The 144,179-nt window shown below is 41.3% G+C and overlaps 3 protein-coding genes across 6 annotated transcripts; 1 reads left to right on the forward strand and 2 right to left on the reverse strand.

Moving 5' to 3' along the window:
* Window positions 1–30,958: 30,958 nt before the first annotated feature.
* On the reverse strand, window positions 30,959–70,983 carry Sh3yl1 (SH3 and SYLF domain containing 1). 3 transcript variants are annotated; one of them, XM_050126542.1, is made up of 11 exons: window positions 69,733–69,797; window positions 67,814–67,977; window positions 60,736–60,846; window positions 59,701–59,814; window positions 56,656–56,720; window positions 50,549–50,661; window positions 47,912–48,040; window positions 45,738–45,900; window positions 45,007–45,082; window positions 32,467–32,523; window positions 30,959–31,309 (listed from the first exon to the last, which is right to left on the reverse strand). In XM_050126542.1, exons 1-11 carry the CDS (start codon window positions 69,780–69,782, stop codon window positions 31,119–31,121), a joined length of 1,233 nt encoding a protein of 410 aa, XP_049982499.1. In that variant the 5' UTR covers window positions 69,783–69,797; the 3' UTR covers window positions 30,959–31,118. The 3 variants fall into 3 exon arrangements, with proteins under 3 accessions (XP_049982499.1, XP_049982500.1, XP_049982501.1); XM_050126543.1 differs by lacking the exons at window positions 67,814–67,977; window positions 69,733–69,797 and adding an exon at window positions 70,849–70,983; XM_050126544.1 differs by lacking the exons at window positions 67,814–67,977; window positions 69,733–69,797 and adding an exon at window positions 70,513–70,968.
* A 143-nt stretch (window positions 70,984–71,126) lies between these two features.
* Acp1 (acid phosphatase 1) lies at window positions 71,127–84,941 on the forward strand. 2 transcript variants are annotated; one of them, XM_050126532.1, is made up of 6 exons: window positions 71,127–71,264; window positions 76,817–76,890; window positions 76,976–77,089; window positions 82,481–82,542; window positions 83,729–83,834; window positions 83,970–84,941. In XM_050126532.1, exons 1-6 carry the CDS (start codon window positions 71,222–71,224, stop codon window positions 84,045–84,047), a joined length of 477 nt encoding a protein of 158 aa, XP_049982489.1. In that variant the 5' UTR covers window positions 71,127–71,221; the 3' UTR covers window positions 84,048–84,941. The 2 variants fall into 2 exon arrangements, with proteins under 2 accessions (XP_049982489.1, XP_049982488.1); XM_050126531.1 differs by lacking the exon at window positions 76,976–77,089 and adding an exon at window positions 77,128–77,241.
* Window positions 84,942–85,180: 239 nt separating this feature from the next.
* Alkal2 (ALK and LTK ligand 2) lies at window positions 85,181–95,789 on the reverse strand. Its single transcript, XM_050126533.1, has 5 exons — window positions 94,966–95,789; window positions 93,005–93,058; window positions 92,842–92,922; window positions 89,907–89,972; window positions 85,181–86,729 (listed from the first exon to the last, which is right to left on the reverse strand). Exons 1-4 carry the CDS (start codon window positions 95,216–95,218, stop codon window positions 89,908–89,910), a joined length of 453 nt encoding a protein of 150 aa, XP_049982490.1. The 5' UTR covers window positions 95,219–95,789; the 3' UTR covers window positions 85,181–86,729; window position 89,907.
* Between the last annotated feature and the right edge of the window lie 48,390 nt (window positions 95,790–144,179).

Below are 144,179 nucleotides of genomic sequence, written 5' to 3' on the forward strand. Positions count from 1 at the left end.
TCCCTAGGACTTCCCTTTGTGGTGTTTCCTAAATGACCTCAAGTCTGTCTTATTGGAGAGAGAAAGAGAGAGGTTCACTCTAAATGCCTGGTGCTCTATAACAACATGACCTAGCCCTCACATGCATTAGACAAACAGGAGGTTTAGAAATGACCCTCATTCACAATAGTCTCTTCAAACTTGATCTTTATCTCTATGTCTTGGCAGATGTTCTAAAGTTCCTTATATTTTACCCATCACTTAGACATCCTTGATTTCTGTTCAGTGTGTCCTCCCTCCCCTTTGGCTGCATCTGACTCCAACTCTTGATAGTGCTGACCAAGTGGATTCTTACCATTCCATGCTTGATCACCCTTTTCAGCCTCCTCTATATTTCTTCTCCACTTTCCATCTCCTCAGCCACAAGATGCAAGCTCCTTCAATACACATACCCACTCTGGAAGCCCCTTCCAAGCAACCGATTCTGTTAATTAACGGCCTTTCTGATAAATAGCTATAACAGAGATCATTGTCCACATTGAATTCTTTCTCTAAAATGAAACAAAATTGGACTCCTTCTTTACCCAAAGTCTACAAATTACAAACACATTTGAATTACTAGCCTTACCTTGACAACCTGAAGACATTCATGACCTGTCTTTCTCCACAGAATGGTCTTGAGTATGACTTAAAGCAACAGAATATTGACAAAAATTTGCATCAGTATAGTAAAGGATTAATTCTCGCTCTCTGGCAATAAGTATATTACGGCATTGGAGATACTGCTGTCCCTAAGGTAGATCCACAATGGAACTACTAGCCACTTTTCGCGACTGAAATAAAAGATATTATATACTGCCTTCTCTCATAGAAGGAATAAAAAGCTGTTTCTAAAACTATCATACAAGATACATCAGGTGCATTACTTGCAGACTAAATCAAATCCTTGCTCTTAGAGACTTTTCAGAAATGTACAGGACTCCACTAATGGCAAATCCATCTTGGCCATGTTCTTCACCTCCCAGGGTCCTCCTGATATCAGATATAAATGAGAAGAACTACACAAGGCCCTTAGACATCACAAAAGACTTAGAAGACTTTAGTCTTCTAAACAGACTTAGCCTTTAATTGAAAGAAAAATGTTTTGCTGTATGTGACAGCTACCATCAGCAAGATATATCTATTTTCCTTTTATTCTTCTTTCTTCATCTACTACAAAGTTTGTTTTACTGACTTTTAGTTAATGACATTAATTACTTAGCACTAAAAATAAAGAGAAAAAGAAATTTTGTAGCTGGGCACTGGTGGCCCAAACCTTTAATCCCAGCACTCAGAAGGAAGAGGCAAGACGATCTCTGTGAGTTACAGGCCAGCCTGGTCTACAGAGTAAGTTCCAGGACAGCCAGGACTGTTTCACAGAGAAACCCTGTCGAGAGAGAGAGAGAGAGAGAGACAGAGAGAGACAGAGAGAGAGAGAGAGAAAGAGAGAGAGAGGAAGAAGAGGAGGAGGAGGTAGAGAGGAGAGGAGAGAGAAGAGAGGAGAGAGAGAGAGAGAGAGAGAGAGAGAGAGAGAGAGAGAGNAGAGAGAGGAAAAAGAAGAGGAGGAGGAGGAGGGAGAGAGGAGAGGAGAGGGGGAGAGAGAGAGAGAGAGAGAGAGAGAGAGAGAGAGAGAGAGAGAGAGAGAGGAGAAGAGATATTTTTGTTAAACAGTTGCTCAAATGTGTAACAATGCAATGAGAAAACTTCATCTGAGAGTTTCTTAGACCGTCATCTCTGAACAGAGACTGGAATTGGTTGTCACGTGAATGATCTAGAATTGCTTGATTGAAGAGTTTTTGGGGAAAATACTTACTAAAACATGTGAGACAACTCGAAAGAATGTGTGGGTGTAAACAGCACAATGCTGACCTCGCTGACCACCAGCATCTCTGAATGGTACAATGCTGACCTAGCTGACAGCTACCATCTATGAATCATACAGCATTTTTTACGTTTTTGAGAGAAAAAGGAAGGTTTATTCCTGTATGGCCCTCTGATACCACAGATCTCGTCATCTAAATAATAAAGTTTGGTGTTGTGATGTTTTTATTTAGCATTCGTATTCTCCTTATTTCCAAACTATCTAATGTCAAGATTGTTATATCATCTCAGAACAAATCTTTCCTGAAGACAAAGCTATTAAAATTTACCGCTCAGCAAAGCTGACTTTAAAATACATATCTTTTTAAAATTGAAAATTGATTTTTTAAAATATACAGTATATTCACAGTATATTCTGACCATGGTTTCTTCTTCTGCATATCCTTCCAGGTCCTCCCTACCTCTCTACCCATCCAACTTCAAATATTCTTATTATCCTTCTTTAGAAAACAAATAAAAATTAAAAACAAAGAAAAAACATAAGGAACATACACATCTACACTTTAAAAACACAGACTTGGAAACCATACTATAGAAGCAAAAGGCCAGTAAGATTAAAAAAATATGCCCAAGCCAAGCAATAGGATACAAAAACAATTTACAAAAATACTATTGTGTTTGTTTTGTGTTGGCCATCTACGGTTGGGCATGGGGCCTACTCTTAAGTATGGTTTGTATATCTAGTGAGACTCTATTGGAGAAAAAGAAATTTTCCCTCTCAAGCAGTAGTCAATTAGAGATAGCTTCTCCATTAGGAAGAGGAGATTGTGTCCATTCCCCTGTCTCAGCACTGGGACTCCATCTGGCTTTGGCCTGTGCAGGCCCTGTGCATGCTCCCATAGTTTCTGTGAATTCATCGGTATGTCCATCCTGATGCATCTGGAAGATACCTTGCTGTTATTCATCCCCTCTGGATCTTACAGCCTCACTGCCTCCTCTTCTGCATAGAGCCTTGGGTCCCGAGGAGGAGGGTTTGCTGAAGATGCTATATTTAGGACTGAGCATTCCAAAGTCTCTCACTCTCTGTATATTGTCTTGTTGTGGGTCTCTGTATTAGTTCTCCTCTACTGTGGGAGGAAGCTTCTCTGATGGCTCAATGGGACACTGGTCTACGGGTATAACAATGTAATTATGAGTGCTTTTACTGTTGTGTGCCTTTAGCAAAGCAATGGAATTTAGTGTTTCTTTAGGCATGTGGCCTATCTGATCTTAAATTCTTGGCCACCGGGACAGTGTTAGACATGGAACACTGAGGCTAACTTGAGGAAGACTATGGAGACTGAAGTCAGGTGAGACCTTGAGGAAACGTTCATCATATTGCTCAATAATAGTGTGTGACTTCTGCCTGCTCCTGATGGCTGTGGCTAATGCTCTATGACGGCACTATTCTAAATCTTAGTATCCAATTTTTTGGAATTCCAGAATATCTAGAATCCAGTAAATGATGTCACTTTTCTCTCATGGTAATCTAGGGGCTTGGGAAAGCCTAAAAGATATGTGGATCCTGCCATTAGTGGCCCCTTCCCAGGCTCTAAAAAAGGGAAACTGGTCTAAACCATGACATAAGAAATTCGGGATGAGGAGAACTTGAGGGAATGGGATAGTCGAGAAGGAGGAAGGACAGAGATGAGAGCAAGGAAAGAGATATATTGGTTGAGGGAGTCTTTATAGGGTATAGCAAGAACCATGACTAGAGAAATTCCCAGGAATCCACAAGGATGACCCCAGCTATGACCCTAAGCAATAGAGGAGAGGAGGCCTGATCTTGACTTGTCCTGCAATCAGACTGATGACTTAAATCTTAAATATTACCATAGAACCTTCATCCAACAACTGATGGAAACAGAGGCAGAGACCTGCATCAGAGCACTGAACTGAGCTCCCAAAGTTCAGTTGAAGAGTGGGAGGAGTGAAAATATGAGCAAAGACGTCAAGACCATGATGGGTCCACCCACTGAAACAGTTTACCCGAGCTAATGGGAGCTCACCAACTCCAGCTGGACTGGGAAGGAACAAACATAGAACCAAACTAGTCCCTCGGAGTGTGGTTGACAGTTGCATGGAGGGGCAGACTGAGGGGCCAGAGTCACCAGAATTTATCCCTACTGCATGTACTGGCTTTTGAGGAACCTATTTTCTTTAGATGAATACCTTGCTCAGCCTAGATATAGTAGAAAGGGCCTTGGACCTTCCATAAGGCAATGTGCTTTACCCTCTCTGAGGATTGGATGGGGGTGGGGCAGGAGGGTGTGTGGAGGGGATGGGAGGAGGAGAGAGAGTAGGAACTTGGATTGGTACATATAATGAAAAAAAAGATGGTTTGTTTTCTTTAAAAAAAAAACAATTAAAAAAAGGAAAAAGAAAAGAAATTCTTTTAAGAACTTACACCAGGGTAATGGCTCTCAACGACCCAAGTTTTAGCAATTGGTTCTAATAAAAACAGAATTACTACTAAAATAAGATTAATATTCTTGCAGTTTATCTGTTGGAGTTCAGTGCAGAAAGCTCCAAGAATGCAGGGTTTGAGTAAACAGAACTGATAGTAGATCAAATAAATTGTATGATAATCTGGGTGGTTCTGCAGCTTTATTCTGCCATCATGTGGCCCCAAGTGGAATATTCTCTGAAGAACTACATTTTTTAACAAAAGTAGCATTCTAGTACTCCTATGACGATCTGCCTGTGTGCAGTAGGTGCCAGACAGCACCATCAACCCTGAGAAAGGATCACAACTTTTAACGTGTGTATCTGTGAAATGCGCCTGTGACCAAGACTGCCTGATGGCATCAAAACACTTGCCAAAATAGACAGACATCTATGAAAGTGGAAACAGTATCTTTTTAGACGCACCATAAGCAGTCCCCTAGAAGGAAGATGAAAACTGTGAGCACAAAACTGTGCCTCTATTCGGTCTCTGTTTAGAGTTCTTCCATTAGCAGCATTTGGCAAATCATCTCACTTCCTTCCCCACTGCCGTGAAGAGGGCTGGGGCCTACACGCCACTTCCCTGCTTGTATTTAAAATTTCTTTACAACTCTGTGTCTTGCTCGTTACCCTGGACTTGATCTTTAACAAGTATTGATCTTTAACAAGTATCTGAACCTTAGGAGACTAATTAGGTGTCTGCGAAAAAACCCTGCAGTCACTTCCCACTCCTGCTGAAGCCAGGAGTTAGACCCACACCAGAAAGTCAGGATGGGGTCCTGACAACTACACAGGTTTCTGCTATTGCATTGACTATTTATTGCTTGGTGATAACCACTTGAAACCGTAGTTGAAGACATTCTGGTTTCTAGAGAATGCACAGAAGTCATCAGTCAACAATGTGCCGAGTGGCTGCTCAGGGTTGTGGCACCCACAGTCCTCTTCCCTTTGCAAAGCCCCTTTTAGACACCCCATTCCCCCCAAAAAGCGACAGAAACATATGCCTGGGGCTCCTACTGATGGGCAGCTCTGGTGATTATTGATCCAGTCTAAGTCACAGCACCTTCGAACCAAAGCTAAGATCTCTTGAGTCTGTTGACTGGACTCTGTCACACTCAAGAGAACATTTCAGTCTCCTTCATACCACCTTTCTCGGGTTCCCATTGCCCACCCTCTTCCTGGAAAGTCAGTGAGGCACGTGGAGTCTGGTCTACTTTTCTTGAATGTCTCCATTCTTGGTATCCTGGGTTATAGACTTGTGACACTCACTCTTGCTTCTTTTGTTTTATTTGTGGTTTTTTTTGTTGTGTTTTTTTTTTTTTTTTTTTTTTTTTTTTTTTTTTTTTTTTTTTTTTTTTTTTTTTGAGACAGGGTTTCTCTGTGGCTTTGGAGCCTGTCTTGGCACTAGCTCTGTAGACCAGGCTGGTCTCGAACTCCCAGAGATCCGTCTGCCTCTGCCTCCTGAGTGCTGGGATTAAAGGCGTGAGCCGCCTGGCTATTTTTTTTTTTTTATGTTAGTTTGCTTGTTTATTTATTTATTTATTTATTTATTTATTTATTTTATTATTATTTTTTTTTTTTTGGTTTTTCAAGACAGGGTTTCCCTGTGTCATCCTGGCTGTCCTGGAGCTCACTCTGTAGGTCATGCTGGCCTCAAACTCACGGAGATTCATCTGCCTTTGTCTCCCAAGTGCTGGGATTATAAAGGTTCTGTGTCACTGTCACCTGGCTCATTCTTGTTTTTTTGTGAAGTTTCTGGAAGTGGGGGTGGGATTCTACTTGTATCCAAGCACTATATGCATCGTTAGTTCCACTGGTAACCAATCACTATACCCATCGTTAGTTCCACTGGCAACCAATCACTATACCCATCGTTAGTGATTACAAATTATCACACCTTTCTTGTCCTGATGCAGCCCTCAACTTCTGCTGGGGACAGTTTTATTTACATTCCACCATCCCTGTCCCTTTTCCTTTTATTTTTCTCCCCTTCTTGGGCATAGCAGTAGTGATAATAAATCCCTATTCTAAGACAAAAAAAAAAAAAAAGACCTGTAGAAGAAAGAGAAAGCAGAAAGCAATTTATTTGTAATAAAACTCTACCTATATAATTTACTACTAGATAAGAACAGGATATGGTTATTCTGGTAAAATAAAATCCCCACAATCTATAAATCTGCTATTGTAGTCAGTATTTTGGCTTTCCAAAACCTTTAACAAATGGGACTCAAGGATTGCAGGACACTCTTCAGTTGCTGTAATGGGATTTATTAGTCATAGTCTTTGACTAGCAAATGAAGTAAGCTCCATTTTGACTTGTGCAAGGAAGGACATTGAATTGATTTTTCTTATGATACATGCATAGAAAACTTATGGAATTGACTGTGTTTCCTTTGCTGACTTGAAAATCCTCATCTTACGACAACCAAAAGGAATGAAGAAATTTTCATGCATTTTAAATCAAGTGTTTTTTGAACTTTAACTTCCTGTTCCCATAAATACAGCTGATGATGTTGTACATTACAGTGAACAGTTGAAAAGAGTTACATACCATAAAATTAAACTTCTATTCCCATGCTTTAAATCTAGTTTTATTGTATCGTCTCTCTCCCCTCCCCCAACTAATTGAGGTTTAATTACACAGTTGGATATTTGACTTTTCAGAATCATATGTCAACTACACTTCTTCTTGGTTTGGGGACAAGTAACCATTCAAGACATGAACTAGACTCACGAGGACAAGCTATATGAACATATTGTCTGTGATTCCTTTAATCAAGGACCAAATCCATGGGTTCATGTTGGAGGGGATCATCTTCAAGTGCAGGAATAAGAGGAGCTGCTCTAGAGAATTGAGCTGTGCTCAGTGGCCAGTGCAGCAGACAAAAAGCTTAGCTTGGTGATCTCCAACAAGACCTCAGGAAGTTTTGGCTACATGTTATTAAGTATGCTCCATGTTTTGTGGTGTATAAATCACATAACAGTCCTACATTTTCTTCCTGCTGATGTCAAGATCATAAGGTATAGATCTCAAGAAAAGTTTCCTAATGGTCTCAGGAAGAGAAACCCTTCTGGAGACCAACACTTCAAAATCTGAGAATGAAAATTTAGTTTGCAGTTCAGAGACCAAATGATGGAATGATTGTCAGCTTTAACATTTTGTGATATGCTAGCATAAATTCAACAAGCTGAAGTTATGCAAGAAGACAGAAGTTTCTGCCCTCATCAGGTCCCGCAACAGTTCAGTCTCAAAGAAACACACAGAGACTTTATTAATTATAAACTGTTTGGTCTATTAGCTCAGGCTTATGATTAACTAGTTCTTACACCTTAAATTAACCCATAATTCTTTTCTATGTTTAGCCATGCGGCTTGGTACCTTTTCGCAGTAAGGCATTCTCATGGAGCTTCCTCTGTGTCTGACTTGGTGACTGTGTCTCTGCCTCCCCTCTTCCCATAATTCTCTTAGTCTGGTTGCTCTGCCTATACTTTCTGCCTGGCTACTGGCCAATCAGCATTTTATTAAACCAATACCAGTGACAAATCTTTACAGTATACAAAAGCATTATCCCACAGTATAAGATGCAATTGTAGCATGCCTAGTTTTCCTTAAGCAGTTATATGATACTTACAAACCATAAAATATACCATCAAATTTTGAGTGCTTCATGCAGAAGAGACTGAATGACCTTGGTGTGAGATGGTTGTTTAGCTGTAACATCAGGAACATTACTCATGGGTGGGGGGAGGTAAGATTGTAGTTCTTTTAAACTATTAACTGTTTTTCAAAAGGCAGTGTTAATGAAAATAAGATACAGACTGTGAGAAAATATTTTGTAGGTATGTCAGATTAAAGATGCTGTTCTAGGTAGGGTTACAATTGCTATGATAAAGCACCATGACCAAAAAACAATTTGGGGAGGGAAGTATGGTTTTGGCTAATCCTTTCATATCACTGTTCATCAATGGAGGAAGTTAGGACAGGAACACAAAGAGGTCAGGAACCTGGAGGGAGGAGCTGATGGATAGGCTATGAAGGGGTGCTCCTTACTGTCTTGCTCCTTATGGCTTACTCAGCTTGCTTTTGTACAGAACCAGGACCACTACCCACCACAAGCTGTGCCTTCCCTAACAATCACTGATTAAGAAAGTGCTCTACAGGCTTGCCTACAGCACAATAGTATGGAGGCATGACATACATCAAGTTGACATAAAATTGGCCATCTCAAATGCATATAGAATAAAATCAAAGTACAATGAATGAAAGAATTAATAAAATATTTTAAATAGAGAAAGAAAGAGAGACACAGCTACCTACAGTGTTCTGCATTAAATGTGAGAGGAACTTCTGTCACCTTCAGGACTTTTTAAGATCCAAATATGCCTACAGAAAGAAATCACTCTGACATTCTTATCTATTAACATCATGGTGCAGATAATGATTATACACATTATTAAACAAAAGCTCACCCCTACCAAGCCAATGCCTTTTTAGAGATGAGTGAGCTCATTATATTAAGGACCCCAATAATGTATTCAAGAGTGGAAAAAGACCACAGCCACATATATGTAACATCTATACTGAAATTGTCTCAAATAATTTTGTAACCTCCTCTCTCAATAACCTCAGAGGTGTGCAGCATGGTTAATTTATTAATTTTCTGCCTTGAGTCTGTATACAAGCTCACCTAAAAAGCAGCTTGGTATTCTGCCACCAGAGGGTGCCAGTAGAATGTTGGGGAAACATGAGACTAACAAGGTATGTGGGATCTTGTGAGCTTTTCAGATAAAATATAATAAAACATGTCCTATACTTTTCTAGTGTGAAAAAATAACATAAAAACAGCACAAACAGGAAACCCAGGGTTCTGATGCCTTAACGTGCTTAGTGGGACTGCTTTGGCCAAATCATTAGTGTTTCCTTAGCATGTTCAAGGTCCTAGCTCCATTTCAAGAACTGTGAAATTGGAATGATGATTATTATGATAATGACAATAGTATTGTGAACATGAATGATCCCAAAAGTTCGAAGTACTATTTATTTCTAAATTCTTAAGCTTGTGACTCTACTTTTAGTTAAAAAACAAACAAACCACCACTACAACAAAAAGAAACCCAAAACTTTCTAAGTCAAAGAGAAAAGACCAAAGTCTCACTCAGGCTATTTCTTTCTTTTCCCAACAACCTTTCTATTTTATGGTCGTTAGCAGGTAAATGATTGACAAGAGTGGAAGGTGACTTGGTATTCAGACAACATCAAGGGACTTCCCACAGCCTACAAAGATGCAGCACAAGATTGTGCCCGTAGGACTTGACTTGCCGTTCAGAAAGTTTTGGACAGGTATCTGAAACCGAGGAATACATCAAAATCTGCTCGTGGGATTTTGAATTCTCATGCCCTATCTTGCCTACCACATAACCTGCCCCACTCATTAGATGAGCCAATGGGAGATTCATAGTCAGAGTTTGCCTCTGGATAAATGAAATGTTCCAGAACAAGGTATAACTAATTAGTATCCGAGAAACTGACTTTCAATGCAAGACCTCTAGAGGACCCTTACTATGAGCATCACATCTGCTCTCCTTATTAGATCACTCAACTAATGGCAAGAACGACGAGCTTGGAAGAGAGCTGCCACCAAATGAAAGACCAATATAGAGAAGCAGATACAATTAGACATCAAATCTAACACACTATCCACATTAGAAACATGTAAACCTTATATCATCACTCAGAGTACTGCCTAGTGTTTCAAACTTACAAATACATCACCTTGATATGTTCTTAATCATTAGGATTAATTATCAGATAGTCACATATCCAAATATCAGTGATTTGCATGTTTAACCTTTTGTTTTAGTGAATATAGAACAGAGTTGATTCAAAACCTGGCCAACAGCCAAGGAAGAAACAAGGAGTGAAATATTTTACGGGAACATACTAATGGAAGATAAAACATTTTGGTGAAGTTTGACATTTACAAAACACAATCTCCATTGCCTAAGAGAATCTGGAGATGGAGCTTTGGGGGAGACTCAAGCAGAGCAAGAACAGACAAGAGACAAGAGCAGAACAAAGGATGACATATGAACAAACAAAAGAAGGGACAAGTTAAATAGAAAGCCACATGCCATGGGGTTAGCAACTGTGTGAACTAATGGAATCACAGAGCATCACGTCAAGAGACTCTCAAGCTGACCAAGGGAATGTCCATGACATCGATCCCAAGAAGGATAAATTTGAAATCTACACATGAGCAATCAAACCCAGTCTTGGAAGCAGCATCCCAGGAATCTATACAAAGGTCCATGATTAGACACTGAAATTTATTTATACTCAAATATAGGTAGGAACGGGTTTGCCTGAAATTTATTTATAGTCACATGAAGAGGGGTAGGAACGGGATTTTCTTTTCTCATTTATTTCTGAAGACTAAATGTGTAATTTTTCACCCAAATGTATACATAGACACATGTGCATGTACACAGCCACACATTCACATACACACTTTGTTGTACACTCATTTATACACACAAGTGATGGACAAAGAGGCAGTCTGCTAGGCGGAGGAATGTGGAACATGGGTTGTCATGGGCTCTGGTATCTATACTTGTCATCTGAGACTCACCATGTGCTGTGGACTCTACTCGATCTTCTGAGGATGAAAGGACACTTTGGACTCATGTTCAAATGGTTTCTGGTTTGTTTGTTTGTACATGGCTCCCAGGAAATGAGAGAACAGTCGTGTGACAGAAAGGGTGGGCATGATGTGCATAGATAGGGCAGGTGCCTGAGAGAAGCGCTCATGTATTCTGATTTCCACAACAAATAAACATGCATATGGGGAGTAAGGTCACTGAAAACCAGAAAATCCAACTGGCGCATAACTCCTCTTAATAAGCGTTTACTGCATCTGGAAAAGCCTAATACCAGACATCCTCTTTTGAAAACATGAAAGAAACACAAATCACCTTCGCCCTGTTCATGCAGCATCATATAAACATACATGAAGTCCTCACTCCCTCCTCCTTTCCAGTCAGTCTTCTGTTCAAACAGTAGTTCCTCTTGCAAAGAGGCAGCCTGGGGTGGTCTTGCAGTACTGTCTTGTCTAATTCTGGTTGGCTGAAGGACTTTTCTTGATGGTCTCTTCTCTCTCCCAAATATGTTAATTCTTCCTTCTCGTGGCCAATATTGACGCCTCAAGAGGCTAGGCTCTGAGCCAGCGGCTAGGGTAAAGCTCCTATTTTTGTGGGTCCCATGCTTGCCACTATGGTGCCCCATGTCCTAGCTACAAGAACTGTGATCTGACTTTCGGCCAGTTGCCTAATTGCTTCAGCTTGTCACTCAGAATTCCAGGAGCTCTTCTGCCTTTCAAGTTATCTGTTTTGGTATATATATAAGAAGAAGTTCAAACACAATGGCCCCTGATGAGAAAGAACTCTGAAGAATTCTTGAACATTGTGATACTAGGGATCACTAATGTTGGTTTGAATATAAACTCCTTTGTAGCTAATGCTTCCACAAGGCAGCCAACCCTACCTGGAAAGAAAGACTGTGAATATAATATCTTGTGTCCTCAGCTGTCTATGTCTCTCTTTGGAGGGGAAATGACCCAAGCCCTTTCTGTACAGCCTGAAGCTAGGAGGACAAGAAAGTTCCAAGGACAGCTGAGAGACACACCGATCAGCACCTGAAAGGTGTAGAAATCCCAGTACCAGGAATGAGGTTTGCTACTGTGAGACACCATGACCTTGACTTTATCAACACCTCTCACTAAGCCGATCTCACCTGATGCCACAGTTGATACTGCTTAGAAATTTCTGGTTTTGGAGTTCTTTGGGAAAACAGGAACGTGTAACTTGCCTGCAGGTGTGATCATCGGAAGGCCAGTCCTACAAATCTCTGTGTCACCACTACACTCTTAAAACTGTGTATAGATTTTATAGATTTTTGCTAGATTTTGTTTTATGAGAACTATATACCGAAATTTTTTAATTAAAGATTTTTAATGTTGAGTGAAAGTTCACTAGCTTGATCTGTAACATATACATATACAAAATTTTGTTTGTCATGAAATTTATTCTCTTTATAAACAAGCCTCATATAAATTCAAAATTGTTATCTGTTTTGTCTCTTATAACAAGAGTCACATAATCAATTTTGAGAGGACGTCTTGTGCCATGTCTTAGAGTTTCTCTTGCTGTGAAGAGACACCAAGACCACTGCAACTCTTATAAAGGGAAACATTTCATCAGGGTGGCTTGCATACAGTTCGGAGGTTTAGTCCATTATCACCATGGTGGAAAGCAAGGTAGCCACAGGCAGATATGATGCTGGAAAAGTAGCTGAGAGTTCTACATCTTGACTTGCTTGCTACAGAAAGTGGTCTGAGACACTGCACGTGACTTGAACACATATGAGACCTCAAAGCCCGTCCCCACAGTGGCGCACTTCCTCCAATAAGACCACACCTACTCCATCCAGGCCACACCTCCTAATAGCGCCACTCCCTTTTGGGGCCTTTTCCTTTCAAACCACCACAGGCCATAAATGGTTACTTAGTTACTTTCTGATTATTTAGAAGAAATAGGGTGGCATGTGGTGCACCTGTGAGGTGCTGAAGAGCTCCCACTCCTGAAAGATCTTTCTAGAGAGGACGGTGCACTTGGGCTGACTTGTGGTAAATGTAACATAGCAAGAGTGGCAGTCACAAACTGCCTGTGCTTGTTCCTGCCTGCTTATTTAATAGAGGCAACTGTCTTGTTGCCCACAGAGGAGCCCTTTAGGTTTGTCAGTCTACAGATGCTGAGTCCTGCCTCCAGTCATGCTACAGAGCCTTGACAGCGTCTTCAGAAAACAGCCCTGTAAAGAAAGAGTCCAATGGTAGTTTAGTCTTGAGGTCGAAGCAACTAGCTGAGCTCTATGTGACTAAGCCTCAGGGTAACTTTCTGTCCCATTTGAAAAAAAAATGCATACTATTCCCCGGGTTCTTGTTTTTAAAGGCTGTCCACTTAGTGCCAAGGGAAGAAGTGACCTGTACGCTGAAAAGATGTGTTAATGGTTCAGGAGAAATAGTATGTGCACACATAAAGATGTCTAGAGACAAAGAATGAAAGCTTTCAACAACTGGTAGGAAGGGGGAGTTCTCTGAGCATGTATTTTTTTTTTCAAGACAGGGTTTCTCTGTGTAGCTTTGGAGCCTGTCCTGGAACTAGCTCTTGTACACCAGGCTGGCCTTGAACTCACAGAGATCTGCCGGCCTCTGCCTCCCAAGTGCTGGGATTAAAGGCGTGCACCACCACGACCCAGCTCTAAGAGCAAGCTTTTAAATTTACATCTTGGTTATAAGGACAAATGTAAAGGGGAATGATTAAAGTTGGTAAAATTGAGATTGCTAAATATACATAAACCAAGAAAGGTATGAAAACAAAGTCACATTTTTCTTGATTAAATGTGACCATGTGATATGTAGCATTTTGGAATAGGGCTGAAGTGCCCAGTTGGAAAATGCACTGCCATCGTCTCTTGCTGTGTAGTACCCATCAAGGAATGTGCTTGACTTAAACACAAAAGCTAAATCACAGAAGACTAAAGCAATGAGCAAACTTATTTTACTGAATACGTCTAGCAATTTTAGTTTGAAAAGAATCTGAAAGATCCCTCAGCCTTGATGAGGTATTAGGGTGTGGCCAGGGCACTTGCCTCCTCCTGACAAACAGATCCATGCACTCTCAGTCATCTAGAGATGACTGTATCTCCAAAAGGAGTGCTATTCTGTGATTATTTTGGATACATGTCATGTGGCAAATATTTATTCCTACTGGTGTTGGACAAATGTGCACAATTTGTTAAAAGAGCAAGTTGGTAGGTTTTGTGTAAAAAGATTTATGTAACTTTGACTTAATGTCTCAGAAAATTTCCTTGGAAAAGCATGCTTTGAGGAAGACATAAGCGCAGAGATGCAGATGGTAGTGCCCCGCATTCAAAGGAAGGATGGCATTCAGCTACAGCCTGAAGTGAATTAGGACATAAAGAGGAATGCTTTTTAAAACATTCATAAATTACTGCATGATGTGGGAGTGTCATATCAATCTGTTGATTTCATTGGTTAATAAAGAAACTGCTTAGCCAGATAGGTTAGAACATAGGTGGATGGAGTAAACATAACAGAATGCTGGGAAGAAGGGAAGTGAGCTCAGACGCCATGCCTCTCCTCTCAGACGCCATGCCTCTCCTCTCCAGGGCTGATGTGATAGAGCAAGCCGCCAGGTCAGACATGCTGAATCTTTCCGGGTAAGACTGGTGCTACACAGATTACTAAATATGGGTTAGGCAAGATGTGAGAATTAGTCATTAAGAAGCTAGAACTAATGGGTCAAGCAGTGTTTAAAAGAATACAGTTTCCGTGTAATTATTTTGGGGCATAAGCTAGCCAGGCAGCTGGGAGCAGGGCGGCAGGAATGCAGCCCGAAGCTCCTACAAAAACTGCACTTCAAAAAGGAATATATGCAGATGGTAAGGCAGTGTGATATCTCCCTTGGCAGACCCTGGGCCACTATTTCCAGAAAAGAGTATATGAGTTGGAGGGTGGCTGGTCTTGCTGGAGACAGCACACCTGTGGTTAGCAAGGTAACCAGAGAACTGAGCTAAAGGCAACCCACGTTTGACTGTAATTGTAATGTAAGGCAAGTAGAAAGACCACAGCCTTGATCTGTGTAGTAGAAACACTAACCTAGGAAGGGGATACATGTATTGCCTAGTATGTGGATTTTCCCACGCATCATTCTGTTGTGTGTCCTGTGACTCATATTCTGCAATGGAAACTAGGCATTTGCTAAGTCAGAGACCTAGTGTGGTTCCTGGTTGCCATCTTTGGGTTGGCAATTTAACTTTCAACATCCCAGATATGGGCTTTTCCGCTGGTCTACACCAAGGTCTCTAGCTATTCAAACACTCTCAGCTCTTTTCCATTTTTACCAAGCTGCTGAAGACATCATCTGTAGAGTAGGAGGAGACTTGGGAAACATTTTTTTTAATTGTCGGTTGTTATAATGGCTGTTGATCCAGTGAGTTCATCCTGTGCTCTAGTAAAATTTAAGTTTTTTCTTTTCTTGGTTTCTGGGAAGGTAGCTATAAAAATTGCTTTTCTGGGGAGTGGGCATGAACCTTGTTAATTGAAATCTGCTTATGTGTGTCTTTTTGAACCAGTGTGCCCGGTATGGCCCCTGTGTGTATCTTGTTCTCCACTATATTGAGAACTGCGCTGAAGCCCCTGTACCTCCAAGGGCTTTCTGCCTGGTGTCCAGTTTCCACAGAGCTCTGTGGAGACTTGGGATCCATGATGAGTTGTCTGGTGCTCAAGACTCCCAGTCACTTCTTCTGTTCTTCTCACCTTCCCAGGCTCAGGACAACTATAAATAGACCATGTTATTCATGAACTATAAATTCCTCTTGGAGACTCTATTTCTCTTCCCAGAACATCTGACTTCTAATGTTTTCTAGCTTTGGGGGAACGCGGAGAAAGAGAGATGTTTATTTTAGATTTTTTAAACCTTCTAATTTTACATGCTCTTGGCCCTTCTCATGTGTGTACAGAATTTTCCCCGTAACCAATAATACCCATGAGCTGAAGGGGAAAGTGGATTTGGAAAAAAAAAAATCAGGAAATCTAGAAGATACTTTGTTTCTTTCTAGATGATATCCTCTGTTACAGAAAGCAAGATAGAAATTATTTCTATTGACTGTCCCTGTGGATGTTTGCATAGGCTGCATTGGCATGGGGGGAGAAGGAAGGGTTCATGGACAGAACATGCCAGACTCTGTTCCTGTCATGGTACACAATCAGCAAGTTACTCAAGGGTAAGGAGATAGCTAACAACAGGAGGAGCTGGAAGGAGAATCCAGATCCTATGGAGAGGTACATGGTGAAGGTGTGAACAGCATCCATAACCTATGTTTCCACTCCGTGTAATACCTATGCTGGATGTACAGATATTGTATAGAACTTTAAAGATACTCTGATGGAATGATATTAATGTTGAAATGACTCTGAATAATTTTATATATTTAACTAACATTCTGTGCCTTGTGAAAACATATCTGTGTATTTCCCACATATCTCTTTATTGTGCATTTATATATGTATATATAGTTTTCCCTTATTTAATCAATATTTAAGAAAATATGCCAAGACATCTATTGGTGCTCTTACGACTGGTCCCTCCACTTCTCCCATACTCAGAGGGCTGTTTTCAGGATGGATGACTCTCTGCATCATATTCTAGAGATCTCTCCCCTTGCATGATACCAGACACAAGGGTGTTCACCAACTCTTATTTTATTACACTCTGTTTTTCCACAACCCTTCTGTTCAACCCATTGTACAACCCAGGCCAGGACCCGGGTCTTTCGTCTTCTCTTCATTAAGGCTATCAATTATGTGTGTATATATTTTCTAAACCTGCTTTCCTGGGCTATTGACCAGGGTCTTGGGACAAATGTGGCAGAATGAGAACATCTCAGCATAGCACCAGAAGAAGCTCCCATAGTTGAAGCCAAGCATTCGGTAATCACTTCTGTTCAGTCCTTTGTGACAGGGAATTTCCACAGCACTCAGCCTGGTCTTTTCCCAGGGTCAGTCTTCCTCGTCTGTCCTGCCCTCTTCTTAGCTCAGGAGTCCCTTAGAGCTTCACATTCCCAACAGAAATATTGTAAGACTTGAAACCGGCTTTTGGTCAACAAGACAGTACTCAATCCTTACCCATCTCCAAAATCATTCCCAAGGACGGTTTGCATCTGCTTCTGCCTTTGCTCATCTAACATTACTGATTAAGCGTTGGCTAGCCACAGAGATCTTGGGTTTGGGAAGTCTCTAGGAGTGATTTTCTAGTCTGTTTCCCCAGTATTCAGAGAGAGGGATAGTCTGAAGAGGCCTGCATACATCTCTGGTGTTGTCACCATCCTCTTCTGGACAGGGTAGATGTTCTAGCAGCTAAGAATGCTTGTTAGATAAGTAATGGAACCTGAATTCAAGTCCCCATTGTTCATGTAAAAAGCTGTGTATGGCTACACAAGAAGACTTTAACCCCAGGGCTGGTAGGACTCAGGTATCTTGGGTTTACTGGCAGTCACCCTAGCTCCAGCTTCAGTGAGAGAGCTTACCTTGAGAGAATAAATAGTGATGTAACTGTTGGTGTTCTTCCCTGGCCTCCACGTGTGCAGGTGGGTACATACCATGCACTTATGGACATACCACACACATACACTACACATGCATAAATCCTACTGAGGGAATAGATTTACAAAAGGCATTTCATTTCCTGCCAGGAACACCAAGCCACAAGAAAGAGACAGCGCCCTCAGATAGCAAAATGCCTTCCTCATTCACACTAAGAGACCACTATATTCTTTTTAATTATATTATTACAAACTTTAAAATGTTTTTATTTCTACAGTGGATGCCACATTGAGCTATACTGTAGTGTACTCTCATTGAACAAGGCTCTTAGGTACAACCTTCCAGTACTGTCGTTTTTTATGCTATTTTTCAAACTCTTCACCATAATTATAACCTCCTTGGAGGCACTGGAGAGTGATCTCTGCTACTTTGGGAAAGATAATGAATAAAGCGGAGCAGATGAAAACACTACTCATACCTACTTTTACACTTTACAAGGATTTTTACTTATGCTCATTTGCTGTGCTGTAGCTGTTATAAAATATGACTAAAACAGGGTGAAAATAATTTATTTAATCTTACAGTTTATAGTACATCGTCAAGAAAAGCCAAGAACCCGGAGGCAAGAACTGGAGCAGAAATTGCAGAGAAACGTGGCACACTGCATTGCTTTCCATGGCTCATTCAGCTTGTTATTTTTTTCATGTCTTTTTTTTTCTTTTTGAGACAGAGTTCCTCTGTGTAGCCCTAACTGTCCTGGAACTTGCTTTGTAGAACAGGCTAGCCTCAAACTAGTGATCCACCTGTCCTTAACTCCCAAGTTCTGGAATTAAAAGAGCGTGCCAACCTGCCTAACTCAGCTTACTCTCTTAAACACCTCAGGACTACCTGCCAAAGGATGACACAGTCCAAGTAGTCTGGGCCCTTCCACATCAAGGATTAATTTAAAAAATGCCCAACAGACTTGTCCACGTGCCCATCTGATAGAGAAAATTCCTTAACTGAGGGTCCTTTATTCCAAGTTACTCCAGTCTGTGTCAAGTTGACAAGGCCTAACCACACATGATGTCAGTATGAATAAAATAAAACATGATATAGAATTTCACATAAAGAAAAGTCTTGCCATGCAAACTAGTGCTTCGTCAACCATGTCACATGTACTTTCTCTGCTGGTCTTTGTGCACAGAGTTTCACACAGTTCTCTCAGGCTGTAATGGAGTTCATGTGGTACACTATGAGTTTTTCTAAACATTTGTCATAAGTAGAGTTCTTCTATTATTACAGTCATGGTTTCCGTCATATTTTCAGAAATTTTGAACACTACTAAACATGCTAACATGTTTGGTGAAGACTGTTGTACCTTGATGGGGGACAGAAATTATGTGTTATTGAGGGGGTTTATACTGTCACCCTTGTGGGCAATAGTTGCTGATATTTCTGTTTTCTATACTTTGATATTAATTAGACATATTAAAATGATTCATACTATCCTAAGTCTTGAACTTCTGCTGTGGTCACAAACTCTTGATGCTCACAGGCCAGACCCATGAATCAGTGCTCCTGAATTCACCCCAAGCTCTGTATTCCCACAGGGTAAAATCTACCTTGAGCTTATTCTTTCCCACATTCTGTGTCGCTTTCAGGTAACACATGCAATTAAGAAAATAAATTCACGTGAACTCTGCTTTCTTGGAAGAATGAGTCACAGTAGAACACCCGGGGTCTGCTGAGGGTAATATTTGTCTTCATTTGTGCTCGTTATGGGGGAGCACAATCATTTTAGAATAACCAGGGGAAAGGCAGAAATCACTAGGGACAAATTTATGCTGTCAGTCAAGCGATCCTTTCTGAGTTCCTCAGGCACCTAGATCCACTCCTATCATTCTGATGCACTAATTTCGTTCTCAATTTCTCTGCATGAATGCAAGCTAGAGACTTGCTTCCCCTGGGTTGACTCATTTAGTGAGTAGTGTGGCATCTTCAGGGGAGCAAGACATACTTGGTACCCTTTTATCACTAAAATATCATATTCTTGAAGAGATAGAAAGGATGAAAGATTGTATTTCTGAAAACTTGGGATAGAGGCACACTGAATGCCTCAGAGATGGGCAGAAATGTACAACAGAGAGACTTGAAGGAGCACTGAGGACTGACAGAAATCAGTTGTATTCCTTAGTAAGTCATCGCAGAATACCAATGCCAAATGCTTCATCTCTCATCACCTTCCTAAGCTCAGAAAAGGGACAGCATGTGGGTGGCTTGCTTCACACTAACACTATCAGATATGGTTCCACTCAGCTCTTTGGTAAATCTGCACAATCTTGCAAGGAGAGGCTGCTTGATTGTCCCGGCTGCCCGGCTAGCTTACACCCAAAATAACCACACAGAAACAGTATTAATTAAAACACTGCTTGGTCATTATCTCTAACTTCTTATTTGCTAACTCTTACATATTAGTTTAACCTATCTCCATTAATCTGTGTATTGCCACGTGGCTGTGGCTTACTGGAGATTCTAACTGGCATCTGTCTCAGGCAGATCCATGGCTTCTCTCTCTCTGCCCTTCTTCCCAGCATTCAGTTCTGTCTTCTCCACCTACCTAAGTTCTGCCCTATCAGGTCCAAAGCAGTTTCTTTATTCATTAACCAATGAAAGCAACACATGAACAGAAGAACTTCCTACACCAGCACATGAACACGATGTTGGCCTTTTTAATTCTCTGCGGTGTTTACAGAGCCTTGAATGACATTTAACATAAGTAGCTCCTCAATCAACATTTGTGATGGAATGTGTAGATAGTGGAGTATCTATGTTTCTATCTATGTAGATAGTCGGAACCTAATAAACTCTTGAATTAAACTCTAGTGGTATCACTAAATATATGGATATAGCACTTTAGCACAGGCATTATCAAACTTTCATTTACCAACTTGGCATGCATTCAGCCAAATGCCACTGATGTACTTAGAACCTCTCAGTTAGCAGGTCAAGCCCTGAGAATATAAGGATACTGCTTGCCTTTCAAGAAGCCCATTGCTGCAGTGGCTGCTGCTGGTGGTGGCGAGACACACAGTCAGGACTAGAAACAGAAGATATAGTATTCATTAGACACGGGTCTATGGTAGAGTAGCTCTAAAGGGCAAAGCTCATGGTCAGAGACTAACATGAGAACCAAAAGGTGTCCAGAGATCACTGAGATGTCAGGCCCTAGACAAAGAGTCCTGTAGGGCACTCTGTGTCACATGATGTAGACATCTGGGATTTACACTCTAGAAAGTTCCAGAGAAATAGATAGTGTTGGCTTTGCTTTTAGGTAGAGCCTTAGCTATTAGCTTTATTTGGCAACAGGCAGTAAAGGGAAGATGACTTATCTCCACCTCCTCAGAGGTCCATAACATTTCCAAATAGTGCCACCAGCTGGGGACCAAGTGTTCAAATGCAAAAGCCTATGGGAGAGCATTTCATATTCAAAACATGACACAAATGAAATTTGGGATCCAGGCTGGCAGAAATTTCTGGTCATGAAGTAGTGTGAGTGCACTGTGTCTTTGTCCACTCAGGGAAAAGGGTCACTTAAGATGGATTTCTTTTTATTTACGGGTTGTGTTGAAGTGTGGAAGCTTTCCAGGGAGAAACATTCAACACTGAAGCACACAAGTATGAAAACTGCAAAGATCACTCTAAGAGTTCAGCAAACCTCCTATAGTCTCCTTTCCTCCTTCCTCTCTACCCTCTGTTGAGTTTGTTGGCCCCAGTAGAATTTATGCTGAAGGCAGTCTGGTTTCACACTGTGGTATTTGGATCATTGTTGTATAATAATATAAACAAACATAGCGAAACATGTAGAAGAGCCACACACCACACTGGGCAGTGGCCTAGTCAATCAAAGATTAACCTAGTATCGCCATGAAACTCAGGGTCTGCCAAAGCTCAGGTTGGATACCATTGAATGGTGCTGGCTGAGCATTTTGAGAGGGCACAAGAAGGGGCCTTCAAGGAGTACAGGAATCCTGGGGAGGATACCGGCTGGGAAACTTGGAATATATACTTGGCTTCCTTGGAGGGTGTTATGGCTAGCTTAAAAGAGCACTGGTCAGTACCTTTGAAAGGTAATGGTCAGATATCTGAGAATAGCATTGGTCAGAAGTCTCTGGAGGGTATTATTGGGTACCATGGAATGTTGGTAGCAGACCATTCTGTTGTGAGAGCTGCGGGCCTGCTTTTCGTCCAGCCCAGCTCCCACACGGCTAGCTTTACACCAGAAATAACAACACACAAACTGTATTCTTTTAAACACTGCTTGGCCCATTAGCTCTAGCCCTTACTGGCTATTCTAATATCCCAATCAACCCATCTCTAATAAACTGTGTAGCACCAGTCTTACCAGGAAAGATTCAGCATGTCTGACCTGGTGGCTTGCTTCATCGCGTCTGCCCCAGAGAGGGGAAACATAGCATCTGAGCTCACTTCCTCTTCCTCCCAGCATTCTGTTCTGTTTACTCCTCCCACCTATGTTTTAACCTATGAGGGCCAAGCAGTTTCTTTATTATAATTAGCCAATGACCTTCCTCCATCAATGGAAGAGTACTGGCTAGAAAGTTACCAGGGTATTACTGGTCAATGGGTCTGATAGGATGCTCGTAAGGTAATTTTTTTACTGCGTGTCAGTGCCAAATTGTTGACAAAAATGACTCTTATAGCCAGCCAGGCTAACATAAGGACTCTGTAAGAGTTTGAATTAGAGTGGTCTCGATAGGCTCATATGCTTGAATGTCTGGTCCTCAGGTAATGGGACAGTGTGAGAAGGATTGGAGTATGAACTTGATGGGGTGTGTATGACCCTGCCAGGCTCCCTGCTATGATGTTAATCTAGCCCTCTAAAATTGTAAGCAAGTTCTCAATTAAATGCTTGCTTTTATAAGGCATGCCTTGGTCATATTGTCTCTTCACAGCAATAGAACAGCACTAAGACAGGCTAGTTTTGCTTATGAGACTCTTTTTTTTTAAAAATTAAAACATAATCATATTGTATCCTTCCATTATCTTTCCTTTCTCCAACTCCTTTCATGGGCAAACTCCTCAAATTCCTGGTCTCCTTGTCTTTGTTATGTAGGTACATATAAATGTATAAATACAACCTGATGTACCATTCAGTGTTGCTTGTATGTACATGTTTTTTTCAGGGATAATCCCTTGGTATTGAATAGCCAATTAGGGCTCCTCCCTGGAAGAAGACTACCCCTGCTCTTGGTATCTGCATGGGGAAATTCTTAAATCTGTGTATTAACCCATTTTCAATTACTCTTCTGAACACCTAGAGAATTTTCCTACAATGCTTATTTACTATTGTGATGTCTTGGTGGTCTAATAGTGCTTTATTTGCCTGATTATTTTTATACTAAACAACTTGAACTCTCTATCAGGAGGAGCTCCCATGCGTTCTATTGTTTACTTGCCAATGTAATGTAGCAGTAATGTGTGTCTCTTCTACATTACAATAGGATATTTTCATTGTTTGTTTTCTCATTCTGGCATGGTCAGTTCACTTTCTGTCTTTAAACATCTTTCATATTTATCATCTGCTTACTTACACAGAATAATTTTTTTTATTTTGATTTTTGAGACAGGGTTTCTCTGGAACTAGCTCTTGTAGACCAGGCTGGCCTCGAACTCACAGAGAATCACCTGCCTCTGCCTCCCGAGTGCTGGGATTAAAGGTGGCTACATACAATAATTTCTTCAGACCTACGTCTGACATGAGATTAAGGGACACACCAAATTTTGATCTTAAGTATTGTAGCATTCACTTATGAGTGTCCCATTTAGAGATGATCAATTTTAAACATGCTTTTCTTTTTTATGGTTTATAACTATTTTAAATCATAATCCTTTTGCAAGTTATTTCAACTTAAATTTACCCCTGTTCAACTCAACTGAAAGCATGAAAAAAATTAAGTATAGAAGGAAGGAAGTAAGAAAGGGAATTTGGGGAAGGATGGAAAAAGGAGGATGGGAACTTGCTATATCAGGACGGGAATGCTTGGCATGTAGTGGAATTTTCATCATTTCAGAAGGATTTTCTATCAAGAGTGTGTCTGGGAAGGTTATGAGTAATAACTCAGTGGTACAAAGATAACAGGATCAAAAATAGGCAGCACCTCCCGAAGACTCCCTGAAAAATGAGCCTGTGAGTAAAAGAGCAGGCTTCTCCTTTTTCTCTCTGCTACAAACCTAATGTTGTTCAAATGTGGTATTTGGCATGAGAACCTTGGTTAGAAAATAATGCTCACAGGGTGTCTTAGTTAGGATTTCTGTTACTGGGAAGAGACACCATGACCAAAGCAACCTTAAAAATGAAAAACGTTAAATTAGGGTGGCTTACATTTTCAGAGGTTTAGTCTATTATCTTTATGGTATGACATGGTGGTGTGCACGCAGATATGGCATTGGAGAAGTAGTTGAGTGTCCTACATCTTGGCTTGCAGGCAAAAAGGAAGCAATTCCAGTGTCACACAGAGGTAAGCTTGAGCAAAAGAGACTTCAGAACATGCACCCACAATGACACACTTCCTCCAACAAGGCTGCACCTACTTTAACAAGGCCACATCTCCTAATAGTGCCACTCATTTTGGAGGTCATTTTCTTTCAAACCACCACACAGGGTATCTTGGCTTCTTATCTATTGTTGTGAGAAGACACAATGACCTCTGTGAATACCGTTAAAAACAACAATAACACTGAATTTTACAGTGAAAACCAGTTTATTTAAGTCGGATGTGAGCCAAGAGGACAGTATAGACTAAAGGAAAACATCCACAGATTATATCTGAAGTAGAACATAAGAAGACTTCTCCTAACTCAGTAGTGTGACAAACAATTCAACCACAAAATGGGTCAAATTTGAGCACATATTTCCTCGAAGGTGTTTGAGGAAGAGTTAATTTGGCAGCCCAACAGGAGATGCCTCAGCAGCACAGTGGGTCATGATGACAGCAGTGCCCTCCAGAAATTATCTGACCACTGGCGCTTCATCCTCATCCATGTCTGCACCTGGAGGATCAACCATCTGAGCTTTGGGACCAAAGGTACCTGGAGGAATGATCATTAAAGGCTCTGCCCTGCTTACACTTGGAGGAGTGTTAGATGGAGCCACATCTTCCAGCTACATCAGTTGGAGGAAATGTGACCCCCCTGAAACACAGATTCCACTTGGTCCTATTGGAGGAAGAGATGGGTAGACCACAGGGCAAGAATACACTCAACAACATAAAGAGCAATATGGTACCACCACAAACTAGTGGTTTGACTATAGCAAGACCTAAACATTCTAATGCAGATGAAGAGGAAGAAAATGACCTTAAAAATAAATATATAAAGATGATTGAGGCCCTTATAAAGAAATGAAAAATTCTCTTAAAGAAGTGGAGAAAAAGAAAAACAAAAAATTCAAAGAAGGGGCTGGAGAGATGACTCAGTGGTTAAGAGCACTGACTGCTCTTCCAGAGGTCCTGAATTCAATTCCCAGCAACCACATGGTGGCTCACAGCCATCTATAATGAGACTTGGTGCCCCCTTCTGGCTTGCAGGCACACATGGAAGGAATGCTGTACACATAATAAATAAATAAATATTTTAAAAAATTCAAAGAAACAGAGAAATCTAAAATGGCTGAAAGACACTTAAGGAAATGTTCAACATCCTTAGTCATCTGAGAAATGCAAATCAAAACAACTCTGAGATTCTATCTTATACCTGTAAGAATGGCCAAGATCAAAAACACTGATGACAACTTATGCTGGAGAGGTTGTGGGGAAAAGGGAACACTCCTGCATTGCTGGTGGGAATGGAAGCTGGCACAGCCCCTTTAGATGTCAATGTGGTGATTTCTCAGAAAATTAGGAAAAAACCTTCCTCAAGACCCAGCAATATTACTTTGGGGTATATATATCCAAAGGATGCTCAATTGTGCCACAAGGATCCATGTTCAATTATGTTCATAACAGCATTGTTCGTCATAGCCAGAACCTGGAAACAACCTAAATGCCCTTTGACCGAAGAATGGATATGGAAGATGTGGTACATTTACACAATGGAGTACAACACAGCAGAAAAAATAATGACATCTTGAATTTTGCAGGCAAATGGATGGAGCTAGAAAACATCATTTTGAGTTAGGTAACCCAAACACTGAAAGACAAATATCACATGTACTCACTCATAAGTAGTTTTTAAACATAAAGCAAAGAAAACCAGCCAAGAAATCACAATCCCAGAGAACCTAGACAACAAAGAGGACCCTAAGAGAGACATACATAAATCTAATCTACATTGGATAGTAGAAAAAGACATGATCTTGTGAGTAAATTAGGAGCATGGGGATTTGGGAGAGGGTTGAAGGAGAGGGAAAAGGCAGAGAGGGGAGTAGAGAAAAATGTATAGTTCAATAAAAATCAATAAAAAAAAAAACAAGAAAATTTGCAGGTAAACTGCTGGAACTAGAAGAAAAGCATACTGAGTGAGGTAACCCAGACCCAGAAAGACAAATATAATATGTACTCAGTCATAAGTAGTTATTAGACATAAAGCAAAGGATAACTAGCCTACAACTCCAGAGAACCTAGACAACAAGAAGGACCCTAAGAGAGATACACAGGGATTTGCCACACAAGCAGAAAAAAACAAGCTCACTTGAGTAAACTGGGAGTTTGAAGGGGCAGTGGGGAAAGTAGAAGGGGAGAGGAGAGGAAGTTAGGGAATGGGGAAAATGTATAGCTCAATAAAAAAATTATAAAAAAAAACCACAATGACTGGAAGCAGCTTAGGGGGAAAAAGGTTTATTTTAATTTACAGCTCATATTATGAAGGGAAGTAGGGACAGGAATTCAAAACAGGAACATGGAGGCAGGAACTGAAGCAGAAACCATGGAAGAATGCCACTTACTGGTTCGTTCTCCATTGCTGGCTCAGCCTGCTTCCTTATACCATCTAAGACCACTTGCCCAGTGGTAACACAACACAGAGTGGTAGGCTGGAGCCTCCCACATCAATCATTAATGAAGAAAAAGTCTCCAGAGTCCTGCCTACTGGTAAGCCTGGCGGGGGCGCAATTTCTCAGCAGAGGTTTCCTCTTCTCAAATGGCTAGCGTGTGTCAAGTGGTCAAAAACCAAAGCAAAACACACTGCAAAACAAAACTAATCAGAGCACGGGATTTTCACCTTTTATCTTGTTCTTATTTTACCAACAAGTCTACTTTCCGTATGCCTTTTTGAGCACTACATCTAAAATTATGACCTCCTCTGAAGGAAACGCTAAGACATTTTCCAGACTAGTAGGCTTTAGGTCTGAAGCCAGGGCCTTTCTCTTAGAAACCCAAAGACTCCAGAATTCCAGTCTGGTAGATCAGGTTTCGTTTCAGTGACAGCTGTCCTGCCTGACACTCTTGCATGAGACCACCATGAGGTGTTTATGCTCTGCACTGAAAAGCAGGGCTAATTCTGCACAGACCAAGAGAAATGTCTGTAGGATGTGTACTTGATGACACACAGGTGTCCAGACTAAGAGAAATATCTGTAGGACATGTAATTGATGCCACACAGGTGGCCATAGGAGCTGAGCCCTGGGTCCTAAGTCTGGCCTCTGTTTCCATTTGTGTCTGCTGGGAGAAGGGGCAGCACCTTAGAGGATAAGGCTATAACCATTTCTAGGGAGCTCTAACACCCTTCTAGACAGCAACGAATTGGGACCCACAGACTTAATAAAGGACCTATGTGTCTCCTTAGTATGATGGATTCATGTCCTGTGGGTTGACAGAGCTACAGTCAACTGCTGTGACTCTCTGGTGCTCTGGCCTTCGCCAGCATGTATGTCCTTATCAGGAAGGCAATGGGTATCACACTGCCCATCACCCTTGGCTAGCTATGTAGCTGGTGAAGTTGGTGCTCCCTGGACAGTGGCTTTGTCTCCTTTCTCCCTCTCCCAGGATCACAGCAGTAAGAACAGATCTATATTTGTTTGCTAGGGCTTATTAAACATATTTCTAAGTGTAAAGAACTTTTCTTATTAAAAAGTGTACATTTACAGCTGATGTCTCCCGTACAGACTGGGCAGCCCTGTTATCAGCTGAATGTATGGTTTCTTTTTAAATATATACTTTTAAAGTGTGATTAAATGACCTATTTCTACTGTTTCACTCTCTGACTTTTCTTTATTTCAGTAATATGGAATATCTTTGCAAATTATTAATTAACCCCCAAATTTAACAGATATGCTTTGGCATGTTTATCACTGAGCCGATAACTGTACCAACTTCACTGAGCTCATTTAGTAACCAGGTTCCTAAGGTAAATCCCAGAGCTACTGATCTAAGCTTGGGGGAGTCTGTCTGGTTGGCATTCATTAGCTAATCCTTGGCAGAAGACTGTATAAATTAAAGTCAACAGTTTTGAAACATAACATAAGCTATTTTAAATTTTTTTGTGGCATACAGTTGGGGAATGAATACCCTTTGGCACTAAAATGAATAGTCAACACAGTTCCTGAAGTTATAGGCCAATTAGAGTTCTTTCACACTTTTCAAGGACCAAGCATAAAAATCAAACAAGTGTTCATGAGATTATAGCAAAAGCTGTAACAATTACATCGTTCCACTCGTTGATTCTGCCAGCAGGATTTAGCCTAAGAATCTCTTCATTCCTTCCTATGAGTGTAAGCATGGGAAGTTGGCCCCAGACTCTGTACTTGCCTCAGAGCCTCTGCCAGTGCCAACTCAGGCGATTGCACACTGGAGCTCTGCTAGGGTTGCCCATGGTGACTCAGGGAACTGCTGAGTCACCCACGTCATGGCCTCGTGCATTCAGAACTCTGAGCCAACGTTACACCTTTCTCCATTTAGTACTTATTTAAGTACTTTGTCTTCAATTCCTTTCTATTTCTGACGAACGTTGAGCACAGGTGTAGCCTCAACAAATCTCCCTGTTTTTAATCACAAACTACATCGGAAATGTTTCCAGATTCTAGTACTGACTTCAGATCTTTCCACGTCATTACAAACCCACAACTTTCCTTGGATGTGTCTGGTTAGATCCCTAAAATAACATGAGAAAAAAGAAAAACCTCATCTTCCTTTGGCTTCTTTTCTAGTTTTACCAAGCTTACCCCACTTCTCCCTGTGATGACTTACTCTGTATGGAGCACAAACCTTATTTGCTGGGTAGATCCTGCTTTCTCGACTTCCATCTGTTTATGACCACAGCCAACTTATTGATGGCCTTTTATCCTGCAAACCATTCTGTTAACATACAAACCTCTAAAACATCTATCTGGACCATGTTCACAACCTTTGTTTCTCATTGCCCATCTATAGTTGTAGGACGAGGGTATTCCCCGTCATGAAAATACAGATATACAGAATGAAAACCTCCTCCATGGGTCTCTGCACTCCTAGGTGCAACAATCCTTCCTTCCACTTTCACAATCTCTCTAGCTAAAATACTCTTTGTTTCTTCTGTTTAGAAAATATTTTCATATATCCAGTATATTCTAATTTTACCTAAAGGTTCTTTCTAAACATCTATTTTAGTTGAAAAGTAAAATTGATGTCTTAATATCATGTCTGAGAAAATGTAAACATTGTGGCATAATTAAATCTACTTACAGTATACATCATGGGGTGAAAAGACTTAAAATCGACTGCCTTAGTAATTTTCAAGAACAGGACACATCATCACCAAGTATAGTCAGTCACCATGTTGTACAAGACACCTGAATCCTTTAGAGTTTGCTCACTCCTTGAGTCTTTAGGCCACATACTCCATGCATGGGCCTCCCAAGCCACCTTTGATGGAGCTACACCTGCTTCTATGTGCTACCAATAACCTTCTTTATAGTATTTCTCAGTGTCTAAGCATACTGCAGCTCCTTAGCTTTGACTTAGGACTTCATTGTTCTTTTTCTTTACTAGGTTAGCTTCATTCAGTTTTTCTTCAACAAAATAGGTGGTCTGAAAATACCTGTGGACCAGCCCTCGGGTTTATCTGTCCATATGTTCACTTGACCTGTTAGAGAGAATACAAACACCCCTGTAGCTTTGAGAGACCGCTCCCCAGACAACACAAATCTTTCGGGATCTGGGTTTCTCAGACAGGGCTCAGCAAATGGGACAGTGGTCTGGCACTCTGTGCCCTGAGAGGGTTGGGCAGGTGTCTGAGAAGAAGGCACTCAGAGGATGAAATCTAGGAGGAAGACAGGGCCGAGAGAATCAGCATTAGAAGGCATCCTGAACACTGTGCTGTGTCTGTGCCAGGGAGCCGCCTCAGCATCTGAACACACAGGAAATGCAAAATAAGGCTTCTTTGCATGTAGTGTGTCTTAGTTATACGGACATTCCAAATGGAAAGTAGAAAAGGCAGAGTTCTTTGTCATATAAGGAAATGCAACATTAGTTGTTAAGGTTTAATGATTTCTTTACACGATCAACATTGTTCTAAGCATTTTATGTAATCATGAAAAGTGGAGAAACTGAGGCATAGAGGTTGGGTAAATTGTTTAAGATCAGTCAAGAGGCTTACAAGTTAACCACAATATGTAAGTCCTTGTACAGGGCAAATGCTTCCAGCGCTATGCAAGGTGATTTGGTCTTGCTCACTTCAGAGGAGAAAAGGAAGTGATCCATTTTCTGCCAGCTATACAACGTCATGATGATCATCATCCTCTAAAGACAGGTTAACAGGGGAGGAGTGAATGAAATATATTTGATTATTATTTTACTGGACATCTTTTATGGGAGTCTCCAGACTGATTTATACTTAGGTTCTATGAAGAATGGTCAGCTGTGCATAACTGCGGCTGGCAAAGGGCCACCACCTGATGACATTCCTTGCCTGTGCCTAGTGTGGGTCTTATGATTTAGTAGGCAAAGCACATTAGAGAATTTCTTTATAGTTAGTTCCAAGACGGAAAGACAGAGGACTAGGGGATGGTTATGGTTTCTAAGCATGAAGATCTGCTTGGAGAAAAAGAAGTTCTAGTTTCTAAGATATTTCGTGGGGCACAGAAAGCCAAGTTTCTATGGTTTGATTTGGAAGACAATGGAAAGCAAAACATTGGCAGGGTGGGAAACAGATACAGACTTTCTTCCCGAGGCTCTGAGGCCCCTCTACTCCATGGAAGCCTCCTCTTCTTTAAGTTCACAAGCTTGTTTAATTACTAAAACCTTGTTAAATGAAAAGAACAAACCTCTACCCTACCTAGATGTCCAGAGGTTGACCCATGTTCATAGAAAGGGGAGCAGTGCTCCCCAGCCATGATTGGTTTGCACTAAAACCGTGGTAGTGAGGAGTTAGAGTACTCAAGGGTAAGCGGGCTCTGATGGGCATGAAAGACATGGCCATAAAAATTGCTGATGACAACTGTAGAATGGTTTATGTGATTAAATTAATACAAAGAGCTTAGCGACAAGTTAATTTAACCATTTATTTATATGTAGAGAAAAATCTTCTTTAACTGGATAAAACATTGGCAGAGCAAAGAAGTGTTTAAACAGATTAATGCAAATAAATGAATCCTGTCCGTGTAGAAATATTTCTGAGCAATTATCAAATAACAAAATAGCATGAACCTTAATTCATAGTTACATAGTTGGCTGGAAAAATTCCAGTTTGGCCTCGAAGTTTTCCTTCCCACCAGTCAAAATGTGAGTCAGTCTTTGATATAACTGTGATTCTGTCTCCCGCTTGAAAATTCAAATCCCCTGGCTGTTGTCCCTCGAAAGAGTAGAGTGCTGTCACCTCTATTGGCTGATTCAAATTGCCTAGAACAAGAAAATGACGTTGGGTTGTAAATATGTTAGGAAAGCAGCTGAAGTATGGCTTGTAAAGATAGAAACTGAGCAGTTAGGGTTTAATTTTGGGTTTTCTAACGGGTGTCAGAACCTACACTGGAGAATCTCAGTGAGGTTCACATAACAGACTTAGAATCTTCTCCTTTCTAAGATGGAAGACAGAGATAGATCCCAAGGATCCACATGATAGAAGGAGAGAAGTGGCTACTGCAAGCTGTCTGCTGGCTCCCACAAGTGCTTTGCCTGTGTGCACCGACTTAGAACAGAACCACGGCCATGGGATCACAGCAGGAAGCAAGAGGGTGTTGCTTGTGTTCACTGACTTAGACCAGAACCACTGCCATGGGATCACAGCAGGAAGCATGAGCCAGGAAAACAGGAAAAGCTAAAAGACCCAGGTTCACCAAAAAAGACATTGAAAATACGTTCATGTTTGTGATAATATTTAACATTTTCATTACCTGCTTTTTTGACAATATTACTTATCCTCACACAAAATGGCCAATTCCTCAATAGTTTATAAATTCAGTAAACACATAATTTGATGACTTTAGTGGCAGAAGTTTAGGACGCTAAATTAATGACTATTTAATCTTTGGCCTCAATGTGTGTTCGATTCTTTTTTTTTTTTAAAGTGCTTAATCCTTTCAAGAAAAATTTCTAAGGAGTATTTAAGAAAAACAAGTTGAGAAATATTTTTACTAGAAAACCATGGGCTGCAAATGGCAATGATGGCTCCCGCAGTCTCCACTGGCCTCTCAAGGCCTTCCAGAGAACAAAGACATAGGACTTGTCACTAAAGAATATCTACAATTTAGAGACTTGAACACTTTCCTATAAATTTCCATAACTCATCAAATTAACTGGAAATTTTGTGATTGTAGGGTGCTTACAGATCATTTTTTTAAAAATATTTATTTATTTATTATGTATACAATATTCTGTCTGTGTGTATGTCTGCAGGCCAGAAGAGGGCACCAGACCTCATTACAGATGGTTGTGAGCCACCATGTGGTTGCCGGGAATTGAACTCAGGACCTTTGGAAGAGTAGGCAATGCTCTTAACCACTGAGCCATCTCTCCAGCCCCCCTTACAGATCATTTTTAAGCAATACAGTTTTACTTACCAGTTTTCTCACGATAGCTAGAAAGCTCAGGATATAGTTTATATTCATTTCCATTACCTGTTAAAATAAAAATAAATAGGGGAAGATTTAAAAGCTTATTGCAGTATATAAAACACACAAAGCCATCAAATCCTGACCTTGTTAAAGGTTTAAATGATTGGGCCGGGCTGTAAGCTGAGGGATGCCTAAACACCCCTACAAAAGGCTATAGACAAGGCAAAGTAGCTGAAGGGCCTGATCCTGCCCCATACACATCTCACCCAGAAGCAACCATAGAACACTTTGTTGCAGCCCCACAGAGAATCTCCAAACACTCCTTCTTGTTTAACCCTTAAGATAATTTCAGACATCACTTAGATGAGCCACTGTCCAGCTTCTGCTAGATATCTGAAGATCGGGATGGATTTAAACAGTCACATGACGTATGCTGACAACCCATTATAATACCAGTTATTTAAATTAAATAATCGCATTTCTCCTTTTGAATGACAGACTATAAACCACAGTGATCTGAATCTCACTATGGTTGATTAAAGAGAATCAATCGGCCTTTCCTAGTAGAGGGAATGTACAGCACCCGCTTTCAACCTTTAAACAATATTTCCATGCTCTTAGCTGGGCTGGCTCTGAGGAATTCCTCCATGAACTAGAGGCCTGGAAACTGTGTCTCATAAACCACTTCTCTTCATAGGCTCCTGCAGCCTCATACACTCTGAGGACACAGGCACACCGTGGAGTTCATAGAAAAGGAAGGTGATATAGGTATCCCAGGAGAACCTACTTGAAGAAACTGACTAGAAATAACTTTGGGTAGATTACCACATATTAGGTAAACATATACCAACTAAGGTTTCCTCAACTCTGAAATGGAAACCATGATTCTACTGTATCAGGACAGAAATCTAAATGAGAAGACAAACCAAAAATTTTACTGAATGACATGAAATAACATCTCTACAAATAGAAAGCATAGACAGGGGCAGAAAAAAAAAAGTCCCACAGCATATTCTAGATAAACACTAAGTATAAAGAACAAAAAAGATACTGGAAGCTGCAAGAGACAAACCATAAGTCACATATACAGGAAACCCCATGAGAATAACAGTTGATTTTTCAAACTTTAAGATTTTAAAAGCCAGAACCTGGCTAAAAGACTGTGGATCCCAACCTAGACTACTACATCCTGCAAAACTATTTACCACACTTCAAAAGAGAAAGAAAATCATTCCATGATATAAACAGACCAAAAGAATTAATGTCCACCAAATCAGCCCAACAGAGAATATAAAAATGGGAAGCAATATCTTGGGTTGAAGAGAGGAATAAGTATAGCCAGGACACTAGAGAAAGAAAACAAATGAAGCTAAAATTCCTGAGATACAAAACAGGGCTAAGTACACAAACAGGGAAAATCAGAAACCATACCATGAGAGCAACAAACACACACCTTTCAACAGTAACTTTACACACTAGCGGCCTCAACTTCCCAATCAAAAGACACAAGTTAGTGAACAGATTAAGGGAGAAAGCCCATTGGTCTGTGTATAAGAAACTCATCTTACCTTCAAAGATAGGTATTGCCTTAAAGAGAAAAGATTGAAGACACAATGCCAAGCAAATGAGGTCAGGAAGCAAGTAGGGGGCCACTATCCTAATCTCTGACAGAATAAACTCTAAACAAATTAATTAGAAGAGAAAAAGGACACTTCATTCTAATCTGGGCATAATTAACTCAGAAGACATTGCCATCCTAAAATAAACAAGTAAATACACACACACACGCACACACACACTTAAATTCTGGCATATCCAGTTTCATAAAGCATAAATGGTGGAATTAAAAACAAAGATTAACTTCAACTCATTAATAGTAGGTGATAGCAATACCAAATTTTCTCAAAAAACAAAACAAAACAAAACAGGCTATCTGGACAAACAATAAGCAGAGAAACATCAGAACTAATATCACCAAATATCAAATGGACTTAACCAAGATGTACAGGATATTCAACCTAAACACCAAAGAACATACTTTCTGTTTAGCAGCGCATGAAGGTTTCTTTAAAGTAGACAGTTGCTGGGACATAAAACAAATCTTAAATTAATAAAAAAATCAAAATAACACCTTGTATCCTACCTGACCACTAGACAATAAACCTTAACAAACAACAGCAAATAAATACACAAACTCATGGAAATTAAACTGCAAATTACTTAATGATAAATGCAGTCAAAGACAAAAATAAGAAAGAAAATTTAAAATTCCTAGAACTAAATTAAAATGAAAACACAACACAAAAAATGCCTCCAGAACACATTAAAAGCAGTTCCAAGCCTATGAACTTCAACACCAATCAGTGTGGCAAGATAACTGTCTTGGTGGTAACAACAGTTGTCTAATTGGACTTGAGATCTACTCAATAAGAAGAAATTCATGGCTGGCATTGTAAACCTAGTGGCTTGTGATGATATAGACCTAAGGGGAGAACCTACTACTATCAATTTACTAAATGAGTGTAATCCCTAACTGCATTCTAAATACTTATCCTTATGCCCACAGACAAGTGTAGTTCTCATCCTTCATCAAAGAAGCTTCTTTTCGCTGTAGAAGACCACACTAGAAATCCATAATTTGTCCAAATGCAGAGAAAAAGGAACTGTGGTATGCTTAGCACTTAATGACATATTTACAATACATCTCCTGCCCCTAAGACTCAGACAGCACTGTGGAAGAGGTGGAAAGATTGCAAGAGCCAGGACACCAAGATATCTGCTGCAAGATTGCCTTCTAGATATTATAGGGAAGCCATACCCACAAAATCTCAAAAATATGGCTGTTTAAAAAGAAAGACCAGAAAATGATAACACCAGTAGAAATGCCAATGTAGATGGGGAAAATGACATGGGGCTCCACCTCTAACTAAAGAGCTATAGACAATTAGTGGGTGCTGAAGGAGAATTAGTCTTCCACAGAGATAAGCAGCCTAAGTCAGACTCAGCAGGTTTCATTTCCATATTCATTTGCATATATAAAAATAATGATGAAAGAATAAGGACTCATACACTTGAAAGGGGGTGGGGAAAAGGAGGAAATGAAGAGGGGGTAATTATGTGATTATATCTTAATTAAAAATTTAAGACAAACAATAAAAAACAAAAGCAGCTCTAAGAGGAAAATTTTTGCTACCAACACTAAGTCAGGAAGGTGTCTCTTAAAGGAGCCATGCCTATGCACCTACATTAAAGTATCAGAAAAAACTAAAATAGATGACCTAATGATATAACTCAAGAATTTGGAGAAGTAAGAATAAACCAAACCCAAACACAACAGATAACAAGGAATTGCTATGAAATAATCCTCTTTTGCACTGTAAAGATTTGTCACTAAAATTTGGCTTAATAGAATACAGATTGGCCAGTAGCAAAGCAGGAAGTATAGATGGGGCAATGAAACTAAAGATGATAGGAAGGAGAAGGGTAGAATCAGAGGAGTTGCCAATCATACACAGAAGGAGCAGGAGATGAACATGCCATGTCAATAATGGTACCGCCACATGGCAGAGCATAAATAAGGAATATGGGCTACCTGAAAATATAAGAGCTAGTTAGTAATAAGCCTGAGCTATCGGCTGAGCATTTATAAATAATATTAAGCCCAATGTGGGACAAGAATTTCCACAAAGAATCTGAGAAAGATTTAAAAAATAAAAAGGATTTTAGACATACAAAAAATGGAATCAAGCAAAGCTTGTTAGCAGCAGAATTTTCTTGGGTGAGCTCTGTTTGCTGGTGGCAAGCAGAGGCATGGCTCCTTTAAGAGGCACCTTCCTGACTTAGTGTTGGTAGCAAAAACCATGAGGGTCTTTTAAGAGGGCATGTTACAAACTTGAATAAAGTTGAATGAAGTTTATGAGCAGTCGGTGGCATGCTACTCTATGGTGGCATGGACCCAGAAACTCACCAGAGTTGAGATGGTAAACATGGCTCCCACTGGTACTACTGCCACAAAGCTAAGCTCTCACAAACCAAAGAATGGGGCTTAGCAGTTTAAAGACTTATGTGGTTATACATTAAAGAGATTCAGGAGAAAACAAAAAACAAAAAGCTTCTAAATGGGCTTCAGTGTGTTTAAAAATATACATAGACTTGGTAGAGAAAAGAAAAAGGATAGAGAACGTTCTTAAATAAGAAATAGAGTAAAAAAAATATAATAAGCCACGAAAAGACGGGAAATACACAGAGTCTGGATTATGTATATTATTGTGTTGTCTTTAAATTTTTCGCCTGCTGAGAGACCTTACTATATTAAACCAACCTATATATTTTAAAAATATCTTGGTGTCAAAATTTAAGTCAATGCCAGGCGGTGGTGGCGCGTGCCTTTAATCCCAGCTCTCGGGAGGCACAGGCAGGTGGATCTCTGGGAGTTCGAGGCCAGCCTGGTCTACAAGAGCTAGTGCCAGGACAGGCACCAAAGCTACAGAGAAACCCTGTCTCGAAAAACAAAAACAAAAAAAAAATTTAAGTCAAAAGATATGTTACTTTGGGAAAGAGGATCTGCTTTTATTTCCACAGGGAATGAGAGGCTCTAGATTCACTTTGAGTTATGAAAATTCAGGTTTGACCAAGGAAGACCCCCACAAAATTTTCAATCAGAACAGATGGTCCACATGATTCAATGTTTCAGAGTGCTTCTGTTGTAGTTTCCTCTGAGTTCTTCATCCAGAACAGCTTCAAGGTATCTAGTTGAGATGATCCAGCCTCACGGGATCATAATCCTAAATATTCTTAGGGTCCCCCAAAGATTACCACTGCCCCCAATCAACAGTTAGTAGTCTAGAAAACTATGCCCAAATTTCCAAAAGTAAATTATGAATGTCTGTTATCATTTAAGGTGGTTGGTTACAAGTTGTTACTGGTAATGGTCAGAAAAAAAGCTGAGCAAAGAAAATTAAATTCAGGAATCTTGTATTAAAAAAATGGGGGGGGGGATGACACAGGAATGATGAAATAAAAGGGTACATTATTGAACCTATTTTAATCCAAAAAACAACTATTAATCTACAAATATTTGACATGGGTATAGATTTTAGCTTATTGATACAAATTTAAAGTTATTTTTGCTATACTGTATGTATATTTATACTCTTATTTAAGGTATTATGTTTATGCAGCTCATTTATAAATGTAATATACAATTTAAAAATACAGACTCACAGTCACCTATAACAGTCAAACTCATAATCATGTTAGGTATGTTTACAAGGTCATACACAGAGATAATTAGATAGGTGGCCTTCAAATGCTTCAAAGGCCTACAGGATATGGATTTAATATATTTAATTACCTAAGGTTTTTCATGACAGTGAGACACATCTGCTCCTGGTCAATAGCCTGGCAGGAAGTATAAATGGGGTGACCAAACTAAGAATAATGAAGAAGAGAAGAGCTGAGTCAGAGGAATTGCCAGCAAGATGCAGAGAGAGCAGAAGATGAACATGCCATGCTAATAAAGGTACCGCCACATGGCAGAACATAAATAAGAATATGAGTTAACTTAAAATGTAAGAGCTAGTTAGTAATAAACCTGAGCTATTGGCTGAGCATTTGTAAATAATATTAAGCCTTTATGTCAGTTATTTGGAAGTAAGCAGTTGAGGCAGAAAGCCTCTGTTTAAAAGAAATATTAAAAACCAAAGCATAAGCCAGGCAGTGGTGACCTACTCCTTTAATCTTCACAGTCAGGTACTGTGGGATAATGCTCTTGTACATTGTAAAGATTTTTCACTTATATTGGCTTAATAAAATATTGATTGGCCAATAACCAGGCAGGCAGTATAGGCAGGGCAACCAGACTAGGAGAATTCTGGGAAGAGGAAAGGCAGAGAGACAAAGTAGTCAGCCAGGCACAGAGGAAGTAAGATGAAAATGCCTCATTGATAAAAGGTACCAAGCGATGTGGCTAAACATAGATAAGAATTATGGGTTAATTTAAGTTGTGAGAGCTAGTTAATAATAAGCCTGAACTAATAGGACAAATCGTTTATAATTCATATAAGCCTCTGTGTGTTTCTTTAAGACTGAAAGCTACAGGACCAGGCGGGATAGAAACTTCCATCTATACTGGGTGTGTGTGTGCAGAGGCAGGCAGATCTGTGCGTTCAAGGCCAGCCTGGTCTACAAAGTGAGTTCCAGCACAGATGGGGCTACACAGAGAAAACCAAACCAAGCAAACAAAACCAACAACAAAATAAAACCAGAGTATAAATAAATGAAACAGAAACAAAGAACATAATATAAAGAATCAATAAATCTAAGATTGACTCTTTGAGAAGATAACTATGATTGACAAGCCCTAGTTCCAATTAATCAAAAGGAAGAGATAACCCAAATTAATAAAATCAGAGATGAACAGTGAAGTATTACCATAGACATCAGAGAAATTCAGATTATATGGAAATACTCTAAAAATCTAGAATTCATTAAGTTAGAAAATTTTAAAAATGGACAAATGCTGATGCTGTGTTAAAGGAGCAGCAGGTGTCAGCCCAGCAGGAGGTGAATCCCCATGTGTGAGTCTTAGATAGACTAGGCCCTGAGACCTCTTGCTTCTGCTGTGCCTTTACATGTTTGCTGCTGCAGCTGTTATATTTCTCTGGCATCTGACATGGCTGAATGGGTGTGAAGAGACCCTCACTGCTTGTAATGCAGTGTGTTTATCTCATGGAAATATTCTACTGGGCGTTTTTACCTGTGGAATATTATGAAGACGATTTCTTTTTAAGCTATAGAGTCTAATCAATGATAACAGTTTATAGAGAGTTTTGATGATAAAAAATAAAACAAGGAAGCGCCACACAGCTAGAGCACACGTGTTTCTATCGAGGAGCTGTATAGACTATGGCTCAGGTTAATGGTTAAGACAAATAACTGAGTCCCAGTAGCCCAGCTAGTTTAAATTCTGTTAACTCTAATGTTCACAGGTTTCAGAGGGCATCATAGCTGAAACAAAGCTTTGAAAATAACTTAAAGTTAGATTAGATGTTTTTGTCAAATATCTTTGAGGTGAAAAACCTAAAAAGACAATCTAAAATGTCTTTTAGAAAGGCACATAGTTGAAAGAGGAAATTGTTAAGGTCAGGGAACAAGCACAAAGCAACCCGATATTACTAACAGATGTACTTTCCTGGTGATCAAGGGTGATGATTAATTTCGTATACCCATTTTCCCTCAATCTCTCGATATAAAAAACTATTGATGAGTGGGTATGTACCATAAAGATTTGAAGTAGAGCTGACTGATTCTTTTTACATTGGTGTTTTAAGATTCCTTCTATGATTACCTCTCAAGATAAGTAATAGAGTGATTGGCCCTTCCTTTGTAATGGCAAAAGGCAGCTTGCCAGTAAAAGAATATCTTGCTTGACCACACACTGTTAATCTTTAACAAGTTGCTTGGGCATGAATATTTGTGGGTTCTTGAGATAATTTGTTTTTGCTTGTAATATTTAAAAATTTTAGTTATGTAAGGGATAGGTAAAACATGCTTTTTTTTTAAACTTGTATTCATTGTAATCATTTACCTGAAAAACAAATGTAACCACACTGTAATTTTTATGTTGCCTGACAGATTTTGCTGGGGTATATAAGGTGTCAGGGAAAGAATAAAGATACAGTTAAAACGAGTTAGAAGGAAAACATCAAAAAATGAGAGTATTAAATGAGTTAGAAGGAAAACATCAAGAATGAGAGAAGGAAATCACCATAAGAATAAAGAATAGATAACCAAAAGAAGAATAAAGACAGTGTCTGAAGGAAACCATCAAGAGAATATGTGAGTGTCTTTCCCCTAACCCTCCCAGATAAAACAGTCTTAGTATGCACCGCCTCTGTGGATGATCTTTGAGCCCTGCTCTGCTGAGGATTCATCCAAGCCACCTAAACTAAACCAAGAAGAGATCAACATCCTAAACAAACACATAGCAAATAAGGAGCCCAAAATACTAATGAAAAGCCTTTTGCTTGTGGGGGTAAAAAAGCTCAGGCCAGATGGATTCACAACAGAAGTCTATCAGACTTTCAAAAAAGATCTATAACCAATACTTCTTAAATTGTTCAAGACAACAGAAACAGATGAGCACTTCCAAACTCCTTCTGTAAAGCAAGTATTCCTATGATACTCAAACTAAATAAAGATACAGCACCAAAGAAGATGATAGGCCAATATACCTGATGAACATAAACTCAAAAATTCTCAATAAAATAATTGTAAAACAATTACAGGGTTATATAAAACAAGATCATCCACAACAATCAAGTTAGCTTTACCCCTGAGATACCGGAATAGTTCAATATATTTAAGTCAATAAATGTTATAAATCATACAAATGTACTTAAAGACAAAAAGGATCACAGTATCATCTCAAAAATAGGACCTTGACATAAAACATCATGCCTTCATAACAAAAGTACTAAAAAATAGTAGACCAAGAAGGTACATACCTGAACCTAAATAAGGTTATATATGATAAACCCATAGCCAACATCATCCAAATGAAGAAAAACTTGAAGCAACCTCATTAAAATTAGGAATGAGACAGGTCTGTCCACTATCCCCACTTCTTTTCAATATAGCAATCGGAACCTAGCTAGAGCAATAAGACAAGAGAAGGAAAGTAAAGTGATTCAAATAGAAAAAAAAGTCAAATTATTCCTATTTATAGGTGATTTGATATTTTACATTAAGAGATCACCAAAATTCCACCAGAACACTTCTAGAAAAAAACTACTTTCCACAAACTGGCAAGATACAAAATCAGTTTCCTTTTTAGATACCAGTAACAAACATCCTGAGAAGATGATTTAAACACTCCTATTAACAATAGCCCTAACACACACACACATACACACACACACACACACACACCAAAAAAGAAGGAAGAAAAGAAAAAAGACTATCGAAAGATGGCTCAGTGGTTAAGAAAACTGCCTGCTATTCCAGAGAACTTGAATTTGGTTCCCAGTATGCACGTGACAGCTCACAACTACCTATTAACGCCCATCCCAGGGATCTAACACCCTCTTCTGGTCTCTATGTGTACTGCACACATTTGATACACACATACACATGCAGAAAAGACACCAATACAAATAAGATGAAAATAATTAAAACATCTAGGAATAAACCTAATCAAGAAGGTAAAAGACCTCCTACAATGAAAACTTTAAATCTCAAGAAAGAAATAGATGAACACATTATGTGCTGGAAAGACCTTTGTATTCACAGACTGGCAGGATTAATACTGATAAAATAATGACCATCCTACCAGAAGCAATTTAGAGATTCAATGCAATCAAAATACATTCTTCACAGAAATAGAAAAAAAAAGTCCTAAAGTTCATATGAAGCCACAAAAGACCCTGGATAGCCAAAGTAATCTTGATAAAAAAAAAAAAAAAGAGAGGTATAACCATGCCAGATTTCAAGCTATATTATAGAGATAAAGTAATAAAAACAGTATGGTACCAGGGAAAAGGACAACATGTAAGTCAATGAAACTAAATAGAATTTGTGCGTACATAATTATGATTATCTAGCATTTGACAAAGATGCCAAAAAATATACGCTGGAAAAAAGACAGTTTCTCTTACAAACACTGCAGTGAAAACTGGATGCCCGCATGCAGAAAAATGCAATTTGATTAGTGTCTATGATACTGCATCAAAATCAACTTTAAATGCATCAGAAACCTCAATGGGAATCTTGAAACGCTAAGACTGATAGAAGAAAACATAGGCAGAACCTACAAGATAAACGTGTAAAAAAGGGATTCTTGAATGGGACTACATTTATCCAGAGACTAAGGTCATCAATGGACAAATAGGACCTCATGAAACTAAAGTAGATCTGTGCGGCAAAGAGAACAATCATGAGAAAGTCTAAGGAGTGGAGAGACTAGACGGTTAATATCCAGAATACATAAAGAACTCAAAAAAAAAAAAAACCAGAGAATAAAGGTAACAAACCACCCAATTATAAAGCGGGCCAAGGATCAGAACAAAAAGTCTTCAAAAGAAGAAAAAGAATGGACAAACGGTAAAGAAATATCTTTAAATGTTTAACACCCCCCCCCCTTTTTTGAGATCGGGTTTCTGTGTGACTTTTGAGCCTGTCGTGGAACTCACTCTGTAGACCAGGCTGGCCTTAAACTCACAGAGATCCACCTGCCTCTGCTTCCTGGGTGCTGGGATTAAAGGTGTGCGCCACCACCACCTGACTCACCATTCTTAATAATTAGAAAAGGCAAATAAAACCTACTTTCATATTTCATCTTACTCTCGACCGAATGGCCAAGATCAAGAAATTTAAATAACTGACACCAAAGGCTAGAGAAGACGGGGAAAAGGAGAACCCTTGTTCGCTGCTGGCAGAATTACAAACTGATACAGCCACTATGGAAATCAGTGTGGAGACATCGCAGAAGCTAAAAGCAGAGCTACCATGAGCCAGCGACATTACTCTTTGGCAGTTGTCCGGGAAAGAAGTGAAACTACGAAATTTGCAAGGAAAACAGATGAAACAAGAAAACATGGCACTGAATGAGGCAACCCACACCCAGAAAGACGATCGCCACATGGTTCCCCTTACTTGTGACTTTTAGGATGTCAGCACATATCCTGGAGAGACCCGCCCTCAGACCAGAAAAGTAAAGAGGGACAGTGGAGCACAGGAGAAAGAGCGCTGCAGAGGGAAGCAGCAGGCCAAGGGCACTGTGAGGGGGGGCATGGGAAAATGGGGTTGGGGAAAGAAGGCAATGCAGAGAGCACAGGAGGAAGGTTACTCAACACTGAGGATGCTTGAAAAAGCCACAGGGAAACATACCAACACACACATGAAATATACATATTTGTAGTTTAAATGAAGTTATGTCACTTGGGGTGAAAATGATCCCTCCAAGAGTTATCTATAGACTTGCTAACAACACCCCAATACTAGGCATGGGAATCTTCTCTTCCATTTGTTGGTTAGGGGAGCCCAAGAGTCTCCAATAACATTACATTACAGGCTATTATGCCCTTTGCTGTCTCCCAGAACTTCAAGGTAAGATCCTACTGCTAAAAACACTACTTTGGACACAGGGCTTGGTGGAACTGAGCAGGAATCAACCTGGTACCTTCTTCCCTGAGGAATACCTGAGGAATACTGGAAGCTCCTAGGCAAGCTGCCAAGGGAGAAAAGCAATAAGTCCCAGCTGTCTGTAAAGTCTATGGACTCAAACAAGGACCATCCTGGTAAGATATTCCCTGTGGTGCAATAGCGGAGTTTTACAGCTAGTGGCAATAGACAGCCATCAAACTGGATTTAAGCCTTACTAAGTAGGAGGGAATTCATGCCTGGCACTGGAAAGCCAACTACCTATAGCTGATGATGTCATAGTCCTTACAGAAAACCCTACTACTGCCATTTTCCTAAACCCGTCTAAGTTTTAACTGTATTCTAAACACTTCTCTTTATGTCCATAGATAAATATAGCTCTTGTTAGTCATCAAGGCTTCTTTGTGCAGCGGATGGAAACCATTACAGACATAGTCACTACTGGTCAAAATGCAGACAACAACTGACTGTTGGGTACTCAATCTTAGTCGCTATCTACAATGCAACCCCTGCCAACAAGGTGCAGAGAACATCATGGAAGAAAGGATGGAGTGATTCTAGAGACAGACAACGGAAATAATAGAAGGGATGCAAACACTCCACATAGACACAGTGCATGTATATGCACGTGCATGTCTGTATATATATAAACAAAAAATAAAAAGGAAGAGGTTATAAATTTGAAAAGGAATTGGAAAAACACAGGAGGAATTAGAGATGAGAAGGGGTGGAAATGGCATAAAGACAGTGCTCGTATATGAAAGCCTTAAAAAATCTTTTTAAATTAAAATGGATACAACAAGAAGAAACCTGAATGCTTATAAAATCTAATTTCACCTAGCTTAAAAACACTTCATGGAGACCCTGTAATCCTAGGAATATACAGCAAAATAAATTGGACATTTAAAGATTCTTTTATCTTTATTTTATCTATATGAATGGCTTGCCTGTGTGCATGTGAACCACACATGGGCATTGTCTGCAGACACCTGAAGAGGGGGCCCCATCCCACACAACTAGAGCTACAGATGGTTCTGAACCACCAAGTGGGTCCTAGGAGTGGAGATGAGGGTCCTCTACAAGAGCACCAAGTGCTATTAATTGCTGAGTTATTTCTCAAGCCGTATATGATTTTCAAAGTTTGAATATAAATTTCATTGTAGATTTAAGACAATATCCTATGAATGAGAGAAGTCATCACAAATTACAGCAGAAACTCATATATGAAGCTCTATGTTATGGCGTAGAAAAAGCTGAACATTGATTTTTCTCTTAAACGCTCATAGTACTTCAATTTGATATTGAAATATAACAATAGTATTCATTTTCTTAATATTTAAAGATTGCTAAACTACTGTTATATTTAAGCTGCAGTAAAGTACTTACTCTGGGGGCCATTCGGCTGGACGGGAGCTAGGGATTGCTGTGGTCTTGATGATGGTTTTGGAGGTAATTCCTTAGCCTGGAAGACACATGAAGAAATACACAAAGTTTTAAAAATCTGCTTTTACTTATGAGAATAGGATGATTTTGCCTCTAGCCTGGTTACTGAGCAGGTTTCATCCTCTCTGTTTATTATCTGGGCTCCCAGAAACTCATGTGTATAGACAGGACTGGACGAGAGACTCGGCTAGGGGTTCATCCACTTTGTACTTGCACTTGAGACCCCTTCCCTCTGACATTCGTGTGTGGTCTAGTACACGATTGCACTTAAGCCCACTCCTCCTTGGACATCTATGTGTGGTCTCCAGGGGCTGCAAGTCCAGTGATATGGTCATGGGAACAGTCAGCAGAGAAAGTGGTGATAACTTCAACTCTATACATCAATTTCACTCTGCACAACAGGGCTCAAGTGGAGACCCAGGGAAGAGAGGTCCAGCTGGTATTGGTTATCTAACATTACCAGACTTCATCTTAAGAGACATATGTTTATAGAAGACAAACTATTCTTAAAATATGTACAATGTCAAAACTTTAGGGCATTTTTGTGGACTTTACTTAAAGAAATCATAAAGGAAGCTCAGTATATCAATGGGAGCTTGATATCAGAGATCGTGGGTCCTAAGACTGAAACGCCTTAAGCTCACGGAGACAGACAGGAAGCCTTTCGACAGCACCTTCTTGTGCTCCCGCGCTGCCTTCCTCAGATTGATGCGCTGCCCTTCGTTTTCATACTTCTCAGTAAAGGAATTGAGGATTTCATAAAGATCTTCGGCTTGTGCAGGCTGTGGAACATCTCCAAACAAAATGTCGTAAGCTCGAATGTCCTGACAGTAAAATCTAGTAAACACAAAATTAAGAACATGTCTGTAACATATACAGACAAGCTTTGGGGGTAAATATAGGACATTCACGTAAATGGGTAATTACTCTTATGAAATCCGTCAGATACCACAAGACTTACCCCGTGTCTAATTCTTGGATACACCCCAAGCTCATTTTCTAAATCAACGAACATAAATATTGATATATACTTTTCTCCATAAAAGAGCATGCCAACTAACACACACATTTATAAGGAAATACATAAAGTACACATATTTTCATAAGATTTCACTTATGCACTGCCAATGGATGGACCCAGGAGAACTCGCTGGACATGGAGAACCACGAGAAAAACCTGTGATGTGGATGTGTGCTTCTCTGCTTCTGCACAAACAGGGTCCTGTGCTTCTACTCGAAAAAAACCTCAGCGCCGCCTGCCAATGCATCCAATGCGTCCATAAGAGCCAACCAAGGCTTTAGAGAAGACGCGGAGCCTCTGCCCCTGCTGTGGCTACGAACAGCTCCTCTCTGCCCTTCAGAGCTGGGTGGCACAGGAGTTTGTCCCTATGTTTACTCATCCCTCTTCCCTTCTGATTCTAATTCTGTGCCGCTAGTGTAACACACACCCAGGAATCAGTAAAAGTTGGTGTATTTGTCTTTACCAACTTTGCTTAAACCTCAAATAAAAGCTTAAGACTGAAAAAAAAATTATCTTCGTGCTTTTCTACAAAATAATTACTATACATGGCTTTATGATTTCTTTAAAATGCTTGCTTTTATCAAAATTAAAAATCTGCCTTGCGAGTTTTAAAGACTTGCAGTTCTTTAAAGGGATTATGGGAGGCAGTTTACCTAGGATTTAGCTGAGCTATAGAGAGAAGACTGCCAAACACCTACGATGACGAGTTCCTAAAAGCATTTTCAAGTTCATGAAAGTGGACAGACACATCACTCTTGCTTCTATAAGATAAAGATTTTTGCAAACCTTCATTTCCCTCATTCAGACTAGCTCTGATTTACATGTAGGATAGCAGTATGATATTTTACTCTTAGAAAAACTGGTGTGGGAATTCACTCCTTCATTGCAATATTAGTCCTACTGACAGGGCCCTGTGGGGCACCAGGACACTGGCTCCCTTGGACGTGTGATTCTGGTATTGCTGGTGTGATTTCTCAGATCCACTGAGGAAAAACTATCCAGACACAAGATTAAAGAAGCTCTGAGACAACAACAAATAGTTTAAAAATCAAATTGGGTTTTGAATCAAAATTGGTTTCTATTTTGTATGGAAGAAGACAAACCCACAGTCTGGTGATAGGAATACTCCTTCACAGCGAGGCACTTCTAACAAATCCACAAGACTATCTGCTGTGCTCACTATAAGGCTTGGTAATGTCATACTGTTTCCTAATGTCATAAATTTTCCCGGCCATCAATTTATGTGCTTATTATAATGTCAAGGCCCTCTCCTCTGCAAAAAACTAAAACAACATAGCTACAATAAATACATGTCATGACTGTAATCTTATTTGGCAAAAGAACACTAAGGAGGAACCGGGGGTAGTTGAAAATATTAGTAAGAAAAATGTAATGTTTTGCTTGTTTTTTTTCTCTCTGTTTTATTTTCACAAGCATATACTACTTTTTGACTTATTTCATTATATTTTATGTATTTGCCTGTGTATCTCTGTGTACCACATGCTCACTGGTGCCCTCAAAGGTAAGAAAATGGGATTTATTCCTTGGAACTGGAATTATAGTTGATGATTATGAACCACCACGTGGGTGCTGGAAACCAAACCTAGGTCCTCTGTAAGAGCAACAAGTGCTCTTAACTGCTGTGCCATCTCTCCAGTCCCAAGAAATACTAATTTCATATTTAAAATTTTAAATAAAGGCATTGCTGCATTTAAATGATTATGCAAGTGTACTCATAAACTCCTAAACTAGGACGAATTTTGAAGTATTATTTCCTCATCACACACTTTAAAAAATATCAGTCAAAGTCACTCTGCATGAACTTACTTCCGATTAGTCTCTTTCCTTTCAATCAAACAGCTTCCTTCCAGGGAGATGCCAGCAAAGAGGCCCCGGGATTTGCAGTAAGTGAAGACAGCTGCAGAGCTCCTCAAGGCCACATTTCCTTCCAGGTTCCTACAACAGAGGGCAGACCAGGATGACGGCTCATCACTCGGCCACGGGGTCTATGTTCTCAGGCCATGGACCAGGATGACTGCTCGTCACTCGGCCACGGGGTCTGTGTTCTCAGGCCATGGACCAGGATGACTGCTCGTCATTCAGGGTCTGTGTTCTCAGGCCATGGACCAGGATGACTGCTCACCACTCAGGGTCTGTGTTCTAAGGCCATGGACCAGGATGACTGCTCGTCACTCGGCCACGGGGTCTGTCTTCCTAGGCCATGGTTTTCTTTGTCTAAAGCTTTCAGACGGCTTGAAGAGAAGGCAGTTGTGGGAGAACGTATCACATGAAACAGCTGTAGAAGGGCTGATGGCCTGGTGGGATTGCACTGGAGAGAGACATTTGGGAGCTAGCCCTCTCAACCAGAGAAATGCATCTCAAGAGCACTGAGAGTAAGGATTCTTCTTCCGTAGAACATTTTCAGATGGTTTACTGTTTAACTTCCATAAACAGGTAGCAATTCTAAATCTCTAGCCTGATATACCCAAGAGATGCCCTATCATATGACAAAAGCATCTGTTCAACTATGTTCATAGCAGCATTATTTGTAATAGCCAGAACCTGGAAACAACCTAGATGACCTTCAATGGAAGAATGAATGAAGAAAGTGTGGAATATATACACATTAGAATAATAAACAGCGGTAAAAAACAATGACTTCTAGAATTTTGCATGCAAATGGATGGAAATAGAAAACACTATCCTGAGTGAGGTAACCCAGACCCAAAAAGATGAACATGGGATGTACTCACTCATAATTGGTTTCTAGCCATAAATAAAGGTCACGGAGCCTATAATTGGTGATCCTAAAGAAGCTAAATAAGAAGGTGAACCCAAAGAAAAACATAGTTATCCTCCTGGCTATGGGAAGTAGACAAAATTGCCAGGCAAAAAATTGGGATCTTGGGGGTGGGGTGGGGTGGGGGTAAGGGGAGATGGGGAGAGAAAAGTGAGAGGGGAGGATGGGGGGAACTTGGGGAAACAGAATGATTGGGATAAAGGAAGGTTGGATAGGGGAGCAGGGAAGCACATATCTTAGTTAAGGGAGCCACCTTAGGGCTGGCAAGAGACTTGAACCTAAATTGGCTCCCAGGAGCCCAAGGCGATGATCCCAGTTAGTTCCTTGGGCAGCTGAGGATAGGGAACTTGAAATGACCCTATCCTATAGCAATACTGACGAATATCTTGCATATCACCATAGAACCTTCATCTGATGATGGATGGAGATAGAGACAGAGACCCACACTGGAGCACCAGACTGAGCTCCCAAGGTCCCAATGAGGAGCAGAAGGAGGGAGAACATGAGCAAGGAAGTCAGGACCACGAGGGGTGCACCCACCCACTGAGACAGTGGGGCTATCTATTGGGAGCTCACCAAGGCCAGCTGGACTGCGACTGAAAAACCATGGGATAAAACTGGACTCTCTGAACATAGCAAACAATGAGGGCTGCTGAGAAGCCAAGGACAATGGCACGGGGTTTTGATCCTACCTCATGTTCTGGCTTTGTAGGAGTCTAGCCAGTTTGGATGTTCACCTTCCTAGACATGGACGGAGTGGGGAGGACCTTGGACTTTCCACAGGGCAGGGAACCCTGACTGCTCTTTGGACTGGAGAGAGAAGGGGAGAGGAGCGGGGGGAGGGGGAGAATGGTGGGAGGAGGGGAAGGGAAATGGGAGGCTGGGAGGAGGTGGAAACTTTTTTTTTCTTTTTCTCAATAAAAATATTAAAAAAAAGAAAAGAAATCCTACTTCTTTGTAACACGAACGGGGGCCTGCTTGTTGTTGGGGTTTTTGTCCTGCCTGGTACCCCACAAATGTTTAGCCCCAAAGAAAATCACACATAGGTCTCCATAAATTATAAGCTGATTGGCCCATTAGCTCTAGTCTCTCACTGGCTAACTCTCACATCTTGATTAACCCATTTTTCTGATCTATGTTAGCCATGTGGCTCAGTACCTTTTTTTTTGTTTTATTTATTTATTTTGTTTTGTTTTGTTTTTTCGAGACAGGGTTTCTCTATGGTTTTGGAGCCTGTCCTGGAACTAGCTCTTGTAGATCAGGCTGGTCTCGAACTCACAGAGATCCGCCTGCCTCTGCCTCCCGAGTGCTGGGATTAAAGGCTTGCGCCACCACCGCCCAGCCCGGTGGCTCAGTACCTTTTTCAGTGTGGCAGATCACATCCTGCTGCTTCGGTGATGTAGGCAGGAGTGTGTGTGTGTGTGGGGGGGAGGATCAACTTCCTCCTTCCCAGAATTCTCCTGTTCTCATTGCATCATTTCTACTTCCTGTCTGGTTTTCCCACCTAGACTTCCTGCCTGGCCAATCAACGTTTATTTAAAACATGATTGACAGAATACAGACAATTCTCCCACACCACTTCTTCATTTCCATTCAAATTTCTTCTTAATATGCCCCAAACTGTGACTTTTTAAGTCTTTAGAGTTTAGAATCTATTTACTCACCTGCCCAGGGGCCCGACTGCTACAGTAAAGTTCCCTCCGAGAGTCAGGTTTCCACCCTTTGCAAAGGCTTCTACTGCTCTGTCATAATTCAGAATTATCACCAAATCCGACACCTGAAATGTAGAAACTCGCTCATTTATAAATAATGATTCTGCCCAATGTAGTGGTGTCTACCTTTAATCCTAGCACTTGGGACACACAGGCAGGTCTATCTCCATGTGTTTAAGGCCATTCTGGTCTGCAAATCAAATTCCAGGCTGCTAGCAAGTCTACTATCTCAGCAAACAAAGAGCAGCTCCCCCCACTAATAAAATTTAGCCAGACCTAAATATTGCATAATGTATGCATTGATTTAAACTCAGCTATACCATTTGTAATGTAAACTTTCAATGTAGATGGAAAGCCAGATATGAAGGGATACCATTACTTTGAACAGATAAGGCCAGAAGCCAGCCTTGTACATGTAATGATGGCAATGACCTGTGTGCCATTCAGCCCTCCTGACAAGAGGCAATACAGCTGAGACATTAGCAGTTGCTCTATCTGCAAACTGTCACAGCAATAATCAGAACAGATCAAGACGGTGAAGACAGAATGTGCTTTGATCTCAAAATAAACTTCTACAAAAATCTAGTCTCATAGGATGCAGACAGGGGACTTCATGTCGGACTTCATTCTGAGATGATTTCTGCCCTAACTCTGTGAGTAGCTGCACACTTAACCACCCCGACACTGCATGTTGGGTGTTTGAATGGTGTCAGCTGACTTCCATGAGTAATGCTTAAGGCAGTAACTTATTTCTTCTCTAAATAAGAATAGAAACTAGAATAAGGTTCAAGTGACTGGTTAGGCCAATACAATATAGAGTTTGTTTTTCAAATTCATAATGGCCATAGGAAGTCTAAAGTTAGACAAGAAAAGGGACATCACCCATAATGTGTGAGGCCTCACTGGAGACCACAGTGCTGATCCCCAGTTTTCCTCCCCGTTAGGGTTATGCATTAGGTGGCATATTGATTTGATTTGCTACCCTGAAGTCTTAGCACAGAACCTACGTCACCCAACTGTCAGGAGGATCAGATACCCACATCATCTGTGTCTGTAAAATTGAAGACACAGTGACAGGAACTAAGAAACTGGGCTCAAAATGGAAACTCTTTGGGTATGAACTCCACTAAATGATACTGATAAATGTGCAAGCCCATGTTTTTCTCTGTAATGCTGGCGTGTCCACATAGCCATCCTCCACTGTCTGAGGAAAAGAAATTATTTGTAAGGTCTATATGGCCACAAAACAGTGAAACACCAAAGCCAAGCAGATCCTATAATAAGATACCTTGACTTGTATAGTTTTTTAAATTTTTATAAATGTTTTCTAATCAATGTTTCATTCCATGTACAGAAAAATCTTAGCATCAGAAACATTCATTATATAAGAAGATATGCAAACGTCTTTTCAACTCTTGCCAATTGTTAGGTCCAAAATCCCCCTTTCTCCCCCCCCCCCCCAATAAGGGTACCACTGTCCTAAACAGAAGGACTTTGTCCAGGTAAACAGAATGATGAAAGCCTAAAGGTGGGGTTTCTGTTTACAGAAAAACATATCTCCTAAAGCCTACCCTTAACCCTCAAAGATCTTCCCTTAACCTCCCCCAAAGGTCAACTACATTGGTCAAGAGCACCTAGTCTACCCAGAGAGCCTGTATCAACCTGCTGACTGCCATACAAAATATGCTTGCTTTTCCAGCATTTTTCTCATCTCTCTGACCCCCTACCCCAGATAGGGTCTTGGCAGTTTGATCCCCAATAACTCTTTTTGCCCATGGAGCATCACTTACACCAACCACTCTTCTTTGACATATGGACAACGTCTGAGAATGGCAGTGTTAAATGACAGGATGGTTTATTGTTTCTTTATTGTTGCTTGTTTGCTTGCTACAGAGTCTCACTCTGCAGCCAATGCTGGCCTTGAATGTACAATCTTCCTGCCTTGGTCTCCTGAATGCTGGGATTACAGGCCTGTCCATTATACCTCATTTCCTTGTACAATTTTAAGCACTTCCTACAGCAATTAGATAACCGTGTATCACAGGTGCGTGGAGATAACAACCTTCCATTGTTTTGTACATTCACACTCAAAAAAAATGTTCATGTCTTTCCAGAAATGCTATACTATTTGCTGTGCACTGTCTAGTGTAAGTGTTACATCTCTGAGGGAAAAGGTTTCCCCAACAGAACTGTTGCAGTTCTGAGAAAAAGGCATCCTGGCAATATGGTGCCAAGAAATACCACAAAGTCACGCCACACAACAAGTCTCACACAAGAGACTTATTGGGAAAGACATTAAAGAGTGGCAGTCTCTGATCCAGAAAGCAGGGGCAGGGAACTGAGCAGGAGGTAGGCTAATATAGGGTTTCTTGGAGGAGGCATTTTCCAGGGTGGAGATTTCCACAGTGGGATTGGCGGGTTTTCAATGCCAGTGATGGGTGGGTTTTCAAGGTCAGGGACTGGGGAGTTTTGGTGGCTTTTCAAACCTGGAAGCAAGTGTGGACTTTTTACCTCACACTTAGAACAGCTCAGGACAGTTAAGAAAGGTAAAGCAGCTCTGAGAGTCTACTTATGAAAAAGTCAATCTTCTTCTAATTTACATCTGCTTGGTATTTGGTGTCTTTGAAGTAAGGGTAGGCTGATCCTGTGTCCTTTCTGTGATGCCACTAGTGAAACAGTCAACAGTCAAGGGCATATATGTCTATAGCTGAAAATAAAAGCAGAAGTCTTCCTGAGGAAGGCTGAGCAGCAGAGCAACACTGAGATAGTATAAGACAGCACTGGAGAATCTGATAAAAGTTTGAATGCTTTATAAAAAATTTAATTTAAAAGATACAAGTTTTTCAATTAAATAAGTCCTTAAACATAAGAGCTTAAAAATGACAGTAAAATTTGAGGGATATGTTCTATGGTGTCCTTTCTCTAAACTACTGTTGCGAAATCACATGGGACCTGTGTCAGTTACCTGGGTTGCTAAGGAGGTCTTCCCATAATCTCAAGTCTGGCTCAGGGGTGACCCTTGACAACTGGCAGCTAGTCCCAACTGTGAGCAATGGTAAGAAGCCCGGGGTACTCCTCCTTTGGCTCCTGTTGTGTAACACTGAAACATTCCTTCCTGCCATAAGCTCCTTAAACAGGAAAGCAAACAACTCAAAGTAGCTTCAGGAAGTCCCTGAAACAGACTAGATTCACTAGGCTCCTCCCTGAAAGAGTAAGCAACAAAAACTTAAAAGTCTGCCTCAAATGGGAGGAAGATGAGTAGCAAAGAAGACTCTTGGAGGAGAAAAGCTGCTGTGTGGGCTAAAGTTATGTTTTAATTACTATGCTTAAGAGATCTAGAAAACAAAAAAGGCTTCTAACCTATAAGTCCTACTTCCCCTAAAACAGATAACTTCCTGGAATGCTGGGGGTTGTTCATGTAATACAAGCCATGTATATTCACATCAGTAAACAAGATTGGCTCTCCCAACTGCACACGATGTGCTTGATTACATGTAGGTGGAAGGTACACAGACAAGAAGACAGAGGTGGAAAGTACATAGCCTTGTGGGTTTTACCTCTATAAGCCTCTGCTTAAAGGCAATTTAGGGCTACTCTCTGGGAATCCCAGGTATGAACCTGGCCAGTGTCTACTTTCCTGGCCAGTATTTAATAAACCCTGCTTCAAATTTGGCTCAAAGATTGTGGTAGTGGTCTTCTCAATTGGTGGGATTGTTCCTGCAAAGAAGACTCTTGAGATCATCTAGAAAAAAAGCTAAAACCAAAAGAGCTGTCTTGAGGAGGTTTGGACCAACTGAGGCACCTGCACAGGGCACCCTCCAGCCTGCTGAGCTGTCTACAGGCTGCATTTGCTGCCGGTCTGCAGCTTTGTGAGCTGGCACCCATGCTGGGGTGGACTTTGATGACGCACCTGTCTCTGAGTCATTTCTGCTCCTGTAATAACCCTTACCCACGTTACTGGAAATAACTGCAATAAAACTCACTGGTTCACCAAGCTGGACTTTGGTGCTGTCTGTGTTTTGGTCTGTTGTGGGTTCCCTATTTGGAGCGAGTAGATGTGTATTGCATCTTCCCAAGAAAAGTTGTCACACAGCACTCCACACTCACACCTCACAGAAGACACATTGTCTTTTTCTTCCTATTCTCCCTCACTCACCACCCTCGCCCCTTGGCTCTGTCTGGAAGCTATGCAACTTCCCTCTGGTCTTGTTATTTCAGGAATTCATACATTTCTCACACCTAATTCTGAGGCATGGCTGTTCTCACCACACAAATCAGATATAGGGACTGTCTCACATCGTCCAGTCGTCACTAAGAAGCTCTATTCTTGGGTGTTTGAAGACTAAACTCTGAGCTCTGACAATAAAGGCCCAGTAATATTCCCTCTGTAAAAGACTGAGTTGGCTGGTGCCCCTACAGCTGTCAGATTCCAATGACAAAAATTCAGTAGTTTGTAGTGAGAGCTCTGTCAGTGAGATTATTCTAAGATAGGCTGAAGGCAGTGTCATTTTTTAGTGCTTTGGACTTTACTGGCATTTTCCTATAAAGAAAATGTTAAATGTACTGAACACAAATCATGGCATTATCTCCTTACATACTGACTTTCAAAACTGTTACTGCTTAGAACAGATTACCCATTAGGAAAACAATGGGAGGGAATGTTGTGATCACTGAATAAATGTGTTGATGATGTGCTGTCTGGTCCTGTTCACCCCACCCCCGCCCAGCTCTTTCTAGGCATTTCCAAGCTTGCTTCTTCTGAGATAAGCCTTTTTACCTTCTTGGGACTCCTCTGTCCTAACCCTGGATAATCTTATCAATTATCAATTATATGTACACATCAAACCAAGGAAAAAGAACAACTTGATGACATCATTTCCCAAATTCCTTTGGATATCTAGGTTTCATGGTGTTCTGTTTAATGTTTTAATAGCTACTATAAGTTTTAAAAAGGCCAAAAGGGAAAAAAGATTAGAGGTTTGACTGAAAAAGGAGCCAAGATCTCCAAGTCTCATAGACTCATTATATTATCGGTAACTTGATGTGTTTGTAAGATGGGGAATACTTATTAAGGTTTCATGTTGTGTGCCCCCATCTGCAGACAAACACAAACTGGCTACAGATATGTAGGTAACTGCGTTTCATTTTATAGAGATTAAATGTCTTTTGGGCACTGATAATGCTGAAAAATGTCATATGCTTAGCTCACTGAAAAGCTGTTTCTGGAGAGAGGTTTTGGCTCACCCACTTCAGACCCAAGCATGTTTGTCTCAGAGTTTCCTCCAGAGATTCTGTTCTGGGTCAGGTTGGCCCCTTGACTCTGTGACAGGGAAGAGAACAGAACAGCCCAAGAAAAAGGCACTGTATGCTTAAGAACAGCTAAGAAATAAACTACTTTCAGATCAAGGTCACCATTATTGATCTCAAGACATACAGGTGCCTATAATAATGGGATGCATATACACAGGAAGGATAAAAGGAACTCTCTGTCTAAAGTCTTTCAAAAATACCTCCAGCATCGCAGTCAGCTAAATTATCTTGGGTGCTATAAACATCAATTTATCCCACATGCTGTAGAAATCATAAAAACTACCTTATGTTTTCTCTGAGGTTTACTTGGAAACTTACAAATCCTAAAGGTTTATCTGTAAGTACACAGGCAATATTAAGGAACAGGGGTAGTGACATCAGGACTGGAAGTCTAGGTAGCTGATCTGTAGGAAACTACCAGGAGAAGGCACTGGGGGCCACAGCTGCTGGGAACACTGCCTCCAAGGTTCCAAAGTGCTGTACATGGTGCAGATAAAACCCAGAAAAGCAGAACTCAAAGGCTTTGTGTTTATGTTATCTTGAATATATACAACAGTTTATAGAGAAGACCAAAGACAGACAAATTCATAGAATGAGAGGGACAGAGAGAAGAGGAGCGGCGAGCGAGAGGGAAGCAACCTTCCACAGGTGTAAGAAGCAAAGTAAGGGCACAAAGAAGCCTTAGTTCCATCGTGCTGGGTTTGGGCAGCCTTTGGGGATCGTGGCAATGGCGTTGACAGCCCACTTACCTCTATTCCTATTTCAAATCCTCCACCAAGGCCAGCAATCCCAATGGCTGAAGGTGCAGACCATTCTGACAAAAACAGACAAAGACATTGTAACATAAAACATCTGTCATATGAAGAAAAATAATATTTTTTCAAAAGGCTCATATATCTTGTACTTTATAATCTTTTAAAACTTAAAGTTTTTTTAAAGATATTAAGTACTAACCAAGATTGTCATACTCACAAATTCATGTGTCACATGCTTTTCCTAATAAATCATATTAAACTAAATTGTGATCCTATTATCTACTTAACATATACGATATCTGATAATTTCTACTATCAGTATTTTTAAAACTTAACTGCTGAGCTTTGGGTCACAATTGTATCATAGACAGAAGTGATTAAGAGTCAAGAGTTTGTCTCAATCACTACCAGAGATGGGTCACACAACTCTATTGTGTGGCCGTGACTACTGGTCTCGGCTTCTCTGTGCACAAGAAGTTTCCTTTATAACTGTAAACTAAGCACAGAAATTCAACTTGGAATTTTAGGACTGGTGTGTACTTACTTTTCCTGTATAGAAACAAATCTAGGAAAACAATTTTTATTTTGGTATTGAGAGTGTTGATAAATGACACTTCTTCTGTGCTGACCTTCCTTTGCAATGGAGCATATCCTAGGCAAGCATTAATTATGGATACGTGTAGAATTAACCTGCCAGTGTTTGAAGAGTTTTGATTATAGGATCCAGTGCCTGAAACTCCCAAAGCTGCTTTCCACGCCTATGCTGAGAAATGCCTACTTTCCAGACCTGTTTTCTGGGATCAGGAATTTGCCTGCCTTATTGGGGCAGCCTCTCGGCTAGTCTCTGCAGCTGTATAGCAGCTGTTCTGGAAGATGGGGCAAAGAAATTTTGCTTCTGAAAATAATAGAAAAACGGAGTGCGGTTGGGAGCAGGGGTGGAGAGGTTGGTAGAGGCAGACCCTCACTTTTTAGTGACAAAGCTGTCTTGTCAGTGGATAGCAGACAAATCTGCAGAGCTGTCCTGTGGAGGTTAGTCCGCCACTAACAAGGACCCTCTCGGAAGGTGCCAAATCTGTGTTTGGTGTCACTGCTGAGATGTCTACCCTTGAGCATTTGGGCAATATGTAAAAAAAAAAAAAAAAAAAAAAAAAAAAAAAAAAAAAAGAGAGAGAGCTTCATATTTTCCAATTTTTAAATATTTAAGATTTTATTATTTTAAAATGTGACAATTACAAAAAACAAACTAACTAACTGAAGTGGTTAAGGCCTTTTATTAAAGAGCCAGCAAAAGCAAAGTGGCTGGTGGCCACAGCACTGGAGTTACAATGAACCCTAAGACCCAAGGCCACCCTGAGCTATGAAAATAGCTACGACTGTTGGCAGAGAACCCCACTGTCTCTGCAGAAACAATGCCTCCAACCCAGGGACATGTTTACCAATACCTGCGCTTACACCTGAAGGTATAAGTGACTGCTGTTAAAACAGTTACTGACAGAACAATGTGTTCCCTTACATGAGGAGCAGCACAGGTCAAGCTGAAAAGGCACCTTAGTTGGTTCTGATATATATATTACAAGCACTGTTTCTTAGGATTCTTAGCAAATGCATTTCGGATTTGGCTCTGACAAATCAAACAATAGCTTTTAGCCTATAAAGAAATGTTGTCTTATTGTTATTGCTACTCAAAGAAACACATATAGTTATCCTCCTGGATACTGGAAGCAGACAAGATCGCCAGGCAAAAGTTGGGAGCAGGGGGGTTGGGGTGGGCTAGGGGAAAGGGGAGAGAGAAGGGAGAAGGGAGAAGGGGGGGATTGGGGAGAGCTTGGGGGAATGGGATAATTGAGATGGAGGAAGCGTGGATATGGAAGCAGGGAAGAAGATATCTTAACTAGGGAGCCATTTTAGGGTTGGCTAGAGTCTTGGCTCTAGAGGGGTTCCCAGGTGTCCAAGGGGATTTCCCCAATTAGGTCCATGGGCAGCCGAGGAGAGGGTGACTGAACTGGCCTTCTCCCGGACACACTGATGAATATCTTGCATTTCACCATAGAACCTTCATCTGGCGAGGGATGGAGATAGAGACAGAGACCCACATTGGAGCACTGGACTGAGCTCCCAAAGCTCAGATGAAGAACAGAAGAAGGGAGAATATAAGAAAGGAAGGCAGGACGGTGAGGGGTGCATCCACCCATGGAGACTGTGGAACTGATCTAGTGGGAACTCACCAAGGCCAGCTGGACTGGGACTGATGGAGCATGTGATCAAACTGGACTCTCTGAATGTGGCTGACAATGACGGTGGACTGAGAAACCAATGATAATGACACTGGATTTTGACTCTACTGCATGTACTGGCTTTTTGGGATCTTAGTCTGTTTGGATGCACACCTTCCTAGGATGGAGTGGGGGGGCTTGGACTTCCCACAAGGCAGGGCACCCTGACTTCTCTTAGGACTGGAGAGCGAGAGGGAGGGGGAATGGAGGGAGTGAGAGGGAAATGGGAGGATGGGAGTGTTATGGGAGCTCCTTCTGCTCCTTCAGCCAATAGCTGTTGAGATACCAGCCCACTGGGGTGTGGCCTCTCTCTCTTTAAAAAAGCGGCCACTTTCCTCTCCTCCCTCTCTTGCTTCCTCCTCCACTTCTGGCAACTAGACTCCCTTCCTGATTGAGCAGAGGGCTGTGGTCTGGGACAGTGATCTGTACGTTTTTTCCCCTTTAAATAAATAACCATTCTATTAATCATAATTCCAAACTGGTGTGGGATTGTTTGTGATTTACGCCTTCATGAGAGGAGGTGGAAATTTTAAATAAATAAATTAATTAAAAAAAAGAAATGTTATAACATGGTTCGGCTAGGAGGAGCGGGGTAGGTCTTCAAATGTCACTATCTTCCAGAAAAACAAAGAAGTTTACATATTACATTCATAAACAGAAGAAACTGGCTTTTCCACAAAATTGAGGAGTAAGAACTCACATTCAATAAGAGAAATGCAGAACACAGAACACAGAAGATTTAAGGTCTCCACCAGTACCAACTTACTTCCATCTGGAAGACGCGCCAGGACAATCCCACTGCCTCCCCTGGCTGTCACCAGGAATCCAGCTTTAATCACAGACAACACTGCAAGTCCTTTTGCTTTTGCAATCACGTGGGCTGCAAACAAACAAAATAGCAATGACTGAGGGGCCGCTGGCGACTGAGCTTTGATATTAGAGCTATATAGCTGAATTCATTATTAATAAGAAATTTTGGATTTGACAACAAAATTAAATGATTCGTCTTTTCGAAAGATTTTCTTTTAAACTCATGATCTGTTTGAACTACTACTTTATACTGAAACTCTAATTCTCCTTACAATACCAGTTTGTTCCCATTTCAGAGTTCACTTAAAATGAGAGCTATAACTGCAGGTATCCACCAAAGCCACAGCATCACCCTTATTCACTCTGCTTAGTGGCAAGGGAGACCTGAGTTTGGTGAGCGACATCAGCACATGTGTGGACACAGGAGTTAAAGCCGCACCCTCAGCACCTGCTGTGTATCATTTCAGAGTTAACGCTATCATTGATGATGGCTTTGGACAAAAATAACAGCGTCATTTAGGAGAATAGGAAGCCACTTATGGAATTCATCAGAAGTACAGACCAAATTCTCTTTAGTGCCTTATATCTCTTTATGTGCTTACACACATAAAAGATATTGCTATTGTAAATACAATTTCCCTATTTGCGAAAAAAAAATTGTGAAGTGCTTTAAAAAGCTTGAATCATAAAAATTTACCTGAGAGGTTAGTGAGTAGTTTTGAAAGTCTGTTTGCAAATTCCCCTCAAATTGAATTTTAAAAAAACTGAAGGGAGCAGAGACTCCAGGGTTTAGGCTGGCACCTCGAAGCAAAGTGAGGGAGGATTTTTCTGTTGACTAGCACTTTGTCTGTCTACCAGAAGAGCGCCTGCACAGTGCTGTCCCTCTGAGGGCTGAGACGAGGGTGGTCTAAATGTCTGCTTATTTCCATAGGACAGCTGTGGAGAGATGCTAAGCAATATGGAAGACAAGCATATTTAGAAATTTACCTACCAGGAATAATCTTATCAGGTCCATTTCTGGAAGTTATTTCTGTGAATTCTCTTAATATCTTGGCAGCCTTCTTTGCTTCTGATTTCAGATTAGAAGGTATAGGGTTATTCACTGAAAGATTAAAAAAAATACTACATTAGGGGAAAAAAAATCTGTTTCCAAATGTATTTCAGCTTCATTCTTCTCTCATATGATTAAGTATTTAAAGTCAAAAGTTACCAAAGAGAATGACTTTGAGGCCTCATTTATTGATTAGCTCATCTCTGTTTCCTTAAGTTGTGAAATCTTGCAGATGCTAACACTAAACACTCAAACTCTCACCAATTATGGAAATATAGGATCTTGGTATCCTAGATGAACGCTGACTAGCCTTCTCTCCTTACTAAGTATCTTCTCCTCATAATTACATCGCCTTAGTGTTAATAAAAATTGAATTTGAGCATGAACAAAAGATACACTTCACAATTGTCTTTAATGGATATACAGTTTGATACAGTTTGGCTTTTCTCATCAGAAATTTTGGAGATGGTTGGCCGTCACAAGTAAAACACAGAAATTGAGTTAGTATGTCCAGCAATATATTCCTGCTCTTATACAACATTTTATATTCCCAGTGCAAATGTGTTTTTGTCATAATAGGATGTATGCAACTCTTGAACTCCACAGCATGTTGGAGAAGGTAGACTGTAGTGGTATTGTTTGTGTTTTAACAAATAAAGCTTGCCTGAACATCAGAGTGCAGAGGTGTGCCACTAGGGGCTAGGTGGTGGTGGCACACACCTTTAATCGCAGTTCTTGGGAGTCCCACCCTTTAATCCCAGCACTAGGGAGGTGGAGACAGGAAGGAATATGGTTGGGCAGAGAGAGGAATATAACGAGGGAAAAGGCAAGAGCTTAGGGCAGTCTGAGGTTTGGTGGAGACAGAGGGAGTCTGGAGATGTGGTCTGAGGACAGGATCGCCCCTTTGGTCTGGGCAATAGAGGTAAAAAAAATGCTCTAGTGACTGATGTTCTGCCCCTCAGATTTTTAGCACTAACCGCACATCTGACTCTGGGTTTTTATTATTAATACTAATTAGAATTGGTGCTAGAGTGGACCATTCTCTTGTCTCTGGAAGAGCAAACCTAAGCATGGACAAAGTCCAGGTGAGCTCACCAGCAGTGGTCCTTATCTGATTGTCTGTGGTCATCACATAGTTCAGATGGGAAACTTTGAGGACATCCATACCACCATTTCACCTGGTGATGGAAGCACACTAAAAACAGAAGGAATGACCAAGTAATACAGGTGAGGAAAAGACTCTCATTTAGCAAAGTATAGAGCTGTCAAATTAAACAGTATGGATGCACTTTGGCAGCTGGTGTGTTTGAAATATGTAATTTATTTTAAAAGTGGGAACTGAACTAGAGCCATGGCAGAGTCTTGCTTGTTTTCCTTGGAAGCTAACATTTTGGTTCTTTGTGGCCCAACACAGGAGCATCAGTAAGGATAAAGTTATGGGAAACTCCATCCCAAAAACTGTCAATGGTACTTTTGGGTAGAGAGGTACATCCTCAGTTTACGAAAGCAAAATGAACTGCATATCCTGTGTGTTGTACTCCTTTTCCGTCTCAACAGTATGCGTGGCATTCTGCATTTTATTACCTAGTTTTATTTCAGAGTATTTAAATATTGCTTCTCAAATTTACCTGTCTTGTTGATGAAGTTCGTACAATAGTCCCATCTCCTTTAAACACTAATAGTTTGCCCATCTGCAGCATCAAACTGATTTCTCTCTATCAGTTTTGTCTGTATTTGAATTTCACATAAGTGAAAGTCAGAAGAGTCCAACCTTTCCTAACTACCTTATTTGATACACCATAAAATGAGTGGGAATCATATATGTTGGGCAGAGATCAGAGATTCATCTTTTTGTCTCCTGCCAGGCTGTATTCTTACATGTGAGAACATAATTTAGTCCTCCATATTTTCTGAAACAGTTATGTTGTTCCCAGCTTGGGGCTAATCCAAACTAAACTGCTATAAATATTCCCATGATGATGGTCTGTTGTGCAGTAATGCTTTACTGTTTTGGGGGTCCAATTATATTCACACTACCAAACTACGATCAGTGTGAGGGCCAATGCGGGATTAAAGCTGAACCAGTGCTTCTTTTACAAAGCGTGTTAAGAATTGAAATGGTATCTTGGTGGATTTTCCCTTTGATGAGTATGTAGTATCCTTTCCCATCTCTTTTGATTAGGTTTGAAGTCCATTTTATCAGATACTAAAATGCCTTTATTAGCTTGCTTCCTAGGTCCATTTGCTTGGAATAACTTTTCCATCCTTTTACCCTGAGGTTATGTTAAGATGTGCTTCTTGGATGCAGAAGAAATATGGATCCTGTTTTACTGCCCATTTCGTTAGTCCGAGTCTTCTTATAGGGAAATTAAGAGCGTTGATGTTGAGAGATATCAAAGATCAGATTATTGATTCCTGTTTGTTTACTTATTTATTTATTTGTGGGTGTGTGTGCATGCTTCCATTTTTTTACTTTTCTGCGATTCTTTATTTCCTGTATTTTCTTGGATATAGTTAACCTATTTAGGTTTGAGTTTTCCTTCTAGCATTTTATGTAGGGCTGGATTTGTAGATAAATATTGCTTAAGTTTGGCTTCATCATGGAATATATTATTTTCTCCAAAGTTTTCTGGTTATAATAGTCTGGGCTAACATCTATGGTCTCTTAGAGTCTGTGGGACACCTGTCCAATCCCTTCTGGCTTATAAGAGTTTCCACTGAGAAGTCAAGTGTAATTCTAATAGATCTGCTTTTATATTACTTAAGTCTCCCCCCCCAGCTTTTAATATTTTTTCTTCATTCTGTACATTTAGCATTTGATTATTATGTGCTGAGGGGGTTTTCTTTTCTGGTCCAGGCTATATGGTATTCTGTATGCTTCTTGAATCTTTACAGGCATCTCCTTCTTTAGGTTAGGAATATTTTCTTCTATGATTTTGTTGAGAATATTTTCTGGGTCTTTGAGCTGGGTTTCTACTCCTTCTTGTATTCCTATTAATTCTTTCATAATGTCCCAGATTTTCTGAATGTTTTGTTTCCAGAATTTTTTAATTTAACATTTCCTTTGACCAACGTATCCATTTCTTCTATCATGTCTTCAGTACCTGAGATTCTCTCTTCCATCTCTTGGATTATGTTGGTGAAATCTGCTTCTGTGGTTCCTGCTTGAGTTTCTAAATTTTTCATTTTCAGATTTCCCTCAGTTTTAGGTTTTCTTTATTGATTCTAGTTTTACTTTCAGGTGTAACTGGAGGTTTTTCTCCTGCCTGCTAATTCCTGAAGAGCCACTCTGAGGCTTAATTACAAATTGTTTGGCCTATTAGCTCATACTTATTATTAACTAGCTCTTACAACTTAAATTAACCCATTTCTATTATTTCATATTTTTCCACAAGGCTTGTGGCTTGTTACCTCACATCTCGCTTCTCCAGAGGGCTGCTGGTATTTTCCCATTCCGCCTTCTTTCTCCTTCTATCGCTGCTTAAATTTCTTGCCTGGCTCTATTCTGCCTGATTGTTCAAATCAGCTTCTATGTTAACCAGTGGTAATAAAACATATTCATAGCATACAGAGGGCCATCCCACATCATCCAGGTCTTGAACAGCTTTATTCATCTCCTTCACTCATAAATTTTTGTTAAGGGATTTATTCATTTCATATTTAAGGATCTTTATCATATTTGTAAAGGTTGTTTAAAGGTCTTTTATTGTGCCTCAGCTATGTTGGAATACTCAGGACCTGCTGTGGCAGGGTTGCTATTCTCTAGTGGAGACATATTCTCTGGCCATTATTGTGTTTTTACAGGGGCAAATAAGCATCCGGGATTGGGAAGACTGTAATTCAAGGTGCTGATATCTGTCCTCTTCTTTGTTGGGTGAGGGCTTTGCTCCTTGGTTTTTGTTTCCTCTCTGTTTCTTAGCAGAGAATGTAGTGGCAGTGTTGCCTGCTATGAAATTTTTCTGGGGTCCTAATAGGTGAGGCCACTGGGGTTCTAGATAAACTGTGTTTCTGAGTATTGGGAGCTGACACTTAGGAATGGGGATGGACTAGGTGAGTAGCTGAGGGGGTCAACAGGAAGGCAGAAAGCACGGTGTTCCACCAGGATCTGTTTAGTTATCTGGGAATGGGAGCAGAGTGAGGAGACGTGATAGCAGACGGCCTGGTACAGGACTGAGGATGAGGCTGGGGATTGACTTTAAAGGGAGCAGTGAAGATCTGTTGTTAGCCTGAAGATCTGTTGTTAGCTGGCTTGCTTCCCTGGTCATAATGGCCTGCAGGTTCCCAAAGAAAGACTTTTGAGGTTGGGGGCTGGGGCAAAGCAATGGGTGTGGGGGGGAGTTTGGAGGGGAAGATCTGTGTGAGCCACTGGAGATGAGGACAGTGGGGAAGGGAGGCTGCAGCAGGTATTTTCCTGCAGAGTTGGGGATGAGACTGAGAGATTGTATTTGGAGGCACAGAGGGAAAGGAGAAGATTCGCAGTTAGCCTACCTGGTACCCTGGTCAGAGTGCTTATTTCTATTTGTTATGGTTCTGTTAAAAAAACATATTGCCCATTTAAAAATGTGTATTGTCTTGTTTTTGTAAATTATCCTTACATATAATGAGTATCTAACACCCAAATATAAATAGGTATTTGTGTATATATACACATACATACATCGAATATTTATCAAAATGATTCGTCTGACCATTTTCTCAGTGGCATCATCTTAAACCACAGGGCATCATTTCCTATAATACACTTAAAATCTCCTCCTCTATTTTTGCTTCTCCAATTCCAGATCTATTTGTTTATCTGATTTTTTTCCCCAAATGTGTCACTGAGGGTTTGGTCCTTTTCTTTCAGCCCATACCACCCCTTGTCTCTTTCCGCATGTGGCTGATATTCCTTCAAGTTCACAATATTATTTTTCTTTCAGATATGCCCTTTAAGCAACAGGGAACTCTTTCCTCAAAATGCTATGCCTTCAGCTCCAAATATTCTGCTTGCTTCTCTCCTCTCCATGTCTTTCCTGGTGACATTCATGCCATCTTTTGAGTCCTTGAGCACATTGGACATCCCTGTCTATATCTGCATCATCACTGTCATTTCAAGTCCACCTTGACTGCCTTCTCCAGGTTCCAGGTTACATCTTCCTGTTCAGTCACTTCTAGTAGTTTGAAAAGTGCTAGCCACCTTGACAGTGGCAAGTTATGAATGGAAGGTTATGCCATGCTCTAAGTTCCTTCATGTTGGGTGGCTCGGTAGCTTCAGGCTCTGCCATGTCCTGGCTGACTTCCTTCTGAAACAGTGTTTGATTCCATTTTGAATGCATGAGCCAGGACGACACTTCAGTAACACATCTGAACATGTAGATACCGTTAACTTCCCAGAACCAACAACAAGGCAGACTGATAAACTATCCGTGCAAAGTTAAGAAGTACCGTCTATGAGCTGACTGGCGTAGATTGGGAACACGTGGATGAAACAGATAAAGCAGCTCGGAAAAGCAGGTTCCTGACCTTAAGAATGCATCAGACCAATAAAGGATCCAACCCCCTCATCTGGATAACATAAAAGCTGAGGCATCTAATACCAGTAACGCCCATTGTCCTGTCTGTCTGGGTGTGGGTGTGAGTTCACGCAGGGTTTTTGAAACTCAGAGACACCTTGAGAATGAATTTAGCCTTTAGCGGCCACAGGGGTCTCCAGTCTTAGTGGACTGAAGACAAGATCACTCTCCTAAGTCGGGTACCCCCAAAGGCTATTGTTGAATGAATTCCCACAACAACCCATGATACAGCAGAATCCATCTGCTTATTATCTGACCATTTGGTGAACACACATAGGAAAGACGGATGAAAATCTCCTGTTTCCAGAGCTTCAGCTTAGCACATTCGCTTCTATGGGAGTTCTAATCAAGCCTCCTTGCCGTCAGTTCCCAACTTATACAGACCTGCAACTTGGAGACAAGCCTTGGACTGACCTGTGCCTTGAACCTGCTAAGCTCTGTGTATCTCTAGCTGTTCTTCAAATACACTGGTTAACGCGCTAGTGAGTTTTAACTTTCAACTCGACACAATCTAGAATCACTTGGGAAGACAGTGTTAAAGAGGAATTATCTAGATCAGGGCACGTCTGAGGGGAACTGTCTTAGCTAAGCTATTATGGGTGGCACTATTCCCTGATGTAGGAGTGTCGTATCAATCTGTTGATTTCATTGGCTGAGCAATAAAGAAACTGCTGGCCCTGATAGGTTAAAAGATAGGTGGGCGGAATAAACAGAATAGGATGCTGGGCGGAAGAGGAAGTGAGGTCAGACTCTGCTCGGATTCCAGAGGGACCGGACAGCCGCCATGCTCTGCTCTCCCAGGCAGCTGCAACCCACGATGGACTTAGGCTAGAATCTTCCCGGTAAGCGCACCTTGGGGTGCTTACACACATCATTAGAAATGGGCTAGTCCAGGTGCGAGAATTAGCCTGTAAGGGCTAGAGTTCATGGGCCAAGCAGTTCTTAAATGAATACAGTTTGTGTGTTGTTATTTCGGGCATGAGCTAGCCAAGCGGCCGGGGTGTTGGGGACGCAGCCCCGCCGCTCCTATTTCAACAATTCCCCAGGTGGGGGCTCCTGAACAGTAAGAGAAGAGAAAGCTATGGGAAAATAAGTCAGCAAGATTTCATGCATTTGTTTCGCTCTGCTCTTGACTACAGATACGATGTGACCAACTGCTTTCAACTACTGTGACTTCTCTGCTACAACAGACTGCAACATGGACTTGCGAGCAGAAAAGAGACTTTTTCTCCCCTAAGACGTCTTGCATCAGGGTGGGTTGCTTTAGGATATATGTGGTTCCAGGGAGGGCTTCAGCAAGTCAGCTGAATTACAGAAGTACCAGGGATTCTGTGGAACTTTCTGTAAGATCATATTGCCTGATCAGTTACAGGCAGCAAATTCCTGTCAGAAAGAACAGGTGTGAACTGAAGCTTTGGATAGAGATCCTAGTTCCTGTACTCAGCCTCAAATCTTGAGCCTCTCACGTTTCCGTTTTGCTGTAACGACAACAGAGCATGGATATGGACATCCTGTCAATGGTCCTGCTGAGTGACCGCAATATCTCCGCACCTTCACATCGCAATCGGGATCTGAATACCCAGAAAAGCCGCTCAGTTCCAAAGTCAAGCAAACTATAAGGTTTTCGTTTCTGAAGAGAAAAGTGAATACAGAATTTCAAGCCAAGAAAGTAAATTTATTTCAGAAGCAACTAAAATATTTGAATATTTTTGAATTTTCAAATGTCAAATTATTGATATATTAAGGAGAGTTTTTAAAAGTTGGGAGGAGCTGGGCGGTGGTGGTGCACGCCTTTAATCCCAGCACTCGGGAGGCAGAGGCAGGCAGATCTCTGTGAGGCCAGCCTGGTCTACAAGAGCTAGTTTCAGGACAGGAACCAAAAAAAGCTACAGAGAAACCCTGTCTCAAAAATCCAAAAATAAAAAAAATAAAAATAAAAATAAAAGTTGGGTGGAAAATTTTGCTTTGTTAACCTTATAGCTTCAGTGAACTTAAGATCTGGAAATCATTTTACATACTGACAATTTATTAATAACTCAGGATAGGGGCCAAAAAATGTCATTCATATCTTACTCTGAATAAATTTCCACTGGAGTAATGAAGCTGATCACTACTTCGAAACTAGAACCAGGGTCAAGACAAAAAACCTGGAGATCAAAGGTCCACTCCTTCTTTTCCTATTAGTGTATGAGATCATAAATTAATAGCACCAACAACCAACTCTCAAAAAACATCAACGCTCTCAAACAAATAAAAACAAACATCAACAGAATATAAAAAACAGTCCATATAGGAAAGGGATATCTAAAAGTGGCTTTCTAAATTTTCATTCTGTATTAATCCATGTCTTAAAATTTTAATTTGCAAGGATAATTTGCTAAGCTGATAAAAATCAGTCATCAAAGGACTAAGAGCACAACTAGGTTTATATACTATTCAGAACAGTTGATAAAACCGTCCTAAAAACAAGTCAAATATCTCAAGAGACTCTGAAGGGCTGCCTTTCTTGCGGAGCCCAGCTTTAAAACACTGATGTTGGCAGCTTCCACCTTTGTTTCTAGATCAATGCAATCTTTCCGAGGCTTGAGTTTTAACTGCCTATTTTGTCTTAAGGACACCAAGTTTGTCAAATCAGTAATTCAGAACCTCTGTTCCTGGACAGACCATGAACCTCCTTCAGTAAATTTTACTGCTTTTCCCTCTCTCGCACCTGGCTGTGGATGGGAATAGAGCTGGGAGCAACAGACAGAGAATCTTTGCCTTCTACCTGCTGCCCAGAGAAATTCAGGGAGTTGTTGACTTAGGACAGGATCATAGATACATGCTTATCTGTCATTTGTAAAAAAATGGAAAAAAAAAAAAATTGTTTTAGACCTTAAACAAGAATCCTATCATTTCCCACCACCATTTGCAATTCAGTGAACAGACAAGGACCTATGGCTCTTAGTACTCACAGTATGCAAATTTTACCTTTAACTACTATCAGCTTTTTACTTTGAAACACTAAATACTTATTTTTTTAATAGGGAGAAATCTGAGAATAAAAATAAAAAGAATAAATGTATCGAAGTTTTTTTTAACTTTTTTTAAAGTCAAAAAAGTCGAAGAGTAGTATTGACTCATTTCAGAAAAACTGAACATAGAGACCCAATAACAATTTCTCCTTAATTAAGATGCCATAGACATGATGGAAGTTACTACTTACTCCACTTGAACCTCCAACACAGCAATTTACAAACCGCCAGATGCTACTATGGTATTTCAATAACAGGCCGCAGAGTAGAATAAAACAGCACCTTAAAACCAGCCCTGTTAGTCTCTAAACTTTGTGTGCAGCTTTACTGACTCAGTAATCCAAACATTTCCTCATAGCTCATGGAAGTACCTGAGCCACAGAACCTGTTCGCTTGATAAACACAGAGCAGGGCAGGGCATTCCTGCGGATGAAGGTGGCTTCTCAAGTTTTTCTTCCCTGCTCTGCCTTAGCGGGGCAGTGGGTAGCATTTGTTGAAGTGAAGACAGCACATTTCACAGTTGAGATAACTGCTCAGAGCTCGAAAAAGGAACATACAAGGCATTACATTGAAAGGCGCAGCACCCGGGGCACTCTCCACCCCACCCCCCTTATCAGGGCGTTGCAGAACCAGTGGCCCTGTGGGAAAGACCTGACACCTCTTCTTCTGGAAGCCCCAAACCCCTGTGAGACCCTTGCCTAAGGGAATATCCCTTCCCAGAGACCCCGTTTTCACGAAAGCCCTACACAAATCTCGGTTCTGCATCAAAGGTGCAGCTCTTCCCATCTGTGTCACGTACACAGGATGCCGTTTCTCAAAACAATTTGAAACCCAAGGTGGTAAAATATCAGCTACCAGAGAAATAATAACAAAATGAAAATCAGTCTTCAAAACTGGAAATGCAGGAGGCGTTGTTCGGTAAAGGGTTTGACAACGACTGTGGTTCATTCACAGTCAACCAAAACCTTCACGACCGAGAGCGTAGGAACTATTCTTGAGTTCTGAGGATTTGCCAAAGGATCTGTGGAGTGTGAACTTGGTGCGTGCGCACAGACAACCCAGGGACTTGTCTGCTTCATTGCCTTTCACAAAGCGCTTTGTAAGAGTGACCACAGTACCGACTTGCCCCAGCCGCTCAGACCCGTACTCACTGATGCCCGCCGCTCCGCAGGACGCCGGAGCTCCTCACAGCAGCCCAGGAAGAGGAAGGGTTCTCCTTGGCCAGCCTATCCCGTAGGACCCGCCCAACGGGCACGCACCTGACCCAGGTGAGGGAATAGGTGTACGCCCTGCTGCTGCCAATGCGATCCCAGTCCTAGAACCTTGCTCAGAACGTAGCCCAATCGCGTCCACCTGCCTCATTCCTCTGGCACCTTCTAAACCACCCCCTCTTTTTAATCGGGAGAACGCATTGCTTGAGCAGCGGCGTAGCCGTGGGTCGGTGGTCCAACGGGGGGAGGAGGGGTCCCTTGCCGGAAGGGCGGTACCTCCGAGCAGAGGAGCGCCGCCCAGGGAGGGTCCGCAAGCCACTCTTCTAGAGCTCATTGGCCGCCCTGGCACGTCCTAATCCGCCCTGCACAACACCGTGCCATTGACCTTCTCTGCGTTCACTCCGCCCCCTGTCCCTTAGGCGTGGGACCACAACCCAGCCCAGATACAACTCCAGACCCTGGGGCCAGCCCCGCCCACCAACCCCGCCCACCCGACACGCCCACAAAGCCACGCCCATCCTCCCTGGCCCCGCCTCCGGAGGCGCGCCGACGTCGGGCGCGGACTGCGCAGGTTTACCAGCAGAATCCTTGCGGCGCGCATGCGCTACGTCCTTACGCCGTCTCTGGGCGCCAGGGTCTGCACGGGAAGATGGCAGAGGTTGGGTCCAAGTCGGTGTTGTTCGTGTGTCTCGGTAAGAGCGCGCCGACTCGACAGTTTTCTTCTTTGGGACCCTGAGGTGCTGCCTGGTGTCAAGTTCTGAACGATCACTCTGGGTGGAGGGAAGCCGAGGCCGGAGGCCGTGGCTGGGCCTGCGCCTAAGAGCACATTCATTTGCCTGATTTTTTTCCACCCCCATCCCCCACCTTCCAGTGCTCCTCTGAACCTCAGATCGGTGCAGTTGTGCCCCATATTATGCCCCTGCTCTCCTTCCTGCCCTTCCCAAGCCCATGTTACCCTCCCAGATGCTCTTCCTCCACTAACCTTGGTCCTGATCCTGCCTCTTCCAAGCTCCTCTCACTTGGCTCCTCCTCCCTGAAGTCTGTGTCTTCCTTCGGTCCCTTGCTCAGTAAGTTACTTTTCTTATCTCGGTGATATTTAACCAAAACAATTTAAGGGAGACCAGGTCCGTTTTGTCTCCGTTTGATTCCGAGCTTGCGGTGAGGCAGAGCAGTGTGGTCGCCAGGTGGGCAGAGCCTGAGTTAGAGACTACTCCACGTGGACTGGACGTGGAGGGGGAAAGGAGGACGAACCGTAGCCCCGAGAGCACCCAGTGATGTACTTTCTTCTGCTGGGCCCCACGTTACTTTCCATCGCTCCCCTGTAGTTCCATCATACTGTGGTTATGACCTACTGAGAGCTGTGTTCTCTCAGCAGTCAAGGTAACTATGAAGATCGGTGGAGATAAATCGTCATCTCTGCCCTTCCCTTCCCTCACGCTCTTATCCGTCACCTAACTTGTCACCTAACTTCTCCAAACCCTCTCAATTGCCAACTGCTCCGGGTGGCTTTATCTCTCTAGTGTGACTCTCTAAGCTGGCCCCTGCTATGTTGATGGCCGGAGTTTTTGGTTCCCTTTATTGAAGGTGATTCTCGGCTTCAGGAAGAACATTCTCACAGGAGTGTCCCAAGCAGGTTTGCTTGGTGTCATCCTTGGGTCGCAGTTGCTTTGCTTCTCAGCCGGTGGTCTGTCTGTTCTTTAGGTCTCTCAGAAACCTTGGTGTCCAATCCCTGGGGCAATCACTCACTTCTGCTACATGAAAATAAAGTGGTTTTTTTTTTTTAAATAATCTTTCAAATACCTTCCAACTCAGAATTTTCATTCTCAGAATTTCCACGCTGATTTTTCTTTCCATAATACATGATTACTTCTTTTTCCAGAGTTCTTACCTTATGGCCTCCACCCTAAGGAGAAAGGCCTATGTTGCCAACAGTCCAGTTATTGAGGTCTTTGACCCTTTGCTTTTCCTACAGAGTAGCACGCCTCATCTTTAAGATAGAAGTAGGCCAAGACTTTTCCTGTCTACCTCTGTCTTTGTCACCCACCTGTGGGGACTACCTTACGAAACTGTTACTGACCTGCTCTGAAGGTGGTTCCTGTGCCTCGATGGTGTGGTTTTGCTTGGAAAGCCTCGTGTTTTATAAAGTCAAAATCAAAGACTCCTGCCTTTTCTTCCCTAGACACTAGTCCCTTCCTTTTACCTCCTGTAGAGATATTTTATCCTACATATTTCATTTTTATTTGACAGCCTGTAGAGTTCCTAGCAGGAGTTATCTTTTTTTTTTTTTTTTTTTTTGAATAACAGCTTATTCTTCCATTTTTAGTACAGTGTAGTGTGTGGTATTTGCAAGGTATCTGTACTAGGTAATTTCTTTGAACAGGAAAAAGTACAGTTTGGCCCCTGTTGTTGATAGTGGGCATTAAAGTTTTTATTGAAGGCTGGTTTCTTTCAGTATCTATTAGTATTCCATTGCTCTGTTTCTGCTTATTATAGTTGACGATCTTGGCATATTGCACACATGACTTTTAAAAGGAAGTACATGCTTGTACATGTTTGTCTGTAGTATAGTTCAGCATTTTGTTTTTGCCACTGGGGATGTATCCAGTGGTCCACACTGCAAGGGAAGCCTCAGCCTCCTTTCTGAAGCCTGTATTCTGTCAACTATGATCATCAAGGCCTTTGTTCAGCTGGTGTGAAGTGTTCAGTAAATGCAGAAGCAGAGTGGGGACAGGGTGTAGTTTGTCATCAGGACTCACCTGACAGTGACCAGTGAGCAGAGACCTGAAGGTGGCCAGGAGGCCTGTCTGTTCTGGCCCATCAGACAGAACATGTGATTTTCAGGTGAGAGCTGTGGCCAGCGGAATCATGATACCTAGATTTGGAGGCCAGGCAGCCTTTCTCAGCCAAGATCTCTTTGCCCATGGGGACCAAGCTTAGATCCTTCTAAGTACACGGAGAGAAGTGAGGTCTTTAGATCAGGCGTCTGCATGCTCTGTAAGGAGCCGGAGTGGATCCTTAAGCTTTGTGTGGTGAACAGTCGCATAGCCATAGATGGCCCCTAAGCAATCAAGCTTGTTATGTTCATTAGATTTTGTTCACGGACTTGATACAATTTTCACATATCACAAGATCTGCATTTGTATTTTTTTAAATGACTTAAAACTAAAAACTTCGTTAACCGTGTGGACTATTTGCGAAAATGGTAGGCAATGAACTGTCATTTCTGGGCCCCTATTTGGAGTGCAGATTATGGGAGACTGTGGGGTTCCTCAGAGTGAGATAAGCCATGGGAGGCTCAGAACAGACCTGGGGAGGGGTATAGTTTATTCATCTGCTGTGTGGAGATAAGACTGCAGGAGATCCTGGGTGAAGCAGGGATGCCCTTAGTCAGGTGGGAATTGCTAGTCCAGGAAAATTTGAGGGTGGTCCAAACGCATTGTACCCAGAGCCCATGACTAGAGCGCAGAGAAAACTGCTGTGTTTGAGATGCAAACTTTCATTCCTTCAGAACCTTTCTTTGGGCTCCTTGAAGACGAGGTGGCAATGTACAGAATCATCAGGAGTTTGTCAGGGCTGGGGCTGCTGGTTAAGAAGAACTTCTTGTTTTATCAAGATTATAGTAGGAGGGCTGGAGAGATGGCTCAGCGGTTAAGAGCATTGCCTGCTCTTCCAAAGGTCCTGAGTTCAATTCCCAGCAACCACATGGTGGCTCACAACCATCTGTAATGAAGTCTGGTGCCCTCTTCTGGCCTGCAGACATACACACACAGACAGAACATTGTATACATAATAAATAAATATAAAAAAAAATTAAAAAAAAAGATTATAGTAGGAGCTTTTGCTTCTTAAACTGGTCAAGATTGGACAAAAACACAAGGGCTCAGCTCCAGCCACTATGGTTGGAAGAGACCTAAGGAAATGTTTAAGTTCCAGAACTTATAAAAGGTAAACTCTGAGACTTTGTGTTTTTCTTATACCCAGTGTACTGGCTTTTAGTGTATATATGTATATTTTTGTGTATTCATTTTTGATGGGATCAGAGATCTAACATAGGATCTTGTATATGCTAGGCAACATCTCAACTGTGTATCTTTTAATAGCATTAATTTTAATAACACAAATTGGGAAGCTACAGGCAAGTTATTAGCATTGGGAGTTGCGTTTATTGATCTTATAGGGTGTATGATTTGTAGTCTCTGTAGAAGTAGGATACTTTTCATCCATACTTACATATCTTATTTTAAGTAATAGCATCGGAAATATGAGTGAATATACTAAAATGATGAAATGGCTCAGATTTTTGCATTGTAGAAAAACAAACTGTTACTTCGCAGTTAATGTCATTTTTTTATACAGAGATGGAGACATCTTGCATTTTATCTTTACATGCTGAGATATTATACATCAGCTAGTTCTAAAGTTTCAAAATAATAGGGGTCCATCACTATTGGCTATAAAAAGTATATTTCATTTGTATTTTAATAAATAAAGTTTGCCTGAAGAACAGAGAGTAAAATAGCCACATTGATCAGCCATACAGATCAGGCAGTAGTGGCACACACCTTTAATCTAATTAGTAGTCACACACGTTTCCATAGTAACCGGGTGGTTGTGGTACTCGCCTTTAATCCCAGCACTAGAGAGGAATAGAAGAGGGGTTCTGAGGATTCCTAGGGGCAGGATCGCCATTTTTGGACTGAGGTAGAGGTCAGAGGCAGTGACTGGCTGCCTTGCTTTTCTGGTCTTCAATATCTGTCTCTGGGTTTGTATTAATTGTGTCACACCTGGATATGTGGTGATGTGCTTAAAGCCTTTTCGTGGGGAAACAGTACTGAGGGAGAGCTTTATGAGAAAAAACAGGGCTAGGGAGATCTTAGCTGGAGGGACCAGGGTTTCATTCCAGAAACCTATGTTTAAATAAAAGAAAAACAAAACAAAAAATTGTACATGGTAACATACTTTTATAACCCCATACTGGATAGGCAGAGCCTGTTGGGTCTCTGATCCTCTTGGCCAGCAAACCTCTGCTACTAAGGTTGCTCTAAATCAATAAGAAACCCTGTTGACTCAGGAAGGAGGAGTGGATGGGAAGGGAGGTACACGGGAAAGGAGGTGGGGGAGTGGAAGGAGAGGAGGGAGGGGCAACTAAAATAAATGAATAGGGGCTGGAGAGATGGCTCAGTGGTTAAGAGCATTGCCTGCTCTTCCAAAGGTCCTGAGTTCAATTCCCGGCAACCACATGGTGGCTCACAACCATCTGTAATGAGGTCTGGTGCCCTCTTCTGGCCTGCAGACATGCACACAGACAGAATATTGTATACGTAATAAATAAAATAAATATTTAAAAAAATAAATAAAATAAAATAAATGAATAAAAAAAGTTAATTAGATAAATAAAAGAAATAAACTATGTCTCAGAAAATGAAGTGGACAACTTCTGGGGAACACCTGACAACCCCCATCATCTGTACTCACCTGCACACTTGCCCGAGCACCCAAACATATACAGAAAAAAATCAAACGAATTAGAATGTAAAAAGGAAAACCTTCCCAAGCAGGACTATGGAGAAAGAGTGAGATGCAGACAAACCTCATTGGGCTCCTGCGGGTCCCCCTGCATGTGTCTCATTAGGAAGAGGGGCTCTGGCCAGTCACAACTCTCCGTCCTCAGACTTTGTCATATAGTTATACACACTAACGTTAACAGATGGGAAATGGGTCAGTTCTGTCAGACTCTGGCCCTTCAGAAAGTTTCCATGTCAAATAAAATTAATTAAGTCTGCATCTTTTCCTCTTATAAGCCTGCCTTACTAGAGTGGTCTGGGCTGATGAAAGGGAGGGTGAGGGAATGTAGGAATCCCACTTGCCTTAGACTATTTCCCTTTGGCGTTTTCATGGAATCTCACTGAGTGTCTCTGCTTCCATCCTGAGCTTTTCTGAACTTCCCACATTGTGGGGAAGAAACTATATCTTTAACAGCTCTCTATCCGGGGGCCTACCATAGTGCTACATAGTACTACATAGCTGGATCAACTCTATCTGCGAGCCTACCATAGTGCTACATAGTACTACATAGCTTGATCAACTGTTCTGCCAGGGAATGCTGTACTCTTTCCCAACCTCAAATGCAGCTACTGGGCATCCACGTTGGGAGTCGTTCACCCGTTCTGTAGGCCCAGTATTGATATCTACCTTTCTGCCACAACTAACAACCCCTGTATGTCTTCTCCCTCTTTTTTTCAAGGTAACATTTGCCGGTCACCCATTGCAGAAGCAGTTTTCAGGAAACTGGTAACTGATGAGAATGTTTCAGCTAATGTGAGTACTATCCAGTAGCATATGGCGGCCAGGCTGGACCCTTCTGGGCGGCCAGGTGCCAGAGCATCCTTTTTCTCTCCTGCAGTGGAGGATAGACAGTGCGGCTACATCCACCTATGAAGTGGGGAACCCCCCTGACTATCGTGGGCAGAACTGCATGAGAAAACATGGCATCCCCATGAATCACACTGCACGGCAGGTACCGTACTGGAACTTGACGTATGTTTTGTGTTACAGTGGGCCATTGACAGCAGCGCTGTTTCCGACTGGAACGTGGGCCGGCCCCCAGACCCAAGAGCTGTCAGCTGCCTAAGAAATCATGGCATTAGCACAGCCCATAAGGCAAGACAGGTAGAAAAGATCTTGTTTAATTTCTACTAAGTAGAATCTGTAACTTGAGAGACTGACCACCCTATGTGTTACTGGATATATTTGGTTGGGCTGAACTAGCTTGCTACCTGTGTAGTTCTGAAAGGTCAGTGACCTTTGGTAACTTGTTAAAGTACAAATAAATGGCAGAAAATACAGTAAGGTAATGTTGACCCTGAGCCAGACCTGAGTTGGGGTCTTTATTCTGTTACCTTGTGCAAACTTCCCTAGAGATCCTTTCTGCTTATGTTACCAGTTTATTGGTACAGCAGGTACACTGTATGTACACACACACACACACACATCTTTTCTGCTTTGAAGTACCTTAAAAATATAGGAGAACTCTGGTGTTGTTATGAACACTTAATAGTTGTCTTGAAGTCTATGAAAATAACAAGTTCTTCAGTTACAGATGAAGAGCTGATGGCTGTATTTCTGTGAGTTCTTCATTTAAATCAGGTAGTGCATTGGCCCTTCTTAGTGCAGTTCTCATCAGGCAGAGAGTGGAAGACCTTGTATCATTTGTTCACTTGAAGCACTTTAGGCTCTTGCATACAGGCCAGTCTGCCCGTCTAGGGAATGTGGCCGGTCAAAACCGTAAGACATGCTGCCTCTTCATACTCTCTCAGTAGGTCACAAAAGCAAATGGAATAGTTTAAATTCATAAATTAAAATTAAGGCAAAGACAGATGCTCCCTTGAGGGCAGTTTTAATAATTAGCTATAAGTAGGATTTCCATGGAATCTTTCTGTGTTTTTCTTTTCACTTCATTTTTAAGAAAAAGTTCTCAACCATTGTTGTCGACTTTTAGTTCCAAAACGTTAGTAAAGACTGTTTTGTAGGTCAGTACCACATTTTTCGTTTATGCTTATAGGTTCTTTACTAGTCGCTGTGCTTTATGTAAATAAATGACTATTCTAGCACAGTTCTTAAAGTTTTAGTTCTCTAAACTGTCAGCCTCAATTTACTGGATGGCATCTTGTTAGGATGCTAGTTCTTTCTAGCTAGTGGTAACGTCTTGGGTTGCATGGCGAGCTGTGGAGAACTGCCCTGTTCAAGCACTGCTTTCCTTAGTGTGTTCACGGACTGAACATGACGTTGAGGTTACGTGCCTGCTTCTTCCCTCTCATACAGAGGTCACCCCAAAGTTTCCTTCTGCTTTTTAACCCTGTAGGAAGTGATACATTTGCATTTCCTTTTGTCCCCTCAGGGTGTTACTCTGTACCGTGACAAGCCTCACTTCAGGGAGTCCTGATTTAGCTTCCCCAGTGCAGGGATTGCACCATATCCCTGGCACAGAGGTGGAGTCCACGCGTTTTACAGTATCTTCTCCGTGCTGCCGCTGAGTGTAACAGCAGTGAGTCCTGGTCGGTGTTAGGCGCTTTCTTGTTCTGCCTGTCCTCCCTCTGCTGGGCATGTGGAGCTTCTTTGTGGGACTGCCATGGGCAGCGCCACAGGGGTCTGGTGGGTTTGTACCTAGTCTCTGTCCTGTTACCTCAATACACTGGGAACGCTTTCTCATCTTTACAAGTTTATAAAAAAAATGACAGTATCTCTACTTAGAAAAATTTATCTGATCAATTGTTTTTGCTGTTCCTTTGGTTTGAAATTACCCATCTTCTTTCTGGCTGCTTGTTTTTCTTCTGGTCTAGAGTTAAGCAGCTTTGCTGTGGGGAGACCAAAGTATGATTTTTTGAATTGTGACTTGATTTTTTTTTAAATTTTGGGAAATGGCAGTCTGTTGTTTTACCATATTTTTCTTTTTTCTAAGAGACAACTTCTTTTATGTACATTAAACATAAAATCTTTATGTTCTTTTCTCTGGTTTCTATTCTGTTACTTTGTTTGGGTTATGAGATTCCCTGCTAACTTGTTTTCTGCTTTAAGCATTTTGCTATTTCCAAAATCCATAGAAGTATTTATGGAGTTGTTGGTGTCTGTCATTTTATTAGCGGCTGTTTTAAGTTTTACTTGATCTTTTCTGGTGAAACTTAGCTTCTTACAGTTTTTGGACATCATCCTGTTACTATTATTTTATAATTTATTCTTGCTAATTTCATCTGCGCATAATGTATTTGCCCCTGTTCACTTATCTATTTTCCTATTATCTCCTTCTCACGTCTTTAAATTCTTCCTTCCCAACATTCTTCCCTCCTGCGTGTGTGTGTGTGTGTGTGTGTGTGTGTGTGCGTGCATGCGTGCGTGTTCATCCCACTGAGTTTAATTAGGGTTGTCTTTGTGCCTGTGGTATGGGGTTATTTACTAGATAGTGGGTAGCTTACCATTGACTGCACCACTTAAGAAAAATGACCTCCTCAGCTAGGGGTCAGGCCTCATGTGCTCCTCCCCCATCCTTGCCAGGGCCTTGATGGGCTCTATACTGTGCAGTAGCGAAAGCTGCCATGAACTCACAATGTTGTGAACATACTGTCAGTTTCTGAGCATGCTCTCTTTTTACCATTTTTGGAATATTGAGAATTGAGTACCTTAGGTATGCATGCCTGTATGTAAATGGTCTGCCACTGAGATGCATCCCCAGCATTGTTGACTTTTTAGTTTGATGGTCTCACTGTAGAGCCAGGGCTGCCCATGATCACGATCTTCCTGCTTCCCCAGTCACAAACAAGCCGCTGAAATCACAGGCTTGTCTGGGCCCAGCAGGTCTGTTTTCTGCTCTCTGCTGTGGCACCCTTGCAGGTGGTGTAAACAGTCGTAGCGCCTTTGTTGTCAGGATGCAGGGAGATGAGTGTCTCAGTCCATTGGAAGCTCCTTCTGCTGGGCCTGAGGTGTGGCGTGGACAGCACCCTCTGGGGTGGGACAGCTCGGAGCATTGAATGTTGGTCTTTTCTTTACTGAGTCCACACACCTTCTCATTGGCCTGCTGAGTTTTCTTTCTGCCCTGGTACTGGAGGACTTGGTCAGGCCACAGGGACAGCCTCTACTAGCTCTCATTTTCTGGCCCTGCTCTTCTGAGGCTGTCCCCGGCTTCTTCTCCATTTTCCCAGACTGACATCCAGGCAGTTGGGGCCCTGCTTTTCCACGGTGGCTTCTGCCCGAGTCTCCACTCTCACAGCGTCTTCTGGGCATTGACGGCACTGACATCTCCGCCCTGGTTGTTGTGCAAGCTTCCTTAGTTGTGCTTTTGTATCAGCTATATTCACCGTAGTCCACAGGTCCTTTGGAAACACTCCTCAACTGCACATAACTTTACCTTGGATGGCGTAACCTAATAGAACCCAGTGCAGAAGCTGATGAGAGAGTCTGCCTGATGCAGTCCCTGGACTGAAAACTAAGATGCCTGTGGGCTAGGGCGATGTCTTCCTCAGCATCCGTGCTAGGCAGATCATAACTCTAGCTCTGGGGAGCAGATGCCTTCTAGTTTCTATTAGCACCTGCACACAGGTGCTTACCTCCACATAGACAGACAGACAGACACACACACACATACACACAAATAAACAAATTGAAAACAAATCTTAAGAAAAAAAGTCATAGTTCTGGCTTTTTAATGTTTTAAAAAATACTTATTTTTGTTTTATGTGTTTTCTGAGTGTTTTGCCTGAAAGTTTGTGTACCCCATTTGTGTAGTGCTTGCAGAGGCTAGAGGAGGGTGTCAGAGGCATTGAAACTTGAAGGACACAGTGGTTGTTGGGAACTGAACCTGGGCCCCTGCAATAGCAACAAGTGCTTTTCACCACCAAGCTATTTCTCTAGTCCTGGATTTGTATTTTTTAACTAAGAAAAAAAATTTTGTTTTACTTTTACCAATAATAAAACCCCTATAAATGGGTTGTTTGCAAAAATAATTTTGTTTTACTTTTAACAATGATAAAACCCCTGTAAATGGGCTGTCTGGATATGGGCTTGAATGCCTTGAGAGTTAAAGAACTCTTGGACTAATGACTTGAGAGTTAAAAAGCCCTTGGGAGAGCTCTGGGTAGGGTCCAGTCAGTGCTCTCTGGGACCAGCAGGTAAGGTCCATGCATGGGAACTCACCTGGAGGTGATGTGTCATCTGTGGCTGTGTTCCCGCCACGCTGCTGTAGTGAGCCAGGTCTTCTTAGGAACAAGCTCATGACCTTGAGGAAGAATCTTATTCAGTGTGGGTTTTCTAATTCTGTTTGGTAATGGGGTTGGTGTCAGATGCCATGTCCTGTGTAAGTGCATGCGGAAATGCTTTACTGGGCATTCTTCCTGAGATGAGGTTCTAGCTGCTCTTCTTCCTCCGTTATTTTAAAATCCAAACATCTAGTGTAGTTTCACACCATAAATTGTTAAGCGTTAACCATTTTTTAAAGGACAAATTAATTGCAGTAAGTTCAAAATTAATACTAAGGTTTCTCATAACTTGAAAAAATAACATTTTATATAATAGTATTTGCTTAATATTTTTGAAATAAGTTGTAGTCTTGGGGATATTAAAATAATACAGCCCTTTGTAATTATTTAAATGCTATGCTAAAAGTTAATAGAAGTATATACTAAAAGCTAAAACTTTCTATTTTTAATAGAGTAACATGCAGGTGACCATTTTATTATTGTTTGGCTATAGTCATTGTTCCTTTTACTTAGGTGCTTTCCAGATAGTCAAAATCTAGAAGATAAATTTCTTCAACTATATTTAAGAGAACTTAAATGTCTTAAACATTATGGTGGCAGAAAAAAAGTACATCTGATGAAGTCCTAGAGGGATTCCTTACATGTTAAGTCATGGATTCTTGTCCCTGGTGGAGCTGCTACCCTCTGAAAACCAGTTCCTCTCTCTTCTGAGGCCTGTATCTCCTCTCCCTGGCTTGGTGTTCAGGAGACTCTTTATTGTCCTTCATGGATGATGGATGCCCACTAGAGCCTGGGATGTGTTACCGAGGCCCCAGACAGTCAGAGGAGTGACAGACAGAGCAGTGGAGGCGATTGCAGGAAGTCGCTTCCGTGTGTCCACAGAATTCCATTTCTTTACTGAGGGACCAGTCAACTTTATGTTCACACTTCATATTTTCTAATTATTTCAAAGAACCTTCTACAAAATTATTTTTCAATACAGATTTGGAAATACAATGATTATATTTAAGCTTAAAAATATCCTAAATTGCTTATTTTGTTAAATTTTTAGCTAATGACTGAACATGTAATTTAGTTCATGAGTTAACATGTAATTACATGTTTTTTCCCCAATTACTGTTTTGTATGTATGTAATCACTGTGTTTTGGCTTCTTAATTGTAGATTACAAAAGAAGACTTTGCCACATTCGATTATATACTATGTATGGATGAAAGCAATCTGAGGTAATCATACATATATTTGGTTTTTTGAGGCAGGGGTTCTCTGTGTAGCCCTGTCTGTTTTGGAACTCACAGCCACCTCTGTCTCCTGCAGCCTGGGATTAAAGGTGAGCGCCACCACGCTTGCCCGTTTTACAAGGCAATCATATGTTAAACAGTGTTTCTGTCTTCCTTCCATTCGTATCATAGGCCCAGCAAGTCGTACAAAACGACTTTCTGTTGTCTTACAGTTTTTAATGTACAAGGTTGATTGTAATTTACAGAATTTTCCAGAAAGCCAAGGATATCAGAGGGTGGGGTGTGTTTGTCTCAGAGATCTGTTTACAAATAAAGAGAAAATCCAGCTACTGCCATGAACGAGCGTGGAGGCCAGCTGGTTTGGGGCTAGAGGTAGAGGTGGTGCATTGATTTGCGCTGATTCTGTTAGCTGCTGGAACAGATGCGGAGTATCTTGTATCTTATTTCCTGTGAGTACAGCGCTCTAGAGTAACTATGAGAAGACAGACTTCACTGGGTTTGTAATTTTCGTTAATTAACACTGATGGGCTAAGGTGGTAAGTAGCAGTGGCTGCTCTGTACTGCTGATGTGGCCTGCAGGGCCACACCCCTCATTAGTAAATTCCCTTTATTGCCCAGAAGAAGTCAAGGAACGCAGGACTTAGGGTACTCCCCTATGTTTCACGAGACAGGTGGGTGGGCATAGAAGGGCCTAAAACCATAGCTGCCGGCGCCATGCCTTCCACTGGACTGTTTGTTCCAGCCATAGCTGCACCTGGCTCATTCACCTGCCTCGCACTCAGCCCTACTTGCTCCTTTCTTCATTTGACCTGAACGTAGTTTATACTGCATGCTGTCCCTTTGTCTTGGAATGCGGTATACATTGTTTTGTTTTTTGAGTTCTTTCCTGGCATTTTATGTGTCTGAAATGGTATCATTTTTATTGTATCAAAATACATTTCAAAATCAAAAGAAAAGCTAATAATTGTGTGACTTAAAGATGCCCATTTGGGACTGAGTCAGTGTCCTGGCGTCAGCCGCAGGAGCCCACAGGCCTGCAGAGTGCTCGGTTTCATTTCTCATCAGGTTGCACTGATGTATCTTGATAGGACATTTCATAAACCCGAGCAGATGTCCCTGTTTAACTTAAAACCATAGATCAGAAATCTAAGTTCATGTTTCGATTTTACAGAGATTTGAATAGAAAAAGTAATCAAGTTAAAAACTGCAAAGCTAAAATTGAGCTACTTGGGAGCTATGATCCACAGAAACAACTCATTATTGAAGATCCCTATTATGTAAGTACATTTCAGGTTTGGGGCCACTGTTCCGAAGGGCAGGATGTATTCTGTAGTATTAAATGACAGGTTTGGGTCTTCTGAGGACAGTGTTATCATAAACCATTGTTGGTTATTCTTTTTCTGTCCTTGCAGGGCAATGACTCTGACTTCGAAGTGGTGTACCAGCAATGCCTCAGGTGCTGCAAGGCTTTCCTGGAGAAGACTCACTAGGTGGTCCTGCCACCACCATTGAGCAGCTCACTCACCAGAGCCATGCCCAAGGGTGATGCCAGTCCTTAGCCCCGTGCCCCACCTGTCTCTTCAGCTGACTTTACTGTTTATCTTTAAAACATCTGTAGGTCGAAATTAGGTGTATGTTCAGAAAGGTAAAAATATTTGAGTAAGACAGTGTGAGGTGTGGCTAAGTATTCTTAGACTAATTGAACCTTTCCTCTTACCTTGTCCCAATTAGAAAATAGTGGAACAAGGAAATACACAGAACAAACTAGAGCCCAATAAAGTAAAAATGACCTACAAGGTCTGGGTCGGCCTCTGAGCCCAGCCAGCCTGGGTGGTCTGGTCTTACTAAAGTGTGCGCATGGCCAGCACCCAGTGGTGCCATTCGCTTGCCTTATACCTCTCTATCCTAGACTCTTGTGACAGTAATTCCATCCATATCAGCCTTCCACTTAACACTGGAAGATTTAAACTCAGACACACTGAAGACAAACTGGATGTGGTGGTACAGGCCTGCACTCCCAGCAGGCCGACCTGGGCTGTGCTCTGAAGATGGGAGCAACAGATGTAGGAAATTAGCAGTGTTACTCTTACTTGGTTTCTGTCCAGTGTTTTGTTGTCCTGTTTGAGCCACTTTGCCTCTTAATGCAAAGGGGGTGTGTGCTTAAATAGTGGTCTGTCTGTAGTGTACCTCCATCAGCGCTGGAGAGAGTTACCGGCAAGCATAGGTCATTCTAGTGCACTGCAGGACGGTGACCTCAGATTCATGGCTGTATATCGGAAAAGAATGGGAGGTAAACTGGGAAGTTAACAAATACACCTGAAGTAGAGATCTGGTGTCTGCCTGCTGTTTTTATTGACAAATGAAAAAAGTATATTTAAAATGTTGCCTCCATGTGCCTTTTTATTTGGTCTGATGTTAAGTTTAGGTACTTGTTCTCAATATTAGAAAGTAAAGTAATGGAAAATATAAGCACATTGCTGTGACACTTGGTGATGTATGCTCAGTTAAGAGATTCCAAGAACTATCCTTACCTGTGGGCCTTCTGGCATCCTGAGTAGGTGTAATTGTCTGTTGTAGCCTGATGTAGCTGGTTTACCTCTCGTCACCTCCAATCCTGGAGAATTTCTTTTTTTTTCTTTTTTTTTTTTTTTGTTTTGTTTTGTTTTGTTTTGTTTTTTCGAGACAGGGTTTCTCTGTGGCTTTGGAGCCTGCCCTGGAACTAGCTCTGTAGACCAGGCTGGTCTCGAACTCACGGAGATCCACCTGCCTCTGCCTCCCGAGTGCTGGGATTAAAGTGAGAAAAGATGTCCCAATATTTGAAAGGACACAGAGACCTGGATATCTGCTGGGTTATCTGCTGGGCCATACCCTACCCTCTCAAAGGAGGAAGATGAAACAGTTGACCCTCTAGAAGACAGCAACTATCCCAATACCCTTGTCTCAGACAGAGCTCGTGATGTCCTTGCAGAGACAAACACTTCACTAATTACCTTTGGTCATAGTTTTCATGAAGTTAAAAACTAGGAAGGCGAACGACAAGTAGCCACAATAAGGAAGTAGATGAAGTCACGATCCATCCATCCTAGTCTGGTAGTTGTTTCAGGATCTTATATTTCTCTTTTGTGTTATAAAATCCTGTTGTTTTCTTGAATTTTTACATGTCTATCTCAGATGTGGATCCTTGGAATGTGGTATTCTGTGGCTACTTGGTCCCACACAGCACCGTGTGTTTATAAGAGCTCTTTTACAGAGAAACTTATTTTTCTAAATTAAGTCAAATTAATTTTATTTAAAATATAGCCATTAAAATTTGGAACTGTTGTTAGGGTTCTTAGTTTGACATTCTCTTACAATCATGTAGGAGGTCATGAATATGAATTACTTGGGGTGTTTATTGATGACTAAGTGAGACCAAGGAATCAGGAGTCTGTCATTTAGTACTAGTGGCACCTCTGCATACATATATATGTTTGTGTGTATACATACTGAACAATAACATTGTTATAGAAGAGTCACTCTGATACATACATCTGTATGTGTATATACATACTGAACAATAACAGTTACAGAAGAGTCACTCTGAAGACTGTTCATTATACCAAACACTGGATTTATTTCCTTGTACTTATTCACAGTATTTACACATTGTACAATACCTGGAATGTACTTTTACAGAGGACAGATGGGACTGGCCTGGGCATATCCACAGACTGATATGCCACTCTTCAAAACAAGTGAGGTTTTTTTGGTTTTCATTAAAATTTTTCATGCAGTTCCAAACTCTAGTTTGGGAGTTTAATTGTAGAAGTAATACAAAATGTCAAATCATACTGTATACTCTATGAAAATACAGTTTAATGTTCTGCCTATGTTTCTAAAGAAATACTTGAGGCTCCACCTAATCTTTAAATGGAAATACCTCCTTTTATAGCATGTAACATCAAATGTGGAGTGTTCTCTGTTCTTACAGTCTAAGAGTGGCAAATCTCACTGACAGATACACTGATTTGCTGAATGTGTATTTGTAAACTGTGAGCGACATAGAAAATGCAAAGGAATTATGGAAGAATGCAAAAATAAATCTCTGTCCACAGGAAATGGGCATGAAGATGTTCTGTTCTCTGTTGGTTTCCAAGGCACTTTTCAAGGTTCCCGGGGTTGCTCCTCTGCAGCTGAAAACAATGACATGTGATTTCACACAGCCATTCACTCCTTACTGCCAACCCCAGAGGACCAGTGAGTCCAGCAATAGAACCCATTCATAAAGGAGTCTGCGTTTCTCTGTTCAGAGTCTAGGTCCTTCCCCTATTCCCACCTGGGAAACAGCGTAATTCTTTAGTTACCACATGTTTGCTGCCTAAGGGTGAAAGCCACCATGCACATGGGTGAAGAAATACTTGCTCACATTAACTGCAGTTCTTGGTCTTATGTGTATGATAGAGTTTCTTGGCTATTCAGCCAACAGATGTGCAGTGTGTCACTTCCAGGAAGGAGTTTGCTTGCCTGACACCCATTTGTTCAAAAACTAAGGCCACTATCCCTTCAAAGCCCTTTCTAGCACCCTTTGTTAAAATACCTGTTTGAGTTCTAAAGGAAAGGTTACATCAAGGTTACTAGGCCATATTCAGGTTGAACTAGGTACTTAGGTGCTTCGTACTCAAGTCTATACTTTAAAAAGTATCCCAGAGTTCAGGCTTTTCATTTAACTGACCTGTAGATTCAACAATAGGTGTACGTCTGACTCAGAATATGCTTTCTCTGCTCTGAGGGCAGTTACTGAGTTTCCCAAGGAAACCTCTTGAATTTGAGCATTGCTTGTCTTCTAGGACTTGTAAAACCTGCCCCTAAGTCTTTTGGCAAGGGCAGGGACAGGAATCTAGACCAGTCGTCTTGAAGAAAGAAGATGGGAACTGGACTGAGCAGAAGGCTGGTGTGGCCACTGTGAACCAGTGTGCTCAGTTTTCTCTGTTGTGAGATATGATGCTTGTTCCGGCCCTGAGGGTGTGCTAAGTAAGGGACAGCTACCTCCGTTTACACTGGTGACCACTAGATACAGGTTTGCTATCAATTTAAACCCTTCTGATTTCATAGAGTTTAATCTTGAAAAAATAAAACTTTTAAACTTGTTGGTAGAGATAGTAGTGTTCTGAACTGCTCCCCTCACCCCCGCATTTTGGACAAACTGAACCTTACTCATTTTGGACAAGTGACTGTTGAAGAAGGCGGCCTATGGCGCAAATGTTTGTGAACGTAGATCTTCCTACCCTGTACTGTGTTGCAATATCCTCTCAAGTTCCTGCTGGATAACACAACCCATGTAGCAGAGGGCATTGTGTGATTACTGCGCTGCCCCATGCCATGTCTTCGGCATGCCTTGCCCTTTCCTGGCTGTTTTCTGTAATCTGTATCAGGGCAATCACGGATGTGCTGTGGATTCCTGGCAGACAGATCAGGTAGAGCAGGCGCATGAGTGCAGTGGACTGATGGCGGTTTGGCTTTTTGAGGAAACTGAATCCTATGCAGGAGCAGTCAGCCCTCAGGATGCTAGGTGGTACCAAAGGCAAGGAAGTTCTCAGTGGATAGGAGGACATTCTCTGCATGCTCCTGAGTAAATGGAAATACTTGCCAAAGGACATAATGGAGCTGACATTTTTATCTCCCCAGCACAACTATACATGTGTGTCATGTATGTTTGTATGTATGTATATATATGTGTGTATGTATGTATATGTCTGTGTGCTGTAAATGCAGTGGTTAAACAAATTGAAAATGTTGGAAAGAAGGCATATACTTCTGAGCTTTGAGTGGCGTAAACACACTTGTTTTGTCCAAGAAGAGTCAGTGTGCCTGTGCAGCTCCCACTGTTTCTCTTCACTATTAGTAGAGAGCCTCTTATTTTTAGTGGTTCTTGGTCCTGATATATCAACCCAGATTGTGAGGATTGGTGCCAACACTGTGGGGCTGCTGTGTCCTGGCCCTGCTGACCCAGCCAGGTTTAACTCTGTGCATGATGCTGCTGTTGTACTGAGCATGTCTGTATAGAAAAGACAGCTGTTCTCATTCATTCTCATGAGACAAAACTAGAACAGCTACTAAAATAAATGCAGCATCCACTTGTTATTTGTATTTTCTGAACAGCAGGCATGGTTTCTGGAAACAGCCATTTGCATTCAGGAAGTAGGTCTTACTTGTGGTGTGAATCCCCACATAATAATACCCGACACACTCATGACACAAAAATACAGAACTGGTTAAACTAAAGTTATGTCAGTCTTGGAAGAATGAGTACTGTAGAATCTGTGTTGGGAAGTAGAGCCATTTCCCCCTATACATTGTTAGCAACACAGATGAGAGCATCCAGAGGCCAGTGTACAGTTACAACCTCATACTGCATTTACATTGCTTCCACCGGGCATTAGGGGTGAGCACTCATGGAAACATTTATGTTAGCTATATTAGTTTTTTGCTATAATAAGACTCCAAGCCTTCACCAGGTACATAACATTTATGTGACTGTAGTTAGTAACAAATAGTATAGTCTAACTTAAAATTTGCATTACTTTACCAAGGTGCAAAAAGAATGCACATTTGACACGTTTTGTGTGTTTGTATGTGTTATATGCATATGTGTATGCAGATGCTCATGTATGCACACAGAAGCCAGGGAAGGATTTTGAGTGTCCTGTCATGTAACACAATACCTTAGTCCTTTAAGTCGGGGCCTCTCACTCAGACTGGTGCTAAGGTGACCCTCCTGTCTGATCACTGGGGTTACAGGTGTCTGTTGCCACGTCTGGCATTTGACATGGCTACAGGGATTTGAACTCGGGGTCACATGCAAGTGCTCTTCCTCTGAGAGCTATGCCCCACCCGCACGCTTCAGTGTTTGAATGTGGTGTTTCTATGGGCTGACATGCAGTGTAATGCCGGGCAGCAGGGAACCACAGTCCTAGCCTGCCACATTCTTATGTTGCTTGTTAAATAAATTATGAAGGGGCGTCTGTGTTCATAAATGTCAGTGAATTAGTACAGTCTATAAGTCAACAGCAATGGGTGGAAACGTGTCCTGATTTAAACTGTAGTAATCAGTCAGCTATGTGCTATGTAAGAGCCAGTAACAATGTCCACTGTAGATAGCCAGCAGGGGGAGCCTTCTACTCATGGCCAACGTTTTGAGATAAATTGGTTGTCTCTTGCTCAGAGCCAGGCTACTGTAGTGAAAGAATGCTTGAGTCTGTGTGTGTGTGTGTGTGTGTGTGTGTGTGTGTGTGTGTGTGTGTGTGTTATGACTGACATGGGATTCTGACACTTGTTGTGTGGTCACTTCGATTGTCTGTCTGGGAGCTTACCTTATCTCTCCATGCACATGGGACTGACAGCCAGCCGTGTAAGCAGCCTGGCACATCTTTTATAGTCTGCAGTGAAAACAAACCATGGACTCTTGTCAGTTTCCTGCACAACATTAAAATTAAGCATAGGCTGACTTTTTGCAAGTATATAAAGTGTTCTAACCACCATTTTTTAAAAAATATTCTGAAGTCCCTAGAAGCAATAGAGGTTGTTACTTGAAATGCGAGCTCTAAGTTGCTTACTTACTTCAGGGGGAAATTGGCATTACAAGCAGAAATCAGATAAGGGCTGCAGAGACGACAGACACAGCATCCTCGGAAGTGTGGCTGACAGATTCACGGAAATGCCCCTAGTGTTGCTTCTAGTGAGATAGGCTCTTAACATGCCTTTGTGTGGACTCTCTTTCAGACTGCATGCAGACAAAGTCTCCACCTGAGATGAGGCTTACAGACTTTTGCCATGATATTAAAAAGAAAGAGGGTCAAAAGGAGCAAGGCAGACTGGATCCAGTTAGGAGGCTATGCGAGAAACAGAGGCAGGAGGATAAGAAGTTCAATACTAGCCTGGGCTATGGAATGAATTTGAGGCCACCTTGAGCAACTTAACAAGAACAATGTCCCAAAAAAGTAAAAAAATAAGAGATGGAGGTGGGTATAGCTCACTGTTAAGTGCCTGAGGGAGGCTCTAGACTCAATTATCAATGATGAAGAAAAAGATGAATAAAAAAATTAAAAGCAGGTTTTCAAGCATAGGCTGGAAAAGAAAAGTAATATTTCGAGCAAAGCCTGGTGATCACAGTTGCTCCCTGTGACCCCACAGTTCATTCTTCTGCGCCGTCAAAACCATAGAGGGAGTTCAATTCCCACAGCTCTAGCAGAGTCTCCCCAGGACAAAGTTCTGTGAAAAGCTTCAGTAATTTATGGTTTGCTAAAGTTTATTTCTCAGAATTAGCAAAACTCCTCCAAAGGGGAGGCATTCATCCTCGACGGAGAACTGAATGGGTGACAAATATTCACACGGTCCCCACAAGTCAGCTTCTACATGTGTGTTAGGCTCAGAGAGGGAAAACAGCCTAACCTGCTCATGATTGGTCACCTAGACTTGTGCTTTATTGCACCTCCACAGTTTTTGGAATGTAGTTTTCCTGAATAGATTCTGTACCAGGGTGGAGTGGATTGTGAGCTCAGGAGTGAGCTAACTAACAAACTGTACACGCTTCCATTTGTAATCTGTTCAGAGACTCCAGTGTTCCCATCTCACTCAGTCCAAGTCCCCAGCAATGCTCCTCCACCAGTGACGGACATGGAAAGCAGAGCACATTGTGCTTATCGGGAATAAGAGAGCTTCGGTTCTTCCCTCCACCAAGTTCTTCTGGCTGCCCAGGAAGGCTGGGTTCTATGGTCCATAACAACTCTAGCACCCCAGGACTTCTGCGAGTTTCTCCTAAAGTATCCTAGAAGAGTTATCATTCTTTTCTTTAGGGGAAGAGACATGGGCATAACTAATTGTCTTAAAGCACAAATGTGTCATCATTCCACTTCTGGGGACACAGCTTAAGCTGTGACCTGAGTCATTCTGTGTTATCACCCAAGGATGCAACAATGTGGAGCATGACACCATGGGAGAAACCTGAAGAGAATTTGCAGGGTGGAGCATGAGGCTTGAGCCTGGACTTTTGATATCTCCAGGACAAGCAATTTAAATTCTGTCTCCTAATCTCTAAGTGAATGGGATGGAATGCTAGGTCATGCTCAAATTTAGAATCTAGAATCATGTTATTGTATTGTATGATACATTTATTACAAACTTATTCACACTTAAACAATAAAAAAGAGTTCGTGGCTCCAAGAAGCAAGGTAGTAATTCTCAAACAGAAGATAGCTTCATTGCACAAGGAAGCAGGGGAGATAAGGATGCAAGGGGGTCCACACGGCATGTTCACATGAAAAACCAGCTTCTACAGGAAGCATGTTTGCTCACCTTGGGCTACAGGCCAGGCCTGATCATGTCTGGAACATGCTAGTAAGACCGCTTTGCTGGGTCAAGACCCACAGATATGATGCCATGAACCTACCTAGCAATGTCCCTCATACAGAAGCAGTCTGTAAATGACGGGCATCATTTTTTTCAGAGAAGCTCTGCTGCCTAAACAGAGAGATTCCTACTCCATGTCTGTGTCAGGCAGGGAAGGCTACTTCAGTCTCTAGCCTCTCTCAAAGCAGCCAGGCAGATCCTGGTGTGTCTGGATGGCTACCCCCCCCCCCCCGTGAAAATCATCTCATTTTTTTTAAAAAATGGTTTTATGAAGAGTGCAAGGAGTCATTTTGGGGAAGTGAAATATACTGCAGCAGATAAACAGATGAATCATGTTGAAAATGAAAAGAAATGGAAAAGGCAGACATATGAGAAATGGGCCAATGGATGAGCCCTGTGTCTCTGAGCTGAAGGGGGGACAGCCAGAAGAGCAGCCTTTGGAAGAGCAAATCAAATTCTTAAGTGATGAGGGTTTTATTACTAATGGAAAGAAAACAGCACTGGTCAGAGCAGTGGGGATGGTCAAACTATGTTTGACGGGAAAACTGCAGGCCAACCAGACTGTTTTATACCCCAACACTCTGACCACCGGTAGACACCTGAGCATCTCTCACCTAGCCTGTGTGGTGTCCAGTAAACTAGAATATGGATTCTGTGCCAGAATTCAGAACACAATGAGAATGTGAGTGAAAGGAAGGGTTTGGACGGGCTATCACGGGGTAAATACTTTCCAGTGGTACTGGTTGTTGCAGAGTTGAAACCATCTGCTCCAATGTCTAGGCACCCTGCCCCAATCCAGTCAGGCAGGGACACGCAGGCCCCCCGCGCCTGTCAAAAGGCAGAGCTGCTGCCCTGCAAAGGAAGAGTGGAGCGCCATTTGCCTGCTGGATGCTCACTTACATGCAGGGATGGTGCAGTCTCGCGTGTTGTGGTAAAGTCTGTGAAAGTGCTTGCTGCACTTCGGACTGAAATAAAGAGGACCTGGAACACAGAGGAAGAAAGTCACGAAGACTCAGGGCAAAAAAAGGAGCAGGGAGGGCAGAGGAGCGAAGGGAACACACACCTGTGAGATGTTTCAGAAACTTGTCCTTCATCCTTAGATCTCGAGGAACAATCTCTACGAGGGGTGAGAAATCGTATTACTCGAACAAAGCACCTACTAAGTGTGATGCTAAGTAAGCAGGGGGGGAAGCTTTTGAGAATGGCATCATCCACACTACAGTGCCCTGGATAAAACAGGAGAACACTGGCTAGCTGCACATCCTACCATGTGGATGCTTAGATCAGGACATGATTTTTGTCAAGCAGTATTAACTACTCATAAAGCTCCAACATTACCAGTCTGTTCTCCCTGGATATGACAAGAATCACAGGCCCTAAAATTATAGGATTGGAAAAAAAAATGATTTTGGATAGGTTCCAACGGATGAATCACTTGTATGCAACTTTAAAGAACTTTGAAATCAAATTCCACAGAATTTAAAAATTCTAGAAACAAGCCTGAACCTTTAAAACAAAACAAAATTTATGTTATTGAACACTAGACATTATAGGTAATTTTTTAATGGTCAAATTTCTTTACAATTATCTGATAGTGAGGCTGGTATGAACATCTGGAAATGTACATCACCTTGGTTTATAAGGCAATGAAGGGCCCCTAAGGAAAGGGTTTTTTTACACGCCAATTCATTGTCCTTGGCACCTGGTCCCCAGCGATGGTTCCCTGTTTGTTTGCCCCCCCCCCCCAGTTTGGCTATTCTTTTTGCTTTGTTTTCAGACTCTGAAACCATTTTCTAAGTCTCTAACCCACATGAGGCCAATAACTTCTCTATGATTGTGTAATGTCACGTTTTATTTTACCAGAAATATTGTTCTCCTCTTTCCTAATAGCTGAAGGGAGACCCTGACACCGAGTCCTTCTTGAGGGAGGTGGAGACTACTCCCTAAGGCCTTTCTTCATGTACTCCTTCCTTGAGTCAGTTCACACAAAAGTGACCCCATCATATTTGACCTAATTGTGTCATGAAAGCATTAAAAGCTTGCATGCTTCCCTGAGAAGTTCCCATGGGCCACTCTGGGAAGCGCTCCACCAGGGAAGGTCTGGCCATTTTCCCTCTGCTGGAGATGATGGGCTGGAAAGAGCAGAGTGTCCTGAACTGGGCACCAGCACATTTTAGCAGGGGATTGGGATTGTTATTGGAGAGGCTCTCACACACGCTCTTGTTTCTGCCAGTTTCTTTTTTCTTGAGAAACAATCAAAACAAAACACACACAAAAAAGTCCCTCAGTTAAAAAAAAAATTAAATTGATTCATCTTTAAAACTGTGTTTCTAAAAAATAATTCTGTTTAAGGAAATATTAATACAACGTGTCTTTCGGATATGGAAGGTAGCCTTTTCGTCCACACTGCCAAGACCCACTCTTTGCTCCTCAGTTCACATTGTGGTTAGAACTCTTCCAGGACCCACACTGACAGGACCTCCCTCTTTCTTTTTTCTTCCGGTCTACACTGCTGGACTCTCAGGCATCCTTGGTTTCTCAGGTCCATCTTGCCAAGACTCTCTTTCGCTCAGACTCTGTCTATCAGGTCTGCGTTGCCAGGACCTCATCCCTTCAAGTCCCCTTGCTCCACCTTGTTCAATCACTCTCTACCAAAGCACTCAGCCGTCACCCACTCTGCCCTCTCTGGTCTATACTGCTAAGATACTCACTTTCTCTTTCTTGTAATCTCCACTGCCTGTATCCTCATCCACTCCCGCACCCCACTGATCCATATGGTCACAGCTCAATCTCACTAACTTTCTGTCCCTTGTGGTCTAACCTGGTCCTCAGACGCACAGGGTTGGGGCTCCCTTTTCCACACTCTTTCTATCCTCATAGATCTACACTGCCAGACACTCACCACTTTCTGCCTTTCAAATCTACGATGCCAGAACCCTCCCTTACTTTATTTCATATTATGGTCTACACTGCTGAGCTCTCACCCACTCTGCGTCCTTCATGTCTACACTGAGGAACACTCACCCACTCTCTGCTCCTCTGGGTCTGCCCCATAATCCGTAGCCTCCCTGCGGCCCAGGGCAAAGTCGGTCTCGCCAAGGAGCTGCAGCCTCTTGTTGTCTCCAGTGTGGAATTTCTTCAGCTCCTGGACCAGCTCAACAAGCAACCTCAGCAGTGTCTGCCGGTCTGCAGGCCCCCTGGGCTGCGCGCGTCCCGGGTCCCCCAACATGCTCAGCAGCAACAGCACAAGGAGCAGCGGGCGCCCTGACACGCTCATGGCCCCGGTGGCCTGCGTTGCGGGTCTTGGGACCCGCCGCCCCACCAGCCGGAGTCCAAGTTTCCCGCACGCGGAGTCCGCGCGGAGACCGCGCCGCCGCACAACTTTCTTTCACCGCGGGAACCGCGCGCGGGGGCTTGGACACTTCTCCAAGATCGGAGGCCACAGGTGCAGCCCGGGATCGGGTCTGGAGCTGCGGAGCAGGAGGGCCACCCTGGACTGGAGAGGCAAGGGCACCTGCCAGCTGTGGGTGCCGCACTGCCCTCGGGCACCTGCGCCGATACAGTGGGTCCCACGTTGCCCTCGGGCACCCGAGCCCACCCCGTAGGTTCCACGCCTGCTGCGCTCCTCGGTCCCCCCAGTTCCGACACTACTTCAGGAGCTCCAGCTCCACTTGTCCAGCGCAGGGACACAGGACGCACGGCTCCTACGGGGACAGCGCAGACCCTGCTGCTCCGAGTCCCGCTGTCCTCGGGCGCTTCTTATCCCCGCGACCGCCGACGTCAGGCGGGTCCCCCGGGTTCCGAGCGCCGCTTTAATTAGAACCACGGAGCGCTGCTCCGGGGCGCGGATATTCGTCAGGCCCCTCCGCCTCTCGCTCTCTCATCCCCTCCCCCGTCCCCTCCGGGCCCAGTCTTCAGTCTCCGCCCCTCCCTCACGTCTCCACCCGCGTCTGGTCTCCCCCTCTCTCGTCCTTCCTCTGCCTCTCCTGTCTCCCTCTCCCGCAGTCTGTTTCCCTCCGTTCCTGTCACAAGTGACAGGATGAGCAGAAATGCATTTACCGGGAACTGGGATGTGTTTCTGTCTAAATGTAGATCTTGGGCTATTTAAAAGGAGCTGCTTGATTGCCTCGACATTGAGTGTCATCTAGAGTCTGGACTTTTCCAAGGAGGGTTCTGCCTGACACCGGAAGGTTTCAGGGTCTGAGGAAGACGTTGGGAGCGCCTTGCACTTGGAGGGACCCAAGCAGCCCGCGAAGGTCCTTGGAGTAGGGACACTGCTGGACCACGGGTCGGCCCCAGAGCTCTTGCCACTCAAGCTGCATCTTTAAGAAAGTTTGCTCTTTTGGATATAGCCAGGCACATTTGCAAGGGCACAGCAATTTACTTGGTTGATTTTTTTTTTCTTGTGATAAGTATTACCAACTGCACAGTTTCCCATTTCGTTGGTGCTTTCTGGGCAGGAGCTGGACGTCCTCCAAGTCAGCGATCACATCGGGAAAGGTGTTCTTAGAACAACATCAGAAAGGGAGAAGGCAAGCATTAAAAGCCCTGATCTTTAACCTGCTGTTGCGAAGATGCAGTGCCTTGCAAGCGCTCACCTGCGTTGGCCAGGGGTGAGGAAGGGATCACTCTGTGCCAAGCTCCTGTTCTGCAGGGATCCTGGCGCTCTAATTCTGTCTCCTCTTTCCTCCACCTTTTCCTTCCCCTCACTGGATCTGTTGCTCTAGAAGATCAGGTGCCTGATAGAGTGGGATGGGTAGCTATGGGTGACCCTAAATTGTGGCTTCTTGGGTGGTGTGTCTATCTTTTAAAACAAGCGCTTTGATTTTCCAATATGTGGTATTTAGTTTTAGTTTTTTTCCCCAGTGCGCTTAGTTGTGCTGCATGCAATATAGTTGAAGTGCAGAGGTTCCTGCTGAAATTTATGCAAGACAAAGTAAAATTTTATGAGCAACAGATCTTAAGCAGATAAGAGGAGACATTTCTTTCTTTCCTCTCTCCGTGTATAGAGGGATGTAAAGTTCCTCTGGTAACAGCTTTCCTCCTCCGCAGGTCAGGGTCCGCCTAGTACTCTGCTATCTGCAGATCTCTGCACCACTGATCACAGGGCAATGGAAACTCACAAAGCGTCTAGGTTATTGTGATTATATTTCTTTTAATCACATCTATTTTAGACTTGCCTAGACCTGTTTAAAACAGAGTTTCACAGAATCAAAAGCTTCAATTTTAAAGACAAAATAAAGCAAAAACAACAACGGAGCAGAATCCACCCCTTCAAATCCCACTAGCGCAGCAAGCCTTGTTAGTGATGAATATTATCCTTTTGTCTTTTTCTGGTTGTCAGCGAGAAAAATGGGTTCCTTGTGGGACTCCTTCTTATCACCCAACTCTATTGTGCCTAACTCAGCGTACAGCATAGCTAAATGCACAAACAAAGAGAAAATGTGTGTTTGGTTGGTTCTTGGACAAGAAATATGATGGACAAAGCTCAGATAAATCATATGTTTGTTCAGCCTTGCAAAGTTCTATGTAAAATGTCTCCAAGTATCCATTCATACAATATGAACATTTCCAGCTTTAGACATTTACTTGAAAGAATGTATTAATTATTAGTGTTTGCTCAACTTTCATACTATAATTTCAGGATGAATTCCATGGAGTCCTCCGCTTTCCAGAGCTGTGTATGTTTTTAGTTTCTCAGTAGCCAAAGCTGATCACAGGACGATACATGCAAGTTCACAAGGACCTTAAAGGTAGATATTGGAATATTGCTTGGTCACTCCAATTCTTTTTACATGAAGTGAGCCTTAGTGGTTGTCCCTAATCTAAAACTATATAATTATGTGATGTTATAAAACTTCAACTACAAAACCAACTTCTCACAAAAAGCTGGAGGTAATGCACCCAAAGTCATTGTTAGCTTACCATCTATGGGGGGAATAAAAGTTATTAAAGTGAAATAATTTCCTCCTTTACTAAATGAGCAACTGCTACTGTCAAGGATTTCATAAACTAGAAAGAGAAAATTAGCAACAAACTATATTCTAGGTTGTCTTAGTTTGCTATTTTATTGCCATCACAAAGACCATGATTAAAAGCAACTTGGGGAAAAAGAGTTTATTTAGCTTACATATCCCTAGTCACAGTCAACTGAGGGAAACCAAGGCAGGAACTCAAGACAGAAATCAGGAGGCAGGAAATGAAGCAGAGGCCACAGAGGAGCGCTGCCTACTGTCCTGCTCTCTATGACTTGTTCAGCCTTGTAGGCAGAAGTTTCTTTCCCACCATCCAGTTCCCAAATAGCTGATACAGGGACTCAATATTAATTATAAATGCTTTGCCAATAGCTCAGGCTTATTGCTAGCTAACTCTTACATTTTCAGTTAACCCATTTTTTAATCTACACTTTGCTACATGGCTTCATATCTTTTCTCAGTACAGCATTGTCCATCTTGCTTCTCTCTGCATTTGCTTGAGACTCCTGATTCTGCCCCTCTTCTTCCCAGCAATCTCAGTTTGGCTCTTCTGCCTAACCTTATCCTGCCCAGCTATTGACCAGTCAGCTTCTTTATTAAATCAAGCATAGCAACATGTGTTCCCACAGTGTAAAGGAAAATTCTACACAGCCTGTTTTTTTTTTAAATAAAGCTCAGGACCACCTGCCCAGGAGTGACACTATCCCCAATGGACTGGCCCCTTCCATATTAATCATAAATCAAAAAAATTGCATTCAGAATTGCCTACAGACAATCTGAAAAGGGTGTTTTCTCAATTGAGGGGTCTCTTTCCTGGATAACTATTAAGTTGTGTCAAGCTGACAAAAAAAAATAATTCAACCAACTCATAGGTCTATTGGGAGGATTGTTTCTTTTGATAGATTTGAGCTAATTTACTTGTGGAGAAAATTACAATATATGATAGAAAGTAAACAATGAAGAGGTAAAAGTGGTATATAATCTGCCTTTACTTATATCCATTTCAAGAGACAGGAAAATTATTTTTTTAAAATGACAAACAATGTAAATTAAGCTCCAGCATTTAAAAAATGACTTTGCCTGGTCTGTGAAAAGTGCATATTTAATTTTAGATGATTTTTTCTCCCTTGAAACCAACGATTCTCAAACTGTAGGGAGAGTGTCTCCAAACACCTTCGTGTCTTGCACTTTGGACTCCTCAACCTGCCATTTTACTATGGAAGCAATGGAAATAACTTTGTATGTACACACTAATCTTCAACATCAAAAACCCATCTGTGGTATAAAGGAACATTTGAACAGTTAAAGTGGTCTATAGGAATACCTGAGCCAAATGGCTCAGAAGCAATAACAACCTATTAAGAATTTCACCTAAATTCTGCAGAAGGTAAAAAAAAAAAAACTGATTAAAAAATAACATATACAGTGAAGCAGTGGAAGGCAGAGACTGGAAAGTGCTACCTAATCCCAGATATCAAACCCCAAAGGGTTTTTTTTTTTTTTTTGATAATTAACTACTCTGACAGAGTAGTTACATAGTAGCAACCTCATCCATGCTACCTATACTTCTTATCTACTCTCATTAAGAAGAATATCAGGTTTAGTACTCAGGCCCCCCTTCTCTGGGAGATTGTCTCTCTCCGTTGGCTCCTGGATTTGGGCCTGAGAGGAAATGAAGGGGGATGAGTAGAATTTCAGAAGAGCCAGGCCTGTTGTTGGTCCTTTAAACATAGAGACCCAGGGCTGCTCCTTCACCACAGGTAGGATTAAATTCAATAGGAATAAAAGGGATTTTGTTAGGACTGCTCCCGCCCCATCTCTGAAACCTTAAGCAGCCAAGGAGGAAACCATTACCAAGCCCTATCCAAGTTTAGAAACAGTACCCTTTGGAAACAACAGGGAGGAGTAAACACTAACTGAGTAACACCCAGATCGGAGATTGTGGGCTTGGCTTTTACTACCGGAGCTGCCTCCTCCATTAGCTGAAGTGAACATATCTGTAGTAAGGACAGAAACGGGGTCCTGCACACAAACAATAAGCTTTGCCCTATACTGCAGCCAGTCTGAGAGTTTAGAATTCATGGTCTCCTGTCTAGTGCATTTTCTTTGAAAAATATGTCTGTTTTATGTACATGAGTATTTTGCCTGTGTGTGTAGTGCACCATGTGCATTTTAGAATTCTACTCATTTTAATCATGAAGATTTACTTACTTTCACACTTTCCTTCCTGCTCCTTGCTTTTTTATTGACTGGCATCCTAGTCTAACCTTGTCTCTGATCTCTCACTGACCTCTGCAAGCCAGGTGGGGGCTCCCTTGCACTCTGTGTTTCTCCTATCATAGTGCTCAAGTCTCCTTTGCTCTGTTTGGTTTTCCTGGCATGCCCTTAGCTTTTTTTTTCTTTTGTGGATGGTGTATGCATATGTCCATGTGTGCACACAGAGCATGTACTTGGGTGCACATGTACCTGCGTGCACATGGAGTCTAAAGGACAATGTCACATGTCTTTCTCTATCAATTTTCCCCCTATTTCCCTGGTGCAGGGTCCCTCACTGAACATAGAGTCAGGCTGGCAGTCAAAAAGTCCCACTGAGCCTCCTGTCTTTGCCTCTCACCATGCTGGAAGTATAGGCATACGTGACTATGCCTAACTTTTCAGTGTAGGTTCTGGGCATTTGAATTCAGGTTGTCATGCTTATGTAATAGTTCCATTGCCCACTGAGTTGTTTCCCAGCCCCACTAAAAGTTGGTTTTGGTATCTTTCACTCAACTATTATTCTTTCAACCAGAGAGTACTTGAGCCTTATATAACACGTGTTTAGTTTTTAATCTAAAAATGAGTAAGTGTGTTATTGCTATATATTTTTTCTGAAAGATACAAATAATTACAAAAACAAATATTTCTTGGGCACTATCAGACAGCTTTTTATTACTAGACAAAAATGGAGATAATGAAGTTATAAAGAGAAGGTTTTAGCGTGACTTTTGGATAAGTAGTTGGAGAACACAGCATAGCAGGAGCACCTAAAAGAATCCTGTGGCAGAACAAAATGGCTCATCACGGGGGAAGGGGCACAGGGAGATGCAAGAGCTGGTGTCCCTCTGTTCCTCTCAAGGACACACTCTTAACGACCCAAGACCTACCCCTGGGTTTCATCTTTCAAAGAAATCACCGTTCTCCAATAGTCCCAAGACGTATAAGCCATGATCTTTATGGAATGCCTAAGATCTAAATTGTAGCAAAATATGTGCACCCATGGTTCGCAAAGTTTCACAATCATCTCACAAATGAACAATCTGTTTGGTCTCTGTAGCCTTGTTCAAAAACAAAAATTAAAATTCCCCTTCAAGACTGAAGACAACTCAGCTGTTAGCCCACATAAAAGTGAAAGAGAAGCCATGCCCTCCTGATGCGCAATATCGTAAAAGGCACAGAGTAATCACCTACTACCTGAAGGGAGGAATAAGGAGCAGGATGGAACAAGCTGCAAATGAGACCAAAGCCCAGAAAGCCAAACATTAAATCCCCCAACTCCACATGGGCTCGGGGTAGTGTGACCTCACTCAGGTGCCTGTGTGTTGCATTCCCCAGCCCCACTCCGTTCAACTCTATTTTGCCCCTGTAGCTTGCTTTAGCAGATGCTCAACCTTCCAGGCATCTCTAACTTCCCGGGGTCTCTGTTATAAATTTCATTCTTACAGCTCCACTGTTCACCCTGTGAGGAAGCCCATACACTGCCTGACCTCAGGCATTCCTTGGAAATCTCAGCGAAAACTATGACCATGACTCTCGCACCCTGTGTGCCTGAAAAATAGGTGCCATGGAGGTAACACCAAAGGCCGACCCCAGATGAGCTGGACGTGCGTTCTCTTCAACAACAGTTGCGATGGTTTTACTGCCTGGACACACCTGTCCAGACACAATGGGCATGTAGGGTATCCTAATTCTCTTATGGAAAGGTTCTACCTCCTAAACCCTTTTGAATTTCTGTATTTCCCTGTCTACGGTGGTTGAAGTTTTGCTGACTCAGCACATTTTCCTAGTATACAGGTGGAAAACTTTTGATTTTCTCTTTCTTTCTTTCTTTCTTTCTTTCTTTCTTTCTTTCTTTCTTTCTTTCTTTCTTTCTTTCTTTCTTTCTTTCTTTCTTCTTTCTTTCTCTCTTNTTTCTTTCTTTCTTTCTTTCTTTCTTTCTTTCTTTCTTTCTTTCTTTCTTTCTTTCTTCTTTCTTTCTCTCTTTCTCCCCCCCCCCTTTCTCTTTGGTTTTTCAAGACAGGGTTTCTCTGTGTAACAGCCCTGGCTGTTTTGGAACTCACTCTGTAGACCAGAGTGGCTTCGAACTCACAGAGATCCACCTGCTTATGCCTCCTGAGTGCTGAGATTAAAGGCATGTGCCACCAATGCCCGGCTTGACTTAATTTTCTTTGGTGTTAAAAAGAAAACTCTTCTACTGTGTCCCTTTTCTCATAAAACTGTGATGAGATTTGCCCTGTTCCTTGTGGCTTCTGATTCTCACTATTGATTTGGCTAAAAGTGTCAGCCTCAGCGTCATGAGTGCCGAGAAAGCTTGAATTTTCTCCTAGCAGATAACTGAGTCCCTTACATGTAAGGCCGACCTTCCACAAACCCTCAAGATAGGGACAGAATTCAACCGAATTCTTTGCCATATGACTTACAAATGTCTTCATTGCCTTGAGAACCCTCACCTATGTAACCTTTCCTGTCTGCATCCCTGTTATTGTAACCATCTTTTGAGTCCATGTATGCTTCGGAAACTCACTCATTTCTTTTAGGACTTTATTTGTAGCATGTCCTTACTACTTTATAATTTCCCTGAGTGTCTGTTGTAATGTCTCCTCTTTCATCTCTAATTATATATAGTTCAGCACTTCTCTTTCTTCTGGTTATTTTTAACCAAAGGTTGGTCAATCTTGTTAATTGTTCCAAAGAACCAAAACTCTTCACTGATTCTTTGTATTCACCAAAAACTCTTATTAAGTTCTACTTACATCATTCAACATCATCAGATAGAGCCAAGTATCCATTTTCTAGGCATCCCTCAGTCCATCAAGTTTACAACCAAGATTAATAATCACAGGCACCTGTGCCATGAAAACCAGTATTGTCAAAATATGAAGATAATTTGAAATAGACCATTTCCTTTGAAGGCATGCAATCACACAGCAAAGACTGAGGAACTATATTTTAATAAAAGTTCTTGTGTTTTGTTTGAACTGCTTTGGAAATCCTTGTAGGAAAAAGGATATTCAATATTCTCTGTGATAGCTGGGAACTATTTATATTAGCATGGAGGTCAGATAGAGGAAACTACATAAAAAAGCTCCTAATGTCAGGCCTGAGACCTCAGAGTTATCTAAATATGAGTTGAAAAGGCAGAAAGTAGGAAAGAGAGGGAGGACACGTTTTACATCAGCATTTATAGTATAAGAGGCCATGCCCAAAGGGACTGGTAACTTAAAGGCTACTGGCTGAAGGAATTCCTACAGCATGTAGCAATAAGTAAGTAGAAGTAATTTTTAACACTGGTTATGGAGTTTTTACAAGGGCTGTTATTCTCTTGGGAGTTTATGAGAGTAACATTTCCGTCATATCCAGCAGACACTATCTCAGAGAGATATTTCCAGTTCTTAGGCTCTCACAATCTTTCTGCCCACTCTTCCACAATCTTCCCTGAGCTGTAGGAGCAGGGGTTGGGTTGTAAAAGTCCATTTGGCAACAGGCACTTGTTCTCTGCATTTTAGCCAGGTGTGGATCTCTGTAATAAGCCTCTGTCTGCTGCAAAAAGAAACTCCTTTGATGAGGGGTAAGAACATATCTATAGTTATAAGATCTATCTGTATATATTCTTATAACTAAATTATCTATAGTTAGAATAATAAATCTACTGACTTCACTGTCTCTGCTTTGATATTGGGTCTGGATTCCTTAGTTATTGAATGTGCAAAGCTGCATGCTGAAATGCTGAATGTCATTAACATATTATTATTGTTATTTTAGATGTAGTCATTAACATGTATTTTATAAGTTACACATCAGAAAATAATTGATGAAGAGAAATAATAACGAATCATAACAGTGCCATTCTTTCAGAGATCTGAATATTGTATTGTGCCTGGAGAATTTTGGAGGGTGGCAACAGACAATGGCTACTTCCCCAAGGGAGAACATTTGGACTTAGAAAATTTTTTGTCCTTGTTTTTTCAAAAGGACACTATGTTGGTTACTTTGATCATTGTTGAAAAAAACAAAACAAAGACATGTAAACAAAAAAAAACCTCACAAAACACAGTCTTGGCAAAAGCAAGTTTAGAGATTTACTTTTGTGCACAGTTTGAGTAGATCAATCATCGTGGCAGAGAAGGAAGGCATCTGGAGCATGAGGCAGATGGTCTCACTGCGTTCACAGTTGGGGAGCAGTGAGAGAAGCTTCCTGGTTCTTGTCTTCCTGTTTCCTCTTTATTTAGTGCAAGGGCTCTTCCTATAGAAGGTTGCAACCCAAATTAGAGTGCGCCTTCCTACAACAATTAAGCCAATCTAGAAGCTCCCTCACGGGTATGTCGAGAATGTGTTTTGCTAGATGATTCTAAATCTTGTCAAGCTGACAATCAATACTAGCTATCACTGATTTTTATTTCCTGGAAAGTCTGTATTTTTGTACAGATACAACATTACTGGGAAAAAAACCATATTTCTGGTCTTTCATATCTCAGTATTGGACTCTACACTGCATTTATATTATAAAACAGTAGTAGGTTCATGAAGCAGAAAGTAAGTGTCCTGACATTTTTCAGAAGATGGGAAGCCTGACATTGCAGATACAAACTTCAATAGCAATAGCTAAAAGGTATCAGTGTTTAGGCTGTTACATGGCCAATACAATGAAGTCTAGAGAGAAGCAATACTTGATATTGATTGATGTAGTTTTATAGGTATTTCCTATCAAATCATGAAGATGAAACAGTTTCCAAGGGACCAATTTTGCTAAAATTAATCTATAGGTTCTACTTAAAATGATTAACAACTTCTCTTACTACTGATGATTGTGTTCTTGCCCAATATTGATGAAGATTTCTAAACACAAATTTCATATAATTTTCATCTAGTATGAAGAAATTCTGTTTTTTTTTTCTAGCAGGTTGAACCCGGAGAGTTATGGAAAATAATGAAAAAACTTATAGCCATTCCAAAGCTATAACCTATACGAAGTCAGTGTTTTTCTGTAATTTCTCTGTATATGAAGTGAAAGCTCTTTACGTGTTTGACATTTATTTGAACTCATATGATTAGTTCATTTGTAAAAGAATAGTTCCTCATGTTGAGTGGGCAATTATAATTTCCTTCATCTTTTCGAATATACGGCTGTTGAGAAACTGCTGTATTAAATGTCAGTGTCAACTCTATCAAGTTTAGGGACATTTAGACACAGAGGAAAGACAAAATAAGCCGTCAGTTTGGAACCTATGACATTCCACTGAGATGACGGCCAGCTCCACACAACGCTGTTTTGCTGAGCTGGCTTTGAGGATATGCCTGCAATTACCTATACATATCCCTGGGAGTACTGGTGAATTTTAAGCTGGCATGGATTTAAATGTGCTAAGGATGTTTGTTATTTAAAGAGCCCACGGGTAACTCACTTTTAAAGTAAATAAGCATTTAATTAGGGAAGTTTCTATCTTCTCTTCCTTTTTAAAGGAACCTATAGAAATTGTATGCCACTTTGTAGAAATGGACTTTTAAAACAAGTTGTGGGTATTTGAGAATTAATTTTATTTCACATTTTTATTTTATGGCCTCTATTATACAATGTCATAGATATTCAGATTTAAGATTTCTTCCTGACTGACAAGAACAGAGATGTTCTGTTTAGTACCATTGGCTCTGCTTTTCCAAATCTCCTCCAGAAAGAGCAAACTTCAACTGAACCTAGGCTTTGGGAAAAATGAGCTCCTTGGTTATACAGGGAGAATTCTTATAATTGATACCATGCCCTATCAATTTCTTGGGGTCAAGAGCAGAGTTTTATGCTGTATGCTTTCTTTCTCATACATGCATTTTTTTCAAAAGTACTAGCATACTGGAAAGAACAAATAAGCGGGTTTCTAACAGGGTTCCACCAACATGTGCCTGCCTGAAGATTTTTTTGTTAAAACTTCCCATTTCTCCAGAATTCTCTTGAAGTTTGGGTGTCTCCTGATGTTGGAGATGAGAATGAGAGTCTCAGGATTAGCAGGTTAGGAATGAAATCTTAGCCTTGATTAGACTCCCTTGGTGAACTGAACCTTGGTTTCAATGAGATGCTTTGGTGATTTTAGGTATATTAAAGGCAGAAGACTTATTTAGGTCATTTAAAATAAGTCAGACTACTCTGAAAAAAGAAAATGGTCATTGGTTCTGGTTATGGTAAAGATTTAGCTCCTTCACTGGACTGAGCTCCCATGGTCCAAATGAGCAGAAGGAGGGAGAACATGAGCAAGGAAGTCAAGACTGCAAGGGGTGCACCCACCCACTGAGACGGTGAGGCTGATCTAAGGAGCTCACCAAAGCAAGCTGGACTGGAACTGATGGAACATATGATCAAACCGGACTCTCTGAACGTGTTGGACAAGGAGGGCTGACTGAGAAGCCAAGGACAATGGCACTGGGTTTTGATCCTACTGCATGTAGTGGCTTTGTGGGAGCCTAGTCTGTTTGGATGCTCACCATCCTAAACCTGGATGGAGGTGGGAGGACCTTGGACTTCCCACAGGGCAGGGAGCCCTGACTGCTCTTTGGACTGGAGAGAGAGGGAGAGGGGGGTGGGGGAGGAGGGGAATGGGAGGAGGGGAAGAGGTGGAAATTTTTAAGTAAAAATAAATAAAAACAAGAAAAGAAAAAAAAATTTAGCTCCTTGACCACTCACCAGCTCTATTACCTGTTATTGCCAAATGTAATGTTTCTCTCTTCCTTGGTTTTCTAATGCCCTATTGAGGATTTTATATTATATACACCTCAATTACATTTAATTGAGTCAATATTAGCCATATGCATTTTCTTTCTCCTCCCATCTGCATCTCATTTTCATATTTTTATTTTTAAGGCTGAAAATTAATGCATTCTGTTCAAACCACGGAATCTGTAGTTTAGGCAATAAATGATCTTAAAGTTGGAAATAAATGATATCACTATGGCTTTTGTGACAAGCAACAGAAAACTCAAAAGTGATTTATAGTTACACCTAAAATACACATGTGTGCTATAGACTCACATATACATGGTGTCCAGAGGTGAGAGCCTATAAAACTACCCTTGCCAACCTGTGGATCACAGATTCAAAGGTTGGACAGAATATGTACTTTCCCCACCTTGATGTAGAAAGTCTTGATTCTTATCCAACAGTCTCTGATAGGTACCACAGAGTCTGCAGCAGGGTGCTTCTAGTTTTGTAAGTAATTGAGATGGACTCCAGGCTTACTGGATAGAAAGAAGAGGCTCTTGCAGTCTGATTGAGCAAAGATGGGGGAAGAGAATGGGTAAATTGGAGAGTTTCTATCTTTGCTTTGCTTAAATGAATGGGGCATTGGAGGTTGAGTGTCTAGGACACCAATAGCTTGAACCAGATTCAGTGCTGATTCCACCAATCGGTATTGTGTAATGTGAGTCTTCAAATATGTTGTCAGCAACATAAATGCCTTCTTAGATATATTTAATATTTTTCTTTTTCCCTGTCTTCTCTCTTTCCTTTCTTCCCTCTCCCCCTCCTCACTCCCTGTTTCCAAGGAAATCAGGGTTTTCTGGAGTTTGAGTTTTTCTAATAAAAGAGCTCATAAACATACTTACAAGGAAGGAAGCTCAATAATTTTATTAGAGTTTGAGAAACAAACAAAAATAAACAAACGAAAAAGTCACAATGCTGTAAATTTATGCATCTTCCAGGAGGAGGGAGAGAGAGAGAAAGTCATGGCTTTAAAATTTGGCATAGAAATCAGAAACAGAGTGAGGAAACCCTGGATATCAAAAAAAAAAGTGTTTAGGGTTTGGTCAGTATCTGAAAAGATGGACACACTTAGTCCTGGCTGCAGAACTGAGTTCAGAGGGTACCAAGTTCTAGGCTCTAGAGAGTTTATTAAGAATGGAAAAGCACTTCTGAGAGTGAGAGACAACTAGGGGAAAGCACAGATAGCATCCGGCCTTAAAGGTGTATGCTGTCTATTGTACATTTGTGTAGCATCTGCCTGTAATGCGTGTTTCTGGGACTTTTTCTGTCTCCTATACAAGGCTTGAGTGAAGGAGGACTTCCACTCAGTCTCTATAAACTGCCTTCTTTCACAGGGAAATCTTGCTTTTCAGTCTCCAGTTCTTACTCTTCTGCCATGCTTGGTCCCCTGTTTTCCTAGTTTCCTCCTTCTGATATAGGAGGCCCAAGCTGGCCTTAAATTGTTGATCCTCTTATCTCTCCACCCACTCTTGAAAACCATGCTTATGAGCAGGAACCACATTACTTAGTTCCTGGTTGTTTTGATACAAAGTGACCCAGTTTTTCAGGGTAACTGCTATTGAATAAGGGAAAATATATAGTGATTCAATGGGCCATCAACTATAAGGTCATCGACTGTGAGGCCATCAACTATGAGGCCATAAACTATGAGGTCATTGACTGTGAGGCCATCAACTGTGAGGTCATCAAATGTGAGGCCATCAACTGTGGGGCCATCAACTATGATGTCATCAACTGTGAGGTCATCAACTATGAGGTGCCTTATGTGATGTGTAAGATGCTCTGCTTTCCCAAAGATGTTACAATGATAATCTGTCAGTTTGTGTCTCTGTTAAGTGAAACAAATCCATATTAGCGTTTGGTTCTTTGGATAACCTGAGACTTCAATCTGTAGATTTTATAGCAAGTTCGTCCTCCATTGTATTGTTTTTCATTCCTTACATCCACCTATCAGTATGTATAATTATTTATTGTATGGTCTCTGTAGCTAACAATAAAATGTACTTAAGAGAGAACACAATAAGATACAATATTTCTCTTCCATCTTGGCAGATAACATCAGTTAAGGGGAAAATATGGCTTAACTTAGGAGAAACAGTTTGACTTATATAGACTAAGTCAAGCACCTCACCTCTTGTCTCCTATATTTGGAAAGTATCTCCTGGGAGCCTGAGGCATACCTTGTCATTATCTTCTCATTTCTACCCTTTCATGTTTGCCAAACATTAACGTCTAAATACCTCATAAATTTTTTAAGTAAACAGAATTTATTTATCCTGTCAAAGGATTTCTTACTTATCTAAAGACCAGTATTCTCTTTGTCAGGATGACTTAAGACAGATGGGAATCCACATTGGAGGAGACTGACCATTAATTGATAAGCATGTGCAAGATTCATCTTGAAGATTAAATCCCCTCTGTCAGAGACTTCAGAGAGCATTCAGATTAGTAAGCTAGAAAGTATGTAATCGCTTGCAGTAATAATTGACTTGGTGTAGCTCTTTGTGTGTGACAGGCTGACAGAGTTCTTTGGAAATATGACTACAGTGCTTTATGGCCAATAGTCTCCAAAGGCATTTTGTTCTCAGCTGGAACTGACCCTCATGCAGACAGTGAAAGAACATGTTTTCTTACAGGTGGGTTAGAAGCCACAAGTGTTAGCCTTAAGAATTGATCATCCATGTGATATCAAAAGTATAATTATTAACTTATTAATAAGAAGTCTTAACTTTTAAAAATCTCAGTGTAAACAACAGTATCCCACTATCTAGGTCCTCCACATTGTGCAAAGCCCCGGCCCCTCCCCCACCTTCCTTAGCTTCACTAGCCAGCCGCAGCAGGCAAGCTTCTTATACATAGGCTGCTCCAACACTCCTACCCCACCAATCAGACCCCACAGGCTACAAGTGCTACTCTGTCCCCAAACCCCCATCCATCCCTGCAACCTCAGAAAAACTCTGAAACGCAAGCTGCAACTACAGAGAGGACCAAGAGAGGAGCCCTGAAGCACAGCCTGCGGCAGCATAGAGTGGACAGAAAGAGCAGTAAACCAGAAGAACAGACCAAGAGAGCAGGCCAGGGGAGCGAGCCAAAAGAGACCTCAGTGGCTCCTTGAGACACAGATAGTGACAGTACAGAGCAGACCAAGAACACTTCCCAAAGACACAGCCATTGTAAGGATTGGACAAAGAGGCAAAGACACTGCTGGCACCAACTGAAAGAAGAGATGGGTAGGCACCAATGTAAGAATTCATTCAACAACCTAAAAAGCAGCATGGTAACACCAAAACCTAGTGGTAATACAACAGGAAGACTTGATCATCCAAACACAGAAGAAGCAGAAGAAAATGATTTTTTTTTTTGGTTTTTCGAGACAGGGTTTCTCTGTTGCTTTGGAGCCAGTCCTGGAACTAGCTCTGTAGACCAGGCTGGTCTCAAACTCACAGAGATCCGCCTGCCTCTGCCTCCGAGTGCTGGGATTAAAGGCGTGTGCCACCATTGCCCGGCCACAAGAAAATGATTTTAAACATAACTTTATGAGGATGAAGGAGAACTTTAAAGAGGAAATAAAATTTTTCTTTAAAGAAATGGGAGGGAAACACAAACAAAACAATGGAAAAAATCAATAAATCTCCCAAGGAAAACAAAAAAAAAAATAAAAAAGGTGAACCAAATAGTTCAAGACTTGAAGACTGAATTAGAGGAAAGAAAGAAAACACAAACTGAGGGAATTCTGGATATGAAAAATCTGGGTAAATGAATGAGAACTACAGAAGCAAGGATATCCAACAGAATACAAGAGAGGAAAGGGAGAAAATCTGGGTTTGAAGATACTATAGAGGAAATAGATTTATCAGTCAAAGAAAACATTAAATCCAACAAATTCTTAAGAGAGAACATATAGGAAATCTGGGACACCATGAAAAGACCAAACCTAAGAATAATAGGGATAGAAGAAGGAGACGAACTCCAGCTCAAAGGCACAAAAAATATATTCAACAAAATCATAGAAGAAAACTTTCCCAACCTAAAGAAGGATAGCCCTATGAAGATACAAGAAATTTACAGAACAACTAATAGATAGGACAAAAAGTCCCTTCAACATATAATATTCAAAATTTAAAACATACAGAATAAAAAAGAATATTAAGAGCTGCAAAAGAAAAAGGTCAAGTAACACTTAAAAGCAGACCTATCAGAATTACACCTGACTTCTCAATGGGAACCATGAAAGCCAGAAGGTCCTGGACAGATGTGCTGCAGACACTAAGAGATCACGGATGCAAGCCCAGACTACTATACCCAGAAAAGCTTTAAATCACCATCAATGGAGAAAACAAGATATTCCATGACAAAACCAGATTTAAACAATACCTATCCACAAATTCAGCCCTACAGAAAGTACTAGAAGGAAACTCCAATCCAAGGAAGCTAACTGCACCCATGAAAATAGAGGCAACAGATAACCTCACACCAGCAAACCCCAAAGAAGGGAAACACACAAACACTATCATCAATAATAACAGGAATTAACAATCACTTGTCATTAATGTCTCTTAATATCAATGGACTCAGTTCACCTATAAAAAGACACAGGCTAAGAAAGTAGATACAAAAGCAGAATCCATCCTTCTGCTGCATAGGAGAAACACACCTCAACCTCAAAGACAGGCACTACCTCAAAGTAAAGAGTTGGGAAAAGGTTTTAGAATCAAATGGACCTAAGAAACAAGAGGGTGTAGCTATCTTAATATTTAACAAAATAGAATTTAAATTAAAGTCAATCAGATGATATGGAGAAGGACTCATCACAGGAACAATCCATCAAGATGAAGTCTCAGTTCTTAACATCTATGCCCCAAATATGTGTAACAAGAGCACCCACATATGTGTAAAAAAACACTAAAGCTTAAATTGCACATCAAATTCGACACACTAATAGTAGGAGACTTCAACATCCCACTCTCTCCAATGGTCAGGCCAACCAGACAGAAACTTAACAGAGAAATAAGAGAACTAACAGATGTCATGACTCAAATGGACTTAACAGACATCTACAGAACATTACACCCAAACACAAAAGAATATAACTACTTCTCAGCACCTCATGGAATCTTCTCTAAAATTGATCACATACTCAGTAACAAAGGAAACCTCAACAGATATAAAAAAGGTTGGAATAACCCCCTATGTCTTGTCAGATCACCATGGTTTAAAGTTAGAATTCAACCACAACACTAATTGCAGAAAGCCTATAAACTCATGAAAATTGAACAGTGCTCAAATGAACCACCACTGGGTCAAGGAAGAAGGAAAGAAAGAAAAAAGAAAGAAAGAAAGAAATTAAAGACTTCCTAGAATTCAACAAAAATGAAGGCACAACATACCCAAACCTATGGGACACTATGAAAGCAGTGCTAGAAGGAAAGTTCATAGCACTAAGTGCCAACATTAAAAAAAAATGGAGAAAGTTCACACTAGCAACTTAACAGCACACCTGAAAGCTTTAGAACAAAAAGAAGCAGACTCACCCAGGAGGAGTAGAAAACAGGAGAGATAATCAAATTAAGGGCCGAAATCAACAAAATACAAACAAAGAAAATAATACAAAGAATCAATCAAACAAAAGCTGATTTTTTTGAGAAAACCAACAAGATAGAGACCCTTATCCAAACTAGTCAAAAGGCCAAGAGAGAACATTCAAATTAATAAAAGCAGAAATGAAAAGGGGGGCATAACAACACACACTGAGTAAATCCAGAGACTCATTTGATCATACTACAAAAACCTGTATTCCACAACTATTGTAAAAGAAATAGACAATTGTCTGGATAGGTACCACATACCAAAATTAAATCAAGACAAGGTGAACAATTTAAATAGACCTAGAATCTGAAAGGACATAGAAGAAGTTATCAAAAGTCTCCCAACCAAAACAAGCCCAGGGCCAGATGGTTTCAGTGCAGAATTCTACCATAACTTTAAAGAAGAGTTACTACCTATACTCCTCAAAGTGTTCCATAACACAGAAACAGAAGGAACATTGTTGAGTTCTTTTTATGAGGCTACAGTACCCTGATAGTGAAGCCACACAAAGACTCAACCAAGAAAGAGAATTACAGACCAGTCTTACTCATGAATATAGATGCAAAACACTCAATAAAATACTGGAATACTGAATCCACCATGATCCATCAGAAAAATCATCCACCATGATCAAGTAGGCTTCATCTCAGAGATACAGGGCTGGTTCAACATACTGTCAATGTAATCTACCATATAAATCAACTGAAAGAAATAAACCATATGATCATCTCACTAGATGCTGAAAAAGCACTGAACAAATCTAACACCCAATTCATGATAAAGGTCTTAGAGAGATCAGAGATACAAGGAACATATCTAAACATAATAAAAACAACATACAGCAAACTGACAACCACCATCAAATTATATGGAGAGAAACTAAAAGTGATTCCACTAAAATCAGGAACAAGACAAGGCTATTAATTCTCTCCATATCTATTCAACATTGTTCTTGAAGTTCTGGCTAGAGCAATACAGCAAAAAAAGGAGGTGAAGGGGATTCAAATTGGAAAGGAAGAAGTAAAACTTTTGCTATTTACAGATTATAGGATAGTGTACATAAGTGACCACAAAAATTCTACCAGGGAACTATTACAGCTAATAAATACCTTCAATAATGTGGCAGGAAGTAAGATCAACTCAAAAAAATCAGTAGCCCTCCAGTAAAAAAATGATAAAGAAGCTTAGAAAGAAACCAGAGAAACATCCTCCTTAACAATAGTCTCAAATAACATAAAATATCTTGAGGGTAAGACTAACAAAACAAGTGAAAGACCTGTTCAACAAGAACATTAAGTCTTTGAAGAAAGAAACTGAAGAAGATACCAGAAAATGGAAAGCTCTCCCATGCTCTTGGATATTTAGGATCAACATAATAAAAATGGCAATCCTAACAAAAACAATCTATGAATTCAATGTAATCCCCATAAAAATCCCAACACAATTCTTCCACAAGCCTTGAAAGAAAAATAATCAATTTCACATGGAAAAGCAAAAACCCAAAACAATATCCAAAAGGATAGCCAAAACAATTCTGTACAATAAAAGAACTTCCAGAGACATAACCATCCCTGACATCGATGACGGAGGAAGGTCATTGGCTAATAAAAAAAACTGCCTTGGCCCATTTGATAGGCCAGCCTTTACGTGGGTGGAGTAAACAGAACAGAATGCTGGGAGGAAGAGGAAGTGAGCTCAGACTTGATAGCTCTTCTCTCTGAGGCAGATGCGATGAAGCTTCGACCCAGGATGGATGTAGGCTAGAATCCTCCTGGTAAGCGCACCTTGGGGTGCTACAAATATTAATAGAAATGGGTAATCAAGATGTAAGAATTAGTCAGTAAGAAGCTAGAGCTAATGGGCCAGGCAGTGTTTAAAAGAATGCAGTTTCTGTGTAATTATTTCGGGGCATAAGCTAGCCAGGCGGCCAGGAGCTGGGCTGTGGGAAGAGGCCCACAGCTTCCACAACACATTGAGCTCTATTACAGAGCTACAGTAATGAAAACAGCTTGGGATTGGCATAAAAACAGAAAGGTTGACCAATGGAATTGAATTGAAGACCTGGATATTAATCCACACACCTTTGAGCAACTGATTCTCAACAAAGAAGCTAAAACTATACAATGGAAGAAAGAGAGCATCTTCAACAAATGGTGCTGGCATAAGTGAATGTCAACATGTAGAGGAATGAAAATAGGTCTATATCTATCCCCATGAACAAAACTCAAGTCCAAATGTATTAAAGACCTCAGTATAAATTCAACCACACTGAATCTGATAGAAGAGAAAATGGAAAGTAGCCTTTAATGCATGGGCACAGGAGACCACTTCCTAAATATAATACCAGTAGCACAGACACTGAGAGCAATAATAAATAAATGGAACCTCATGAAATTGAGAAGCTTTTCTAAAGCAAAGGACACAGTCAATAAGTCAAAAAGATAGCCTACTCAATGGGAAAAAAATCTTCACCAACCTCACATCAGACAAAGGACTCATCTCCAAAATATGTAAAGAAGTCAAGAAATTAGACATTAAAATTCCAAAAAATACAATTAAAAAAAAAGGGACACAGAACTAAACAGAGAATTCTCAACAAAAGAATTTCAAATAGCCAAAAGACACTTCAGGCAATGTTCAACATCCTTGGCCATCAGGGAAATGCAAATAAAAATGACTCTGAGATGACATCTTACACCAATCAGAATTGCTAAGATCAAAAACATCAATGCTAGTTTATGCTAGAGAGGATGTGGAGTAAGGGGAACACTCATCCATTGCTGGTGGAAATGCAAACTTGTGCAACCACTCTGGAAATCAGTATGATAGTTTCTTACAAAACTGGGTTTCAACCTACCTCAGGATGCAGCAATACCAATCTTAGTCATATACCCACAGGATGCTCAATCATACTACAACATATTATAGGCTCAATTTATTCAGCTATGTTCATAGCAGAATTATTTATAATAGCCAGAGCCAGGAAACAACCTAGATGTCCCTCAACCAAAGAATGTATAGGCAATGTAGTACTCCATTGTGTTAATGGAGTACAACTCAGAGGTAAAAACAATGACATCTTTAAATTTGCATGCAAATTTATGGAACTAGAGAAAAACAACCTGAGTGAGGTAACCCAGACCCAGAATGATGAGCATAGTGTGTACTCACTCATAAATGGATACTAGGTGTAAGGCAAAGGATAACAAGCCTATAGTCCATGACTACTTAGAGAAACTAAGTAACAAAGTAAACCCTAAGAAAAACATACATAGATCCACCTGGAAAGCGAAAATAGATCACCTGACAAAATTGGGAGCACGAAGGTGGAGGAAGAGGGGAGGAATAGGAGAGAAGGGGAGAGAGGAGAAGAACTTGAGGAAATGGGATGGTCGAGATGGTGGGAGGACAGAGATGGGAGAAAGGAGAGAGATATCTCGATTGAAGGAATCATCTATGGGGCTGGTAAGAGACCTGGTACTGAAGAGATTCCCGGGAGTCCACAAAAATGACCTTGGCTAAGATCTGAAGCAATAGAGGAGAGGGTGCCTGAAATGGCCTTCCCCTGTAATCAGATTGATGAATATCTTAAATGTTACCATAGAACCTTCATCCAGCGGTTGATGGAAACAGAGGCAGAGAACTGCAGTGGAGCACAAGGCTGAGCTCCCAAGTCCAGTTGAAGTGTGGTAGGAGTGAGAAGATGAGCAAAGAGGTCAAGAACACAATGAGTCCACCCACTGGAACAGTTTACCTGAGCTAATGGGAGCTCACCAACTCCAGCTGGACAGGGAAGGAACCAGCATAGGACCCAACTAGACCCTCTGACTGTGAGTGATTGTTATACGGCTGGCACAGACTGTGGGGCCACTGGCAGTAGCTCCAGGATTTATCCCTACTTCTTGTACTAGCTTATGGTAACCCATTCTCTTTGATTGGATACCTTGCTCAGCCTAGATATGGTAGGGAGGGTTCTTCTCCAAAGCAATGAATGAACTTTACCCTCTCTAAGGATTGGATGGGGGCTTGGGTGCGGAGGAAGGTGGAGGCAGTTGGAGGAGGGGAGGGAGAAGGAACTGGGATTGGGATGAAAAAGATAGTTTTCTTTTAAAAAAATAAAAAATAAACATTAAAAAAACAGTGTCATGAATATATTTGATGACATATCTAAAACTAGTTCTCCCATCTTCCAGCGTGACTCACTTTACTGAACTCACAGAGCCCTAACATCACACAAGTTGTTCTAGTTTCATCTTAGATAGCTCCATTTTAATACAGATCAGCTACAAAATACTGGACAGAAATGTAAAGCTGTATTGGGATGAAGGACAGCCAGGGCAGGCTCAGAGATTTTAGGCAAAGCTTTTGTAAAGTTTTAAGATGACAAAGAATTAGGATTGCATGACATTCTAAGAATTCAGGAGACCAAAAGGAATTGATCAAAAAGAAGTGAAATGAATTTTTGGAGGGACATAGAATGGGAGATATATGCGAACATGTGCTTAAGCTATGTTCACCACTGTGTAAGGTAGACTAACATATATACACAGCATTTACACAAGAGAGTCTTATTTCATGGCCTGGCTTATGCTGCCTGGTGATGAATGTGTCTTAGTTCCCATCTGGACTCTACATGATGCTCCGGTGGACAGCAGAATACAAACTTTCTGCTGGTGAAGATTTGCAATTGTATTCAGACGAAAAAGCAGTAGGAACTGTGTGATTATAGCACAAATGAACAATTGTGGGAGAGACCAAAGGAAACAGAAATAATAAAAAGTCAAATAAAACAATGCATTTCTGTCCATGTAGAGAGGGTCTTTGAGGGATCACTCACTTCTACACTCTTCTCTGTAGGTTTGAGTCTGGGTTCAGCTTTGAACAGAACCTGGGTGCTGGTCCACAATAGGCCCATCCTCCAGCATCAACAGAGGCAGTAGGGAGTGTCAAGAAATGCACAGTGGATCTCTAACTTCATTGGTTCCTCAGCTTGGTGGTACCTAAGGTTGCATCTGGTTCTTCCAAGAAACTTCCTACTGCCTCTGCTGCTACTGGGTTTTCCTCTGAAACTGAAAACCCACTGAAACTTTGGCAGCCCAGGTAACTAGGAAGTCACCTGCCGCTGCAGCCAGGCCTCTTGCCCTCTTGTTCTTTGTAGTGGAATGGACTCCATCCAGTGCTGGGGTGGGTTCCTCTGGATTGTATACCTGAGCCATTTATGAGAAATTGCTTTGTTTTTGCATTCAATCCTAAGTTTGCTCATTTAATATTTAGATCATCCTTTTCACCATGGGCTCTATGCTTTCAGAGTGAAAAGTAGAGAAAGAGGAAAAGAAAAGTTTAAAATTTATTTATTTATTTATTTTTCTTTCTTTTTCACCTATAAAAGTATAGGCCTCAGGCATCCTCCTGAATATTAACCTTCATCAGGCAATGAAAGGAGACAGAGACAGAGACCCACATTGGAGCACCGGACTGAAATCTCAAGGTTCAAATCAGGAGCAGAAGGAGAGAGAGAGCACGAGCAAGGAACTCAGGACCGCAAGGGGTGCACCCACACACTGAGACAATAGGGATGTTCTATCGGGAACTCACCAAGGCCAGCTGGCCTGGGTCTGAAAAAGCATGGGATAAAACCGGAATTGCTGAACATAGCGGACAATAAGGACTACTGAGAACTCAAGAACAATGGCACTGGGTTTTGATCCTACTGCACGTACTGGCTTTGTGGGAGCCTAGGCAGTTTGGATGCTCACCTTACTAGACCTGGATGGAGGTGGGTGGTCCTTGGACTTCCCACAGGTCAGGGAACCCTGATTGCTCTTTGGGCTGATGAGGAAGGGGGACTTGATCGGGGGAGGGGGAGGGAAATGGGAGGCGGTGGCGGGGAGGAGGCAGAAATCTTTAATAAATAAATAAATATAAAAAAAGTATAGGCCTCTAACGCCTTGTGTCATAAGTCTTATTATGTTTTTCTTCAATGCAGTGTGACCTGTGTGGGACAGAATGTGGCCAGAATGCAGTTACCTGGTTAGCATCAGGAAAGACGACAAAGGCCTCATCCACCTTGAGAAGAGCCTGGGTGCTGATCCACCATAGGTGTCCTGTAGTCCTCCCAGGGTATCACAGGTCCTCAAAGCTGCAAGCGGATGCATAGCCCTGTGGGTGGGTGTGACCACAGGGTCCTGTGACCGTGAGTGGCATGGGTGAAGTTCACAGTCAGAAATCTCACTTAGTTTTCTTTGTAGACTACAGACTTGCAGAATGGCAACAATAGGTCTGATTTGCTTTCGACAGACTGCCTCATTTAGCTAGATGATTAAAATATAGTGACATTCGGTAAGTATTTTGAGTGTTTGAATCAATACCATTTTTAAATATATTTTTTAAAACAATCTTTTTTCGGTTTACATGCCTATCCCAGTTCCCACTCCCTCCCTTCCTCCCGCTCCTCCCACCTTTCCCCTACCCCATCCACACCTCAGAGAGGGTAAGGCTTCCCATGAAGAGTCAGCAAAGTCAGACACATCACTTTGAGGCAGGACCAAGGCCCTCTCCTCTGCATATAGGCTGAGAAAAGTATCCCTCCAAATAGAAAGGGAACCAAAAAAGTCAGCTCAAGCACCAGGGATAAATCCTAGTCCCACTACCAGTGGCCCCAAAGACTGCCCCAGTCACACAACTGTCACCCACATGTAGAGGACCTGGTTTGGTTCTATGCAGGTTCCCCCACTATCAGTCTGGAGTCAGTGAGCTCCCACTAGCTCAGGTCAGTTGTTTCTGTGGGTTTCCCCATCATGTTCTTGACCCCTTTGCTCATATTCTTGCTCCTCCCTCTCTTCAACTGGTCTCATTTTGTTTAATTAACTAAGAGTGAAATTTTTAAGCAAGCCAGCAGGGAATATTTTCCATTAGTAAGTTTTAATTATCTTCAAAGCTGCTAACCTAGGTGATATTGAAGACTGTCTCCATAGAATGCTTTCCGATCAGGGCTACGAGGTTATCAAAGAGATTATTTTGAAGGCCTAATTGGTTGAAATGATTCTAGGAGGAAGATCTACTTTGATCGAGACCACCAGCAAACAGCAGCCAAAGACTAGCCTACATGCCCAGAGTTTACATTTGCAGTAGAGGACCAGAAATGTTTCTTGCATGAATACTTTATAATGTTTAAAATCTAAATTATGGAATCTGCTTGTAATGGTATTTTTGACTCACTGGTGAAGGGATATTAATAGGATAGAAATGGGGGCTGTGGAAGGAGTTGGTTGCTTTAACCACCCACTTTGGTCTGAGAGCATCACAGGAAAATTACATATTGAATGCACTGAAGAAACTGCATCACCAGTCATGGGCCAAGTGAGCTGGAAAGACAGGGAGAAAATTTTGTTTAAATCCCAGAATGATGACAAATAAATTAGCTCACCTGAGCCACATCAGGAAAGAAGGAAGTAGGACCTGGAGCTCTGGGCAGAGTGGAGAAATAGGATTTGAAGAGTTTGCCATGCTAAATAGGCTACCTGCAACAAGATAGCTCTCTCTGTGCTTAGAGTCATGGCTATCCCATGCCAGGAGCCTTGACCCCTAGCTTCTGGCCTCAGTAAGAAATTGCAGGGTCCTTTTGGCTATGCTTTGTGCATATTCTGTGCATTTATCATGAACCATCATCCACCTAAGCAAATGCCGTTTCTCATTGTCAGCTAAATAACTTTCTTGTACAGACAGACCTGTCAACCCACACGAGAGGAGACGATGATGCTTTGATTCGATTAATGTATTTATTGTGATATAAGAAAAACCATCTGTTGCTATCAGCTCTCTTGTATCAGGGGCTCTGGAGAGTGTGTGTGGCTGTGCCAATGGGGTTACAGCCTATAGTTTCTGTTTATGGACATTCACCTGTCCTGGCTTGGCATCTCACTTCTGCATAAAGGGTACAACATCAGGAAAGCTAAAGACATCTCACTAAGTAGGCCCCGATGCTAGGTTTTGGAGGTTGTTTCTATGATAACCCTCCTTATGTCTTTGTGCCAGCGCCCGGGGGCCTGTTTGTGGTGTCTCCGTCGTGTCTCTTTATTATAAAGATTGCCTGTGGAAGGGTTATTGAGTCAGAGACAAAGATTAGCACCTAAGTCCTTATGCATTTCAGAAGATGGAGCTGTCATTTTGGCAGAAGAGTTTTCCTATCTTTGTTGAAGAAAATTGTTCTTGGCTGGTTACCCTTTAGGATTCATGCTTCCCATTGCCTCACAACTTCTCAGCTTTGCTTTCTAGAGATAAACTCTCACATTTAGTAATGTATACATTTGAAATCCAAGTCATGGTTGTGGTTGTGATAATGTGGAACGGGAAGGCTAAGAAACGCAATTTTTTTAAATATTCTTTTCGGAGGAGAGAAACAACCAGATGCTTTCAGAATCTGGTGTATGTGTTGGGGGGGAGTCCTATTTCAAGAAACAAAAAATAAGTAAAAAAATCATTTCTTGTCTTTGTAAAATGAACTCCCCAGTCTCAGTGCAGTATCATGGTACATATGCTCCCCGCAATGCTTCAGTGTGGATTGTCAAGTGTCTGTGGCCAGATAGAAAGGACAGGCTGGCCAGGATCCGGCTCCCTTATATGTACATGTTTAATGAACACTGATTAGATGAGCTTCGTGCCATACAACATTATGTCTATAATGCAAGACATCTGTTGAATGTGTGCAGGGACAAGGAAGCTGCAGGCTCACACGGGTTTTGCTCATTGGCACCACACATAGGACAAAGCAAACAGATCCTCATCAGAGGTGCTTGTATCTTGTACTCTTCTTGCTTGTGCCCTTTCTGGTTCCCAAATAAAGGCAGAATTCCATAATCATGTGGCATAGCAGCCCACTGGCCACTTCTCTGGACCCTGGCCAAATATCTCATGCACCAACAGCACTAGAATTTTTCATTCTCCCCTGGTGGCTTAGCAAGTGACAAGAAAAGTACCCAGATGTAAACAGCACCATCAGCCAGCAGGAAGGCTGGAAGGGGGCCAGCCAGACCCTCCCAGACAACTCTGTGTGGTGTGAGGGACCTGGCACAATCCGGTCCCTTACTCTCCTGGCCAGCACGACTGATACTGTTCATGCTAATTATGCGAGGCCCGTTAAGATGTGAGATTTCACTTTAGATTGAACTTGACACTTCAAACACCCTGACAAAGTTGTTTCCCAAGGGTGTCAAGCAAGGGACTGAGCTATTAATCAAAGGTAGGCCAGGCTGTCACACCTACTTTGCTTTGAAGTTCTCATGCACATGAAGAAGCAGAGCTGAGGAGAAAACGAGACTTTCAAAAAGGGTTGTTCCTCCTTGAATTGGGCAAGGTGGGGCATGGCACCTTGGACATTTGTTGGAGTCAAGTCAGCAAGCATGTGCTGAGTTAGAAGAGGCTAAGGCAATGGGATATATATATATATATATATATATATATATATATATATATATATATATATGATTGTATATATATCAGAAAAAATATATATACAAAATTTTAATACATAAAAATATTAATGTATTATTACTTGTATGAACTGCTAAGCAATGTAAACAAGAGAATTTTAAGTTTTATATTCATAGATTTGTACCTTCTTTGCTTTAAAACGATTAAATAATAGCTGTTTCTTAAATTCAATATTTCTTACAATTTAGTTTGATTATATTATCCGCTACTACCCAAACTCCTCCCATACTTACCCTCTCCACTGTTACCTCCCTATACATCCAAGTTTGAGTTCCCCTCCCCCAGGGACAGTTTGTGTTGCCCAAGTACTCACCTCACTTGTAGGGAATCTGTGTCTGTGTGTTCTGCTGTGTGTCTGTGTGTGTCTGTGCGCTCTGCTGTGTGTCTGTGCGCTCTGCTGTGTGTCTGTGTGTGTGTCTGTGCGCTCTGCTGTGTGTCTGTGTGGGTCTGTGTGCTCTGCTGTGTGTCTGTGAGCTCTGCTGTGTGTCTGTCTGTGTGCTCTGCTGTGTGTCTGTGAGCTCTGCTGTGTGTCTGTGTGGGTCTGTGTGCTCTGCTGTGTGTCTGTGAGCTCTGCTGTGTGTCTGTCTGTGTGCTCTGCTGTGTGTCTGTGAGCTCTGCTGTGTGTCTGTGTGTGTGTGTGTCTGTATGTGTGTCTGTGAGCTCTGCTGTGTGTCTGTGAGCTCTGCTGTGTGTCTGTGTGTGTGTCTGTGCGCTCTGCTGTGTGTCTGTGTGTGTGTTTCTGTTCTCCATAAAACTTGGCTGAGTACTGAAACATTTTTTCCCTATCTTTTTATTCTTTAAGTTGGTGAATAAAAGGAACCCATTTCTGAGGCCTAGACGACTTCATCATGATGTCATCCCTGGAGGGTTCTATCTGGATTTCAAGGAATTGCCTGCTAGAAAGGGAAGAGATGAAGCCCCAGAGGCATCCAGAGGATGAACTTGTCTATGCTGTTTTGATTGTGGTCTGAAGCTTTGAAGAGCCACTTGGCCTCTCCTCCCTTGGAGCTCTCACTTTTCAAACACAACAGATTTGGTAAAGTGCTGGTACGGTTGAGTCTTGATTGCCATCCAGTTTCATGCTTTTTAAACCCTGTCATAGACATTTTAAAAAGTTTGTTATTTTTTGACAAGAAGAAAAATGGACTTTCCAGCCCCGGGATAATATGAATATCAATTCTTTTCCATAAACTTGAGTTGTTCTCTCATTTCCCACTTAGAACCACATGAAGTGAAGTAGAAGCAGAAATTCATTTTCTCGGTTCCTGGTCTCTTTGCTTTCTCGAGGTCTTTTTCATAACCTGAGTGCATCCCGCAGCTGCACATCCGTCTTTGAATGTCCCTATGTTAGTGAAGCAGAGCAGACCCCTCCATCCCTCCCTTGCCTCCGAGGCTTTTATGAAGCATGGTCCATACTGGAGTTTATGTTTTGATCACAGGCAAACTTAGTCCAGTGTTTCCACAATCGTGAATGCTATCTGCTCACTAAAGGCTCAAAGTCCTAGTGTTGGTTACCTGGATATACGCTTCTCAGAGGAGAGGTGTTGGGAAATCTGTCAGTGTTGGAAGGCCAAAGAGAGGTCAAGTCAAAACAGAAAACTGAAATGATAGCTTTGCTTTCTTTTTTTTCTTAAAGTATGTATTTTAAAAATATTTTTATTGATTTTTATTGAGTTCTACATTTTTGATAGCTTTGTTTTCATCTCCGCCTTTTAAACCAGGAACATTGGAGATCCTGCATGCTGCTGATAGAGTTAATGCTCAAACATGGGTTTGACAAACATGCAAAAGGATACTATGGAAATATCAAAAAAACTCTCATTCTTATGATGCAGGTGTCAGTAGATTAACACTTGTCTTGCAGTGGAGATATGAATTATTCTCCATTCCCAGCAACAAGGCTAATGTCTGACACAGCTGCTGAGCTCTGGGCCCCTGATTGATGGTGGCTCTGGTTCATGTGTTCTTGTGTCTCTGGCACTTATCACAGGACTGAAGAGCCTATTATGTTCCACAGTTTACTACTGAGGCTCTGTGTGGAAGCTGACAACCTTGGTGCCACACCTTGCATGGCTTGGTCCTGGAAGCACGCCTCTAGAGGAGAGAGAGTAAAGAAAGGACAGACATGTACAGAAAAGCTGGCATCAGGTGAAGTACTGTCTCAGTCACATGTCCTATTGCTGTGAAGAGACACTATTACCATGGTAACTCTTATAAAAGAAAGCATTTAACTGTAGCTTGCTTATACTTTCAGAGGTTAGTCTATTATCATCATGACTGAGAGCATGGTAGCACACAGACAGACCTGGAGCTGCAGAAGCAACCAAATGTTCTACATCTTGAGCTGCAAGCAGAGAGGAAAGTGAGACACTGGGCCTGCTTTGGGCTTTTGACACCACCAAGTCTATTGCCGGTGAGACACTTCCCCCATTGATGCTAAACCTGCTCCAAGACCAAGAGGTGCCTCTCCCTGACGACAAGGTTCAGTAGCCAGGTACAAAGAGATGGGTATCCAAAATGTTTGGATTATATAGGGAAGGGCCTCTGGTGGAAGGGCAGCCCAGGCCCTGGGATGGAGAGTTTAGGCTAGAGGGTGAGGTATGTGAGCCATACCCTATTATAGGTAGGGAATTAGGGTGCTGAGAGAACCTGGAGGCCAGGTCTGCTTTGATATGTTAAACAGGCACTGTAGGCAGAGGCTACTCCATTGTTTCCAGGCTACCCTGACTGGAAATAACCACACAGAAGCTGTATTAATTAAATCACTGCTTGGCTTATTAGCTCTGGCTTCTTATTGGCTAGCTCTTATGTTTTTGCCTAACCCATTTCTGTTCATTTGTGCTGTGGGTTTCAGACTTAACAACACGGACCTTCAGGAACTCCATTCTGTTGCATGGAGAGCAGCTGCTTGTTGGTTCCTGACCGCTTAGCCGTGACCAGAAATAATCACATAAAAATGGTATCAATCAAATCAATGCTTGGCCCATTAGCTCTAGCTTCTTATTGGCTAACTCTTACAAATTAATTTAACCCATTTCTATTAATCTTTGTATCACCAAGTGTCTGTGGCTTACCGGCTAATGTTCAGGCATCTGTCTCCAGTAAGGCTACATGGCCTCTCTCTGACTCCATTCTATGTGTAGTACCTGACATTTCCTTGGGCTTGGAGGTGAGACTGGACTTGAGGATGGGCACAAGGAGCTCAATACAAGGCCAATGAGAATCTCAGCTTAGTACCTATCAGCAGAGCAGCAAGCTATTTGCTCTGTAGCTTTTAATTTTGGTGCATGTGAAGTGGAGGTCGGCCCGATCCTGCTAGCTTATGTATAGTCAGTCACAAAGAAACTCAGCTGCTGTGGCCTAGTTCTTCTCATGACACTCATCTCTAAGGCTTTTGGACTAGCATAGAGGAATATTCTTACGACCTAATAGAAGGACCAACTGCCCTTCTGTGGACAGTGGATAAAGTGGAAGGATATGGCATGAATGAGACCTGAGCTCTGTGGTCTGAGCCCTGAGTCTTACTAGCCTGTGAGACCTGGGCATGCTTCGCACTCCTCCTCCATCTGTCTATCATACTGGGCATGAATGAAGTTCCTTAGTAATGATATGTTTTAACCAGGAGCTGGGTCTTCTTTCAACTTAGCTCAGAGCATGATATTCCTCACTCAGATCAAAATCTGTTATAAGGGAAAAACTGAAAGTATATTAAGTATTCAAATGTTATTAACTTGGCAGATCAAAATGCACTGGACTTTCAGAGCTTACCACTTTGGATTCTGGATGCCCACTTCTCTATGCTTCATGGCTGGCTAGCTTGGAGTTTAATTTTCTTTTTTCAGTTTATAGCAACGACCCTTCAAACTGAACTCATATGCCTTTCAGTCAGAATCCCCAGGTTCTTCTTTACCAATTAGTCCTCAGTGCTTCATGAATAATAACTGGGGGAAATTTTGGTTGAACACCTTGTTTAGGTTTTACTTCTCAAATGATCCTACGTTGCTTTACGTTCGGATCAGATCTGACATGAACAAGCACTATTGTTAACCCAGAATGAATTTTGAGCAACAGAACTTCGGAGAACGAAAGAGCCTTCCAAGTCTCTAGTGATTGGTTTTTGGAGTTCCTGTGGGGGAAGGGCTAGGTGGGCACGGGTCTCTGGTTCCTAGATGCCCGCATGACAGTCCATGGTTGTGTGTCGCCTTGGTAGCTCCAGACTTGGCAGTGCTATGTGAACTGCTTGCTCCCAGGACTATGGGAATAGGTGTGGAAGGAAGTGTTTTTTTGTCTTTCTCCTCCAAATTTCCTAGAGTTCACATTTGCCCAGAGAAAGACTCTGTGGTTTAAGAGGAAGTGGTGGGAGATCAGGGTGTTCAGGAAAAAGAATCAACACACCTTGGAGGAGCATGTTGCTGGGATCACTTTTGACTTAAGCTATCAATGGCGTTTATTGGCCAGGGTGATTTTTATGCTTTATAGGGGCTTTGTGTCTTGGTACTTGTTACCTCATACAAGCTTCTAAAATTAGTGCAAACTAACTCCAAGTGTCTAAGAGGACCGTGAACCCATCAAACCTTGCATCAGTACTCCAGAGCTTCCACCCCTAAGATCATCACCCCCCAGAACCATTTTGGATGTTTGTGAACCCACAAAAATACAGATGAAACTCATTCAGTCTCTGGATGTTTACTTGGTGAAAGTTCTGAAGTTTCTATGGTAGCAACAATGAGCAAGACTGGATAAAGACACAACTTTTTGTAAAAGCAAGTTGGTGAGAAAGACCTTACTGGATCCTCAACTAACATACTCTCTCTTTCCCTACATCCAGGATTTATAAATTTACATGGTTGGTAGATTCGGAATCTAGATGCTAGAAATCTTATTTTGAAGCCCCCTGACATGCCTTCTGCTAAACCTGAAACTCTGTGTGTCAAGTCCAGTAGAAATCTTATGTGACTTGAAAGAAGGGTGATGCCCTTGTCGTGTCTTCCTGGTGTTGCTTCTAAAGGTAAGGCTCAGGAACTCTTACAGAACTTGTGATCTCCGAGCTCTCGTGACTCATAAGCAAACCGTATCTGTTTGTTTTTATTTAATTTTGCAAGTTTTATATAGCGCTCCCATAAATAAAACATTGTGCTTTGAGAATGTGAGGGCAATGAAAACAGATGAAGCTTAGCCCAGTGCCGTGTGGAATACTCTAGATTTCAGAGATTCTTCTTAGGAACCTTGAGTTTAGGACCCAAAGAGACATACATAAATCTAATCTACATAGGTAGTAGAAAAAGACAAGATCTCCTGTGTAAATTGGGAGCACTGGGACCTTGGGAGAGGGTTGAAGGGGAGGGGAGAAGCAGGGATGGGAACATAGAAAAATGTAGAGCTCAAAAAAAGTCAATTAAAAAACAAAGAAAAAAATAATTAGGGTAAAAAAAAACAGTGCACATTTACGGAAATACACATTTCCTTTCCTTTTTACTCATACTGAAAAGTGCTTTTATGCAGCCCTTTTTTTTAGTGCCATAGACAAAAAGGATTCAGCAATTCTGTCCAGTGTTGATAGCATGTGGCCATCATGCTAAGCCCTTCTGTCCAGTCCTGGCAGAGCTCTCTCAATGACCACAAATGCACGGGACAAAAGCGAACTTCAGTTTTTGTTTTTGTTGCATCAGTGAAACATATTGATGACATGTACTTATGAGACAGCACATAGAGTTGTTACATTTGGATATTTGTGGTTTAATAACCAACACTTTTGTATATGCTTCCCATTCTCTTTCTGGGACATTTTCTGTCTCTGCTAAGAGCAACCTGAAGAAATCTGTAAATACAAACTGATTTTTATGTATTTTTATTTTGGTGTCATTAAGTTTTTACAGTAATATTGTAAACCCCTTCTGCATTTATTCCATAACAAACACGGCAGACATGGGTGAGAATCTTGGTTGTTCTGCAAAGGGGCTATCAGAATATTGGAAAACTCTCTGTATCTGAAAGAAGGGGAATAGTCAAAAGCTAATAGTAGAGGGTAGAGCAGAGGAAGAATGTATATATGTATATGTGAAGAATTTAATTATATTTGTCCTATACAGGGAACAACGTTTCTCCTAGAACCCCTAGGTTACCAAGTAAAAATCCCAGGATCAGGTGTGGTTTTCTTCCCATTGGGTTGTTATTGGGGGTGTCTCAGAAAAGCTCAAAACTTATAGGCCAGTGCCATTGTTCTTGGGTGTCCACTAGAACTTGATAAGACACTATTGCTGTGAACATTACATATTTCCATCACAGGACATGGAACCGTCAGGCTAATTCCAAACAGGAAGTTTCTTCCCTGGGGGCTTTCATAGGATTGGAAGGCACTTTGTATTTGCAAATGAGCTGTTGAGGGAGCTCATTTAGCTGTGACCCACATGGTAAGGACAAGCCTTTGGCTTCTATGCCAGATTTTTTGTTTTGTGTTTTTTACAGGATTTGTATACGTGTGAATACATGCGTCTCTCTGCATCTGTATGTGTTTCTTGTGGGCTTTTTCTTTTGACTTCCTTGTTTTGTTTGTTTGTTTTGTCCTATTCCGATTTTGTTGTTTTTATTTTATCTTAATGTCTATTGTTTTTTAGATGCTTGCTGGTTTTCTAATGACAATGAGAAAGAAAGGTGTCAATTTGGTGGGTGGGGGGATCTGGGAGGCATTGAAGGAGGGGAAACCATAATCAGGTATATTTTATGAAAAAAAAAAACTATCTTCAGTAAAAGAATAAAAAAGAACTCCACCCTGCACATACACACATAAAGATGTGCTCATGGTAACAGCAGTGGAACAAATGTTAAGAAGGGGACCAACTGTTTTTCAAGAGGTTTTAAGACCTCGTCTACAGGAAAAATAACATGCCTGGTATGATAAATTTCACCAAGAATTTATGGCTGAGAAGCTGGTAGGCCCTGGGGTAAACCTCCTACCACCATTTTGCCAAATATCCCCTTATCTGTAGATTGATACAGCTCTCAGATCTCATTAGAAAGGTTTCTTTGTACAGTGGATGGAAGTTAACTCAAATTCACAACCAGTTTAAGTACAAAGACTAAGGGGCTGTGGAGTCCTAATCCACAAAGTGAACATCTATATTAAGGCTTGGGTACCATTATGGAAGAGGTGGTAGAAAGACCACAGAGGTCAAAGTCAGGGAGTATCGGAGCAAAAGTACCTTCTGGGCATGACAGGACCGCTAACTCATGAGCTCACAGTGGTTTTGATTGCCTTCACAAGATCAAGCCAATCAACTTTCTAATCTGGAAAGGGAGTGGCTCCTATGTTCCCACCCATAACTGAGAAACCATTGATAGTTTCTGGGGAAAAACTGAGAGTTAATTTTCTTTAAGGGTTTAGTCTATGGAAGGTGGGCTACAATGCTCCAGTGGACAGCCCCACAACCGTGAGTATATGGACATTACAGAGTCTACTTGGTGGTTTATAAAAAAAATAGAGGATACAAAACTGAGGACGGTGAAGAGATAGAAAGCATATCTTGAAGAAATTAGGGAAGGAAGTGGGAGATGAATAAGATCAAGATAAACATATACATTTATTTGAAATTATCAAATAATAAAATAGTGTACTAAAACAAATACATGGATATAATCAAAGGAAAAACAGAATTCTCAAGGGACAATGAGGGATGATCTGAGAAGACAGATCATCTCTTGAAGATTGGCAGATACCCGAGAAGTCAACAATCTCAGACAAATTCATCTTCTAAATCATATTTAACCTTCAAGATTTAGTGAGAGTCTGACTTAACAGATTATCAGTAGATACATAACGCAGGGAAAAGTTTTAGTCAAAGAAACATTTAGACTAAATTAGAAGTGAGACAATTGGAGGAAGGCATATTGGTACAAATAATTAATTTAGCAGCAACCAGCAATACAGTGAATCAATTAGTTTCAAACATGCAAGTGCATTACTTACTTTTCTTTGCTTCACTGTGACAGAATGCTATATAAGAAAACTTATGGGAGGAAAGGTTTACTTTTATCTCATGGTTTAAAAAGAAATAGAGCAGAGAAAACGTGGCAGTGAAGGCCTGTGGCAAGGTGTGCTCACATCTCTTTGAACCAGGATGCAGACATCCAGAAGGGTAAAAGGAGTCTGTGATCCTCAAACTCCTCCCCTGTGGCTGTCAGACAGGCTCCAAGTTTGTAGGGTTCTGAAGTCTCCAAAGGCAGCACTATTAACTGCAGACTAAGTGTTCCAACATACGATCCAGTGGTGATGTTACACATTCAAGCCATAACATTTTACTTAACTCATAATTTTGTAGTTCAGGTAGGTGGAACATCTGGTCTGTGCTAGGTTACCTGGTCTCTTGTTTATTTATGGACCAATGAAGGTCTGTTGAAGGCTGCATCTGGTTAGGGGTGATCTATGCTAACCTATGGGTCAAATGGTAGAGAAGAACCAACAAACTCCAATAAAGCTTCATTAGTTCCACATATCAAGCTGTACAAGCAAGGCAGCCTTAGGACTCCAGGTTTCAAATGCAACCATAGCAATAAATATGCCGAGATGGGCCAGGTATTTTTACCTCAAAACAGAGATAATGAGAGCATGTAAAACAGTGAGATTTAGCTAGAGTCTCCTTAAGTGACTTGAATTAAAAGAAAGATACACAGTTGAAAGGCTTGGCGGTGGCAGTGCTCACCTTTAATGCCAGCACTCAGGAGGTAGAGGCAGCTGACTCTCTGTGAGTACAAGGCCAGCCTAGTCTAGAAGTGCTAGTTTCAGGACATGCTCCAAAGCTACAGAAAAACCCTGTCTCGAAAAACAAACAATCCCCCCAACACCCCCCAAAAACCAAAAAAAAAAAAAAGAGAGCAAAAAAGAAACAATATACATAGAAATAAATATAAGTGATACATCCCAGTTGGCCAGACACTGTAGATTTAGAGATAGAGACCCTCATGGAAGATTAAAGAGGGGAATCTTAAAATAGCAAAATAGTAAGATCTTAGGAAGATGCTGTAATCATCAATAATAATGAATCTTATGTAGAGATTCAAAAAAAGAAAAAGAAAACCTAGGGGAAAACAGACTAATCCAATATTTACAGTGGATATTTTTAACATTCTGTTCTCTGATGTGGGATTCCCCTCTGTATACTGTGAATACCATTGGTTTATAAAGAATCTGCTTTGGGTCTATTGCAGCTCAAAATAGAGCAAGGTGGGAATTCCAAGCAGAAAGAGGAGGGAGGGAGTAGGCAGAGTCAAGGAGGAACCATGTGGCCACCACAGGAGACAGATGCCAGATGCTGGATGGAACCTTACTGGTAGGCCACAACTGTGTAGTAACACACAAATGAATAGAAATGGGTTGATTTAAAATGTTAGAGCTAGCTAGAAATATGCATAAACTAATACGCCAAAGAGTATTTTAATTAATACAGTTTATGTGTGATTATTTCGGGTCTGGGTGGCCGGGAAACAAACAAGCAGCCTCCAACAACAGATTGGTGCACCAATGTGGGGTTGACTACATCCACATAAAACCCGAGAGAGACTGGAAAAGAATTGTAGACACAGAAGAACAGAGTCAAGTATAGCTTCTAGGTAACCAGCATTTTTTTTTTTCTGGATAATCTCTGCTGGTGGCAAGTAGGAGTGCCATGGCTCCTTTAAGAGAGGTCTTCCTGATTCTGCAGTAGCAACAAACACTGCATGGCTCCTTTAAAAGAGGTTCCTGGTTCACATTAATTGCACAAACAGCTCTGGCTCTTTTAGGAGATCAATCACCTGGATGGAGTCTGTGATCAGAGTGCTCCAACTTGCTTAATGTCCGCACTGTGTGCCCGGGAATGGGACTGTGAGCATGGCGTGGAGAGCTGGTGCTGAACAGGCTTCTGCCATGTTGGACTGGGCGGAGCCAAAAGGCAAAGCACCCTTACTCCTAGCTACAATGTTTAGCATTTTAAGAAGTCATCCTGTTCAGAAAAAGATTACAGATACACAATAGGACAGATTCAGACATAAAAGACTTCTAAAAGAGACACAGTATGTTTAAAAAATGTACATAGGCTTGGGAGAGAGAAGAAAGGGTATAAAGAGTTACAAAAAATTGTTTTAAAGAAACAAAATCTTTAAAGAGACACAGTACAGGTAGTCATAGATTAAAGGAGTAAAGAAAAATAAGCCGCACAAAGATGAATTATACAGAGTCTAGATTATGTATATTATTATGTTTTCTTTGAATTTTTTGACTGTGAATGGGATAAGTACAGAGAGACATTTTATTTTATGGGTCTAAGGATATGTTGCTTTGGAAAAGCAGTTCTGCTTTTGTTTCCACAGAAGATGAGAACCCATGGATTCCTTCCAGGCTAATGTGGTTTGATGGACCACGATCCCCTGAAAGGTCTTCATAAACCCCAAAATTACTTTGCCTAGCAAAAAAACAGAAATTAATTTGGAGAGAACTTTGCCCAAATTCTCAATTTTTAAAATAAATGTTTGTTTGTATTTAAAGGGTAATATGCTATACAGATGAATACCTTGCATGGTATGGATCTTGACTTATTTATATAAGCTTTAAGGCCAATTTTGTTATATATACATATTTCTGCTCTTGAGTAAGGTATTGTATTTGTACAGCTCATTTCAAAATAAAATGTATCATTAAGAAATATAGGTTAATAGATAATTCTCTATAATACTCAAGCTTGAAGTCATGTTAGTGAGGTTTTCTGGATATATAGACATATATTTCAGTTAGAAGCATAGTCTTCAAACTTTCAAAGACTAACAAAATATGGCATTTAAAATGTTTTAAGAATTTAGGACTTTTCACGACAATGAGACATATGTGTTCCTGGCAACACCAATCTACTTCAAGAGAATTATAGGCATCAAAGGGACTCCTTATGGAGATTATTGGTCATTTGGGCAAGAAACTGCTCTTGCCTGGACTGCTTGATGGTATGCTGGGCATGCAGGACCCATAGAAAAATGACTGCCAAAGTTGCCTAAAGAGGTGAGACAGTTCTTCAGGGTTCCTGTTTCATAAAAGAGTCTGCCAGACATTCTGCAGGACACAGAAGAAAGTGACTGACAAACTGCTGTTAGAGGTAAAACAATCCTTCCAATTTTTAGCTTCATGGAAAAGTCTGCCTGATACTATGGGCCTATAGGCTGAAGATGGGTGCCCCAATGATACAGAATAACTTTGGGTGACTCTCCAGGCAGCAGGATGTCTCTGTCAATTCTAGAGTTTTGGAAGTTGCACTTCCTGTTTACTCAGGTAATATTATATCCTTCTGGAGTCTTTGATGGAGTTGAAGAATAGATAGTTATAATTATAGTTTTCCTTAGTTATGATAAAAGATAAAATAGATACAAATATTGCAACTGTAAATCTTACTTGATACCTGTTTTGTTATATGTAATTTTACTATGTTGAAGTTAAAACCTTCCTTTTTATTTAGACAGAAAAGGGGAGATAATGCTATGAACATTATTGGTTTATAAAGAATTTGCTTTGGGTCTATTGCAGATCAGAATAGAGAAAGATGGGAATTCCAAGCAGAGAGAGGAGGAGAGAGTAGGTAGAATCAAGGAGAAGCCGTGTAGCCATCACAGGAGACAGATACCAAACACCGGACAGAAACTTACCGGTAGGTCATAACAGCATGGTGATACACAGATGAATAGATATGGGTTAATTTAAGATGTAATAGCTAACTAGAAATATGCATAAGATAACAGACCAAGCAGTGTTTTAATTAATTCAGTTTATATGTGATAATTTTGAGTCTTGGTAGCCAAGAAACAAACAAGCAGCCTCTAAGAACAGTTTTCAATATGTAATAGAAGTAAGAAAAAAACCTATAAAACTCCCACATATTTGGTCCTGAGCAGCATACTTGTAAATAACTCAAGGAGTAAATGTCAAAATAGGAAATTAGAAATTTTTAAAATATTTTTTATATTTTAATATAAATATATATCTGATGTGGGAGTGTCATCTATCTATCTATCTGTTGCTTTCATTGGTTAATTAATAAAGAAACTGCTTGGCCTTTGATAGGCCAGCCCTTAGGTGGGTGGAATAGACAGAACAGAATGTTGGGAGAAGGAAAGCTGAGTCAGGCAGTCGCCATGATTCTCCTCTCCAAGATGGACGCAGGTTAAGATCCTTTCTGGTAAGCCACCACCTCGTGGTGCTACACAGATTATTAGAAATGGGTTAACCTAGATGTGAGAATTAGCCGATAAGAGGCTAGAGCTAATGGGCCAAGCAGTGTTTAAAAGCATACAGTTTCCGTGTAATTATTTTGGGTGTAAAGCTAGCCGGGTGGTGCCGGGCGATGGTGGCACATGCCTTTAATCCCAGCACTCGGGAGGCAGAGGCAGGCGGATCTCTGTGAGTTCGAGACCAGCCTGGTCTACAGAGCNAAAAAAAAAAAAAAAAAAAAAAAAAAAAAAAAAAAAAAAAAAAAGCTAGCCGGGTGGTGGGACACAGCCCACCATTCCTTCTACATATATCAATACTAGTGTTTAGGCAGAAACATACCACTTTTAAGGTTGATAGTAGAAAATGAGTGGGAAGTTAAAATTGTTCTATATGTCTACCTAACAATCTAGAAAAAAATCAACTAAACCCAACTTAAACTATAAAGAATAACAAAGAACTAAGTAAGAAAATGACAAGCAGAAAAGCTAATTAAAAAGGACATTCTTTGGAAAATAATACAATTTATAAGTTCTTAAAAAAATTTTAAAATGACAGGAAAGATACCATTGTCATTTTCATATGATTTAGAAAGACCATTAGGGAATATTGTAAACAAAGTTACTCCAGTAAATGTGGTAGCTAGATCAAAAGGAAAAATTACTTGATAGATAAACTTACCAGAGTTAATAGAAAAGAAAACGGAATAATCACATATTTCTAACCACAACTGTCAACTTAAGTGGACTAAGAAATGCATCCAAGCACAGTGAAGCATGTGTGTGTGTGTGTGTGTGTGTGTGTGTGTGTGTGTGTGTGTGTGTGTGTGTGTGCTGGGGGGTGCATTTCCAGAGGAGAGTAACTGGGGGAAATGTGTGTAGCACCACACTATGGCTTATTTCCTCTACTGTGCATTGATAAACTTGCACACATTTACCCTCCCCTTCCACATGTTCATCCGCTTTAGATGCAAAATCTTGTCCTCCGAGTCACCCTCCTCTCTACACACCTTCTTTGGCCTCACACTCCAGGCTCTATAGTGTGCAGCATCACCTCATTCCTAAAGTCCACTTGACTACAAGCAGAATCAGCAAAGCCAAGGTCTGTGACCCAAAGTAAATCATCTTTTAACCTGATTTTGTCAGCTATTTTTTCATAGAAATGAAAAAGCTACCATATCAAGTAGGAAATAAAAATTTTGAACTTTTCTGCCAGAAGTAATTTAAGCTTATCAAAATGCCTTGCAGCAAAGATAGTGAAACTATAGGAACAACAGAAGTTTACTTAAGTTCTTTCTGAATATACAGAACAAAAAATACTTTCCCAGATGTTATGTGTCCACACAGCTCTAGCACCAGAGCAGCACAAAACCATTCCCTCAAAAAAAAAAAAAAAAATGTAGGCCAGAGCTGCTTGTTAGTCTCAAAAGTCTAAACAGATTAAACGAAAGAGAGTGGACATTGTCAAGAGTGAAAGGTTCCAAGCATGCAAGATTGTCCAACATGAAAAACACCACTGTAAACAGCATGCTAGCAGACTCAAAAAGAACAGTTACATGAACATTTCAGTAAATTCAAACAAATGTGAAGTTCACTTGTGGTTTATATGCCTTCAGCAAGTTCAAGGAAAGAATATCGAAGGACTTCCTGATTTGACCAGTGCCTGGTGAGAAACCCTCACCTCCCTTCATAGTGAGTTAATTAGCTTTTCGTCTGGCACCAGGAACAGGACAATTGTGCTCTTGTGACTTCGGGGCATTGTACCGGGTCTCCTGGTCAGTGTAATAAAACTTAATATAACAATTGCATATATATCGAAGGGAAGAAACAAGTGCCTTTGTTCTCATTTTATAACTGTCTATACAGAAAAAGGTAAGGAATTGACAAAATAAACACAAAAACAATAAATTAATGTAACAAGGTCATAAGCTAAAAACCAGAAAGTTAATTATATTCTCCACAATTGACCAAACAAATGAAAAGTGAAATGAATTCTGTTATAATAAATCGAAAACTTAATATAAAATGTTCAAGAGCATCTTCTACAAAAATTGTCGAAATATGTAAGTAAAATCAAAGAAGAATTGACTCAATGGAAAGATGTGCTGCTTTTTAAATCACAGAGGGTCAAGTTATCAAGAATTAAAATTATCAAGTATCCAAAAGTTGGTGTTTTAGCATCAAAACAACCCCAACCCAAATCTCCCTGAGCTTCCCCTGAAAAATAAATTTTTTAAGCCAGTTATAAAATTTAGGTGGAAATATAAAGAAATCAGAATAACTCAAACATTTTTAGAACAATTAATAAAGTCAGAGGCCACGCTGCCTAATTCGAGGAATTACCCCAAGGTTGGAGTAGCAGAGCCATGTGTTCCTAGTACCTAAGATTCTCTTGTTGCCTCAGAATGGACAACCAGCTATGGCAACTCGAATTATGATTAAAAAAATTCTAAAGAAACTAAATGGAGAGAGGAATATATTTTTAGTTGATGCTAGATTATCAAAATAAACAGAAGGAAAAAACTCAGCCTCTCCTCTACCTCTCCTTGTACACATGCGCAAACTAATCTTCATATGTAAATTCCCATAAACTTGTAGAAGAAAACCCTAGAGTATATTCCGGCCTTCTCAGGGAAGCCAGGTATTGACCTTATAAAGAACAGATTAGTAAATTAAACCTTGGTACATTATTTAGAAAACATAAACGCTAATTAGAGATTGGGAGAAAACATTAATAATACTTTTCTCAGACAAAGGGTTTTCATACAAATTACATAAAGAACTCATTGAGTAGCTTATACAAACGTGCCCTGAACGAACACTGTGCATCCCACAAAGGTGTGAAAGGGTGCTTAGAAACATTAGGTTTTAGGGTAGTGTGGTTTAACTTCACCACACCAAATGCTGAGGTGGTTATAGAAGCCTTGAACTCTCACCCATTGTAAGACAGGTTTAATGACTTTAGAAACTGTTTGACAGTTTATAGCAAGGTAAAATTACACCTGCTATACGATTATGATGCTACACTGATGTTTACCCAAGTGGTATAAACACATCTGTCTACTAAAAGACTTAAAAAACATTTTTAGTAACTTCTCTTATAATTGCCCAGCTTTAAATCGAGACACCCATTGGCAGGGTGTTTATGGTGCAACAGGCCCTGACTGCTGGCATGCATGTGGCATAGAAAACTCTGAGAAACATCTGTTGAAAGAACTCAGGCATAAAAGATCACGTGCTGCCTTTGCTCTTCCAGTGAAGCTGAAGAACTGGCCATCTGTGTTCAGGGAGAAAAGAGTAGTGGGTGTGTCTGAATAAAGGGCAAGGAGTGCTTGGGATGCAAGTAGAGACACCCTCAGGCTGCGGTCACCAGATCCATGACCTCGCATGGGAAGGACTCTACATTGTGATTCGGAGAGGAGACAGAAGTTCCTCTTCCGTGCCAGAAGATCCGGGTGAGTTCAAAGTACAGGCACAAGTGTCCAGATGAGAGGAGGAGTGACCAGAGAGGAGGAAAAGACAAAACCAGAAAGCAGAGAAGAAAGGCTGATGTTAATCAAGGAGCCTAGCATAGGCAGGATGGTGCTGATGAAACTGAGAGAGAGGGTAGCAAAGCCAGGGGGGTCTAGAGAGAGCAAGGCCTTGCCTTAGCATGACTTTGCCAGTGTGTCCACTGTGGACAGCAAGCAGCTATAACTGTAGAGTAATTGCGCTGTTTAAGCCGTGAACTCTGCAGTAATTTGTTACAGCTGCTTCAGGAAATGAGCAAGACTGGTATGATGTGTTCATGACTATCTTTACCAAAACATCAGAACATGTCTTCAAGGTCAGCACACTTGACTGCTTGAAAATTTCACCTTAATTTAAGAAAAATCTCAAAAACAACAACATAAAAAGAGTAAAAACATCTATTCCATAATTAGATACAAGAACTGACTTCCCTTATTCCCTTCATGCAACAAAAGTATTTGCTGCTTTCTCCAGAAGATTTAAATACAGTATTTCTGGTTTGGCCGATATTTGTTAAGTAAAAGAATTCCTCAGCTGAGCCCATCAAACATGAATTTCTAAACCATCACAGTAAGGTAAGGCAGGCTGTATGATGTTGGCTGTCATTGTCCAAGTCATACACTGTTAGTATCCCTCTGCCTTTGCATTCATGGGTTGCATTCACAGGAAAGTTTTCTTGTTCTCTACCATATATGCAGGCCACAGTAATTTTGTTTTAGCTGCCTCTAAAGGTGCAATGGAAGATGGAAGTGCTTTCAGGAGGATGTGGCTAGGGGCTCTAGAAGAGGGTTTCCTTTCAGAGAGAAGACAGTATAACATAGAATCAAAGGAGACTGGAGTTTGGCACTAGGGGACATTACATAGGAAGGAGGCACAGGCAGGTATAAATGTGTAAAGAATGTGAATAAAAGATGCCTCATGGCTTTCTTGTATCCTTTCCCATCATCTGCTTTGATCAGTACGAATCTCCTCTGAGAATGCTCCTGAATGCTGTAGGGAAAGGAAGAAAAGGTGCAATGGGAGCCAACAGAATCTACTCCAGAAAGGCTTGCAGAGTTTCACACTAATGCCACCCCTGGGGTGAGATCAAAGTGTGGCCTGTCCCTAGACCTGCTAGGGAACAGAAAACAATGTGAAGTCATAGCCAGGCGACAGATGGCTCTAGGGAAGCAATGAGGGCAGGTCCAAGCATGGGCAGGTATCTGTCCATGGCATTCTCTAAGGAGAAGTCTGTTTGCTCCTGTGGTCCTTCCAGACTCAAGTGAGCCCCCTGTTGTTTCATAGATGAGCCTCCTCTGACTCAATATGCTTTTTTGTTCACCAAGATAAGACCAGGCTAACACATCCTGACTGGTGTGCTGCTGTGGGACAATGATCTGTACCCTGTCAATTGCATTTTAATAAAACACTGATTGGCAAGTAGCCAGGCAGGAAGTATAAGCAGAGCAACAAGAACAGGAGAATTCTGGGAAGAGAAAAGATTCAGTCTGCAGTAGTCACCCAGACGCAGAGGAAGCAAGATGAGAATGCCTTGCTGATAACAGGTACCAAGCCATGTGGCTAACACGGACAAGAATTATGGGCTAATATAAGTTATAAGAGTTAAGAAGAAGCCCAAGCTAATAGACCAATCAGTTTATAATTAATGTAGCTCTCTGTGTGTTTATTTGGGACTAAATGGCTGTGTGACCTGGTGGGATAGAAAACTTGGTCAACAGTGTGTTCCTCTTATTACCCAGGAATATGCTTCCCTTAACTCACTGTGCTCAACCAAGGTATGATCCTCTTCCTCAAGTGTGTTCCTCCCTTGATTCAGACATGTTCTTTCTCTGAGTTAGGATGCTACTTTTCTTGTTCAGGTAATCTATCCCATGATTCCTGTGAGGTCTTGTCTTCTTGTTTCCTCTAATATGGTGATACCTTGTTTTATTATTCAGAGTTTGCAGTTCCTGTCTTAGTCTGCATTGGCAAAGGTTTAATATTGCTTCTGAACATTGAAAACCAAAAAGGACTGTAAAAGGTTAAAAATAACTTTGTACACGTTTTAAAATGTAGTTGCTTGGGATACACAATCTGTGTCCCTCATCTGGCTCTGACGAGTGCCAGAACTTTGCACTCCAGGCCAGCAGGCTTCCATGTGCGCTCACTCAGAACAAAGGGCACATGTGCCTTGCTGGTCCTGCCAGAAGGATCACCAAGTAGTGTGTGATGGCTGCTGCACTGGCACACACTTAAAGGATACATTCTGCAGGAAGTTCCACCTGGACGTGATTCCAAGTCTTCTAATTTACATATTGAACTTTAATCTAAAATTAGACAATTTCTAGTTGTATTTTGTCTCATGCAATCTGAGCATGTAAATCTCCCTCTGGCAGTATGTAAGGCAGGTGCATACCTGGGCTCTGGTGGTGGCCAGATCTGTCCTGTTTGGACTGGTTTGTGTTCTCAGTTAAATTTATCAGTCCTTTATCTTTATATATGATGTTATACATAGGATTACTTCATTTTTTACAGATTTTTTTATGGTAGGGGTATGAAAACATAACTTTTGCATAATTTATGATTTCTAGTAGTTGTTTACATGTGTGCATTCTACAGAATTATCTGTGCAAAGAATTATATGATCTGCAAACAGAGCTTTCTGTTCATCTTTGTTTCTTGCCTAATTTCTCTTGCTAGGATGTCCAGCACAGTGCTAAAACCAGAATGAAAGTGTATTTTTTTTCCACCTTGTTTTTTGTTGGAAAAGAGATTTGTGTTTACCAATTAAGTATGATGTCTGCTGTGCAGTTTTAATTGCCCTGTAATATATGACAGAATCTCCCTTCCATTCCTAGTTTGTCTAGTGTCTTCATCATAAATGGATGTTGAATGCTGTCAAGTGCTATTTACATATTTGTTGAGATGATCTCTTATGGGCTGTGTTTCATCTGTGTTGTGTATTACAGTAATTGTTTTTTTTTTTTTATTTGGAACTACAACAATATGATTGGGGGCAACTCGTCTTCTGCTGTGTCTAATTATTTATGGTGTATAATCCTCTTAATGTGCTCTTTGGTTCGGTGTACTGAACGGAAATGTTAATTTTTAACTGTGGGGTGGCTGTTGTGCTTCTGAGACTGAATTTCCTTTGGTGAGGGGTTGGGTCTAGGCGCCAAGCCAGAGTGACTTGGACGGCTATCAACTCCATGTTTGCTAGTGGAGCATTTCACAGGCGTGGAAATTAGTCATGGCAAAAAAAAAACATACATTAGCAAATAGATTTCTGCTCACGGGAGGTTTCAATTCCGTACAGATTTCTCACCACACTCACAGTTAGCGATGATAAAATGAGCACATGTTGATGGGTCCTTAAACTTAAAACAGCAACGTGCTTGCCCCTGGATCACATCAATAATAGGGGTTAGGAAATCTCAGTGTGAGCTCAGTATTACTTTTTCATTATTTACTGATAGTGACTTGTAATTAAACTTCGCTTTGAAAAATTTTTTCTAGTTAAATATTTACCACATGGTACTTTATTATGCTTGGTTTGATATGCATCGAGCACATAATAGTCATAGAATTAAGATAATTTTTCCTTTGCTGTTAGTTGTCATGTTTCCCCTAAAAACCACTAAATCCAATTAGTGCTGCCCATCTATGGTTGAGTTATCTACTGGAGTATGGGAAACCTACAAGTAGCGATATCTTCAACAAAGAACAATTCTCCCTTCCCAGCAACTCTATTGCTAATAGCTCTTCAGTGTTCGGGTGGGGCCTGGAGATGACCTACTCCGTCTAGGTTGGAATTTCTGCTAGCAGGTAACCACAGCTGATATGAGATCATAATTTTGATACCCATTCATGTTCAGAAGACAGTATTTCACAGCACTCCTTTCCATCCTTCAGCTCTTACGTTTTTCTACCTCCTCTTCTGCAATGTTCTCTGAGCCTTAGTGGTTGTGGAATTAATGTAGATATCCGGTTTTAGGTAGAGTCTTGAGTCTCTAATTCTCAGCACTTTGATCAGTTAGCAAGTCTCCACTGACTGCTATCCCCTGAAATAAAACCTTCTCTGACAAAGTACGAGAGCAGGTCTGTGGTATAAACATAAATATTTAGAAAGTAATTATAGCATGACCATTTAATAAAATAATAAGCAGAGTCTATATAAGGACCGGTGACCTCTGCAGCCATGAGCTTGACTAGGATTGTAATGCCAGATATGAAATTCCCTCATGGGGAGCAGAGCTGTCCAATCCAATCAGTCTGTGACTAGTTACCCAATAACAGTTGTACCAACATTAGACCAGCAGATATGTCTTGCCTGGAAGGTTGGTATTTTAGCATTCAGGGTCTAGGGTTAGGAAATTTCGATCACTGATACCTTTTCTTCCTCAGTAGACTACAGAGTATCTTTGGGCACTGTGAAATCTAGCCAGGAGAGAGGCTACCTTTTATTTGAGATCAGTTTTTTTTTCTGTGTTCTGTAGGCAGAGTATACAGTGTAAAAATAGGGTCTTACCATGTAATCACAGTGGGCAGCTGTACTGGCTAGTGTTGTGTGTCAACTTAATACAAGTTAGAGTCATCAGAGGAAGGAGCCTTAGTTAAGGAAATGCCTCCATGACATCTAGCTGTAAGACATTTTCTCATCTAGTGATCAGTTGGAGAGGGCACAGTCCATAGTGGGTGGTGCCACCTCTGGCTGCTGGTCCTGAATTCTAGAAGAAGGTGGGTTGAGCAAGCCATGGGAACCTGCTGCGAACTCCCTGACCAGCAGGAAAGAACAGCCACCAGAGAGGATTCTTCTCAAATCACGCTTTATTGGAGCCTCTTGGTTATAGGGAGAGCAGAAAGCGAGGGGCCCAGAGCTCTGAGCTGTAGCTGCTTATATAGGGAGTCTGCCTAGCAACCTTTGATACTTTGATACTTTAACTGCTTTTCTGGAGACCCACCGGTGGGAAAGAAAGCTGGGGAACATCCCTGTCAATTACAGACCACAAGGAAGTTCCCCTGCCGGTCAGGGGAAGTGTGGGCAGCTAGATCACAACAACTCATCCTGTTTTCTAGTGGAAGAACTGCAACCTTTATTATGGTATCAAGAGAGGCCGGGGCCAAATGCCATCTTGTAATGGCAGCAACTAAAATCGGCTCCCAGCAGGAACCAAGCGAGTAAGCAGCTCCCTTCCATGGCCTTTGCTTCATCAGCTCCTGCCTCCAAGATCCTGCTGTGTTTGAGTTCCTGTTCTGACTTCTCTGAGTGATGAACAGCAATGCTGAAGTATAAGCTAAACAAACCCTTTCCTCTCCAACTTGGTTTTTGTTACAGCAATAGAAACCCTAACTAAGTAACCAAGGGTAGTGGTAAAAGCCTTAATGTTTGAATGTCCCTTACTCTGCGGGCCTCCAACTCATAAGCTACTGCAGGGCTTTGTAGGCCCTTCTTGGTTAGTTTTAGTCCATGTGATACAAGGGAGAGTTACCCAGAAAGTAGAACCTCAACTGAAAAACATGCTTCCATAAAATGACCTGTAGACAAGTCTGTAGAACATTTTCTTGATTAATGATTGACGTAGGAGGGCTTGGCCAACTGGATGGTGCCAACCATGGGCAGGAAACACTTGTGTAAGAAAGGCTGAGAAAGTCAGGCAGCAGTGTTTCTCCGTAGCTCCTGCTTCAGTTCCTGAGCCTGGTTCCTTTCTTGAGTTCCAGCCCTGACTTCCCTTTATGAAGCTATAGGTTAAATAAATCCTTTCTTCGCCATGTTGCTTTTGGCCATAATATTTTATCTCTGCAATAGAAAGCTAACAAAGACAGAGTTAACCAAGGGTTAATTTCCTTCCTTCTCTGTGTTACTTCCATTTTATTATGTTGTTCTGCTCTTTCCTTGTTACCTCACATTTCCTATGTATGCTTGTGGAATGAAAAACTATGTATCTAAACTGCCTAGGCTCCCACAAAGCCAATACGTGCAGTAGGATCAAAAACCCATTGCCATTGTTCTTGAGGTCTCAGTAGTCCTCCTTGTCCGCTATGTTCAGCAAGACTGGTTTTATCCCGGGCTTTTTTCAGACCCAGGCCAGCTGATCTTTGTGAACATCCCCATTGTCTCAGTGTGTGTGGGTGCACCACTCGCGGTCCTGAGTTCCTTGTTCGTGCTCTCTCTCCTTCTGCTCCTGATTTGGACTTGTGGGAGCCTAGGCAGTTTGGATGCTCACCTTACTAGACCTGGATGGAGGTGGGTGGTCCTTGAACTTCCCACAGGGCAGGGAACCCTGATTGCTCTTTGGGCCAATGAGGGAGGGGGACTTGATTGGGGGAGGGGGAGGGACAGATATCTTTAATAAATGAATAAATAAATAAATAATAATAATAAAGAGACAATACTGTTGAAATAGGAGTGGCGGGGCTGTGTCCCCAACACCCTGGCCGCTTGGCTAGCTTATGCCCGAAATAACAACACACAAACTGTATTCATT

This window comes from Alexandromys fortis, unplaced genomic scaffold (assembly GCF_014885135.2).
Source record: "Alexandromys fortis isolate MF-2015 unplaced genomic scaffold, M_Fortis_MF-2015_v1.1 scaffold_237, whole genome shotgun sequence".
Classification (NCBI taxonomy): Eukaryota; Metazoa; Chordata; class Mammalia; order Rodentia; family Cricetidae; genus Alexandromys; species Alexandromys fortis.

What these genes read in the sequence shown, in the direction of transcription:
- Sh3yl1 (XM_050126542.1), bottom strand. Translation starts at nt 69,782, where the DNA reads ATGCCCTGCCCTGCTCTGTGTTTATCAAGCGAACAGGTTCTGTGGCTC. An exon ending in GATTTGAAATAGGAATAGAG is followed by an intron (nt 50,662 to 56,655) that starts GTAAGTGGGCTG and finishes TCTACATTTCAG; the next exon opens with GTGTCGGATTTGGTGATAAT. An exon ending in TAGCTATCGTGAGAAAACTG is followed by an intron (nt 31,310 to 32,466) that starts GTAAGTAAAACT and finishes TTCTTGTTCTAG; the next exon opens with GCAATTTGAATCAGCCAATA.
- Acp1 (XM_050126532.1), top strand. Translation starts at nt 71,222, where the DNA reads ATGGCAGAGGTTGGGTCCAAGTCGGTGTTGTTCGTGTGTCTCG. An exon ending in ATGAGAATGTTTCAGCTAAT is followed by an intron (nt 76,891 to 76,975) that starts GTGAGTACTATC and finishes TCTCTCCTGCAG; the next exon opens with TGGAGGATAGACAGTGCGGC. An exon ending in TTATTGAAGATCCCTATTAT is followed by an intron (nt 83,835 to 83,969) that starts GTAAGTACATTT and finishes CTGTCCTTGCAG; the next exon opens with GGCAATGACTCTGACTTCGA.
- Alkal2 (XM_050126533.1), bottom strand. Translation starts at nt 95,218, where the DNA reads ATGAGCGTGTCAGGGCGCCCGCTGCTCCTTGTGCTGTTGCTGCTGAGC. An exon ending in CCCAGAGGAGCAGAGAGTGG is followed by an intron (nt 93,059 to 94,965) that starts GTGAGTGTTCCT and finishes CACCCCTCGTAG; the next exon opens with AGATTGTTCCTCGAGATCTA. An exon ending in GTTTCTGAAACATCTCACAG is followed by an intron (nt 92,923 to 93,004) that starts GTGTGTGTTCCC and finishes TCTGTGTTCCAG; the next exon opens with GTCCTCTTTATTTCAGTCCG.